This window comes from Xenopus tropicalis, chromosome 1, assembly GCF_000004195.4.
Source record: "Xenopus tropicalis strain Nigerian chromosome 1, UCB_Xtro_10.0, whole genome shotgun sequence".
Lineage (NCBI taxonomy): Eukaryota > Metazoa > Chordata > Amphibia > Anura > Pipidae > Xenopus > Xenopus tropicalis.
Window position 1 is genome coordinate 47,930,112 of NC_030677.2, and position 144,179 is coordinate 48,074,290.

At 37.7% G+C, this 144,179-nt stretch overlaps 1 protein-coding gene across 2 annotated transcripts; it reads left to right on the top strand.

The window, feature by feature from the left end:
• The first annotated feature begins 8,799 nt into the window (after positions 1 to 8,799).
• On the top strand, positions 8,800 to 90,065 carry gpm6a (glycoprotein M6A). Of its 2 annotated transcripts, NM_001079383.1 has the most exon segments (8): positions 8,800 to 9,213; positions 55,392 to 55,584; positions 66,366 to 66,522; positions 69,519 to 69,672; positions 80,587 to 80,663; positions 82,385 to 82,450; positions 86,284 to 88,379; positions 88,496 to 90,065. In NM_001079383.1, coding segments are annotated over 7 exon segments (837 nt in total). In that variant the 5' UTR covers positions 8,800 to 9,176; the 3' UTR covers positions 86,437 to 88,379; positions 88,496 to 90,065.
• Positions 90,066 to 144,179: the final 54,114 nt, after the last annotated feature.

Consider the following 144,179-nt stretch of genomic DNA (forward strand, 5'->3'; position numbering starts at 1 on the left):
CTAATAAACATTCCTTACATATCAGTATTTTAGGACTTTACAAAATATACATTTCATTGATAAATATTTTTACTTACTGACCATTTTGCTTCCAAAATGCACATATGTATGTATGCACAAACTTATTGTGAATTCAACATTGTGTAATAGCTGGATTGTTATTTTTTTAAGCCCATGTAATGAGAACAGTATAGGCAGTCTTCTATTTACCATACTGGGACATGCATTGCCAACATATTTTCTATTGAAATCCATCCCCACGTGTAAGGCTAATATTTAGCATGTGATTACTCTCAGGAAGTTTAGCTTGCAGACCATTATTAGCAGTTGCCCATTAAGTAGCAGTTGCAAGTGTGTCTGCTTTAAAATGGATGCGCCTTGTTGCCACATTGATGCCATTGGTGCCTGTGCCCAAAGAGGCTCCTTGTACTTGCTATGGTAGCGCTAGGCACCATTGCTTCTGTCCTGCCTCCACTCCACTCCAAGGGCACTTGCAGGGGAATCCTGGAGCTACTGTTACTGTGGGCTGCATCAATTGGTAAGCTCGCAGCCAATAAATAATGCCCAGATGTTATAATAATGTTGAGGGCCAGAATTGATGCACTGCCCACTCTGATAACTTTTATTAAACTGTAGTTGTGTCAGATGCATCAAAACAATCACAATTGCAGGTGTCTGATTCTTCAAAAAGACACAATTATGGTGAAAGCAACAAGGCACTCAACTACAATGCTACTGGAATTGTGGGGAGAAAAATTACACACAGTGGGTAAAAAAATTGTGTGTTAAGTTGCAATAGACACACTGCACATGCAAATGAGCCCTATTGTATAACAATTGCTTTATTTTGTTCCTGTCTTTGTCTTCTTTTTTTTTTCAACAGCCATGTTAAGGTCCCCATACACGGGCTGATAGTAGCTGCCGACATCGGTCCCTTGGACCAATTCGGCAGCTTATCGGCCCGTGTAGGGGCAGAAACGAGGGGCCTGCCCGACCAATATCTGGCCTGAAATTGGGCAAATATCGATCGGCCAGGTTAGAAAATTCAGTCAGATTGGGGACTGCATCAGCTCGTTGATGCGGTGCCCGAACTAACTGCCCCATTCCCACCGATATAATTCGATCGTTTGGCCCAGGGCTAAACGATCAAATTTTTTTTTACCTACACGCTCCCCGATATCACGCACCCGTAGGTGGGGATATTGGGTGAAGATCCGCTCGCTTTCTGATCTCACCAAGCGAGTGAATCTCAACGTGTATGGGGACCTTAAGAGGTCATTTTTTCACTATAGTTTAATTATGGAAAAGAAGACAATTCTTGCCTATTCAAAAATGATAATTTTATATGATTGGTTACAATAGTTACATAACCCAGAATGTCTATGGAAGACAGGGAATACATGTAATTATCTCTCCTGTTTAGTTAAAGAGCCATAAGATGTGTCTCACCTACTGGTGTCCTGGGACAGACATTTGTTTCAATGCTGATACGTACACATACAATAATCCCAGTCATACAAATGGAACCCACCTTTCCCTACACATAGCTTGGAAGCAATCCCAAGGAATTTTGGAATTACAGGGAATTATGAAGTATTTCATTCAAAGCACAAATCTTGACATTTTGAGAATGTGAGAATTTCTATTTTCTTTTACTTGCTCTTGAAGTTTATTTATTGTGTGAGTTGGGTTGACCACTTATTTGTTTAAAACCTTATCATTAGTGGGGATTTTAGGGGATAGGGTCTTTTTTGTGTTAATCTTAAAATGTTACACCATTGCTTTGGGCTTCTGTACCAGCCCAAGGCCCCACAACACTTCAGCACTTAGCAGTGAAGATCTGAGGTTCCAAAGATACCCCTAGTTGCTCCCATATGGTTTTCTGTTGATTCACAACACAAGGTATGAATTTCTGTCATTTATCTGAGCTATGATAATATAAACAAGTACAAAGGAATGCTTGCATTACCCCAAAACACTTGATTAAATATAATCCTTTGCAGTAGAGGTAAATAAAGGCGCAATTAAATGTGAATTAAAGGTTTAATTAATCAAAATTCCTTGGTGGACTTTAGAACCCTGCCATAACAGAAATATTACAGTTTCAGCAAGGAGACCTAGACAGAAGTTTTAGTTTAAGTGCTCTAAGGAGACAAGTAATTGCTCTGTTTGTGCTAAGGAAAACCGAGGCAACTAACCATCGACTAATTATAAGGTTCGTACAAGTGGTTGCCATATAAAACCACAGATAAAAACAAAACAAATTCCTAGGATTTGCCACTTAAGCCTAAAGCATTAATGCATCAAACATCCACTGGAACTCCTCTAACAGCTTTAACCTGGAGTCTTACAATTCTCTTGCCAATAAGGTCGTTGGTAGATGCATTAGCTATAACCTAAAACTACAGTAATGTCCCAGCACAGAAAATAACCAGGGCAGTTTCTGATCAGATTAATATCTTAATACCATCTGCAGCACTATAATACTGCATATCCAGTCATCAAACTCAGAAATAAATAACACTCCATTATAAACAAAAGGACAATAATATTAACATTGTCGCCCTGGGGTGTTTCAGGAGAAAACCAAAGGAATAAAATACTTTTAAAATGTTAAATTTAAACATCCAACTCAGAGCAGTCTCCAAAATCTTTGATCCAGCATCCAAGCTGGCCTTTCCAGAGAAATGAATTATCCATATGTAGGTATAAAGAAAGCAGATGGATTGTCCTAAGTTCCTGCCAGTATAACAGAACAAAGAAAAGACCTTTTCTAAGACAATGAAAGAGAATGTTCTATGAAGAACCATCACCTGCAGGTCAGTGCAACAATGTGGCTCCTAGGAAACAAGTTTTATTGGTGGAAAAAGCACCATTAAACCCAGGCTATGGCTGACTGCAATTTTGGGTCCAATGCATGTAGCTTGGTTTTGTGCCAGGGTGCCCATTGCCATGCAGTAATGCAGCACATGCCTCATTCTGTTTAGTTTTATTGATCTGGTGGAATCGGTTACGCTCCTGTCTATCTTGTAGCTATGTGAAACTAAATAAAATTACTACTCATTATATATACTAGATGATTACTTAAAGGGTGGTTTTACTAAAAACTACCCACTAATTTTATATTGTGGACAGAAAGAAAACTAGTGATAGTAACCATAGATCCATAGATTAGGTAAATTTCCCCTCCTTTTCCCTCATTTATTACCCTCATAACAATGATTCATTGCCAAAACATGTGTTCAGAGCAGTAGTCTGCCTGTCACAACAGTACCACCACCATAGCTCTATGGGAAGGGGTGACTGGTGGTTTGGGATGCTTTAAGTGCTGATGTTCTCAAAATGTGCCATAGGCCTAAATGGCATTTTACCTTTATAACTCTCAGGAGTTGCTGTTTGCACAAGCAATAGAAAGCTTGTAGGAAGATCAGTCAGAGAGCATGCCACATCAGCCCGAGTATGGCCACTGTAGCAATTTAGTTTAGTAAGTGATCTGCACAAAAATAAAAATGTTGTAAAGGCTAATAATATATTATTAGCAGTTCAAAGTGAATATACCTGTGCCATGCTCCAGGTCTTAGCACATAGTGGCAATTTCTAGCATTTGGCCCCTCAGCCATGGAGCAAAAAAATGTCCCACTGTGCAATTACCTTAAGAGCTCGGGGAGAAAGTGAGACTGAAAAGGAATTACATAAGAAAGGAAAAACTGAGAGGACAGACTAGAGCAAACGCAGTTCCACTTGCAAAGGACATCATAATAATCCTTCGGTACAGTTTTTCTTCTGGAGCTGTGCTTGCATAGATAGCAATGGTAAGTGTGCAGCCATGCCAACTTTAATCATATTTCTTTACACTTTAACAATGTTAAATACAGAATAGCTCAAAGCAAAAGAAACCAATGACAAGTGAGCTAAAGGCATTTCTGGAAAGAAATAGAGAATAGAAATGAGAGTCCTGGGGCATATAGAGGGGATGAAGGTAACATAGTAGGTGAGATGTTAAATCAAGTTCAACATTATTGTATAAGTGAAACCTACCTGACTGTTAGTTGATTCAGAGGAAGTGGAACAAACTCATCTAAAGCTTCTAATATTTGCCTCAGAGAGGGAAAACAATTCCTTCCGCACTCCAAGATGACAATCGGGTCACTCCCTGGATCAACTTTGTACTAATAGTCAGCTACAGATTCTCACATGCTAAGGCATCCAACCCCGTCTTGAAGCTATCCAATGTATCAACCCGTATAACTGATTCAGGGAGAGAATTCCACATCTTCACAGCTCTCACTGTATAAAACCTTTTCAAAGTGGTTTAAAGGTGATGAGCTTTAATCTGCCACCCATTTACCCTAAAATCACAGGCCCACCAGTCTGACCAATGAGCAGCAGCATATTGTAGCAAGGGGAAAAAACATGTACTTGGGGTTTTCCTAGGTATTAAGCTTTAATATGCCATCTGCAATGAGACTGCTCCATTTAGTATAGGAGCACTACTCAGCAGCACACTATTGCAGTAGGAACCATAAGCCTAGGGGTTTTTTAGGGCACAGGGATTGTTGCTAATGCAGTACATTATTTTACAACATTGGTTTCCCAAATGATGATGTTTACAGACCTACCTATCTGATAAATGTTGCAGCATTCCATAGTGTTGGAGAACTTTTCAGCAGCACAAATATTGTAAAAAGCAAGAGCACTTTAAAAAAAATCTATTAGAAATGTAACATTAAGGGGCAGATTCAGTATGAGTTTGACTCCTGAAATGGGAAAAATTAGGATTGGATACGATAATTTCTGATGATCGCAAATATTATGAAAATGCTTACGAAAAAAATCGTATTAGTCACAATAATATCGTATTGGCGATCTGAAAGTCACAAAATTTTCATATCCGAATGATCGTAAATGGCGGGAAAACTTTTCTGACTTTGATCCTTCTGTGCATGATTTTGGAAGCCTCCCATAGGAATCAATGGCACTCTGCAGCTCCAACCTGGCCCAAGGAAAGTCTCCCATAGGACTCAATGGCACTCTGCAGCTCCAACCTGGTCCAAGGAAAGTCTCCCATAGGGCTCAATGGCACTCTGCAGCTCCAACCTGGTCCAAGGAAAGTCTCCCATAGGGCTCAATGGCACTCTGCAGCTCCAACCTGGCCCAAGGAAAGTCTCCCATAGGGCTCAATGGCACTCTGCAGCTCCAACCTGGCCCAAGGAAAGTCTCCCATAGGAATCAATGGCACTCTGCAGCTCCAACCCGGCCCAAGGAAAGTCTCCCATAGGGCTCAATGGCACTCTGCAGCTCCAACCCGGCCCAAGGAAAGTCTCCCATAGGGCTCAATGGCACTCTGCAGCTCCAACCCGGCCCAAGGAAAGTCTCCCATAGGGCTCAATGGCACTCTGCAGCTCCAACCCGGCCCAAGGAAAGTCTCCCATAGGGCTCAATGGCACTCTGCAGCTCCAACCTGGCCCAAGGAAAGTCTCCCATAGGGCTCAATGGCACTCTGCAGCTCCAACCTGGCCCAAGGAAAGTCTCCCATAGGACTCAATGGCACTCTGCAGCTCCAACCCGGCCCAAGGAAAGCCTCCCATAGGGCTCAATGGCACTCTGCAGCTCCAACCCGGCCCAAGGAAAGTCTCCCATAGGGCTCAATGGCACTCTGCAGCTCCAACCTGGCCCTAGGAAAGTCACGATACCGAAGCTTGAATGAATCCAAAACCTTCATACTCGGTGCGACAATACGATTTTGTCGCACAAATTTTGTCACAAAGTACGAAAAAGTTGCGCAAAATACAAAAAAGTCGCAGAAAGTACACACAGTATGATCAAATACAATTTTTTTGTAATTCGTACCTGTCATACTTTAATAAATAGGCCCCTAAATGTAATTACATTGCTAAACATTGATCAGGACAGGGCTGGCAATCTGTGGACTGTGGCAAATGCCAGAGGGGCTGCTGTAAAATGTTATAGACAGCCACTACTATATGGGCGGGGGGGGGGGGGGGGGGGGGGGGGGGGGGGTGATGGTGGTTTGAGCCTCTGGGTACTTGAAATGTCTATTTTGAATCCCAGTCCGGGGCCTGGAATTGATTATATTTAATGACATCACTAAGCACCATTTATAAGGATATGATTTACGTGGTATACATGGCTCTTACACCTTTTAGTATGGGAGCTCTATTCCCTTCTGATTTCCTGTCTATACCTTGCTTATTGCTTCACTAATAGAACAAAGAACAGAGACTAGAACAAAGGGAAGGAATAGCATGTTATCCGGAGGGGAAGAGTGTGGAAAGAGAATGGATAAATTAGACAGTATGTTGTAAGAGAGGTGTCTGTGTGTTGGTGAGAGACAGAGGCCTGGGAAGAAACTGGGACTATGGATTCCGAAACTCATCGTGGCAGTTTCAAACACCCTTAACGTGGTTGTTCAAACTCCCAAACTTTCCTTTGACTTGTTTTCAGTTCATCATTGATACTAGTGTTTCAGTCTGGCAGCTCAGTAATACAGGTGCTGAACTGTTACAACTTGCTGCATTAGTTGATACATTTCTTAGCAGCACCTGTGGGATGTTATTAACTACTGTATCAATTATAATAGCTGCCTTAAAGGAGAATGCAAGTCAAAATTTCAAAAGCATACTGCCTAATAGCTCTCCTATTGTTTAGTAAAAACACCACACTTTTGGCTCACCTAATCAAATATTTACTCAGTCACACTTACTTCACATTTTCTAGAACAGGCAGCCATCTCTAAAAGGTATTCTCCCTTCCTTTCCCTCCTTGCTTCATACTGCACATGTGTTTCATTCCCTCCCCTCCCTCCCCTCTGCCAGATCCACTTCTGATTGGCTGGTGGGCATGTGTAGCTCAGAACAGCAGACAGGATCAAGTTACACACATGCTCAGAGAATAGGAAGGCTGCCGCTGGCACCTACAGGAAGGGGAGAGAGATTTCAGTGATGTCACTGTGGTCTTAACATTGTATTTATTACTGCTGCACTATTTTTTAGCAACTGAACTGAAAAAATAGTTTGAAAGTGAACCCCTTTAAGCAAAAGGATTCATTTTTCATTACTGAAGGGAGGCCCAGAAAACAACAATCCTCCCATTAATTCCCTTCAGGCTCCTTATGGCTACTAATTTCTCCAACAGCATACAGTATCTATGCCAGGGGAGAAAATGATTTAGGGACAGAAGGTAATGGATTGGTGGTGTCTCCCTTGGTGTAAGTAGGTGGGTGAAGGAAACGTCACATGTGACATGGGAGCTCTAAGTTCCACTGGATTTGTGTAACCTGGAGGGACATTAAGATCAAAAATACCTCCTGTATGTGTGTGGCTACACATGGACTCTGTGGGACTCTGCCAGTTGGTGCCGCTGTTATGAACTTACATCTTAAAATGGCATCTTGAGCTGAATAAAATGATTCCAAAATAATTTCACTGACTTCTAATTTCTCTTGCCTCAAATATATCTTTTTTATGGCCTATTGGTTGAGTTGCCCTGTTATATATCTTCATAATACAGTAAATGTAAAAACTCCAAAGCAGATGTATATATATATCTCCCAGAATGCTCTATGAGACACAGCAGATGAGGAGAATAACAGAAGCTGTGAGTAATCAGGCTGGGGCAGGGTCGGGCCAGGGGCCTTACACACCTTGTCCCAGGGGCCCCCACATGCAGATGGGGCAGGGCCTATGGGGTGGGATGGGGCCCACTGGGTTTTTTCCTGGTGTCCCGCTGACCCAGTCCGACCCTGGGCTGGGTGTGGGGGCAGAGCAGATGCTGTAAGTCACAACCTGGGGGAAAGGGGAGTGCCTGGATAGGAGACCTCTAGCCAGGAGACAGGTTTTGTGCAGTGGAGAGTCAAGTCAGAATTCAAGGGGCAGAGTGGAGTAAATTGCCCTAGTAGTGAATGAAGCTTTCTAAAGAAAGTCTTATATAGGCAGATAAATATGTTGTATAAACCAAATAGAATATTACATAAATAATAATATATTTTTGTATCTGTTGTAATTAGCAGTTACAAAACTGATTACCGCAATCTGAAATATACAACAAGGATATTCTAACACACCCTATAGAAATATATGGTATAGCACTCACACATTAAACCAACAGGCAATAACAATGGATTGCTTGTGTGAATACATTATCCAGCCCCTGAGGATCGTGTGACTCCTGCCATTTTGTTATTCAGATTGAATCCCGGTCTTTTAGCGCATCTTTTTTTTTTACTGTGAAAGATCATGAAGGATATGAACCATATTTTGCCCACTGGCCATACATTTGGGTTGAGAGATGAGAGAGAGATGTTGCCCCTAGCACTACAAACACCAAGCTGCATTGCCCCCCTGGGCACCTGAGAGACGTTCTTGGGGGCACAAATTGGGAATGAAAGGCATGTCAGTGGGGCACCAGGCTGCACAGTGGCATTTGCTTTCCCAATGAGACTTCCATATCACCCCTAGGCAGTGCGACCGGAGAGGCAATGGGCAGACGGCACTGTTTAACACCATTGTATAACTGCAGATCCGTACTGTATTACGTCATCGAGTGAGCTAAAAATACCCCTCTCTCAGATGCTGATACCTCCAAGGGGGAGACAAAAGAATGTAACGGCAACAAAGCATAATCCCCCCAAATAAGCTGAGCATGTAACATGTAATAGGTCTAATTAGGAGGGAAGCTAGTGCTGCAGCAGACAGTGCCTACAGACATTTGGGCTTTTCCACTGTGCCAGAAAGTAGGGGGGATACTTGCAGCTGGTGGTCCGCTTTCTGCGGAGAGACGCCCCTTCATCTGTTCTCACTGCAGCCTGTTCCCAACCTCCGACGGCAGAGCAAACCTGTGTGTGTGTTGTGCCCAGAGCCAGGCTGAGCCAGACACTAGTGAGCTGAGCCCCCTCTTTAGCAGCCCCCCATACCTGCTCGCACTGCTGCACAATGGCAACCCTGGAGAACAGAAACTGATCATCATTTGAATGAAATCGCACTTGACAGGCTGTTTGCTGCTAGCGAGAGAGTCAGAGAGCGGGGAGACTGGGCTCAGCACACAAGTCTTTGCAGAGCTCTGAGCGCTGCTGTTCTTGGATCTCCCCTCATTGGATCGCACGTCTCATTAGGCTGCTCATTAGTTGTGCATAGCGGCTCCAGCACCCAAAGGTGGCCATGGAAGAAAACATGGAAGAAGGACAGACCCAAAAAGGTAATTGTCTAAATGATCATTGCATACCCCCCTGCCTTACAATGTGTCCTGCTGTTGGGATTAAGAAATAGATTACTCCCCCCTCCTCCAGGGGCTTTGTAGTTAAATGTAACCAAATGGCGTTTCTGCTGTTTTTAGCAACCTTTACAGATTAGGCTACTGGATTGTGACAGTCAATACCAACCTTTGCTCCTCTGCAAGATCCCAAGGGGGTTGATTTTCAAGAGCAGTTTTAGGATTTTCATAAGGAACAATATATGTTGCAATGTTACATCCCTCCTTTGTATGTACGACTGGATCATATGGAGACAGAGATGGCTTTACATACAGTAAAACACACATGATCTGAATCAGCCATGCTCAACCTGTAGCACATCCAGGTGATACTGAACTACAAGGCTCATCATTCACATTAACCAAAGGGCATCTGGGATCATAGGAGTCACAATTCAGCAACATCTGAATAGGCTACTACTCTATACTGTACATTTATACTGTGCATATTATTATTGGTTGTCCTATTTCAGATGACAATTAAATGGCTTATTGAATGTAGCAAATAGATGAACTGGTAGCTGGAGATGATAAACATTGATTCGTGGGGGGTGGTCAGGAAATTCTAGGCACCTGTAAGCTGCTAAAATACCCACCAGTGGTTTTGGCTTTCATGTGTGTTTATCTTGGAATATTAGGGCTGCACAATGTGTTTACGTTGCATGTTTAGTACAGTCTTCCATTCCTTGATTCACCGAAACACAGCAAGCACATAAACCAAAATAACTGACACAATACATATTTATATATATCTAAATGGTATCAGTCATTCTTTGCTTTCCACTGGCAATGGTGCTGTTCTACAAGTGTTCCATTGTATTTGAGAGTTTAGTCACAAATGATGCAAAAATATGCCACAAATGATCTTTTTGCAAGTATGTTGAGGTGTGAAGCCATAAATGCCTGGACTGTACCATTATTCCTTGCAGTGTGGAGCTGCAAGGGCTGTTCAGTATTAATTTTCACCCTTGCATTTATTATTGCTATCTGCTGCCAGAGCGTGCTAGCTTGTTTTCTTAACTATACAAGAGCTGGACCAATGGTGGGAGCATTCCATTGCATACAAAGGATCTTCTCTTCTATGTGTTACCCTTAATTGCAGCTCAATTCTGCAAGCAAACCCCCTAAACTCAGCCATTACTGTCTCGGTGGGAGACATTTTCTTATTTTCTTGATAAGACACCATGTTTCTGAATTATGCAAAGCGATGGCTGAGTTCGGTGCTACCTCTTTCATGTCTGCTCTTGCGCTCTCTCATTAGAGCTGACCTACTTACGCTAAATGAATCCTGTTTTTTCGTGACTTGTTTGTCTTTTCTTTGTGTGTGGAAAACAGCAGTGCTGGGGTTTAATCCCATTCCCACCACATCCAGACTTCTCTGTGTTTTGTATGTTCATATATATATATGTGTTCTGTTTTTATGGAAGATCAGACCATGATAGTTGCATTTTAATTAAAACTTGCTGGCGTGAGCGTTTCTTTCTCTCTCTGCGAATGCCTCATCCTATTGCATAACCCAGCTTTGCAAAATTACCAAATTAAAAGCACAGGGACTTTTGGCATTTAGTTTCTTATTATATGAAACAGATTTCAGTATAAAAAATAATGTTGATTCTAAATGAAGCTAAATGTTCTATTCCATATAAAATATGTAATTAGGGTTAATTGGTATGCAGTGTACTGCAAATACAGTGATCGGGAATATTTACTGAAATGTCTGTATTTGTGCTTGCCTGCTGCAGTTGTAGAGCTAACCATACATAGGAAACAGTTGCCAACAGACAATTGCCTGATTGGCAGACCCATCAGCATCCATAGCCTGATGTGGCCCTAATCCCACAGGAATTTTTCAGTCATTGCAATGAATATCTGACCAAGCCCAGATCTGTTATTAATTGAAGAGGCGGTCATTTTGGCTCTTGCACAGTCAAAAGTGGCTGAGTAGTCCAACTTCTGGTTCTTGACGTCACATAATTGTTGTCAAAATGGCAAGGGAGTTCTAGTAATTTAGCAATGTCAGGGAAACTCCTCAGTCTGTTGGGGAATCCTAAAACACAGGCATCAGGGACATCAGAGGGCCACTCATAGGAAACAAATGTATGCTAGATGAATCAGGAAATAAGAAACTAGGCACAGGAAGCAAGAGCATAGGGCAAACCCAGAGTTAAGGATGGATGCCACAATTCTCAGGCAGTGAATAAAGAAAAGGTGCACCTAGATTGCCAATTAGGCTACTGGAATTTATAAAACATTACAGAGAAGGCAGGTAGAGTGTATCAGAATTCCCTGAAGAGACTTCCCAGCTAAGTGGTTAAAGAAAATTTGAACAAGAGACATCCTGGTTAAAATCCCAGTGGATGGCTACAATGTGTTTAACATCACAAGGCACTTTGCAGGGCCAAATACACAATCATTTTGATATCTGACTTTTGGCAAGGCAGCCAGCACAAAAACTGGAAAGGTTCTACTTAAGGTGTGTTGGCACGGGTGTCTGGCACAGACAGATACACATCTGTGAGTAGGCTTGGGTTTCAGACTTGGCTGTGACTAGAACCCCCATTGTAGGTATGTGGACTTTTGACAGGGCTATGGGCAAATCTGGGTTTCTGGTACTATAAAACAGAAGGGGGCCAGAAAGAGACCACAGTGTCTAAATCACCGGTCTGGTAGGCCTGTGGATTGACCTGGAGTCCCTCTGGGAAGAGGAAAAGGTGGAAGGCTTTAGTTACAAAAATTGGAGGTTAGCAGAAATGTTCATTAATATACATTTTAGCCCTAGAATGAGTTTCCCTTCCAGCAAGAAGAACTCAATCTTAGACACTGGGGTACAAAATGAATTCTGTTTTAAACATTAGTTATATTTTCTCCAGGAAGACTGGACATTTGCTGGGATGGCCATCAAAACACCTTTAGTGTGCCAGAGAAAAAAAGTGTTTTTTTTTCGTAGACATAGTGCAGTGCTACAGTCTGATGGGGAATACAAAAACACTGGAATTAGGTCAGGATGAGACCCATGGGCTGGCTCAGCAGAGTCACGAATATAGGGGAGGGAGTATAAGGGAGTTTAAGTTGAAAAAGGCAGGACTAAACTGTGCACAGATACCAAGAACACAGGTCATTAGTGCTAGGGACAAATGCCACACTGCTTAGGCAAGAAAATGAAACGGAGGAAGAACCTACTGATGGATGGATGCACTTGAATAAACAATTAGGTTGAATTTATTAAACTCTAGGCATCCCTGTATTTTGCTTTTTCTACTAGGAAAAAACTGGTGGTTTTCTTTGTAGATGGTTAAACTGAAACTGAATCCATTATTTTGGATTAAGCAAAATACTGAATCCTTCACCAAAGATTAGTCAAACCGAAACCAAACCCTTAGAATGTTCAGGAAAATTCACCTTCCACCAAAATTGCATCAACCAAAACATGTATCTTATTCATTTGCTGAGTGCTTTAAATTGCCATTACTTTGCTTGAGGGAGTGTGAATTCATTTTAACTAGGAATGTAGCCTGGGAATGTTCCTTATACTGTTGGGTAGAGATCACATTAGGGGCATCGGTGCTTCGAAATTTTAAAAGGGGGGTTTTCACCTTACAAGCAATATTATAAATTAATGGGGTTGGTTATTTTTCATATCTTTGTAACCTTAACTTTTTGAATTAAAGAAGAAAAAAAAATGTGGATAAGCTTGCCAATATATTGTAGATAATACAGAATGAATATCCCTGTAAATTATATCCTTATAAACAGTGCTTAATGATGTCATCAGTTAATCACCGCATAGGGATCACATGGCTCACTGAAACTTGTACATTATAAATGTAAAATATGAAAATATTAAAAGTCACCTCAGAGTGCCATTACTTGTTTAACAGCTCTTGGGCTTCAGTCTCACCTTTGGTCAAGGAACACCTTGAGGACTATATCCGTATATTTTACAGTAGGGGGCACATTATTCCCTATATATTTATGGATATTCATAATTTTTCTCTCAAGCCTGTGAACAAAATGGCTTTAAAACATATCTGTTCAAAACAGTGAAGTAGTGACTTGTACAGTGTTAAAACCTTTTCTGGATAAGGGGTCTTTCCATAAGGAAATATGTTTTAAATTTTGAATTACAGGTATGTGATCTGTTATCTGGAAAGCTCTGAATTACAGGAAGGCCATCTCCCATAGACTCCATTGTAATCTAAAATTTTGAAAATGATTTTTCTTTTTCTCTGTAATAATAAAACAGTACCTTGTACTTGATCCCAAGTAAGATATAATTAAACCTTATTGAAAGTAGAACAATCCTATGGGGTTTATTTAATAGACACATGATTTTATAGTAGACTTAGAAAACCCCCTAGGTCCCTAGGTCCCAAGCATTCTGGATAACAGGTCCAATACAGGTATGAGCCCTGTTATCCAAAATGCTTGGGACGTGGAGTTTTCCAGAAAAAGGATTTTCTGTAATTTGGATATCCATACCTTAAGTCTAAAATAAAGAATTTAAACTTTAATTAAACCTAATAGGATTGTTTTGCTTCCAGTAAGGATTGATGATATCTTAATTGGGATCAAATCCAAGGTAGTGTTTTATTATTACAGAGTAAATGACTAATGGAAAAAGAAAAAATATGTCAATATCAGAAGGTGGGGGTGAAACACTGTGAAAAACAACAATTCTTTCTTTTCTTTCTATATTTTTATCAAATAGGAATGATTCTGCATTGTCTTCTATAAAAAAATATCTCTTTCTTGCAGTGGGTTTGTTGTACAACTAACACATTCAGCTGCCTCTGCCATTTTGGGAGCTACTGCATTCAGACATTATTGCAGATATACTGTATTGAAAAATGGGTTCATAGATTATTAGTTATTATTATACGTCTTACCAGCTTCAGCCAACAGCTTCTTGTTTTATAGTTCTGCCAGAGAACCAGCGCTGGAGCCTGATTTGTGCTGGACATAATATTTTGTTTCAGATGAAATTCACTGTTTAAAGGAAGCATCTTCTAGAAATGGCAAAGCCATTGTTTGGGCAAGATCTACAGCTGATTTATTTGTTTCATAACATGGGATAACGGCTAGTTAAGGTGTTGGAAAGTGCAGGCACTGTAGGAGACTTGCTGAGATGTTTTATTTGTTCACAACTTACTTACCGGTATTTTGTTACTTTTAGAAGAGGAGTGGTTATCCTTTATTGGGGATGAGTGCAAAAATTCAATAACAATGAATGCTTAACAACATCCTTAAGGGACCTGTAGCTTTACTGTAGTAGTGTTGGATGTCTTAAAGGGACAGTATACAGCCCTTTTCAACACAAGCTCCATGAATAGAGCTTGTACTGAACATACTTTTTGCCTATTGTTTTCATTAGGAAACATTTATAGTTTCTGTTATTTTTGTTAATAAACAACATGAAGCCAGTTTCACTTCCTGTCACTTCTTGATTCAAACAAACTTCAAAGGAGATGGTACAGCTAACTACAGTCTACTTAGAAGCCCCTAATAATCAACAGCTTAAAGGCTGCTTGGTACATAAGGGAGGGTTTTTTTTTCAAATGAGTGATTATAATGGCAAATGTGTATTTTTTTACATTAAAACAATAGGTAGAATGTAAATTTTAACTTTAAAATTAACTAATTAATTTTAAGTCCTATTTATTTTGTTAATTTTTAGCAAAGGTGTTTTAGGTATATACTGTCCCTTTAAAAATATGTGTCAGCTTATCAGTTTATGTAAAGTGTTCTGCGGTACAGTCTATACTGGTTCCTCCCACCCCTGGGTTTAGACTACATCTCCTTACCAGTGGTCACATCTTAATATTGCTGCTCTCCTGCTCTGCCAAAAGCTATCCTGGCTTCTATCCCATAACTAACATGGGGCATAATTCACTTACAGATTGATAACTACTGCTTCCCTTAGGACTATTCCTCTTAAAAAAGTTAAATCTGTGAAAACAACTTAAAGCATGTAAAAAAAAAAAGCAAAAAGGATGTTTATATGTAATTAATAGAGTTATTGATTCCAGGGTTGACTTAATGGCTCTCATCCTTGAATTAATCAAGACATTAACATAATACTAGTGACATAGGTCCCTGCTGTGGTTGGATGCTGCCTTTACAGAATAACACACATTTGGCATAAATATTCTATTACAGTTGCACTTACTGGGCTCATTATATATATACACAGAATGCCCCAGTTTAACCTACACTACTTAAGGCTACCATAACACTCTTAGATATAAAAAAATATATAAATGGTGAAACATGAATGTTTGAAATGAATTTAACGTGACACTGACATTTAGAAATATTTTTCCCTATCCTACATATGTTCATGTGTGCTTTTCTGATTGGACAGTTTGTATTATATGGTACACTGTATTGTATTATACAACCAGAGTCATTCATACTGTATTATTTTGTTACATTAGACAGCAATGACATTATGGGTCAACTATTCTGTATTATTTATATGCTGGGTGTATTACATTTAGCCTACTGTCACAAACTCGAATTTTGATAAATCTGCCCCCGTGTTACACATTTTCTTGCATGACATTTTTAAAGTTATGTCAGAAATTTGTTACTTGGCTCTGTTTTTCCAAGTTTATCTCAACTATCCATAAGAAAAAATATAATGCACTGGGGCCCTCTAATGCCATTTTTATTGTATAACTCTTGTTTTTGTTAAATAATTGCAAGACCCCTGTTTGTTATAAATGAATGTAAAGTTCTGCATAACTGCTGGTGCTATATAAATAAATGTTATGGTGATGATGAAACCTAAAAGCATGTCACTGGAAGGAATTTAGCTCATTTACTAGTGAAAGTCGTAAATAATGTGGCCAGTGTGTGCTGCTTTGCTTGAAAATTGTACCAAACTTTTGCTGGATCAAAAATAGTCTGAAAATTTACTGTATATACAGGGTTGAACTGACCTATCAGAGGACCATAGGATCTCCTGCTGGTCTGAAGCCAAAGACAATTTTTAACCACTAAATTCTATTTGCACCATAGGTCTACACAATACCTATTATATTAAGCACTGTCTACATCTAAGGGGGACATTTATTAATGCACGAACGCTCCAAGCGTATTTTTCACGACAATTTCGTACCTTACGCAACAATTTGTACCTTGCAACAAAATTTGTGCAACAAAATCGTATTGTCGCGCCGAGTACGAAAGTTTTGGATTCATTCAAGCTTTGTTATCGTGACTTTCCTTGGGACAGGTTGGAGCTGCAGAGTGCCATTGATTCCTATGGGAGTCGGAAAGGTTTTCCCGCTGTTTACAATCGTTGGGTATAAAAATTTTGGAACGCCAATACAATATTATTGTGACTAATACGATTTTTTGTAAGCATTTTCGTGATATTTGCGATCTTCAGAAATTATTGTATCCAATCCGAATTTTTCCCATTCGGATTCGAACTCGGGATTTGATGAATGTAGCCCTAAGTGTTGTAAGAGTGGGCCCATAATGTCAGGTTCCCTGGTGACCTGTGAAAGGCCCTGTCCAACACTCAGTATAGAAATACAGTTGCAGCTTGTGTAATGAAAGTATTTTTTCTCTCTTGTTTTGGATGTGCCATAGCTTAAGAGCAGCAAGATGTTTTACATTACAATAATCCAATTGCAATTACAATATATTTCACAGCTTGAGAAAAAGCCAATATTGTTGCATGAGCTGAAGCCTGGAAATTGATTTTTGGAATGAAGAAAGGTTTATTCTTCCTTCCATCTAAGATTTCATCTATAAATTTTAGAAAAGAGATTTCAGACCATAAGGTTGCATCTATTTCAATTTAGCCTGTTGTTGTTCCAATGGAAGGCAAAGAGTAAAACAAACCAATAACAGTTTTTCACTATTGGAAAACAAAAGAAAACATCTTGCTTGGTGGTAAGCATAGTTCCCTGTAGCAAAAAAAGCACTGGCACTCAGAGCTGCAAACGGGAATAGCCCTTTAAAAGTCTTTATTGCGGAGGTGCCTTGCAGCTCTGAGTGCCAGTGCTTTTTTTGCTATTTGGATTTTTGGGAGGGTGCCGATCCCCCCAGCAGTGTGCAACGAGCACTGAAACTTAGTGGAGCTAAGGGTGTGCGAGGAAGGTCTTTTTTGTTCGTTTAAGCATAGTTACCTGCACACAATAAATGGTACATTGCCCTTTTAAAAATAAAATATAGTAATTGTGGTCGTAAAGTTTGCTTTGAACTTAAGATAAATATAAATTCATGTAAGGCACCTGGGGAGATTGGATCACATCTAGGTGTGCCGGTCCCCAGGTCCATCTGTGCAGGCGCAATGACATCTCCATGTGCTCTCAGATTTACCAGGAGTGGCTTATTGCGGCCCCTGGTAACTTTTGGGGCACTGCTACCTGACGCAAGATTCTCAACTCGCCTCATGGCAGCAGCACCCCTGCGTGTTCAGGTTCCCCTTTCGACATGCAGCACAAAGTTCAGGGGCCCCAAAAGGAAATTGGTGAAGACCAGTCTCGGCAGGGTCCTCCTGCTCACTAAAGAATGCAATCTTTCAAGAAGTCCCCAAGGTCTCTACCAAACAGATTGTGACAATTCAACTATTAACATTTACTTATGGCAAACACATAAGGTTTGGGCCACGAAACGCGTCAAGCTGGGGAGTTTCAGTTCTGCAATTTTGTAATATGTTTTTAATGGAAGAGTCAAATAAAGGATAATTTTATTTTTACAATAACAGTAGTCCTGGCGTGCTCCATCCTACTATATCCATTTTTTGTTGTTCAAACACATAAGGGAAATGTTACTGTGAAAAGAACGTAAGAAATTATTTCTGTAAACCTTTTACATGGAAAAGCAGATTTTCCCATGGTATGAAACTGTTGGGATTGTCAAACCAGTTAAATCACATAGGATCCCCGATGATTAGACTTTTCTCAACTGGCGAAGGAAACACGGACTCCGGCTTATAGTGTAACTCCTCCTGCTGCAGACACAAAGAGGCTTTGGGTGGTATTGGTATTTTCTCCACTGGCAGAGAAAACATCTAAGGCAGATTTATTAACTGAGGTTCCTGCAAGCTATTTATTTATTTATTTAAAGCTGAACAGAATAACCAAAATACGGTTGCATCTAATATTAAAGGGGGTGTATGGTGTACACAATGTTATTCTGAGACAGGTTGCTACTGGTTTTCATTTTCCAGTTTGGAATTTCAACAGCTATTTGTTTGCTAGAGTGTTATTTATCTTAGCAACCAGGCAGTGGTTTGAATGAGAGACTGGAATATGAACAGAAGAGGGCTTCAACTGAAATATAATTAATAAAAAGTAATACTAACAATAAAATTGTAAGCTGACAGAGCAATAGATTTTTAGCTGCTGGAGTCAGTGAGCCCCATTTAGAACTGGAAAGATGTAGAAGAGTAAGGCAAATAATTCAAAAACTATAAAAAAAATGAAGACCATTTGCAAAATTTCTAGGAATAGGACATTCTATAACTTATAGGTGAACCACCCCTTTAAGTCTGCCCTTAATGTTGTTGAAATGGACTACAGTACCTGAATCTGAGGCCGCAATAAATACCAGACCCCAAAACTGCAGCTATCAAAGGGTGCTGTATTCTAGTTTCTATGAATAATTGGCTTAAATGTGCCAAAGTTTCCTTACATAATGAAGTATTTATGCTGATGAACAAGTAGATACTTGCTGATATGCATGAGTTGGTTTCCACGATCATGCTTTGGTCAGTTTGCTTGCTGTGTTGTGCTCATGTACGGTAACCCATAGCAACCAATCAGCAGGTAGCTTTCGCTGGTCATCTTATTTGCCTTGTATTACATATGGGGGTTATTGCTTTAGTTCTTGAGTTCCATGTGTTTACAGCTAGTAATAGTGTTCAATACAACCCATATTTAGTATTCATAACTGGCTGTGACTGTCCTGCATCAGCATGTAATGGAAGGAACATGTATAATGCCAAACTGCTGTATTATAGGTTATATTTATTATTATTATTATTTTTATATTGCTCTATTTATGTTTTAAAAATCTAACACCACAGTATATTAAATTCCACAATTCGATTCCTTAATTGTTAATGCAGGCATCTCAGTGCTCATTTCTGTTCAGTCTCAGTAATGCGTTAGGCTCTGTTGTCCCTCTGAATTTGTTGACGGACAGTAATTGGGTCACTGCATTAAAATGCCTACTATAAGCTGCAAGTTCTCTCCTCTTGTTGGCATGACAACCATGGTGGTCGATTAAACATGCGCAGAAAGGGATTTAATGCCTTTTCACACCAAATGCTTCTGACAAAAGCAGACAAGATGAAAGTGTGCTATCAATGGCAACGGCAAAGGGATTTTATTATTAATATTATTGTTGGTAGAATTATATTCTTATTTTTGAGTTTTAGGTATGGTTAAGGATGGTTAATTTTTTTCATTGACATACATTTTTAATACAATGATCTTTTACAAATATTAATTTTATGAAAGGCTATTGCAATTATAGTGGAAAGAGGTAGCAGGTGGATCCAAACAATATTAAAATTTTGTACATTATTCTCTTAGGAGGACAATACAATAGCATTTATATTTAGTCCCTATCTATACCATTAACACCAAGGAAGCTGTTTTTTTCTTTGCAGTGTCATCACCTCTTTGTTATAGGCACTTAAATTAAATGAAACCCTTTTGCCTAGGCTGTAATCTTTAGGCAATTAGGAAGAATTCTCTCTTGAGGATTAGGAACTGTTGTTATACTCGAAGCCCAACAGATGGGTAGGCAGGAGGATGCACACAAGTGTTTACTGTGTAAAAAAAGCTATATTTTAGGGAATGTTGCTTTGTCTTTATACAGAGGACACATTTTTGGTTTACCAGTGGTTAAGAATATTATATTATTTTACATAGGTCTAGTTGCAATGGTCATATATTTACAACATACTGTACACACCTCATTTGGTATGTATTGGCAGAAAAATTTGTTTTTTTTTAATACAATTGTGTTGCCTTGTATAATAGCAACAATACAGTAGAAAGGTTTTTATGTATTCAAACTGATGCATTACTTTCCTCCTGCCCTGCTGTGGCATCACTGTATAGGGAATTAATACCTATATGTAATAAAAGGCACTAAGTATGCCCAGGTGCAGTAACCCATAGCAACCAATCAGCAAGTAGCATTTACTGGTTATGGGTTTAAAAGCAAACATCTTATTGGTTGCTATGGGTTACTGCTCCTTGGCAAACTTTATTACATAATCCCATATGAGTTTTAGATCTCTCCTATACAGATTATCTAACCCAAAGGTTTATGTCCAATGGGGAGAGATTCCTCCTGCAGGCGACGTTGGGTGACTTTGGAAAAGCAGCAATGCATAGACCTTTCCACTGCTAATTCCCTTGATTGCTGGTGGAAAGGCTTTTTGGGGAGATTATTTCTAAATCTGTCTTTAAAAATGGCATACAACTACAACACAGTTCACCATTTGAATATCAGACATCAGCAAGTAAAATCCAGAGTAATATAAAATTGTGCCATTAATCTGAGAATATACACAGTGGCAGTGGAGTGTCAAATTTTGTTTTACAAAGTAGTGTAAAATAGCAAAAATCCTTCAAAAATTGTATAAAGCATTGTCACATTTTACACCACTTTTTATATTGGAATTTCGTCTCTACTTTTACTAGTATGGGTTACACCAGGTCTGAGATGTTATAAAACCTGGTTGGGTAAAAAAAAGACTCACACATAGATAACTGCTCCATTTGGGAGTTTGTAATGGATTCTGCTAATTTCAGTGGAAATGGAAAGGCTAAACTCTCACAGAAACATTAATACACAGCTTCTGTGGTATAAAATATTGCTCAATGCTTAATAAATAGATCCCTAAATGTGTTGCCCTGACACCATTGTCTGTTTTAGGTGGTTATTTATTAGAATGTTTAGCCAAGTTTAGTCCAAAATCCCTATATGTACACTAACTAGCATTCAGCTCTGGCAACCCCATTCTGTTCAACCCACAGGTTGCACAGTGTTTGCTTAGGCTATCTCAGGGTGCCACTGTTTCCCTAGCAGTAGCTTAACCCACATGTGATGGAATTGATGTTGACATGTGAGTGTTATATCAGCTTTGATACTGAACTAGAGGCTTGATATGTTGATTATTTTCCACAGCAGGCATGAAGCATATAAGGCCAACACCTGAATTGTTATTCCTTTAAATAAATCATTTTTTCACACATTAGAGAGCCTACATGAACCCCATGTTTAACTGCATTAATTGCTGACATGTTGATATATTAACCAAGTGGAAAACAAAACAGTCATTTTAATATATGGCAGTTCTGTGAAAACTGCAACGGAAACCTGGTCAAAAATAGAAACTATGGGATGATAATATAGCTTTAACATCTATTTGACTGCATCAGAAATAACTGATTTATTGGACATCAATGTGGCAACACCTTCAGTTAGCTTTAATTGTTTTTATGTTGTTTATTTATTATTTTAAGTAGTTATTTGGTTGTGTGTACTTGAATTGTTAGCAGTTTTGACTTTAACTTGGTTGTGTTTATCTGTTGTGTGGGTTAATCCTGGCTTCACTCATTTTCTGCATTCAGTTCAAAATGCGTGCATTTGAAATAAACAGCACTTCTGCATGTAAAGCAATTACCTTCCTTCAGTGAGTGCCTGAACTTACTGTCTCTGAAACTGTTAATTAAGTTTTAACTTACAATAGGCTCACTTACCAATCACTAATAATGAAACAGATTCAGCCTAATACTATCAATTTCTTGGAACAGTTAATTATAGCATTATAAAATATACTAATAAGATAAGTAGTACAATAGTAATTCTGCTCCTCGAAGAGGTTAATTATCTAGAACATCACCTAGGTTTCATGCTGACTAGTTTCTTTTTTAGTAGCTACACAGCATATGACATCACCAAAACATCACCAAAATTATTTATGACTTTCTGAAACAATTGTTACCTATTTTTCTTCTTTGCACACCTAGCCTACACCTAAAAAAAAAAAAAAAATGTTACTGCTGCTTTAAAACAACCACTTCACTTTATGATAGAATCATTCTATCTGGGGCTCTTTCCTTATCTTCTCGGTTTATTTTACACAGCTTTTTATGTCCTTTTCTCGGCTAATTCATTTTACACAGCATAATAAATATGCCCCTATATGTAATGTTAGAATGTAAGGTTTACCACAGATAATGTTTGATTTTTTTTTTAAATCTTTCCTTTAGTTGTGAATCCAGTTTCTAGATAAATAAACATATTCAATGTGAATGTAACAAGGTCATACAACACATCACACTGATAAGGTATTGTTTTAAGGAAAGGTGTGAGGTATGGGTGAGCCACTCCCCAACTTAAGAGCCAGTAGTAGAAGACTAGAATAAGAGTTTTGGATCAGGACTAGACAGAGTGTGGCTTGTCAAATGTATGCCCCATCACATGACTGAGGGCACCTGTCAAACAACGAATATGTCTAGCCCCATGTCAGATTTCAAAATTTAATATAAAAGAATCTGTTTGTTCCTTTAACAAACATTTGGACGATACATACAGTTTTCCTGCCACTTTTTTGGCTTTCTCCATAATTGACCTGGCCTGTATACCTGTTGATATACAGCTGAGGGTTGTTGGGGCTACTTATCAGCACCTTAGGGTGGCCTGAAACCACTACCCACTCTTTAACTCTTGTTCTGGTGTTAGAGATGGGGATACCTACTTTGGAGGCATAGCCCCTTGTGGTTTTCTCTATGCACACTGAGAGGAGACAAAGGACTTCCAATAGCTGGTATTTGTAAAACACAAAAATACTTTATTCATAAAACCCCACCTTTTCTCAAGTACTAATGAAATATAATTTTCTATGTATAATTAAGTATTAAACTTCCTAGTGGTCAACCATACAATACAACATTAAATTCACATAAAATAACATAATACAGATTTAGCTGCTTACATCATTTGTAATGAAAAATAGTGACATATAATCCTGTGACAGATTAGATCATATTAACTTACAATAGGCAACCCTACCTAAAAAATTGAATCTATAACAATGCTGAAATGACCTGCAGTTTAGGAAACAATTCCTTAATAATCTCAAACAAAGGCCTTATGTCACATAAAACATATCAAATCCACCTTTTCCATGCTGATAAAACACCCATATGCATGCTGTGTCTCAGATGTCCAGCTAGACAAATACTTACGGGGGTTTGTTACCGATTTAAAAGAAATGTGGGTTTTAGTCAATGTTACAGCATCATATTCACATAAGGATTTGGAAGAAGTTTTGGGTGCCAATTACCTTGTAGGTCTTTACCATGAAGACCTGTCTATGTAAAAGCCTAATATTACAATAACCAAAACTTTCAGTTCCATCAACTCTGGTACCAAGAAAAATTCTGAGGCTTAATGTCATCCTGAATACATGGTACAGGAGGAGAATATATCTCCCAGGTTGCTAGGGATTTGTAACTCAGCTCTGAGGTCCTTTCTTCTGTTTCTGATGCTATAATTAACTTAATACTCCAAAAAGGAAAACCCTTTGGAACATGGCTCTTAATGAATTTCAATAAACCCCTGTTTGGTTGGCTGGACAGAATCACCAGTGACCAGTTTTGCTTTATATTAAATAAGTCTATAGTTATGAATACATGTAGGCTTTTCAGTAACCTCACTGTTACCCATTCTGCTTTCCAGTGAATGAAATAATCTGTAAGCATGTTAGAGGCCTTTAGCTTCTGTAATAAATTCATTCAATGACTTAATCTTCTGTATGGTAATCCCATGTCAAGAGTCCACATCAATCAGGTATGTCTGGGGGCTTGGTAATCACATTCATTCAGTCTCCCTGTATCTTCTGAAGTCTTTTACATTTTATAATACTGTGTTCCCTTTTCTCCCTTTGTTCCCATTTTTCCTCAATTTCATTCCCTCGGTTCCAATATCTATAAGTCAGAGGGGGCAGATAAACCATTCAGAGAGTATCAAGTATAATAGAAATATCATATTTGAGAAATGTTGGTCTGTTAAAAATGGAATGTACAGCAGAACACCCAGTGGACAAATCCTTGGGCTACCAAATGTGTGAAAATGGCCAAGAGGTAATATGGAAGTAAGCAAAAGTAAATAAGAAGTATTACTACTAATAATAGAGGTATTTTTATGCATTCTGTAAATGGTCCTTCTATCCTGACTTTACTCCAGCAATATATTTTACCCTTCTGATGACGAGTGGGACTTATCATGATCAGATTGACAGTTAGCAATGTTATTATCTGTTTTTTCATTATTTGTACTTGTGCATTCTGAGTACCAAAGAGGGCAAATGATATGGCAAACCAGATGGATTCACACAATACAAAATTATATATTTATCTGTTAAGCGGCAGGAAATATTGTGACTTTGTGCATATTGCTTAACTGCCCAAGGTGAAGAAGACTGTCAACTGGGGTATACTTCACGGAGAAAGATTATGTAGAATTTGAAGCAGAATATTTATGTAATAAGTTTTTGTGTCTAGAAATCTTTTTTTTATGTTGCCGAAGTCCAAATTTTGCATGGAGGCAAACACATTTTAAAAACATGTGTCGCAAACATATCACATACAAACCAACATGCCATCTGGGCCCCGTTTCCTGCAGGCTCTTCAGTGTGCTTCTGATTATATGCAGAATGTTTTGTAATTTCTTTGCAGAAATGAACTCAGAATTCTGAATTCTGCAAAAGGCCTGGTAGGAGTAACAGTGAAAACAATTCAGGAGCAATAGCACTTTAAGGATTGTGAGGAAAAAACAATAGGAGGAACTGATTTGTATATTTATTTTGCTTGTTTTGAATTCTGATGCTGTAAGTGAATATGGAAAAGTAGGAGGCTGTGATTCTGTCAAAGGAGGTGGGAGGCATAATGCCTTGGAAAAAAAGCAATGTTATGGTGATGGATTTTAATAATAAATAATTTACGCAAAGTGCCCCATATTCTGCATGAGCTGCAGGCAAAAATTACACGAAATTTCATAACAATGCAAACCAAATGTAAAAGCAGACTGGGAGTCAAGCTAACAGTTTCATCATTTTAAATTCCAAGACTGCCTGCCCATGCTCTGACATGCCTAAACAGACCCCCAATCTACGCAAACCCTGCATGTTGTTTTGGCAAGCCTTGCACCTTCCATAGCAGTACTAGCTTCCCCCTCCACCAAGCCTGGGATGTTGACTGGACTCCAAACTTGTTTCTCACTAATGGTGGCCCAGTTTAAAGTTCAAATAAAACAATTTCAGATCCAAAAGTGACTTTTTCTCTATAAAATAATAAGAACCTTAATAAGAATTAAGGTTCTCCCACTTTGAGTTTTCACAAAGCACAGGCATAATTTATTGGTCTCTGAAAGGTGGCCACACTCAGGCTCTATATAGAGCAGGGGTCCCCAACCTTTTGTACCCATGAGCAACATTTAAATATCAAAAAAAGTTAGGGAGCAACTCAAACATGAAAATGTTCCTGTGGGTGCCAAATAAGGGCTGTAACTGGCTATTCGGTAGCTCAATGTGGACTGGCAGCCTACAGGAGGCTCTTTTTGGTGGTATACATGATCTTTATGCTTCCAAAACTTGCCTCTAAGTCAAGCACCTGTTTTGAGGCCACTGAAAGCAACATCAAAGGGGTTGATGAGCATCATGTTGCTCCCAAACCACTGGTAGGCGAACACTGATATAAAGTATAATGTAGGAGGACAGTAGGTAAAATGCTAAAGTTGACTAAAACAAAAAAACAGGTAAATAGGGGCTGGTATGTGTAGGGTGCCTCTGCACAACCTGTAATTGTATGGGTTCCAGGACTGATGAGCTGAATCAATGCAATGCTTACATTCTCAAATGAGCAGAATGAACAGTTTGGTTTAGAATAAACTAACAGTTAATATTTGGTAACCCTCTGCAAAAATACATATGCCTTTTTGTAAACCTGAGTGAATTTCAGTAAACAACCATTTAGTAAATAGAGCTAGAACTAGGCTGCCATGCCTTCTCCCAGAATGCATGCATGTAATTGATTGCTTGGCAGTGGGTATTAGGGGTCAGAAGTCCCATCTTAATGTTACACTTATATTTATTTAAAGTATTCATGTGCAGTTTTTACATTTATGTGGAACTAAGGAAGAAATACTGCATGATACTGCAAGTGTATAAAAATGTCAGATGACTACTGTATATATTTTCTAATAAATGTATACGTCAACTACAAGAATGAAAAAACGCAACCTTATTGCTGTGTGAAATGTGTATGTCTGTAGAAATGTGGGAAATGTATCCGTACCCTGGTTTGTTACATTACAGGGGGGAAAGATAATATAGGAAAAGAGGGTTGTGTTAAAGAAAATGGAGATCTCAGCTGTTCTAGTATCTACGCCTTCACTCAAATAATCTCTCCTTTTGGTTTCCATGGCGACATCTCCCCCAGTATCTTCTTTGTTCCTATGGTTTCATTTTCCTCTTTCACCAGCCGAGTGGATGTATAATGCCGTGCAAGTCACATGAAAACAACAAATATTTTTCATGACCCTCCCTTCACCAGCATGGTGTTTCGCTAACCTAACAAAAACGCATCATGCACTGCTTCTATAGAAAATGGCATTATTTTTCCAATCCTGTTTACTGGACAAGTAGGCTATGGAAAAAGAAATTAAGATAAATTAAAATTGCCTTTGCAAAGAGCCTAAAAGAGATGAGCGGTTGATTATGATATATTCTGTATGCACAGCCCTTCTTCATGTTCACAGACTGCTGCAAGTTATGGGGTTTAGCTTTTATTTTAGTAAAGGATAATGTTTTGCCCAGTTGCCTTTATCAAATGGCTTACTGAGTGTGCTTTTTGCATAACGCAGATCACAGGGGGTTATGCTTATGACTTACACCAGCCTTTGTGGTTAACCCACTAATAAAGACTGCTAAGGAGACATTTAAAGGTGAATATATGCTATGTCAGTGGGTACTGCATTCAGCTACTAACTAGGGTTGCCACCTTTTGGGTAACCCCTTACTGGCCAATGATTTGAAGTAGATGGGGTCTAAATGGGTGGGGCTATGATGCAGAGGAGGCAAGGCTATGACACGGAAGGGGGCTGAACATTTACATAGTTACATAGTTACATAGGGTTGAAAAAAGACCAGAGTCCATCAAGTTCAACCCATCCAAGTAAACCCAGCACACACAACCCACACCTACCAATCTATACACTCACATACATAAACTATAAATACAACCACTAGTACTAACTGTAGATATTAGTATCACAATAGCCTTGGATATTCTTATTGTTCAAGAACTCATCCAGGACCCTCATAAAGACATTAACAGAATCTGCCATTACCACATCACTAGGAAGGGCATTCCCCAACCTCACTGCCCTGAAAAACCACCTACGCTCCTTCAAATGAAAGCTCCGTTCCTCTAATCTAAAGGGGTGACCTCTGGTGCGTTGAATGAAACTATCGAAAAGTCAGGCGGCAGAACGGAGGGGTAGTGAGGAGTAGTATGGAGGCGGAGTGGGGGTGGAATTGGGGCAGGCCAGAGGCGGAACATCAGGGATTACAAATTCATCAGCCTGTACACTGCATAAATAATAAATCGCTAAAGTTTTCTGAGAAAACATGCTGCATAGTGGGTAAAAAAATAAGGGTGATTTGCACTAATCAGAATAACACAATAGTGTTTATCCACAGTCACAAACATGGGAAAAGCATGGTGATTTGTATGTAAAAATTGCACTTTGCACCAGTTTATTAGTACTGGGAATATGGGATAAGGGTTGGGAAGAAATAACTAGCTGCCATTTGAAGCTACCCAATCCAACTTTACTGGTATTTAGATGTGGGACCTTTGTGACACAATTCACAAATTAATTTTTACCTTCAATATTAAGGTGGTATTGGATCTTTGCCTGTTTTGGTGCCATGTGCCAGTTATAACTTCTATTAGAAATGGCTGGCGATATAGTGAAAATGTGCATTTAGATGCCTTCAAATGCAAATAATAACTATACTACCATCCCCTTGTCAAAATACAAACATGGGTTTGAGCAATCTGAATCAGTTACCATAGCAACATTGAACTGCCTCTATATTTAGAGCTTTGAGATCAAGATTGAAAGTTAATTTTCACAAATATTTCTGAAACCTCGATTTATAAATCACCGTAAGTTTTAGAATAAACACATTTATTAAATACATAGATATTGTATTAGAGTTTTAAAGCAGTGTAATCGCTAGTTGGCTTAAATTCCTTATGTTAAACATGTATAGATAATTTTCAGTATTATTTTCATAAGTGATTAGGAGAGGTAGAAGATGAAGCAGGCTATAGTGCACAATATACCCCACGCTGTGCACCATGTTGCTCAGCGTGGGGTATATTGTGCGCTACTTTAAAGGAAAATTCTGCCGATGATTTATCTCAAGACTGCATGTAGATTTTTATGCTTAAAATGCAGTTTGGCAGATGCTGTAATAACCTGGGTTTTACCATTATGTGACCATTCGCAGCAGGCAAAAAGCCAGAGTTAATGACATATATATTAATTTGACCAGCCATGAACGTTGGGGCAGGTTGGAGGCTTTTGTTATTGTTGCTTGTGCAGATTTTACTACCAACTACATAAATGCCAAGACAGGGTGCAAAACAGGCAACACTTCACTGCAATTGCTGCTTTCTTGTTAATGTTGCAACTACATTGAGGTGCTACTAACTTAATAACTGATCCCCACAGTTACAAAGATTCAGTAACTAGTGATGAACAAATCTGTCCTTTTTTTGATTCGCCAAAAAATTTTTTGCAAAACATCTGGAAAATTCATGAAACGGGCTGAAAAATTGCTGAACACGTGTTCTCTCACAGCAAATTTGTCCAGGTAATATACAGTGGGATCAATAGGTGTTGCAGTGACTTTTTCCAATATACATTGGAGGCAACCATAAAATACAGAATTTTACAGAGAATCCATGGCTGGTGGAAAATATGGCTCATCACTAATGCTAACCCATTTAGAAAGGATACGTCAGAGACTGTAAATGTTAAAGGAACAGTAGCAGTGATAAAGGAAAATAATTAAAATGTAATGTACTGTTCTACACTGGTAAAAACTGTGTGTTTGCTACAGAAACACTACTATAGTTTATATAAATAAGCTGCTGTGTAGCCATGGGGGCAGCCATTTAACTTGATATAGGGCTAAACGACAGATAACAAAACAACTCTGTAGAATTCTACCTGTTATCTGCTATGTGCCTTTTCGCTTTTTTCATCATATAAAGAATAGTAGTCTTCCTGAAGCAAACACACAACTTTTGCCAGTGTAGGGCACTATTACATTGTATTTTTATTTACTTTAAAACAAATCATTTTTTGATGTTACTGTTCGTTTAAACATGCACATTTTCACACAAGCATTCATTAATTTGCGCAACTTTTGTCTACTTTGCGACAAAAAGCGTGACAATTTGTGCGACAACCTTATTTGTCACGCCGAATATGAAAGTTTTGGATTCATTCAAGCTTTGGTATCCTTTGGCCAGGTTGGAGCTGCAGAATGCCATTTACGATCGTTCAGATACGAAAATTTTGTGACTTTCAGATTGCCAATACGATATTATCGTGACTAATATGTTTTTTTCGTAAGCATTTTTGTGATAATTGCAATCATCAGGAATTATCGTATCTAATCCGAATTTTACCCATTTTGGGATTCAAACTCTTACTTTGATGAATCTGCCCCATAGTGTATGGCCACCTTTAGTCCTTGTGATTCCTGTATTTCCTGAACATATTTCACATTTGCAAGTTCCTCAAAGGGTTTTAGATTGACAATTAAAAGACAGGAAGCTACAGGATACTTTAGTGCATGCCATGTATGTCATGGAAAAGTGGTTTTCTACATTGCACTGCTCCCCTTCCTGCGCACATTACTGCCTCCCCAGTGATTCTGAAGAACTCAGAGCCATTCAGAGCTTCAGATCTCTCAGTGCCTCTGCAGTTTATATCACAGCCCTGTTAAGTGCAGCATTATTTCACAAAGCTTCACAATTGTGCCCCTGCAGGGACTCACAAGACCCACCTAAGTGCTCCTTCAAAGCATCATGCAGCCCCATAGTGCCTTCAGCATTGAACATGTTTCATTTATTATGGTTTTTTTCTTTCAAATTTCTGCTGAAACAGTGACATAAAACAGTAGTTCAAAGTTGGATTGGTGTATGCTGCTTTCCTTATGAATAGTTTACTTAGCCTTAACTCATTAACATGTCTGAAAGCAACGCAGATTTTGATGCACCATGAAGCTGCGATAAAACTGTGAAGCAAGCAACTCTACATTGTAACAAGAAAATGAAACTTTTTACCTTATTGCACTAAAAATAGGACATTCACATGGCCATCCAGCAGGAATTCTTACATGTTACATGTATTTGTGCATTTCCTTCTTCCCAGTGTGAGTTATTGGTCAAAAGCAATGACATAAGTTAGAAAAAATGCATGTTTGTTATTATAGTCCACCAGGGATTGCCGTGTTTTGTCTCTTGCAAGCACATGTTGTTGTGCAGACAAAGAACCAAGTAAAATGCTTTCCCAAAACATTTCCAATTAAAGTTTATTTCAAGGGTTTGTAATTAAAAACATATAAGAAATGTATTATTAATGTGCATTTTATTTAAACCACCCGTCTTATAAGCTGAAATATGCATTACTACAACGCTGCATTACAATTCCTATTCTGACAGTCTGCTATACATTTTCAATATTATCAATATTACTTTATTATTTGCACATCATTTAGTTGCCCCTTTGAATACAACTCTGCACTAGCTGATAATGTATATATTTTTTATGATTAGGGCCTGATTGATTCCTTCAGCTACCACTGTGTTTAAGTAACATTTTATCTATAGAGGAAGTGTGTCAATACATAGACTTTTGGACTGGATCTGTGAGCAAATCTCCTTGAATAAAATTCAAAAATGTAGTAGTTCAGTAATTCAGTAGTAAGTTCTCTATCTCTCAGAGGTTGCACGGCCAGCAACAGAACTGACATGAGCTACTATGTCCGATTTATATCGAAGTGCACGTGCAGTTGCATCCTTTTTGAAAAAATAGACACAGTCATGTCGGACACAATGCATACAAGTCAGACACAACGCAATTGAATCCCATTCAACAATTGCATTGTGCGCAAATTAAACCCATCGCATTATGGGAAAAAACATGGCACCTGAAAGTACACTTTGTTCACTGTTTGCGGACATAAGTGAGCCCTATATTGTGGCATCTATACATTGTTGTTATTGATAATCTCTGTAACTCGTTGCAGAATAGTTCAGCAAATATAAATAAAGAATAATATATAAATATATTAGGGCAAAGCTGCACATTCCAACAAGCAATCACAGGCTAAAGGAATGACTTGGATACACTATGCACCTGTATATATTTTGCTCAACATTAGCACAATTCATTAATAATAAGGTATTGAATATTGTCCAGCTAGCCCAACAAAGGGAAGCTGAAATTAAGCTTGTTCTGTATCTATATGTCTTTCTCTGTCATAAATGAGTAGATAAATATAATTGTGTCATGGGTCATCTCTACCTAATAGACCATGTATGAACATTTGTGTGTTGGCTCTAGTTTCTCTTTAGTAATAGCTCCCTTTGGTAAGCAGGTGACTTTAGCGTGATAGATTTTTTTAGCATTAGATTTTTTTTTTTTTAAGACAGAATGTTTAAAAGCTATTTGCTTTCCCTAACCTATTTACATAATGGCACACTTAGATAATAAGAGTTTCTGAACTGTGTATGATGTTCAGGAGACTAGAACATTCATGAGAAGCTTGTTTCAATTAAGTGAATCGTTGTATTGTAGCACTGAAATGTCTTTCCTTTGTTCCATACAATTAAATGCAGCTATATATATATATATATTCGGGACCTAAACACAACTAGATATTGAAATGACATTTAATAATGTAAATGTTACTAAATGTATTGTGACAAAGTTACATATGCTTTATGGAAATTAAATTGTGTGTTCTTTATTTCAGCTAAGAGAGTAAATTAATATGCAGAGCACATGGTTTCCCTGATCATAGTTGTTTTATCAATTTGGCTTCAGTTAGAATTAAGTTAAGACTACCACCCTTATTTGTATGGGTGTGTCTTCAATGCCATATACCCTTCTGTCATTGATTGTTATTGGGCACCTGTGCTGTGAGGTTCATTATACGTGAAACCCATTATCCAGAAAAGCTCAGATTTAGTGATCCCCAACCAGTGGTTTGTTAGCAACATATTTCCCACCAACCCCTTGGATGTTGCTCCCAGCAGCCTCAAAGTAGGTGCCCATTTTTGATTTTTTGGGTTAGGAGGCAAGTTTTGGTTGCATAAAAAGCCAGTGTAAAGCCAAACTGAGTCTTCTGTAGGCTGCCAGTCCACACTGAGGCTACCAAATAGGCAATTATAGCTCTTACTTTGCACCCCCAGGAACTTTTTCCATTCTTGTGTTGCTCCCCAGCTCTTTTTCCATTTGAATGTGACTCAAGGGTATAGAAGGAATCCCTGTCCTATAGAGTCTATTTTAAGCAAGTAATATCAATTTTGCTATGTAATAATAAAACAATCAAACAAAACAGCAAAACAATCCGATTGGGTTTATTTAATGTTTTTTAGTGGCCTTAATGTATAGATACGCCTTATCCGGAAAACCCCAGGTCCCACGCATTCTGGATAATAGAATTATTAGTGTTATTATATGATATTATGTAAACTATAACATACAGAATGGATCCAATCTTTCTTGGAATCTGGGTAGCTTTGTCTAGGGTATTTTCAAAAATACTTTATGGGAAGAGATGAAACATAATCATAAATCATTAGTAACTGATCCATGATTTAATCTGAATCTCAAGTCTAGGACCAGGAACTAGACTTGAGGCCTGATTGCCAGTAGTTTTTGGTAGGAAAAAAGGAAGACAGTAGGTATAATGTCAGTAGTAAAAGAAAGCATCAGTGATGATTTGTATGGAAATATCAAAGCCTATATAAATACAGGTCCTTTTCAAAAAATTAGCATATTGTGATAAAGTTCATTATTTTCTGTAATGTACTGATAAACATTAGACTTTCATATATTTTAGATTCATTACACACAACTGAAGTAGTTCAAGCCTTTTCTTGTTTTAATATTGATGATTGTGGCATACAGCTCATGAAAACCCAAAATTCCTATCTCAAAAAATTAGCATATTTCATCCGCCCAATAAAAGAAAAGTGTTTTTAATACAAAAAAAGTCAACCTTCAAATAATTATGTTCAGTTATGCACTCAATACTTGGTCGGGAATCCTTTTGCAGAAATGACTGCTTCAATGTGGCGTGGCATGGAGGCAATCAGCCTGTGGCACTGCTCAGGTGTTATGGAGGCCCAGGATGCTTCAATAGCGGCCTTAAGCTCATCCAGAGTGTTGGGTCTTGTGTCTCTCAACTTCCTCTTCACAATATCCCACAGATTCTCTATGGGGTTCAGGTCAGGAGAGTTGGCAGGCCAATTGAGCACAGTAATACCATGGTCAGTAAACCATTTACCAGTGGTTTTGGCACTGTGAGCAGGTGCCAGGTCATGCTGAAAAATGAAATCTTCATCTCCATAAAGCTTTTCAGCAGATGGAAGCATGAAGTGCTCCAAAATCTCCTGATAGCTAGCTGCATTGACCCTGCCCTTGATAAAACACAGTGGACCAACACCAGCAGCTGACATGGCACCCCAGACCATCACTGACTGTGGGTACTTGACACTGGACTTCAGGCATTTTGGCATTTCCCTCTCCCCAGTCTTCCTCCAGACTCTGGCACCTTGATTTCCGAATGACATACTTTGGACCACTGAGCAACAGTCCAGTGCTGCTTCTCTGTAGCCCAGGTCAGGCGCTTCTGCCGCTGTTTCTGGTTCAAAAGTGGCTTGACCTGGGGAATGCAGCACCTGTAGCCCATTTCCTGCACGCGCCTGTACACGGTGGCTCTGAATGTTTCTACTCCAGACTCAGTCCACTGCTTCCGCAGGTCCCCCAAGGTCAGGAATCGGTCCTTCTCCACAATCTTCCTCAGGGCCCAGTCACCTCTTCTCGTTGTGCAGCGTTTTCTGCCACACTTTTTCCTTCCCACAGACTTCCCACTGAGGTGCCTTGATACAGCACTCTGGGAACAGCCTATTTGTTCAGAAATTTCTTTCTGTGTCTTACCCTCTTGCTTGAGGGTGTCAATGATGGCCTTCTGGACAGCAGTCAGGTCGGCAGTCTTACCCATGATTGCGGTTTTGAGTAATGAACCAGGCTGGGAGTTTTTAAAAGCCTCAGGAATCTTTTGCAGGTTTTTAGAGTTAATTTGTTGATTCAGATGATTAGGTTAATAGCTCGTTTAGAGAACCTTTTCATGATATGCTAATTTTTTGAGATAGGAATTTTGGGTTTTCATGAGCTGTATGCCACAATCATCAATATTAAAACAAGAAAAGGCTTGAACTACTTCAGTTGTGTGTAATGAATCTAAAATATATGAAAGTCTAATGTTTATCAGTACATTACAGAAAATAATGAACTTTATCACAATATGCTAATTTTTTGAAAAGGACCTGTATAGGGCAAGTAACACCATAAAGGAAAGATTTCAATATCTAGATTCGAAGGATTATAGATTGAAATTCCTTGCTTTATATACAATATAGAGTCTGTTTGGCACTGGGCCCTTCAGCTGCTAAAGATAGCCCTGCCATCCTCTGAATCAATGTCTACTGTGTGTCTGTAGCTCTGAATCTCTCATTTTTGTTCAAATTTAATACCGTTATGCAACCTGGTATCCAGATAAGTCTACTTAAGTCTACTAAAATATCATACAAACATTAAATAAACCTAATAGGCTTGCATTGCCTCCAATACGGATTCATTATATCTTAGTTATGATCAAGTACAAAGTACTGTTCCATTATTAAGGAGACAAAGGAAATAAGAAGAAAATAAATTTTAATGACTAGATTATAATTATTATTTGATTAAAATGGAGTCTATAGGAGATTCTTTTACTATAATTCAGAGTTTTCTGGATAAAGAAAACTATAACTGTGTAACTGTGAAAAGAGAGAGAGTTGGAAATTATTTCCAACTCTTGAAATCTCTTGAAATATATGATTTTCTTAAAACTAATTATTGTATTTCCTGTTGTTTTATGAATTCTAGAACAAGAGCATTAACCTAGGCATACAATATGCATTTCCAGCCAGTTGAGCATTGACATTTTTATTCCATCTGTTTCCTGGGTTATTATATCAGAAGGAGATCAATAACTTTAAAAGCACTATAAACAGAGAGCTAGATCAGATCTATTGGTATCATTCATTATTTGAAAATATAACATAGTACAAAAGTTGCAGGGGACTAGAATTTCTAATTAAAAGAAAAATCACTTTTTGTAACTCGCCACACTTTTTATCGGCTGGGTGCAGTTACAGTACCTTCTATAATAAAGCAAAAGGCAAGCAGTTAAAATCTCTGGTCTAACCTTAAACTATAGGGGAATAAAAGGGTTATTGGAAGGTTGTGGCAAATGTTTGAAACATACACTACATTTTTAATTGGAATCAGATGCAAATGTATATTTTGTACAATATTTTACACAACTATTTTTAAGTTTTTTTTTTTTTTAGCAGAAGCATACCTTTATGTATTTTGGGCAAAAATGTACTAGGGGCAGATTTACTGAAACTCTAACATTCCTAATTTCTTTATTTTTAAAAATGTTATTTTGCTATTTTGCTTTGTAGAAGAGGCCGGTTTATTTTATTAATGGTGCCATGAGTGCAACGACTGCTTATATTTAATCTCTGAAACTGTGGGATTACATATAGGGGCTGATTTACTAAGACATGAATTCAAATCCGAATTGGAAAAAATCCGATTTTTTCGGCGCCTTTACGACTTTTCAGAAATTGTCACGACTTTTTCGTTACCAATACGATTTGTGCGAAAAACGCGAGTTTTTCGTATTCAGCGCTCATAAGCGGCGGGCGAAACTTTCAGACTTAGCATGATTTTGGAAGCCTCCCATAGGACTCAATGGCACTCTGCAGCTCCAACCTGGCCCAAGGAAAGTCTCCCATAGGGCTCAATGGCACTCTGCAGCTCCAACCTGGCCCAAGGAAAGTCTCCCATAGGGCTCAATGGCACTCTGCAGCTCCAACCTGGCCCAAGGAAAGTCTCCCATAGGGCTCAATGGCACTCTGCAGCTCCAACCTGGCCCAAGGAAAGTCTCCCATAGGGCTCAATGGCACTCTGCAGCTCCAACCTGGCCCAAGGAAAGTCTCCCATAGGGCTCAATGGCACTCTGCAGCTCCAACCCGGCCCAAGGAAAGCCTCCCATAGGACTCAATGGCACCCTGCAGCTCCAACCTGGCCCAAGGAAAGCCTCCCATAGGACTCAATGGCACCCTGCAGCTCCAACCTGGCCCAAGAAAAGTCACCATACTGAAGCTTGAATGAATCCAAACGCTACGAAAAAATCGCAACATTTTGCGCAACTTTCGGAATGGCTACGAAAAAGGCACGACTTTTCGCCCAAGTTTTAACGCTACGAAAAAATCACCAGATTTTGCGCAACATTCGGAATGGCAACGAAAAAGTCGCGATAATTTTCCGAAAAATCGCCAAATACCGATCATTACGAAAAAAACGCAATCGGACGCATTCGGCCCGTTTGTGGGTAAGTAAATGTGCCCCATAGTCTCAGTACACTGCACTGTAGCATAGGAACCAATCAGCAGCTAGGTTGATCTGATAGGGAACTGAAGCATGTCTTTGCTTGTGTAAATGCAAGGCTATGATTGGCTCTCCCCCTCCTGCTGTGCTTCTGGAAGGGACTGTTAGGACACACCCACCCTTTATTTGAAACAAGGACCGAGAACTGATAGGATCTATAGGGAGCTCCAGTAAAGGGGACATTTTTACAGATAGGATTAATTTTTAGCCCAAAGCGAAACCAGCACCATGTATTATTCAGAACTGCCTACAAAATTAGGGGTTTTGCATTTATCCAATATGTCTCCTTTAAAGTTATCTATAGTATGTAGTATTGTGAAACCACCAAACTTTATGTGCCTGTGAATAAAAGTTATAGAATTCTTCTTCTAATTCTACTGCAATGCTGACAATGACTTATATCAACATTGTGGCTATCTTTCTTGGTTTATTATTGTTTTTTATGTAACCTTTAAAATATTGTGATAAAATTGTGATTTTTTTTTCCTGCAACAGCTTAAATCATTGCTGTCCAAATGGAGACCCAGAGGCCAAATGCACAAATGCACTTCAGAAAGTTATGGTCCCCAAACTGCCTCAAACCTTCCCCTTCTTCCCTCTGAGGCACCCATTCCCCATACTGAATAAATCTGCTCGCTGCAAATAAGACTTGCCCAACAGTTGTGTAAATAGGACTTTTTTTTAGCAGGTTTGTTAAAAATTCTACTGCATTTACTTAATTTTCTACAGATGGAATGAAGGTTATCCAATCAAGTTTCACCTTAATTAACATTTACCTAATTAAAGATAGACTGTAATTTTGCAAATCATTTGCAACGGGCAGTTCATTTCCCAGTAACTGAAAAGCAACACTGCTAATTTGCAAAGTGTAACTATAGCATGACATGACAGGCATTCATTGGAAAGGTGGCATATTAGGGCTCTGGGACACGAGGCAATTTGGTTGCTGTATAGCAGTGTCCGTGACAGAAAGTACTGCAAGTAGCCCAAAGCCAGTGATTGTCGCTGTAAATGTGATTAGGCTTATTTATAGCACTTGGAAGGAGGAATCACTCAGAGCACATAAACTACTATTGCTTATTAGTAATGTTATAAATGTTATGTCAAATCTGTAAATATTTTCATGGCCATGATGACCCTGGAGCACAGTGTAATAAATTCTAAGATCTCTTTTTCTCTAATTTTTTCTTCTCCATCATCAAGAATGTACATTTCTGCTCCTAGGGCGAGGTCAGCACTCCTTCAGTTGCTCCATCACCCTTTTTATCTTCAAACGTTGAATATACACATTGCTCAAAGGCTTGTGCATCACATTAGGCCCCTGGGTCATTCAAATTCTGCCATGATGCAAATCACTGCTGACATTTTAAATGTTTGAGTGTGATAAATTATCAAGCACAAAGTTGGACTGGGTTGAAACATGTTGACACATGTAGCCTTATGGGATCTTTAAACCTGGGGCCCACTGCAGCAGTATGGAAAGGTGAAAGATTGGTAGGCTGGCAAGTATTGCTTTTTTTTACTTTGAACAATATAGTTAAAGGAGAAGAAAAAGTACTGGGGGGTATGTTAGATACCCTCCAATGACTGTAATCGCTTACCTTATACCCCAGCCCTGGGGTAGCTGCAAGACTGTCTGTCTTTGTTCTTTCGAATCTTGGAGCCGGCGTATGCGCAGTAGGGTGAAAATGCCAACTTTCTTGTTAAAGTTCAGGTTTTCACTCTACTGTAACATTTTGGCACCCCCAAGTGTTAGTACCTTTCCTTCTCCTTTAAGAGATATGGGGTAGGGCAGAGTTTAGGGCAGTGTAATGTACCTTAATTCTCAGTGTTTATGAAAAAATGTGAATTTATGAAAACAAATGCCAAGGACTCCTTGACCTACCAAATTTATTTTCATGAGAAAACCACAAGAACATTTTTTCTTCTCAAATTGAATCTCGCCCAATCTGTGAAACAAAGAAATAGAAAAAAACAAAAATAGTGCCTCTGTAAGGACAGAGAGAAGTACAGAACCATGTTTCTAGAATATGCCACTGTATATTGGGAGTACTCTCACAGTTTAACTGGAATCCTGGAGAGCAGCCTAATTGGCAGAATGATGGCTTCACTTCTCCAGTTTCCAGAACTGACTTTGTTTAATGGATACATATGGAGAACTGTTGAGCAGCAGCAGTATAGACACTACATTTTGATGCATAAAAAAAGAGTTTTTGGTAGTTGTTCCCACTCTATCAGGAATACAAAAACTGTTAATAGTAACACAAGTTGACATTTCCTGCAAGGCTGATTGATTTTCCTTAGACAACTCAACAACTATATAATTTCATGCCAACAAGATGTAGGAGAACAACTTCACTGGTTGCCTCTGTTTTAATCTCATGGTGCATTTTGTAGCCTTTTGTCTTAATTGCTAACAAAATGCTAAGAACTGTCTCTGAGAAAAGTACATGACAAAGGCTAAAGCTAGGGCACATTCATGCACTTTTTTCCAAAACCCCAATGCCCATGTTTTAAAGAGATACAGCTGCAGTATCTCTTAAATACAGCATCAATAGGACAAATGTCCCTGAGTCGCTGCCCTTAATTAAAATGTGACTCCCTCCATGAATAATATGGGGAAATTTTAAAATTGGATTTACTGCAAATGGCACTCATAAAACCCAAATACCATCAATTCTTTAAAAAACTGCTACCATTATGTTCAAAAATGAATTTTCTATAGCAGATGGGTGGTTTAGTGAAGGACTAAAGGAGATTTTTGCAACAGTATTAGAAATAAACTGAGAACTGTGACATTGGATTATGGGTGTAACAATAGCATAAAAGGGAAAAGCAAGAGGAGCTGACACACTAATTGCTTTAAAACTTTAAGCTTTGAACTGAAAACAGATGTTCTCTTATTTAATGTCCAATTATTCTTATGCCTTAGCAATGTCTCGCTACACATATCCATGCCCGCAATGCATTGTGTTGATTTTCTTGATTAGAGCAGTTTCTTTTTCTTTGTTAATTTTGATTTTTAAAACAAATTTTCCATGAGAGAAATTAACGATGATTGATAACACACTAATACGAATGCACAAAGCGTTAGGGTTGAATACATAATCGCATCTATTTACAAACAGAGTACCTACATTGCGCAAGTATTGCCAATAGCAATTAGGTATTTTGTTTTCCAGTATCTAGTAGACTGTTCAAAGCAAACTGTCGATTAGTTAATCTTTGCAATCACTGCACTTAATGAAATTTAGCACTAAAATCTTTCACTGAAAACTTATAGAGATTTACAAAAACCCAGAAAGGGGAACCCAATACCAAACAGATACTAAACACTTTTCTGTGTTTGAAAAATTAGCCATAGCCCAAACTTGGTTTTAGTGCTTCTAAACCTATTTCAAGCATTTTTGTCTTACTCTGAATTTCTTATATTATTACCACACTGGTATTATTTGTAATAATTTGCCTTCTTCTAATTCAGTTTTCAAATGGGGGTCACTGACCCCAGCAGACAGATTGCTCTGTGAGGTTACACTTTTGCTATTGTTATTTTTCTATGCAGGTCTTCTCTTATTTATATACCAGTCTCACATTCAAACCACTTCCTGGTTGCTAAGGTCATTTGGACCATAGCAACTAGATACCTGTTGAAAGTCCAAACTGGAGAGCTGCTGAACAAACTGCAAATTATCTCAGAATATTACTGTCTAAATCACATTCAAACCACTTCCTGGTTGCTAAGGTCATTTGGACCATAGCAACTAGATACCTGTTGAAAGTCCAAACTGGAGAGCTGCTGAACAAACTGCAAATGATCTCAGAATATTACTGTCCAAATCGTACTAAAAGGTAACTCAAGGTTAACAACCCCTTTAAGGTGGTTGAATCAATGTCTAGCAGTGGCTTAGCTATGGGAGTGATTGGAGTCCACAGCAAGCTCTTTTTACAGTCACCCACCCCCAAATCCTAGATAAGATAATCTGCTTTATACACAAATGCTTGAATTGCACTTATTTTTAGTTGGGGGGGGGATACATGCCCTCATAGAGAGACATAGTGATAACCACTATTTAAAAATCAATCATTTTTGAAAAGACGTCACATTTTATTATTATAAGGGAAAATATAGGGACCACCAGCTAATGGTGTTGCCTGTTGTAGCTGTGTCAGGTATTAGGCATAAATAAGACTTGAGTGATGCAGAAACATGTTATGGAAAACAATATTGTGCATAAAGGACATAACCTTTCTCCATATTTGCATTTACCCCAGTGGGAGCTGTCACCTGGTCAGCTATTGTCATATACATCAGTAGCAAATATGTTCTGCTTTGTGGAAAAAATTTGAAAAATGGTGAAATTTGCTAAATTTTGCATTGTAGCTGATAAGCATTTTTTCCTACACATTTTTCTTGCACTAAATGCATTGGCATCAAAAGGACTGGTTTATTTTTCAGGGAAACAAAACACATAACAAGATTCTAGAACAAATTTTTTGAAAACACATCAGGTGAAAATATTCACTCATCCCTATATATCAGTGCTGGTAAAATGTGCCATATATTGAATTCTCTTACAGTAGAAAAAGCATAGATTAATACAATAAACTGATTCAATATTGTACCAAGAATCAACATCCTAAATATGTTTTTCGAGCAGCTACATTATTCCAAAATTAGCATTGCAAAATATAATGTTCTGTACTATTATTGTCTTGGCTTCTGTAGTGCACTCATAGGACTTGACTGGAAACAGAAAACAGCTGCTCTGCAGTGCAGACTTGAGTTCAGCAAATAAAGTAATGTGTAAATACCATAAGAATGCTGCTTTTGGACATGTATAAAAGGATTTAGTTGCAAATATTTTCCATGGTGGTGGCTCTTATTTTCTAAAAATGGCACATTTTCCTCTTGGTTTTTACTCTGTTTGGAATGTAAGTGCTGGATAATAAGTCCCATTTTATTGTGGAATAATTTAGTATCTACCATTCAAAAGCACTGGTAATTGTGCTCAGCTTGTCTACTGTGAAGCAGATGTATGGCTCATTAAAGGTCCAAGTTAAAGCTGAACTTGATTGTAGTGTTGTAGCATAGGTGAATCAATAAGTATTTGGGTATTCTTGGCCCCATTGTTACTGACTGATCCACTGTGCTATTGTATGGTTATCCAAGAACCCCTTCTGGGGTGAGCCACTTGTGAGCCACCGTCAAATGTAAAAAGACTCAAGAGCAACACAAGCATCATAAAAGTTCATGGAGGAGCCAAATAAGGGCTGTGATTGGCTATTAGGCAGCCTCTATGCACACTATCAGCTTACAGAGGCTTTATTTGGTAGTAAATCGTGTTTTTATTCATCCAAAACTTGCCCCCAAGTCAGGAATTCAAAAATAACTGCCTGCTTTGGGGGCACTGAGAGCAACATCCAAGAGGGTGGTAAGCAACTTGTTGCTCACAAGCCATGTGTTTGGGGTCACTGCTATAGACAATTTAACCTTATTATGAAACAATTAATTTACTGAACAGGAGTTAGGGGATCAAAGTGGTTTTAATTGACACTTTAATCTTAAAGGGGAACTAACCCCCAGTCATTTTCTTAAAGGAGAACTAAACCCCAAAGATGAATATGGCTAGAAATGCAATATTTTATATGCTAAACTGACTGCAGTAGCTTAAAGTTCCAACAGTTGTCACCAGACTTCCCCATCTTGGATAGAAGTGTCAGTGACACCAACAAGCTCAGTGCGCTTTGAGCAGCTGCTGAGGATCTAAGCTTAGGCGTTGTCACAAATTATCAAGATGAAGATGAGGTTGGCCTGATTATTAAATTCTGATGCTAAAATCACTGGTTTCTGAGCTGCCATATAATGTGAATTATAGAAAAGAATTAGCAGAAAAGAAATGGGGAGCAACTGGGGGCATCTTTGGGGGCACAGATCTTCCCTGCTAAAGGGCTGTGGTTGCTTTGGGCTGGTACAGCCCAAAACATAAAATAGAACATTTCTAGCTTATTTCTTTAGTAAAGTATTAGTTCTCCTTTAACTACTGTCCTATCCACTTATCCACTCCCCAACTACATCAAGAAAGAACTGTTCCTCCTGTATATGGTGGTAAAATGCAGAATATAAACAAATGATGGTGCTGATGATGATGAGATCTGGGCAGTGGGGTAAATGCAGTTAGGGAGGTCAGCATCAGTGGACTGTGCAGGGGGCTAGTAGTTATAAAATGATAATTTTACTCTTTTTATACTGTTATTTTTTCTGTCACTGCATTGTTCGATTTAGGATTTTGGATTTTGTGAAATCCTTTGTAAGGGATTTGGTAATTATATTTGTGATACTACGTCGAATGACAAGTGTGCAGGACTTTAGAATAGTTGCTAATATCCTATTTATGAACAGTGCAGGGAGCAATATATATTTTTGGACACATAGCACCACATTTTTTTCCTAGAATTTCAGAGTTATTGCAGCAGTTTACTAATTTGCACCCACTGCCATTGTCAGAACGAATGTCTTTGTCAAAAATTTCATATTGGAGATTACATCATTTCTGGCATTATTGTGTGATTCTTTTGGGGAAAGTCTCTTATTGTTGCAAATACTGTGGGATCCCTAGAATTTAAACCACATCCAAAGTGGCAGCAATTTCAGCATCAATAGGGCTATAGTCACTCTTCTTTAGAGAAGGCTGAGCAGGCACATTGAAGATGAATATAACTATACGGCAGTGCTAAAAGTGTGTTTGGACACAAGTACCAGTGCTTTTAATGAATAGAATCAATACTTATAATGCTTGCTTCCATGCTATCACTTGCCCTTGCGGTCAGTTATGCTTTTAAACAACACATTTAAACCTACCTGTTTGGTTACAAGACATGAGATTAAAGTAGAAAGGGGCTTCATATATGTAATTAGTGAGTTTAAATGAAAAAAGGCTTTTGGTCTGCATCAGGGCTGGAACTAGGGGTAGGCATAACATAACGTAAAACATACAAATGGCATGATGTGTGCACACAGGGGCGGCGGGGTTTGCCGGGGACGTTGGCAGGGGATACTGCAGTGGGGGGGAGAGGGCCCGGAACTAGTGGTAGGTAAAAGAAGAGGTACCTGCCTGGTGCCCCCCCCCGCTGCACCCTAGCCAAATGTTGATAAATGCCCCCTTTATGGTCAGCAAGGAGCTTTTTGCAGTAGAACACTGACCAGAATATTCAGTATATTTTGTATAGAAAGTTCTTCTTATGTCCTGTAGCCATAATATCTGATATGGATTTTTCTTTCAAACACATTTCCACATACTTGGATACATTTATAAAATATAGCTGCACCATGGCCTGACCTTGAGGCTTGAGTTGCTAAGCAGTCTAATGGTTGAATGGTGGGGGCAGCTGTGGGATGCTAGTCACTCACATTTGTGTATAGTAATGTAACATTCACTGTTGGAAGCTGCTGCTGACCATTTCCATATTTACAAGGATACGGGAATGTTATTTACTGCATCTTTTCCAAAAAAGCTGATTCTAATGTTGTTCAAAGACCTGTCCTTCAAGTTCAATTTTTCATATAATATTGGATTTGGCACACCCACAAATGTGTGCCTATACCATATAGCTTAGTAGAAAGTATATTTGCACTGTTAAATACTTCCATGTGCTGTATACCAATTTCACAAGGCAGTAAGAATGTGACAACTGCATTCATTTTTAAATTACTAATGCGCTGTATCTTCTCTGGGATGGTTTGTGTCAACGAGGGGCTTTTTTCAAGTGTGCAGTTCAACCAAATTAAGTAGAGATCATGTTCATACTTTAAAAAGAAGTGTAACATGGTAAAAATAAAGGTAGAAAACACTTGAGTATGTTATACAACAGGTACTGGGGCATTTGTAATCTTTACTCTCTATGATTAAGTAGTCTAGCCTATTTTCACTGAATAAGTTAATTTGGAGTCCATATAGAGTAGGAGCTTAAAAAAAACCCAAAAACCATAAAATTTCAAAATGGATTTTTGATAAATATGTTTCTCATTGTACCTTCACTGCATACTTTGCATGATGATGGTGCTTTAATGGGCCACTAGATTCTTGTGTTGAGTACAGAGTGTTTTATTCCACATCTATAAAATATGGTCTATAAAATCGCTAGTATTTGATCATCAAATACAGAATTTGGTAAGTAATGGAAACATCATTGCACTGGCTTAGCATTTTATATTCCCTTAATAAATATGTAAAAACACAACACAGTAACAATAAAAATTCCAACATGGCAGGCATAACCCAGGGACAAATGTGCCCTTTAAAACTGCAAGACATTAATTAAGTCGCATATAAAGTTAACTTTTTGCACATTATGGTATCAGCGAGTTATGCTAAGGGCATCCAAAGTTCTGTTTATAGGAAGCCTGTTGTAGCTAATGCCAAGTTGCACCCCTGGTGTTCCAGTTGGACATGTTTTATGGTTACACAGAAACTATTTTAAAGGTGCCATTTATAAATCACAGGTTACTGATCTTAGGAAGAGATTTGTTAGCAGGTTGTATGTTCCATCAGTGGTGGAGGCAATGTATTCAAAGGAGACTGATAGGTTGTTTTGGTTGAGAATAAAAAATAAATATAATATTTTCAAAAAAAATTACAGTTATATACCTCCTCTATGTGTAGATCCTATATTGCATGACATTTTGAAGGTGTCTGGTGTTAAATGTGTCTTACCACATACAAGAACACATTGCTGCAACAGAGAACAAATAAAAAGGAAAATCTGTGAGTAAATGGTGTACTCCAGTGATCCCCAACCAGTAGCTCATGAGTAACATGAACTTTTATGATGCTTGTGCTGCTCTCCAAGGATTTTTACATTTGACTGTGGTTCACGAGTAAGAAAGGTTGGGGACCCCTAGTGTACTTTAATGGTGATAGGTCTCTTCCTAGGGCCCAGCTGATAGATAAGGTTTATTTTTCTATAAAAAAGAAGATGATCTTACCAAATTTCTGGATTTTTAAACTTTAGACTGCAGTCCCCGAAGGGATAAATAAATGGTGGGATGTTACCTGGTCATTTGCTGATTGGATTCTATTGAGAATTCTATCAAGTCTATCAAGTCATCTTTATTGTCATCACATTTGCAACTAAAAAAAATATACACGTGAGACGCAATTTAAGAAATTAAAAAACAAACCATATTACATGCCTCATAAATTCATACTGCTAATCAAGTGCAAAGTGCAAAAACATATTATACTTATATAAATTGGTCTGGCTGCCAATTATTATAGAACATGTTTGTCCGAAAGGTCTTGTAAAATCCTTTTGATCTGTGTCCTATAATGTTTTTACTAAAGATTGAATAAGAAATATATATATATTTTACACCACAGAGGTGCTGCTGTGTCAGCACTTCGGCTAGAAGCTACACCACAGTATGAGTACATTCAGCTTGGCTGAAGTGGCAATGAGCAAGTCACATGTAAAGCTGACTATGAATGTGGGAATACAGTATGAATAAAGCGAGCATCACTACACTATGTTTTGGAAACACACGCAAACCATAAAAGGGAACTTTTAGAATAAAGGCAGATGTGACCTAATAATGTTGTGTATAAGGCCACAAATAGATCTCCTTGTCTTGTAACAGAAACATGATCTACAAAAAAAACCTTTCATATATTATGCAATAAATTGCGGTCTCTTTTATCTCCTTTTATAGAGTTAGGGCTGAGTCCAAATTCATGAATTTTTCTGACAAGTTGGAATCCTTTACATTGGCTCTGCTTTATATTTTCCCATTTATTGTTCCATTTGATATTCAGCACTTCTTAGGAATCCCACTTCATTAACTCACTTTGGATAAAGAATATTCTTTAATTGGGTCGATGTTGGATTGTTATTTAGTATAAGTATATATGTAAAAATGTGTAAATATAACCTAGAAGTTTTAGGGGCAGACTTATGAAAATATGAGATTAGAGCTCACCACAAAATATGTACTCACTTTCTGATCATTCCTATGGGATTTTAAGATGCCTGTTTATCAATGGGTGAAAGTTAGAGTTTACCAATTGATAAATATGCGTCTAAAAATCCCATAGGAATGAATAGAAAGTGGGTACACTGTTTGTGGTGAGTTCTAATCTCACATTTTTATAAATCTGCCCCATAATCAGATTTAAGTGAGTGTAAGATTGGCCATACCCATACCAGGTATAATTTTGACACAAGAGTTCCTTAAATCAGTGACAAATTTCTTTGTATTCCATGTAACCTCAGGGGTCCTTCAACTTGCAACTAAGGAATGACCAGCAAGGTCTGAATTATGTTGTGTTGCATGAGTGGTGGAGCTGGAATCATTGACTCCATGACCTGCTCAGGGCTTTTTCAGATAACAAAACTAAAAAATCCCAGTAGACATCTGCATGGGTATATTATGCAGTCATTAATCATGAAATCATCCAATTTGGTCCACCACTTGGGTCACCAAATCACATGGACCCTAGAAAGACTAGGGCTTAGATATGGATTGGAGTATGTCTGGCCATAATCAGGGAGAAAGGCAGGTTGCCTACATTGTCCCTCTTTTTCAAGGTAACCATTTTTGTCTATAGTAAAGGGTAATGATTTCAGGGGAAAACCTGTGTTTATCTGTCTTGGTTAAATTTTAAAAATGTAAAGTATAATTTAATAATAATAATCAGTATATATCAGCATTACACACATACTTATAACAGAGAGCAATGCAGACATCATCTTCCCGTAAAAACATTTGTCTAATTCCACTTATTTCTGGACTAGATGAGCAGAATGTTTAATATTTGCTGTAACATATTTTTACATTTAGTCCCTGTCACAAACATAAGCTATAACAGCCACATTAATTTAAATGAAAAGACAAATGAAATAGTTGGGGAAGGGGGTTTGTAACAGTCCCACCATTCATGATTCAATCTGCCATCTAATTGTGAGGGCCTAGTAGGAATGTCTGTGGAATAATATTTCAAAATGATTTAAATGATTTTCCCCCAGATGTCTCTGATTCCACTGTATGTGCATCCATTTCACAATTTACTGTTTCTTTCTCGTGTCTGAATATGCTTTCCATTTGAGAATGGTAATAATTTTAAGCACTCACGGGGATACTTTTTTAAAAAAGGAAACAGAGAAAATTATTTGCAGTGGGGCTGGGGGCTAAATAGTTTTGGAATGGGTTCCAGTAACTTCCAGTTATTGTGTTGAAATAGTCTAGAGACAAATCCATTTTTCAAGCAGCTGTGAGTTTTGAGTGTTGAGTTTTCTCTTTTCAGTTTCTGTGTGCATAGGCGGATTTTCAGTAAGGCTAGGGGATGCTGAGCCTTCCCAAACCTGCTTGGCACCTTAAAAAAAACTAATTCCGTTTCTGCACTGCTCTGGAATCTTTAACACCTTTCTTTTTGCATTCTTGCAAATTCTGTTGTAATCAGCTGTGCTCTAATTGGATCTTTCTTCTTGTGGCGTCTCCAATCAAAGCACAGCTCTCTTGACAGACAGTAAAACTGACTAATCAAGGGACAGGTCTGGGCAGGACTGGGGTGATATTACAAACAAAAGGCACTGCAGTAAGAAGGATCTGCAGGCTGTAAACTTTACCTAAGAACCTGATCAACTCTGAACTTTTGCTGCAAATCTCATCCCACTCCCACAGGTACTATACTGTATCATCATCCCACTCCCACAGGTACTATACTGTATCATCCTCCCACTCCCACAGGTAATTTACTGTATCATCCTCCCACTCCCACAGGTACTATACTGTATCATCCCACTCCCACAGGTACTATACTGTATCATCCCCCCACTCAAACAGGTACTATACTGCATCATCCTCCCACTCCCACAGGTACTATACTGTATCATCCTCCCACTCCCACAGGTACTATACTGTATCATCCTCCCACTCCCACAGGTACTATACTGTATCATCCTCCCACTCCCACAGGTACTATACTGTATCATCCTCCCACTCCCACAGGTACTATACTGTATCATCCTCCCACTCCCACAGGTACTATACTGTATCATCCTCCCACTCCCACAGGTACTATACTGTATCATCCTCCCACTCCCACAGGTACTATACTGTATCATCCCACTCCCACAGGTACTATACTGTATCATCCTCCCACTCCCACAGGTACTATACTGTATCATCCTCCCACTCCCACAGGTACTATACTGTATCATCCTCCCACTCCCACAGGTACTATACTGTATCATCCTCCCACTCCCACAGGTACTATACTGTATCATCCTCCCACTCCCACAGGTACTATACTGTATCATCCTCCCACTCCCACAGGTACTATACTGTATCATCCCACTCCCACAGGTACTATACTGTATCATCCCACTCCCACAGGTACTATACTGTATCATCCTCCCACTCCCACAGGTACTATACTGTATCATCCCACTCCCACAGGTACTATACTGTGTTCTAAATGCTGAATCACAAACTGAAATTAAATAGTTTTTTGTCACCTGACATCTATAATATGCCTTTCACCCTTGCTCCAATCCTAACTCTTTCCACCTGAAAAAGATGATTGTGCTTTTATATATTTGTCGTTGTTGTTTTTTGCATTTACTTTTTTTTCTCACTTTTGCCATTGTTTTGTTTATTTCTAGTGAGTTATAGCCCTCATCAGACTGCATAGCTGGGACAAAAAAGTCACCCTTTGCCTATGTCTATGTGCACATAGCTTTAGGATTATTTTTATTTGTCTGTGATAGTTGGCAGTAACTTCACTGAAATATTCTGTATAATGTATACTGTATGTATTGTATACTACAATCATCCTTATTGTTGTTTTCTATGCTTTTATATAAACTTCCTCTTAAACCCTTCTTTATTTTCTTGTCCTTCGGATATTATGTATGCACATAGGCAACAAAAATAGAAAACAAAACAGACATTTCTAACTATCCATCTGGAGGTCCACGAGCTGTATTTGGCCCTCCAAAGGATTTTTATGGACCCCAGTCTGCTAAAAGGCTCCATAGACTGCACTGTATGACAATCAATTTAATACAATCTGGCCCTTGAATACGCAATATGGGAATTAATCAGCCCTCTATGTGTAATAAATTGGACAGCACTGCCATACAGCATGTACAGTATTCTGGAAGTATCTGAAAAGTTCATGTGGCATGGTAGGGACCTTGTTCTGTATATTTTTAAATGCTTTTCATATTTTCCTCTACAAAGTAGAACACTGTTTTGTAATAAGTAAACATATAGCACTGGACTAAATCCTGTGTACTGGTTTTACTAATTCCCTTAAAAATACCATGATTTAACAGAACATATTTCCTTGATTCCAAAGATTATTTACATAGATTCCTTCTGTTTTCTCTCTTTACAAATGATTTGTCGTAGGCCTGGAAGTCTCTTAGCACACAAATATGCTGAGGCCATCATCATTTACTCAAGAAACTCAGCCTGAAATCTCATTACAACAGGATTTCCCTAATGCTGAAAAATAGGATAGCTGCTAATAAACTGTCATTGAAAATACTAGAAAGTCGCCGTGCACTTTGCAGACGAGAAAAAAACAGAAGTTGCCAAGATTTTACGAGATTTACTATGTGTCAAAACAGCTAAAAATCCGAATACGACAATTCGCCAGCTAAAACCTGCTGAGCTGTCTTTTCCCTTCCCTGGAGGATCCTTCTTTTGCTTCAAAACTTTAGAAACATTGGATTTTTGATGCTGTTTTTTGTGCGACAGTTTGAAAAAATTGCAATTTTCATGAGACAAGTCGAACATTTTTGAGTGTTTGCAACTTTTCCCCGACAGACTGTTTCAGTTCAGACTTCCTAGTAAATGCCAGACATTCGTGGAAACAAGTTTATTCGAATTAAAAAAAAAAACAAAAACGAGAAACGTTCCACATTGGGGTACCAAATAGCCAATTACAGTTCATATTAGTTACCCCCGTAGGAAATTTTTTCATGCTTGCATTGCTCCCCAACTTTTTTTCATTTTAAAAAAAGGTTGGGGATCCCCGTTCTACACTAAGGGGCAGATTGATCAAAGTCAGAATATCAGATGTTTAAAAGTACAATTGGCGAAAATTCGGAGTAAATACAATAATTTCTGATGTGCATAAATTGCGCGAAAATTTGTATCATGGTTGTACAAAAATATCATGGTGCGATCTGAAAGTTACAAAATTTTCGTATCTAAACGATTGTAAATGGAGCGTATACCTTTCTGACTCAATATCAGCTCCAACCCGGCCCAAGGAAAGTCTCCCATAGGGCTCAATGGCACTCTGCAGCTCCAACCTGGCCCAAGGAAAGTCTCCCATAGGGCTCAATGGCACTCTGCAGCTCCAACCTGGCCCAAGGAAAGTCTCCCATAGGGCTCAATGGCACTCTGCAGCTCCAACCCGGCCCAAGGAAAGTCTCCCATAGGGCTCAATGGCACTCTGCAGCTCCAACCCGGCCCAAGGAAAGCCTCCCATAGGGCTCAATGGCACTCTGCAGCTCCAACCCGGCCCAAGGAAAGCCTCCCATAGGGCTCAATGGCACTCTGCAGCTCCAACCTGGCCCAAGGAAAGTCTCCCATAGGGCTCAATGGCACTCTGCAGCTCCAACCTGGCCCAAGGAAAGTCTCCCATAGGGCTCAATGGCACTCTGCAGCTCCAACCTGGCCAAAGGAAAGTCTCCCATAGGGCTCAATGGCACTCTGCAGCTCCAACCTGGCCCAAGGAAAGTCTCCCATAGGGCTCAATGGCACTCTGCAGCTCCAACCTGGCCCAAGGAAAGTCTCCCATAGGGCTCAATGGCACTCTGCAGCTCCAACCCGGCCCAAGGAAAGTCTCCCATAGGGCTCAATGGCACTCTGCAGCTCCAACCCGGCCCAAGGAAAGTCTCCCATAGGACTCAATGGCACTTTGCAGCTCCAACCTGGCCCAAGGAAAGTCATGATACCGAAGCTTGAATGAATTCGCAACTTTCGTAGACGTTGCGACAAATACAATTTACAAATTGACGCAAAGCACAAAAAAGTTGCAAAATCTATCGAAAATATCATAGAAAACACACAAAGTTCTAAAGGTTAGAAAAAATACGAATTTTTTTCATTCGTACTAATTTGTACTTTGATAAATGTGCCCCTAAGCCTAACATCAGGAGCATGCTATAAACACCTAACTGTAAGACCTTCTCCTAGCTTTTGGTTATTGTAGTCCTGGACTATAATATGCAGCATTAAGAATATGCACATGTAGTTTATTTATTTTGTTAATCATGCTAATTCTTCACCTGTAATTCAGCTCAGCAACCTTAATATCTTCTATAAAGCTGCTCTCCATGCATCCTTTGTTTGCTGCGACTATAATCTGTAGCCAACAGAAACCCCCTTTGTGCCTGAAATGAGAGAAAATGTGGGTGCAAACTCTCATACTATGCTCTATATTCTTGGAATAAATTATCCAAATCTGTCAAGTCCTCCACCAACTTCAAGTCATTCACATCATTCGTTTCCTAGCAACTGTAGAGAACTGCTTTCGGCTGTGTGTTTTAATTGGCTTTGTTGTGTATGCATTTTGGTTTGTGTTATTTTTTTTGTTTCTGCGTGTAAATGGTTTCTAATATATCGGAGCAGGAATCTCCTGAAATATGGAATGAAAAAATGGTGAAAAATATTTATAAATAATTCATAGTCAAATAAAGAGTGCCCTTTACTGTGATGACAGACATGCCAAACTCTATGCAATCCTTTCTAGGAATGGGAAGTGTTGCATCTCAGGGTGGAATGTGGAAACTTAATTAGAGTGTTAACTTTGTAGTCGTTGCTCAATTTTGGTAAATGAGGCCCTTAGCTGGTACATTAGCTGCATTGATATACATGCTTAAATACATATTGTAAAAATGCACATTGTAAATTGGTATAAGGCCTTGTTTTCAATGTAGCACATCATTTCAATGTAGAGCATCAAACTTATACTTAAAAGAAAACTGTCATGGGAAAACATGTTTTTTTTCAAAACACATCAGTTAATAGAGCTTCTCCAGCAGAATCCTGCATTTAAATCTGTTTTTTAAAAGCACAAATAGTTAATTTAATTTTGAAATTTCACATGGGGCTGGCAATATTCTTAATTTCCCAGGGTGCCACGACCCTCCCAGCAGCCGATCAGCAGAACAATGGGAAGGTAGCAAGATAGCAGCTCCTATTAGATATCAGAATAGCACTCAATAGTAAGAAATCCAAGTCCGACTTGTGACTCCTCCAGTTACATGGTAGTAGGAGAAACAATAGGTTACCTGAAAGCAGTGCTAATGTGTAGCGCTGGCTCCTTCTGAAAGCTCAGACTCAGGCACAATGCACTGAGATGGCTGCCTACACAACAATATTACAGCTACAAAAATACATTTGTTAGTTCATGAATAAGATTTTAAATGGTAGAGTAAATTATTTGATATGTATAAATATCTACTGTATAGGGTAGTGATGAGTGAATCTGTCCGTTAGCTTCGCTGAAAAATTTGTGAATCTTGTTGCATGCAACCATTTTTTCTGACGTGCATAATTTTTTGGCACGCACAACAATTTCTTTTTACACACATGATTTTTTTTGATTCATGCATGCTTTTTTTTTGACGCACACAAATTTTTCCGCAACACATTTTTGTGCCCGTTTCGTGAAAAAAATACGCCAATGTCGAAACATGGAACTTTGCCACGAATGGTGATAAATTTTGCTCATCACTAGTAAAGAGGGTGGGGGGGGGGTGGTATATCGGTAGATAAAGACAGTTGCATTAAGAAACTGGTCATCGGGGCTATAGAGAGGAAATAATATTTGGCCTGTGGCTGAGGGTTCATAGTTCTCTAGCAATGTCCCCATTTATATTATATCTGCAAGGCCACAAATATTTCCTAAATCACAAGTGAGCAATAGTAGAGACAGAGCTTCTGTTTAGTGCTCAGAATATTAAATCAGTGGTGTATGCCACCTGAATACAAAACTATCTCCTCATTTTCCACAAACAATGAAATGCTGGCTTAGCACCAAGGGATAAAACCCGCACATTCAGCAGACTGGTACACAGAAGGCAATTCGAGATAATCCTATTATCCTACAGAACAATTTACATTTTTGGTGCAGACAATTTCAAACTTGTTTCTACATACGATAAACCATCTAAATCTAGATTGGAATACGAATCTGATGTTCAGTAGTGAACAAGTTGCTTCTTTTGTGTTAATTTTTTTTTATAAATTGGCTATGGAAAAGCCAGTTTCTCCTTGATCTTGCACTTTACCAGAGGGATTTAAAAAAGAAGAATTAGTGGTGCCTGGACTTCATTAATAAATAAAGAGTCATATTCTTGGTATACTCGCTACACTTGCCACTGGGTAGGAATAAATGATAATGACAAGCTGTAGCCTTGAGGGGCACTCACTATGTTATGCTTTGTAGAAGGAAGAAAAATAAAATACCTTATATTTTAAAGTTTCCTAACCCATAGAAAGGGATGTCTCCAGTCCATAGCTTTATTCTGTCAACTCCCTGTGCTCCTACACTACTTTTTCTGAAAGTCCTAAAGATAAAACTTTGCTCTCCCAAACCTGACCCACACCAGACGTCACACATTTAGAGGAAAGTCACTTGGTTTTCATACCCTTGCTGTCAGAATAATGCTTGCTCAAATAATTAACTTGGCATATCTGGTTGCTGTAATAGTCATCAATAAACTGACTGTTCTCATGTTCTGCTCATTAACCATTGCCCTCTTCCACCAGACTCTTTAGAGCAGCAAAGTTTTTACCTTCTGTATGTATGTTAGAATCACATGGCCTAGTTTTGCTTTTGGTGGGATGTTGATGTTTGATGTATTTTTTCTTTTTGTCAAATATGGCTACAAGGTATATTTAATTTGTATGACATGAGTAAATCTATTTGGTACTATTACAGTACTATGTTGGCAGTACATATGTACAAGCTGGATCTATTTACTAGGTAGCTGTTATTCAAATCCAGTAGGGGATCTTCCCTTATTCTGTAGAAAGTGCATGTATTGGATATGTAAATGTTTTCTAGTTGAAAAATAATCCATAAAAGTTTACAAGCCAAACAGGAGCTGCTGCTCATAAAAAGGTCACTGTATTATATAAAACATATTTGCAGCTCCTGCTCTTTGATTTGCTTTTTCTGATTTACATTTTTTCTATAAATGGCATTTTCACCTTGCATCTTCTTTTGTCTCGTTTGAAGGTTGCTTTGAATGCTGCATAAAATGCCTTGGGGGAATTCCCTATGCATCATTGATTGCTACTATTCTGCTGTACGCTGGGGTTGCACTGTTCTGCGGCTGTGGTCATGAGGCCCTCACTGGCACTGTCAACATCCTTCAGACCTATTTTGAAATGGCAAGAACTGCTGGGGACACACTTGACGTCTTTACCATGTGAGTCATAATCTGGAAGAATGCCTAATACCGAACACGTGTCGTATTATTTGTAATCCTCTTGAACTGCAGTAACTAAAGTGCACAGCACCTGGCTCACCACATTTGATGTCAATTCTTGTGCACTTTTTTTCAATGTGTGAGCAAATGATTCACAAAAAAACCCACCTAGGAGTTGTCTCCTAAGGAAGGCTCAGGCTAACCTGCAGATAAAGTCATGCAGATACTAGTATTGTAACTTACTTTTGAAATGAGAAAAGGAGTACAATTATATTTAAGTGCATATAGATCACTGCTGGCTTGCAATGGCTCTTCTAACCAAGTGACTACTCCCACACCATGTAAACATATGTACAGGTTAATGTTATCATTAATTTTGTATCTAATGTTACTTGCTTGTTTCATGTTCTTATATACAGAGTAACTACTGATTTGGTGACAATCAACAACCATTTGACCAGCATATAGGGCAAAATTAGCTCCCTGATTACTTACTGAGTGGAGCATTTCAAAGGCTGCATTTTAAGATGTGTCCGATTCAGTATAATTATGAGCATATATCTGGCAAAATCAAGTACCTGGGTGTCAGTAAAAGTATAAATCTTAATTGCAAAAGCACAGAACTGTCACGATTTTCACTACAAAAATAGACATTTATTGAATTAATCCAACATTTTAGTAAATGGTAACCTTCCTCAGGGACTAATCCAACAGATTTCTTTATGTTTGTTGCAGTGCTTTTGTGATTTATATACAGGTCCTTTTCAAAAAATTAGCATATTGTGATAAAGTTCATTATTTTCTGTAATGTACTGATAAACATTAGACTTTCATATATTTTAGATTCATTACACACAACTGAAGTAGTTCAAGCCTTTTCTTGTTTTAATATTGATGATTGTGGCATACAGCTCATGAAAACCCAAAATTCCTATCTCAAAAAATTAGCATATTTCATCCGCCCAATAAAAGAAAAGTGTTTTTAATACAAAAAAAGTCAACCTTCAAATAATTATGTTCAGTTATGCACTCAATACTTGGTCGGGAATCCTTTTGCAGAAATGACTGCTTCAATGTGGCGTGGCATGGAGGCAATCAGCCTGTGGCACTGCTCAGGTGTTATGGAGGCCCAGGATGCTTCAATAGCGGCCTTAAGCTCATCCAGAGTGTTGGGTCTTGTGTCTCTCAACTTTCTCTTCACAATATCCCACAGATTCTCTATGGGGTTCAGGTCAGGAGAGTCGGCAGGCCAATTGAGCACAGTAATACCATGGTCAGTAAACCATTTACCAGTGGTTTTGGCACTGTGAGCAGGTGCCAGGTCATGCTGAAAAATGAAATCTTCATCTCCATAAAGCTTTTCAGCAGATGGAAGCATGAAGTGCTCCAAAATCTCCTGATAGCTAGCTGCATTGACCCTGCCCTTGATAAAACACAGTGGACCAACACCAGCAGCTGACATGGCACCCCAGACCATCACTGACTGTGGGTACTTGACACTGGACTTCAGGCATTTTGGCATTTCCCTCTCCCCAGTCTTCCTCCAGACTCTGGCACCTTGATTTCCGAATGACATACCTTGGACCACTGAGCAACAGTCCAGTGCTGCTTCTCTGTAGCCCAGGTCAGGCGCTTCTGCCGCTGTTTCTGGTTCAAAAGTGGCTTGACCTGGGGAATGCAGCACCTGTAGCCCATTTCCTGCACGCGCCTGTACACGGTGGCTCTGGATGTTTCTACTCCAGACTCAGTCCACTGCTTCCGCAGGTCCCCCAAGGTCAGGAATCGGTCCTTCTCCACAATCTTCCTCAGGGCCCAGTCACCTCTTCTCGTTGTGCAGCGTTTTCTGCCACACTTTTTCCTTCCCACAGACTTCCCACTGAGGTGCCTTGATACAGCACTCTGGGAACAGCCTATTTGTTCAGAAATTTCTTTTTGTGTCTTACCCTCTTGCTTGAGGGTGTCAATGATGGCCTTCTGGACAGCAGTCAGGTCGGCAGTCTTACCCATGATTGCGGTTTTGAGTAATGAACCAGGCTGGGAGTTTTTAAAAGCCTCAGGAATCTTTTGCAGGTTTTTAGAGTTAATTTGTTGATTCAGATGATTAGGTTAATAGCTCATTTAGAGAACCTTTTCATGATATGCTAATTTTTTGAGATAGGAATTTTGGGTTTTCATGAGCTGTATGCCACAATCATCAATATTAAAACAAGAAAAGGCTTGAACTACTTCAGTTGTGTGTAATGAATCTAAAATATATGAAAGTCTAATGTTTATCAGTACATTACAGAAAATAATGAACTTTATCACAATATGCTAATTTTTTGAAAAGGACCTGTATATATATGATGCAGAGTGTACTATCTTTTATAATAACTCGCAAATCCTTATCCATTAAATAATAACTGTTTACAGTCAAATTAATTAAAGCCTATTTCTGTTTCCCAAATAAATAGCTCAACAGATAAAATATAGAATATTGCAGATTTTATTTACTTAGCTAGCACAAAAATATTGGAGAAGCTTGGTCAAGATTCTGCATGTTTTTTACCAATAGACATTGAATTGAAATGCAGAAGGGTGTCAAAAACATGTACAGTTACAGCAAAGTACATAATTGACAGTAAATGTAGTATTATGTTTGCATGATTAATGTCTCTCCTCCAGAATTAACATCCATATTCTCTACTTACCACTTAAAGAAAAATGTAAGTTCTATAGATTTTTGTCAAGTGTAATATGCCTAGACTAATGCATTGACTGGCAGCTTAATGGGCTAAGGGATAAGCATGTGATTAACACTGTTATATTCACGTTTCCTTAGAGAAACTTAAACCAGAATGTACAGTGCTGAATAACAATAGTTATTTGATCAACTGGCATCTTTTTCATTATTTCCACCTATACACAGAATTATGTCAGTCATGGCTTTATTAAGCTTGTGGCCAAGAAATGCAATAGTTTTACACAGTTCATTTATACTGTATGTTAGTACACTCAGGAAGAAAGGCAGTCATGTGGAAAGCTTTCCCTTCCTTCTGATAATTACAGTAGGCTGATTGTCTTTATTTACTGGAAATGTTCACTAGATATTGACCTGAACTTTGTAGACTATGATTTACAGGCAAATACTAGAGATAATTTAAGAATACTCCCAGAATTTCTCAGTGCTAATATAGATACTTCAATATCTTTTATAACCTTTTGACATTGTAGATTATTCTCATAATTACCAAAAATGCAACAGATTTTCCAAGTGGGGCATTTTGTCATAATGTACATCCTGTTTTCCCCTTCCATGCTTGACACAAATAGTACCGGCTGGTAAGGAGTCAACTTGTCAGGTGACCATGTAAGCACAGTGAGCAGTGCAATGGCGCCCCCTGCCTCACCAGTAGTTATGTCACTCCATACAGCCACCACGCTACAGTTATTAATTGATGTATGTTTAAGGGCATACTATTATTTTATAAATGCAACCTTTTAACTCTCTCTTATCCAGGCCCGGATTTGTGGAGAGGCCACAAAGGCCCGGGCCTAGGGTGGCACAAATTTGGGGGCGGCATGCCACCCCGCCGCACCAAAATCTCAAAATTTTGCTCCCATACGGAGCAATGGGGACTTCTCCCCACTGTTCCGTATGCAAGTGTGGCCTTCCGCGCGTGCACGCAGTGACCCGTTGTTCGCGCATGCGCACTCGCGGAGGGAGGTGGGGTGCAACTTGCGGGGGCGGCCACGGGGTGCCAAGACTGGAAATCTGGCCCTGCTCTTATATCAGTTTGCTGTTTTATGTGCACAACATGAGTTCTCTGCAATAAATAAAGTATTCCTAAAGACACAACACATTTAGTGAAACAGCACACCACTGGAAAAATATTGATTTAATTCTTAAAGAATAAGTAAAGCTTTTTTTTTTTAAATCTCTAAAATTACATACCTTTCTCCCTGCATTCATATTTCTCTATTACAGCAAGTTCAACTACAGCTCTTTAAGTGACTTGTCTAACATAAAGCTCTGACCCCTTTTGCTATCTGAGCACTCCTATTCTCTCTGACTATGATGACCTCAAAGAGGTGCCTACTGCGCATGTTGGGTTGATTCCAATTGGAGCAGAGGCAGTGAGCATGCCCAGTAGTGACCTATTTGAGGTCTTCATAGTTAGAGAAGTGCTCAGAAAGCAATAAGGGGTTAAGCTTCAAGCTAGACAAGGAAGTAACTAAATTAACTGCTGTTCAGCTGCTTGTAATATAGAAGCAAAATAAATCTGCTTGCAGGGAGAAAGATATTTTATTCTGGGGGCTGCAATTGTAGGGAATGTTAAAATAAAATGCGTACTTATCTTTAAAAAGGTTTAGCCTCTATTTAGCTTGCAAATTTTCTGGGAAGCATGGACCTCCAGCTTATTTTTAAATTTTAGTTCAGTGTTACCCATAGCTCAAAAGTAAAAGGTCCAAATCTGTTGCATTTTTTTGGGGGGAAGGTAAGTGAATAATCAAAAACAAATGATTGTGATGCAGACAATTAAAAAACCTATTTGTAAGGTTGCAGAATTACATACTGACCCTTAGAACAATGTGACAAGAAGCAATTTCTCTGCTGGCATGTTTCCACCCCAAAAAACTGCCCATGTTGTCTCAATCTGCGCATAACGGGAATTGCCCATGAATGCTGGTAAGTTCTTATTCAAAAATTCAGTAATGTGCATTTTTGGTCTGAAAAACCCCTGTATGAGTGATTATAGGCAACTGGCTAATGCAATTTTAGATCCTTCTCCCCTGATACAATAGATAAATAGATTATACCGGCATGTCCTACCTTTTATTTCATGGTGTATCTAATCTCCCCGAAATGCCATCCCACTGGTGAGAATGTAAATCGCCATTGGGATGGCATACGTGGCGCCACGATTACCCCAAAATCGCAGAAGTTGCCTAGAGAGGAAACTTCCACAGTTTCAGTGAAATCCCGGCGCTGCGTATGCATTATAAACAGGTGAAATATGGGGAGACTTAAGGGCATTATTGAGAGAACTGAAGGTATGCCTGCAGCTTGAGATTAACTCTTTACTAGCCTTTCCGTCTGCTTTAAGATTATGGGGATGGGTACAATATTGTCGCTTCCATATTTTTGATTCACAGTGTGTTTCTCCCCGTTATCTCACTGCTAGTATACTATTTGTTGCCTTTTCTTGTTTCCTTTTTTTCTCCCTTTTATGACTGTCATAAATGATTATGGAGGTCTCTGAAACTGTTTTCAGTTGATGAAACATGCCCTTAATCATGGTGCCACTGAGATGAAAGTGCAGGCAGTTTGATCTTTTAAAAGAACAGTACTGAAGGAGGCCATGAACTCATTTTAAGACAATTGTGACAGATTTTCTTCTTTTGCAACAAAAAGAAAAACTGTGACAAATATGAACCAAAACCCGCAAAGTTTTATTCATTCTTATTCTTTAGACATTTTTGGATTAAAGTAATGTTTTGATTAGATGTTGGACTACTAACAACAAAAATACACAACAAACTAAGGTTTTTAACAAACCTAAACAGAATAAACAAATAAACACATTAATAGCTAGTGTCAGTGGAGCATAAAAGTCCGCAAAAAAATCAGAGGTCACTAAAAATGTACCTAAAAAGTTCTTTGGCCCAGGTGTACAAACCCTGGGCCCGCCACCGATATATACACTGCCAATGAAAGTAAGCAAAATTGATCTCACCAATTTCGATGTATGGTCCGGGTGCTACCAGCCCCGAACCCGTAGCCTGGGGAGCAAATTAGAAATCCAAAGCAAATTACGGCTTCAGTCAGCACTCCGAACGATATATATATATATAATGTATAGGACCAAGGGTATTCCGGATAAGGGGTCTTTCCGTAATTTGGATTTCCATGCCTTAAGTCTACTAAAAAATCAAAAAACCACTAATCAAACCCAATAGGAGTGTTCTGCCCCCAATAAGGATTAATTATATCTTAGTTGGGATCAAGTACAAGGTACTTGGTAAAAAAAAATCAAGTTTAAAAATCTGAATTATTTGATTAAAATGGAGTACATGGGAGACAGGCTTTCTGTTATTTGGAGCTTTCTGGATAATGGGTTTCCAGATAAGGGATCCCATACCTGTGTGTGTGTATATATATATATATATATATATATATATTTATTTATATCACATCGAGATTTAGCAGTGTAGTACATATTAGAGAGGATTCAGTCACTGAATTCTAGAGGTAAGGAGCAGCAAAAAAGAAGATTATAATGTAAAACTATACAAGGGGAACTATTCACTGAACTATTGTTCGGTTGTTTCAAATAATCACATAAATAGCCCTTTTGTAAAACACTGTATAATATAAATAAAGCCTTCTCATAAAAAAATACACATTTTTGTGCTCACATAGGTATGTGACAATAAATCACTTATCAGCTGTTAGCTAGAGTAAATAGTGCTTACTGTCTCCAACAATAAATACTGGGATCCATGCTGTGGTACTGGCAATATAATTTATGTATATGCAAAGCCAAATAATAGGAAGCCTACTTTATACAAAGCTTGAAATAAGATATCAGGGAGTGGTACAATTATGCAACAATCAGCAAATCAACCTGTTCAGCTGGAAAATGAATGATGACTTTCCCAGAAAATGATTAGTTAGTTTATAATGCCACATATAATACTGTGTTTGTGTTCAACAATTCCTAAATATTAAACATATTTGATATGACCCCTTGACAGTAATCCTCAAGAATCAGACTAATCCTATTTTCTGCATGCTAAAAAAATAAGTGTAAGTATGATCCAATCACTAAGCTTGAATGTTAGAGATTTAGACCATGAAGGAGCTCTTTGTTGTTGCCTGACTTTTTTGGACCCCAGTGTGGGGTGCTTATTATTATTAGCACAACACCTTCTTTAAACATCATACTATAAAGGAAAATGTAGACTTAAAAGAAGTGTGACCTCAGTTAGTCATGAAATCTGGTTCTGTGCGTGTCCCACATGGAACCATCAGTTCTTAGGGGCACATTTACTTACTCACGATCGTTCCGACGGCGTCCGATTGCGTTTTTTTCGTAATGATCGGTATTTTGCGATTTTTCGGAAAATTGTTGCGACTTTTTCGTTGCCATTCCGAATGTTGCGCAAAATCTGGCGATTTTTTCGTAGCGTTAAAACTTAAGCAAAAAGTCTCGCCTTTTTCGTAGCCTTCGCGCCGAGTACAAAAGATTCGGATTCATTCAAGCTTCAGTATCGTGACTTTTCTTGGGCCAGGTTGGAGCTGCAGAGTGCCATTGAGCCCTATGGGAGACTTTCCTTGGGCCAGGTTGGAGCTGCAGAGTGCCATTGAGCCCTATGGGAGACTTTCCTTGGGCCAGGTTGGAGCTGCAGAGTGCCATTGAGCCCTATGGGAGACTTTCCTTGGGCCAGGTTGGAGCTGCAGAGTGCCATTGAGCCCTATGGGAGACTTTCCTTGGGCCAGGTTGGAGCTGCAGAGTGCCATTGAGCCCTATGAGAGACTTTCCTTGGGCCAGGTTGGAGCTGCAGAGTGCCATTGAGCCCTATGGGAGACTTTCCTTGGGCCAGGTTGGAGCTGCAGAGTGCCATTGAGCCCTATGGGAGACTTTCCTTGGGCCGGGTTGGAGCTGCAGAGTGCCATTGAGCCCTATGGGAGACTTTCCTTGGGCCGGGTTGGAGCTGCAGAGTGCCATTGAGCCCTATGGGAGACTTTCCTTGGGCCAGGTTGGAGCTGCAGAGTGCCATTGAGTCCTATGGGAGGCTTCCAAAATCATGCTAAGTCTGAAAGTTTCGCCCGCCGCTTACGAGCGTTCAATACGAAAAAGTCGCGACAAGATACGAGCGCATCGTAATGGCTACGAAAAACTCGCGTTTTTTCGCGCAAATCGTATTGGTAATGAAAAAGTCTCGACAATTTCCGAAAAGTCGTAAAGGCGCCGAAAATTTGCAAAAAATACGAAAAAGTCGCAAAATGTTCGTTTTCCAATCGGAATTTTCCCAATTCGGATTCGAATTCGTGTCTTAGTAAATGTGCCCCAAAGAGTTGTAATTGTCCCAATTCGGTTCGGATTCGTGGGTTAGTAAATGTGCCCCTTAGTGTTTTAACTGTAAGACCTCTTTCAAAAATTATTATTATTATTAACATTTATTTATAAAGCGCCAACATATTCCGCAGCGCTGTACTGACTGATTAATCAAGCCAGTCCTGCCCTGTAGGTTTCAAGCCCGGTTAGGAATGCAAATCCAAAAAGGAATAGATTTGTTCCAGGAAAAAAAGGGAAATTCTACCTACTGCTTTGTTGCTATGGGTTACTAGACCAGTAGCAAACATGATGATATTACCTTGTAAGTCTGTGTTATGCTCCTTTTAAGAGATCACAGAATTAGATTCATTTTCTGAAGATGTTGTAATGGTTAGTAAACTAATATGTTGCATATTATTAACCTTGAAGTATGTTGCAAACTATTTTTATTAGGTGTATCACTACATGTTTTGGGCTGTGTGCCTGAAATATATAGTGATACACTTAATAAAAAGAGTTTGCACATACTTCTGCCTTTAGGCACCCTCCATCTGTTTAAAAGTACAATAAGTACAATTGAGTGTGCACGGACTGGAGCAAAGGGGTATACCTGAAATAGAAGCCTGACATTGCAAGCAATTTTTATCACAAGTTTCACAGTTTCCTCCAACTATAACAAGTATTATAGGCAGGCCCGGATTTGTGGCAAGGCTACCAAGGCCTGGGCCTAGGGCGGGATAAATTTTGGGGCGGTGTGCCGCCCAGCCACATGTGGAAATTGCTGCCATATGGAACACTGGGGACGTGACACACAGAAAACTTCAGCACGTCCCTTCCCCTTGTGCTCCCTATGCAAGCTGCTAGGATACACATGTGATCCTGAGGGGGGCGGCTCCTGGGCGCCCAAAATAGAAATCCGAGGCTGATTATGGGCTTATGTAATATGAAAACACTGGGAGGGAAATTTATGAAAGTTTAGAATTGAATTTTTTCCAGAATTGGGGAAAATTGTAGCAAAAAACCCCCCACAGTCTTTATTCTCTTTTTAATGTGAGTTTTCCGAGAATGAAAAAATTTGGCAACTAAAACCTGGCAAGATTTTATATAAATAATGCACAAGTCAAGAGAGCTTTATTTTAAACAATGAAGCCCTTTTTTAAGTGTTTTTACTATAAAACATTATCAATTTTTTTTTTTTTTACAAAGGAACAGTGTGGTTTAAAAAAAAAAACAAAAAAAAACCTAACTAAAGTATAATTAATTGTTTGGAAGTAACACAGCAACCAATCAGCAGGTAGCATTTACTAATCACCTGTTTAAAAACATAAATAATATTGGTTGCTAAGGGTTCCTACTCCTGGGCAAACTTTGTGTCTTTAATTACATTTGGGGGGTAAAGTATTCCTGCATGCATTCATTTGTTAAAAGATTACAAGTTCTAGTTAGTACAATGATTAGTACAGAATCTGTAATATTTATAGTGGTGTCAAAAAATGGATTTTCTGTAACACTGAAATTTAATGAGCTATTGGTTTCATTTAGGAGTAGTGTATTGCCGTTAATATAAAAAAATCCTATTATGCTTTACTGAAGGGTATAATAGGATTCTTAATCTTCTCAAAAACGTCTGGCCAAATAAACAATGTTTTAGGTTTGTAATCAATATTCCAATCAGAATCTGTTCCTTGAACTGTATTTTCTATTGTCTATTAACTATTGTAACTATTAGCAGAAGCTAACTGATTAACAAACTTTTAAAAAAGTATGCAGTGCTTTGTGGGAAATGAAAGGCCTATTTACAAATCTGGTGTATGGTATAGTTCAGTTTTTTAAATTCAGATATTGAACCTGGCACTTCTTGCAGTAAAGTAGTACAGACATGAATAGTTGCTTTCCTATTGGCCCCACAATGATTATGACCCTTAATGTTGAACCAATCATTATAATTACAAGAAGTACATGTATAACATTATTCTGCATGTATAATCTCAAATCATCAAATTCGCAGGTAAAACTCAAGTTCAAATCTGGATGCCTTAGTCCATTAATAAAGTTGAAACATTTTACTAGTTTCAGTCCGGCTTTATATCATCAATCTCCTGTAATATGTAACAGCTCGGCAATAATCTTCCATTCCACCAAAGCTATAGGACTGTTGTGGTTTTCATGTTTTTTTTATATCTTTTTTTGTTCGTGCTTTTTCAATATAGATCTTTAATAAATGACCAAACATTCAAAAGAAAGTGAGTTTAGTCATGGTTTCAAAATATTCTTAAACCTAGGGTTGGACTGGGCCGCCAGGACACCAGGAAAAATCCCGGTGGGCCCTGGCGGCCCAGTCCGACCTTTGTCGGCGCTACCCCTACTGACTGTTGCTCCCCTGACGCGTTCAATTTATACGCGCTCGGGGAGGACGTCGGGTGGGGGCCCTGCGGGGGGGTTAGGGGGACCCCTGGGGGGGTAGGGGACATGGCTGGCTGGGTGCAGGGCCCCTGGGGCGGGAGCCCCGGTGGGCCCTGAACCCCCCAGTCTGACCCTGCTTAAACCACAAAATCAGAATGTTAATAAATCCACCCCTTTGTGTATTCTACAAACAAAAGGGCCAGGTTACCAATGTGTGCATTGGCGCTTATGGCAACTTGTTAGCAGCATGTATTAGTGCAAGTACCCAGTGAATAGAGTCAGTGTGCATTCAGTTTTAATAATCCAGTAATGAAGATCTTTTTTTTTTTTTTATAGGATTGATATTTTCAAGTATGTAATCTACGGAATAGCAGCTGCCTTCTTTGTTTATGGAATTCTGCTTATGGTGGAAGGTTTCTTTACAACAGGTGCTATCAAAGATCTCTATGGAGACTTCAAAATCACCACATGTGGCAGATGTGTCAGCGCATGGGTATGTTATTGTTACGTCGAATGTATATTTAAATATGACTTTTTTGTATAATTTTCTAAATTGAATTGTTTTTATGTCATTTATGTCTCATTCAGCATGAATTTACAATATGTTGTATAGATCACAAATAAAATATATGTTGTATTGGTCACAAATAAACATGGAATTACGAACAATATGGTGACACAAGCATCAGAAGTTTACAGCTTTGGGTCTGGGATCCCATATTCGGAAACCCATTATCCAGAAAGCTTTGAATTACAGGAAGGCCATATCCGATAGACTCCATTTTAATCAAATAATTCAAAATATTTTTTTTTCATTTTTCTCTGTAATAATAAAACAATACCTTGTACATGACCCCAACTAAAATATAATGTATCTTTAGTGGAGGCAAAGCAATTCTATTGGGTTTAATTAATGTCTAGAGATCCACTTATTAGTGGTATAGAGATCCAAAATACAGAAATATCTCTTATCCAGAAAGCTTCTGGTCCCAAGCATTCTAGATAACAGGTTCCATACCTGTAACAGAGTGTGTGCTTTTAGATCTTATAGCCATCCTGTCACTTTTCAAAATTCCAGGGCATCAACAGGTGCAATATTTTTCTGTTTGTGAGAATCCCCTAGACTAGTTTCAGTTTTCCAGAACTAGTTTCTTCTGAAAAAGATTTCCCAGATTATGTTACAGAAATCATTTGAATCTGATTAAAACAAGTCCATCTCAAACAGCTTTGCTTTGAAGTGTTTAGCTTTCATTTGAGAAGGTTTTGAATTTCATTTAAAAGATATACGTGAATGTCAGAGCCTTTCTTCTCAGGATACCTCACAAGAGATACAAGGAATTCTGTACTCTAATAAATAAATAACAATAAAAGAAAAAGCACATCAAACAGAATTGTCATACTACTGAAGGTTAAAACTGGAAATATCTAGAGAATTAATTTATAAACTCGCCTCACCAACTGGTCAGGTCATCTGAAAAGTCAAGGACACTTTAGAAAATTCAGCTAGAAGGGCTCCACTGACTGCATTTAATTCCAATGCAGTCAATATGCAATTGGTGTTCCCAAGCAACTTACCGTATATACTCGAGTATTAGCCGAGTTTTCCAGCACTCAAAATGTGCTAAAAAAGGAATCCTCGGCTTATAGTCGAGTCAAGTAGGGGGGCACTGCTGGATTACCTGTGTTCCGAGCGAATCCGTTGCCCGAGAATGCATTGCCCGCCCCCCCCCCCGTGCGTTGCCCGAGCACGCGCGCCGCACGCCAGTCGCGCGCATTGGTGGGGCCCGGAGCGCCGGAGTGAAGCTCTAATGATGATGTTCAGCTTGTGTTTCTGATGCATAATTCTATGTTGTGCATGTACGCTGTTATTTTTTGTATATACGTTTGGGTGGGCCGGGAACATGTTTGGCTCTGCAGGGGTGACCTACAGTGATCTTTGCCCAGCAGCCCCTTCAGCAAACACCAAGAGATGCTTCTAACAAAATCCAAACAGGGAAGCAAATTGCCATTAGACCACATTGGTTGCTTGACACTGCCATGAGAATGAGATTAAATAGCACCCAATCACTGCCACCCTGCCCATGCGACCGCCCGAGTACACGCGTGGGTGGGGGGGGTGGCGCGCCGAATGCCAGCGAGGGGGGGGGAGATCCACCCAAACCTTGCCCACTCCTTCACAAGCCCTGTCTCTTTTTGTCACCTTCAAAATGTATAGTTGTGTTTCTTGGGGCACCTTTAGCCATGAAGCCCATAATTGGAGTATCCCCTGATGGTGACTCTGTCTGGAAGTCAGTACATCCGTTTGGCTTATGGCCCTAGCATTGCATTGGGATAGCACTTTGATTTATGTTTCTGTGATTGTTTCCTAGGCTTATACTCAATACGATTTTACAGTTTTCTTTGGTAAAATTAGGTACCTCGGCTTATATTCAGATCGGCTTATACTCGAGTATATACAGTACATGCTTTAGCATTGTCCATGATTTTTTAAATACTGTAATTTAAAACTTGAGTACATAAATAAACACACATTTGAATCTTTTTGAGTTTTCTTAAATTAAAAAGAAATTTGAAAATTCGATTTATGATAAATCTACCTCCCCTGTCTTTGCACTTTTTTGGCACTTCCTGTATTGAAGTAACCCTAGGGTTACTGACTCTAAGTTGAGCCAATAGCCTGATATTAAAATCCTAAAAATTTAAAAAAAAAACAGAAATTTCAATTTTTTTTCGAGTGTTTATTGGCCAATTGAAAATGATGAGTTGAATACAGGTATGGACCTGTTATCCAGAATGTTTGGAACCTGGGGTTTTCCAGATAAGGGATATTTCTGTCATTTGGATCTGTATACCTTAAGTCTACCAAAAAATCATATAAACATCAAATGAACCCAACAGAATTGTTTTGCTACCAATAAGGATCAATGATATCTAAGTTTGGATCAAGTACAAGGTACTGTTTTATTATTACAGAGAAATAGGAAATCATTTTTACAAATTAGAATTAGTTGCTTAAAATGGAATGGATGGTCCTCCCATAATTTGGAGCTTTCTGTATAATGGGTTTCCAGATAAAGGATCCCACACCTGTTTTTGCATTCAAGTTTTTTCACGGTTATATATAATCATGTTTGATAGATTTAAACTTTTTAATAAATAAGCAAACATTTAGGTTTGATCGCAAATTTTAAGAATTAGGCCTCCCCGAGTAAGTTTACATCAATTAATTTGTGGATTTAGATCCTTATTAAGTATAAGACAGCAGCAACCTGGGACTAATTTATTATCACTCGATTCTTGCTTTGTAGTTAGCGATGTCAGAAAACGCAAAAGAGATGTTAACTGAAATGTGAATGGTGAAACTTTGTTTTTTCTTAATATAAAAATGTCTGAGAAAAAAACACGCATTTATTGCTATGTATATATTACTTGGTCCAATCTGTATTTGTTCATTACTTATGTCCTTTTATATCTTTTTGTCTGTTGCAGTTTATCATGCTGACATACCTGTTCATGCTTGCCTGGCTTGGGGTCACAGCATTCACTTCTCTTCCCGTCTACATGTACTTTAATCTCTGGACCATTTGTCGGAATGCGACGTTAGTTGATGAAGCTAGTTTCTGCTTGGACCTTCGTCAGTTTGGTAGGTATCAATTACATTATTTGTGGTTCAGAATCATTAATATAAGGACTTTGAAACGCTGCCTCTGTAACTTTGCATAACACTGGGAATGTTTTTAGTTTGTATTATGTTTACTTCTTTAAAATGCTTTATTTTTAATTAGTCAACGTGAGCTTAATTCTTCCTACATAGATTTTTATAGGTAAATTCATTAGAGAAGTGCCACAGTTATGTGTTCAAATGGTAAATGCAAAATAACACAATAAAGTCATATTAGGCATTATGCAGCTTAACTTTTCATTTTCCTGCCCAGGCAACTGGCATAAGCTATCCATGCTAAGTGTTCTAAGTAAGAGCTTTATTATGTGAATACATATTATTATCCCTTTCACTTTGTCAGTTCCATCTGTGAACATATTAGGAGAATACAAATAAACTCACAAAATTCTGTGCAAATCAAATACAGGTTGAATGCATCTCTTTCACAGCCAGATGATCCCACTTGAGAATGTAGAGTAAGATCACAGTAAGCTGAACTAAACCAGTATAATGAGGCTTCAAATCATATGGTTGGCAGCCATAACTGGTGGCATGCAGAGTGCAGGAAAGCAGCTACCGATCAGCTGGTAAAAGTTACTTTAAAAATGAGTTATCAGTGTTATGATCAGATCATCACATACAATGCATTGTAAGACAATAAAAACCAGTATGCTTTGCTGTGTTTTTATGTGTGGCAGGCACAGTGTTATAGTTAGAGACCCCTAGAAATCTTTTAGCAGCCCTGTTCAGTAGAGAGAAACAATATGTCTATGGAACTTTGGGTGGACTGACACATGTCCAATAATTTCTTTCTTGTCACAATCTTGTCTGGCATTGCTTGAGAACTAAATAAAGGACACTCAAAATAAACTTAAATCAAATTTATTTATTCCATTGTGCTGTGTGCTTTCCACAGTTCCTGACTCTTACCTTTACAAGAATTATAGATTCCCATAGTTTAGGACAGTTCTCCTTTTCACACTTATTAGACAGCCGTCTTATACTGGGTATAAAAGGTATACTGTGCAACTTGCCACTGGCAGTGTAAAACAGTTCTATGAGCATCCATGTGCTACCAACCCAGTATTAAGCCTTGTGGTTACTTTCATGTAGAGTGAACCCTATGCCTTTTGGCACTAAGAACAACTTCCTGAGGCAATTAGGCCCCTTCCATATCATCAGTTTAATTGTCAGGGGTTTTTAAGTTCAAAGCTTTATTGATCATAATGTCCTTTTGAAGTCACTTGCCATGATAATAATGAAATTACTGCTGACCCATTCTTATAATTGCTAAGAAAGATAAGTATTACTGGTAAAGAAGGCCACATTGTTGTTTAAAATCCCACATTAAGGTACCCCCAGTCCAGTTTTATTTATAGTTCAGGACACAGTTCAGAAACAGTTTCAATCAGACATGCTGGGCTGGGCAGGGAGCACCCGGTGGGGATGCTTGAGTACAGATATCCTGAAGGATAATGTTTCCACCAGCCCAGTGTAAATGACAGAAGCAACTATAAATGCACAGCAAAGTTAAGCTTTATTGAGATACACCAACTTGCACTCATCCATACTTATATCTAGTTTGCACTTACTTGTACTTTGGGATAAGGTGCAGCATGCTATGGAGGTACAATGCCAGGTACACCTGCTATCTAAGGGCAGGCAGTAATTACATGGTTTATTTCATTGTTGTGCATACAGACACTTAGGGGCAGATTCATTCAAAGTTGGAATCCCGAAATGGGTAAAAGGTACGGAAAAGTCGAGCATTTCAATCGTACTTTAATGACTGTGCCCCTTAGGGTTAAGGCATTTTCTATCACATTTCTATCACAACTGAAAGGCATATGTGTGCCACCTGAATGCTGCCCCTAGGTGCGACAAATACGATTTTGTCGCACAAATTCTGTCGCAAAGTACAAAAAAGTCGCAGAAAATACGAAAAAGTTGCGCAACTATACGAAAAAGTCGCAGAAAATACACACAGTACGATCAAATACAATTTTTTGTATTTCGTACCTGTCGTACTTTAATAAATAGGCCCTAGGACTCAGGCTTCTTTAGTGGGTTGAAAAGGCTGCAGCAAAGTTTATTAAGTTAACAATCATGTGACTTTTCCTCTTTTCATACCCCTGCCTCTTTCATCAACCACTGCCTGACTGATAAATGAGAATGGTTAAATTGGACCGTAGCAACCAGATAGCTGATGAAATTCCAAACTTAAGAGCTGCTGAACAAAAAAGCTCAATCATTTAAAAACCACAAATAATAAAAAAAAATGAAGACCAATTTCAAATTGTCTCAGAATAGCACTTTCTACATTATTCTAAAGTTAATTTAAAGGTGAACATCCCTTTAACTCAATAATGCAACAGAATATACTGCAAAGGGTGCAAGTCCGTATAGTGGAAAATGTATAAATAAATATGTATTAATGTGGCCGACTTGCTCAACTAAAATTATCTTTTAACCCTTTTACTGCCAGCCATTTTGGTCAAAGCGGAACTTGTATTGCCAGACAGTTTTTGAACATTTTGCACTGTTTCACTTTAGGGGCCTTTCCTCGGGGGGACTTTTAGTTTACCAAGGAAAACAATATATCGTTTTTTTCAGAACAACCTAAGCTTTCAAAATATGGTAGAATTTTTGTGTAATTCCAATTCTGTAACAAGATATAGGCTTCTAAATGTCTAAAAATGCAAAAAAAATCAAATTTTCCATAATATAATCACACATACTAGAAACAAAAAATATTTTATGCACGAATATACAACTGATTTGGAAAGTCCCATGTCTCCTGAACGTGCCAATACCAAATATATATAGTTTTATGGAGATTTCTCACTTGTATAGGTCAAAAACTCCCAGCAGTACACTACCAAATTCCCAAAGCACTGCTCCAAAAAAACTGCATACTTTGGATTTCAAGGCCAAAATTCCACTAACAGAAGGTTTATCCCAGAAAATTGTACATTTTTGGAAAGAACAGATTCTGGGGAATACAGAATAGGCACAACTGTCTGTCTACTCCAAACTATCAAGTCGCAATGCTTTCCTAAAGTTATTGGTTTTTATCAAAATTTGTGATTTTTTTTAAAAATCGCTTCAAAGCTTCCAGTCTATAGTATCTTATCTCCTACAGGTCATAAAGTAACCAAATAAAACACCCTAAATATGAATGCCTGGGGTCCACTGAACAGTTTGATGCCCAATATGTATAGGTTTACCCAAGTATGTGGCATGTAGGGGCCCGAATGTGAACATACCCCCATATATACTGTCATTTCTGTCATTTCAGCTCCTGCAAAATCAACACATTTACATCATTATATGTGAGATAAAGCTACAAAAAAGTACGCTCACCCCAGAAAGCCATATATTTTTGGAAAGTACACATTCCCCCGAATCTAAAATGGGTACCCATGTCTTTCTACTCCAAAGTACCAAGCCACACAGCTTTTCTAAAGTTAGCAATTTTGATGACATTTCCAAAAATCCCCTCAAAGCTTCCATTTTGCAGCATCTTATCTCCCACATAGCATTAGGTACCAAGATAAAACACCCTGAATTTGAACACCAGGGGTACACTGAACAGTTTGATGCCCAATATGTATAGGTTTACCCAAGTATGTGGCATGTAGGGGCCCGAATGTGAACATACCCCCATATATACTGTCATTTCTGTCATTTCAGCTCCTGCAAAATCAACACATTTACATCATTATATGTGAGATAAAGCTACAAAAAAGTACGCTCACCCCAGAAAGCCATATATTTTTGGAAAGTACACATTCCCCCGAATCTAAAATGGGTACCCATGTCTTTCTACTCCAAAGTACCAAGCCACACAGCTTTTCTAAAGTTAGCAATTTTGATGACATTTCCAAAAATCCCCCCAAAGCTTCCATTTTGAAGCATCTTATCTCCCACATAGCATTAGGTACCAAGATAAAACACCCTGAATTTGAACGCCAGGGGTCCACTGAACAGTTTGATGCCCAATATGTATAGGTTTACCTAAGTATGTGGCATGTAGGGGCCCGAATGTGAACATACCCCCATATATACTGTCATTTCTGTCATTTCAGCTCCTGCAAAATCAACACATTTACATCATTATATGTGAGATAAAGCTACAAAAAAGTACGCTCACCCCAGAAAGTCATATATTTTTGGAAAGTACACATTCCCCCGAATCTAAAATGGGTACCCATGTCTTTCTACTCCAAAGTACCAAGCCGCACAGCTTTTCTAAAGTTAGCAATTTTGATGACATTTCCAAAAATCCCCTCAAAGCTTCCATTTTGAAGCATCTTATCTCCCACATAGCATTAGGTACCAAGATAAAACACCCTGAATTTGAACGCCAGGGGTCCACTGAACAGTTTGATGCCCAATATGTATAGGTTTACCTAAGTATGTGGCATGTAGGGGCCCCAATGTGAACATACCCCCATATATACTGTCATTTCTGTCATTTCAGCTCATGCAAAATCAACACATTTACATCATTATATGTGGGATAAAGCTACAAAAAAGTACGCTCACCCCAGAAAGTCATATATTTTTGGAAAGTACACATTCCCCCGAATCTAAAATGGGTACCCATGTCTTTCTACTCCAAAGTACCAAGCCGCACAGCTTTTCTAAAGTTAGCAATTTTGATGACATTTCCAAAAATCCCCTCAAAGCTTCCATTTTGAAGCATCTTATCTCCCACATAGCATTAGATACCAAGATAAAACACCCTGAATTTGAACGCCAGGGGTCCACTGAACAGTTTGATGCCCAATATGTATAGGTTTACCTAAATATGTGGCATGTAGGGGCCCCAATGTGAACATACCCCCATATATACTGTCATTTCTGTCATTTCAGCTCATGCAAAATTAACACATTTACATCATTATATGTGGGATAAAGCTACAAAAAAGTACATTCACCCCAGAAAGCCATATATTTTTGGAAAGTACACATTCCCCCGAATCTAAAATGGGTACCCATGTCTTTCTACTCCAAAGTACCAAGCCGCACAGCTTTTCTAAAGTTAGCAATTTTGATGACATTTCCAAAAATCCCCTCAAAGCTTCCATTTTGAAGCATCTTATCTCCCACATAGCATTAGATACCAAGATAAAACACCCTGAATTTGAACGCCAGGGGTCCACTGAACAGTTTGATGCCCAATATGTATAGGTTTACCTAAGTATGTGGCATGTAGGGGCCCCAATGGGAACATACCCCCATATGATCTATCATTTCAGCTCCTGCAAAATCAACACATTTACATCCTTTATGTGGGATAATGCTACAAAAAAGTACATTCACCCCAGAAAGCCATATATTTTTGGAAAATACACATCCCCCCGAATCTATAATGGGTAAATATTTCTTATTGCTACAAAGTACCAAGCCGCAAAGCTTTCCTAAGTTTGCAGATTTATATGACATTTCGAAAATCGCATAAAAATGTTGCAATTTGCCGCATTTATCTCTCACAATTTCTTGATAAAGATCAGATAAAGACAAATCACCCCAAAAAGGAACACCAGAGGTCTACTGAACAGTTTGATGCCCAATATGCATAGATATACCAAAGTCTGCGGTATGTACTGAACCCAAAATGAAAATAGCGCATAAGGATTTCTCGCCTGCCAGCTCAGCTTTTGCACACAGAGCCCCCTGTCAGTGTATTATGTGCCAAAACTTCCCCTAACCATACAGTGACCCCCACAAAACCATATATTTTTGGAAAGTACACATTCTGACAAATCCAACAAGGGTAAAGAGTCCTTTCTACACCAAAGTACCAATCTGCAGAGCTTTCCTAAAGTTATTGGTTTTTATGACATTTCAGAAAATCACCTAAAAATGTTGCAATTTGTCGCACTTATCTCACACAATTTCTTGCGTACAAAGGCAAGTCACCCCAAATAGGAACACCAGAGGCCTACTGAACAGTTTGATGCCCAATATGCATAGATATACCAAAGTCTGCGGTATGTACTGAACCCTAAATGAAAATAGCGCATAAGGATTTCTCGCCTGCCAGCTCAGCTTTTGCACACAGAGCCCCCTGTCAGTGTATTATGTGCCAAAACTTCCCCTAACTATACAGAGACCCCCACAAAACCATATATTTTTGGAAAGTACACATTCTGACAAATCCAACAAGGGTAAAGAGTCCTTTCTACACCAAAGTACCAAGCCGCAAAGCTTTCCTAAAGTTATCGGTTTTTATGACATTTCAGAAAATCGCCTAAAAATGTTGCAATTTGCCGCATTTATCTCACACAATTTCTTGCGTACAAAGGCAAGTCACCCCAAATAGGAACACCAGAGGCCTACTGAACAGTTTGATGCCCAATATGCATAGATATACCAAAGTCTGCGGTATGTACTGAACCCTAAATGAAAATAGCGCATAAGGATTTCTCGCCTGCCAGCTCACCTTTTGCACACAGAGCCCCCTGTCAGTGTATTATGTGCCAAAACTTCCCCTAACTATACAGATCCCCCACAAAACCATATATTTTTGGAAAGTACACATTCTGACAAATCCAACAAGGGTAAAGAGTCCTTTCTACACCAAAGTACCAATCTGCAGAGCTTTCCTAAAGTTATTGGTTTTTATGACATTTCAGAAAATCGCCTAAAAATGTTGCAATTTGTCGCACTTATCTCACACAATTTCTTGCGTACAAAGGCAAGTCACCCCAAATAGGAACACCAGAGGCCTACTGAACAGTTTGATGCCCAATATGCATAGATATACCAAAGTCTGCGGTATGTACTGAACCCTAAATGAAAATAGCGCATAAGGATTTCTCGCCTGCCAGCTCAGCTTTTGCACAAAGAGCCCCCTGTCAGTGTATTATGTGCCAAAACTTCCCCTAACTATACAGAGACCCCCACAAAACCATATATTTTTGGAATGTACACATTCTGATGAATTCAAAATAGGTAAAGTTATTTTTGTACACCAAAGTTACACCTGGCAAAGCTACGCTAAAAACAGATCAGGAACACTTATATAGGGATAAAATGTGATAAAACCACAAAAATTGTGCAAATCAGTGAAACAACAAAATAAGTTACATGACAGTGTAATTAGTGGCCAGAATATCTGATCCAATAGTTACGCTGTCAAAATAAACAGTTTTTAGGTAAAAGAAAATAAAAACAAAGTGGTAAAATGAAGAAAAAAAAAAAAAAAAAAAAGCAAAACAAAAAAAACCAAAGTGTTTGTGTATACATGTGTGTACATGTGTAAAAGTTGTGTGATAGTGTGTAAGTGTGTATATGAGTGTAAATAAGTGTATAAAAGTGTGAAAAAAAAAAAAAAAATGCTAAAATGTGTGCTGTAAGTGTGTGTAAATGTATGTAAGTGTGTATAAATGTATGTAAATGTGTGTATAAGTGTGTAAAAGTGTGTAAATGCAAGAAAAAAAAAACTCCTTACCTGTTCCTGAAGACCGATCGCCTCCTTCCTCAGTTGGGCCGGCGCTGGGGGAGAGGGAGGAAGCAGGAAGCAGCAGACGTGATGCGATCGCGTCTGCTGCTTCCTGGAGGGTCCTGCGAGCGATCGGCTCGCAGGACCCTGATGACAGCCCCCCTGGCACATTGCCCAGGGGGGCTGTCATTGTTAGAAGCCCTCTGCAGCGCTTAAACGCCAACGACGTATGAGACACGTCGTTGGCGTTTAAGCCCTTTTACTGCCAGCACGTATGCCATACGTGCTTGGCATTAAAAGAGTTAATGTTGATCATAAAGCCTAAAGGTGGCCATACACGCACCGATATTATCGTACGAAACCTCGTTTCGTACGATAATCGGTGCGTGTATGGCATGTCGGCGAGTCGACCGATATCGCAGGAAGCTGCTGATATCGGACGACTCGCCGATCGGACCAGTTTGAAAATTTTGATCGGGCGCCATAGAAGGCGCCTGACCAAAATTCTCCCTTCAGAGCTGAATCGGCAGAAGGAGGTAGAAATCCTATTGTTTCTACCTCCTTAACTGCCGATTCAGCCCTGAATGGTGTGTGGCGGATCTTACGATGTTTCGTGCGACCGATGGTCATACGAAACATCGTCAGATCGCCACGTGTATGGCCACCTTTATATTCTGGTCTTTCCATATGTGTTCTAAGTTACTTGGTATTTATGTTATTACTTAAATCAATTATAGCCTATTTTTAATACGTATATATCTATCTCATCTCTGCTCTGCATAAGTGCCATGTACTCCAGTTGCACACAGCGTACTCACAAGCCTGCGGGTAGTATTAAGACAACTGGCACCACAAAGACATTGCATGATTTTTTTTATAAATACCTTGTATAAATTTATATAGTGCAGTTCCTTTATCTCCTGGATTGCTTGGAACCTGGACACTGGGTTTTAGGATCATGATAAAGGGATAAATGTAAGATTCCCATCTATGATAATTTTAGTGATATTTGTAATCTTGATAACTAGTGGGTTGGCATAGCAGCCATCTGCACGCCCGTTACTGGAAAGGTGCAGGAAAAATGCCTTTTTATTGTAATGCATACTGTATCTCCTGCAATCATTTTTAGTGATTAAACCTCAGGTCAAAAAGTGACTGAACATTATTAAACGTCCCTGAATTCATGCCAGATGTACAAAGGCTTTATTACCAACACATGATTACACACATTTGTGAGAAATATATTTTTATAGGCAAGCATAGTGTAATGCAGTATATCACAGCAGGCTCACAATGAAACGGCTTTATACACGCCACATAGATCATCCCCAATATTGAGTATATGTGATGCATTACATCCTTCCGACCTTCTAACTACATTATTCAGTGAAGATTTGTCAGCGTGAAGTACAGCACTGCAATAATGCTTTATCGGCCATACGTTTAAAATTGTACTTTGTCAGATGAATCTAATAACTGTAAAAGTTTAAACTGTAATAAAAGGATGGGAGCTCAAGTAACTGTGTTCCTTTGCTGTCTGTGAAATGTTACCCTGTTGTGTTTTAGTATATTATATATATAACCCCTCTGCTCTAGCAGCAGTGCTAAGCAGTATATTCACTATATACAAAAAGTAGGGCCCACATTAAGGAAAGAATGGCCTAGGTTGTTTGGAGTCCAGTGAGGGACCCATAAAGTAAATTTGTGTTTTTGCAATTTTATCCTGCAATTGCATTTTGTCCATGACAAATAAAGTGTTGAAAATACACTTGACTTCTGACTTCCATAGTACCTTAACAAGTTTTAGGTGGCAAGATTTCAATTTCAGATTATATCAAAATTGCTATAAGTTTTAAAAAATTGCAGCAAAGAAGGTGATTGCTTTTTTTTTTACTTTGACGTAAAAATTTTAATTTGAATAAATCTGCCTTATAGTGTTGATGGGGAGATATATTATATTACTGTGGGAAGCAGTGACAGACATTGAGGGGTGATTCCACCTATCAGAATATCCAATGCGATAGTAGCTTATAATTAAAGGAAAATAAAGATACAAGTATGGGACCTGTTATCCGGAATGCTCGGGACTTGGGGTTTTCCAGATAAGGGATATTTCTGTAATTTGGATCTCCATAACTTAAGTCTGCTACAAATCATTTAAATATTAAATAAACCCAATAGGACTGTTCTGCCTCCAATAAGGATTAATTATATCTTAGTTGGGATCAAGTACAGGTACTGTTTTATTGTTACTGAGAAAAAGGAAATCATTTTTAAAATTATAATTATTTGCTTATAATGGTGTCTGTGGGTGATGGCTTCTCCATAATTCGGAGCTTTCTGGATAACAGGTTTCCAGATAATGGATCCCATACCTGTACTACATCTGGCTTTCTGGGCTATGAACTCTCACAATTTAGCTACAACCCCTTGTCAGCTGTTATTATAAATAGCTATGAGCGAATCTGTCCCATTTTGCTTTGCTGAAAAATTTACAAACCTGAAAAAATTCACTCATCGCTAATTATAAAGTCCCAGTTTCCCACAACTTTCATGCTAGAGAGCAGTTCCCTTATACATTGCTAAACCATCATAGATAATCACAGAGCAAATAGGGCATTTGCCCAGAGGGGAAAATGTACGTAAAATACAAACAACATATTGTTTAACAATAGTTTTCAGTATAAATACATAAGAGATCCCCAACCTATGACCCTCCAGCTGCTGATCTGGGATTCCCAATATCTCACTGACAGCTGAAGCCTACTTCTGATGCATTTAAATGCTTATTTGGATTAATTATTTTCATATTAGATCATAGGACTTAGATCATAAGACTTAGATCATAAGACATCAACCATGGAAGCTTACACACTCTGTCCTAAACATACTGTATTTTGTGTCATATTTATCAATACTTTACCATCTCTGGTAAAATACTGCTTGAAGTGGGGTTCCCACCTGCCTTATATCTAAAATGGCAGTGGGTCTGGGACAGGTACACTGGTTTTTAGACTTAGCACTGCCCTTTCAAACCATTTTTTAATAAAATAACCTGTCATTTTAAGCTACTTCCATTACACATTCATTATAAATGAATTCTTGTTAATAAATATGTAACTTGTCAGTGAACATTTTTGAATCAATGTATGTTGGTAGGTGGCTTTGAATATCATTGTCTCCTGCTAAGTAGATTTGAAAGGTGAAATTACTTGGGTTGATTCAACTAGTCAGTCTACTGTACTTGAAAGAAGGAGTAGTTGCATCATTTGTTCATTCTTTTGGTGGTGGATCAAACATGTAACAATAAAATATTACTGTACATTTATATGGCTTTTTATAGTAATACTTCAGTATAATGATATTTCACCATTTTTTTCTGAATAGATGATGTGGTTTAGCATATTGAACATGACTTAATTTGAGAATTGCATTTCTTGCAGGTATCGTAACAGTTGGGGAAGAGAAGAAGCTATGCTCATCATCTGATAACTTTATACGGATGTGTGAATCTACAGAAGTAAGCTGAAATGTTAGGGGGATTTTTGTGTGTGTGTGAGAAATAGAATACAGTTGTGGGAGATTGTATATGTAAGAATATATCCAATAAAGGCCCAATAGTAGCACATGTTTCAGATTTGTATATGTTTACTTGCCTGCAATAGAAAGGGTTCTGGTGAGCAGCAGCATAACTATGAATTTCTGGACCCCACAGCAAAATCATTTTAGACTTTAGGAATTCTGAAAATTTGTGAATAGGTGATTTTCATAAACATTTATTGACACTGCTTTTCAGTCAGTTGCAGGTTCTCATTTAAAGCAATGCCCCTGTCAATGAAATTCTGATGTTATTTGAACCTTATTTTCTTAAAAGGGCAAAGTTGTTCAGCAAAATTCTTATTAAGGGCGAAGACACACTTTTTAAAAAGTCAGTTTCGGTGACTAATTGCAGCGACTTTTCCGACATATGGTAAGAACCCACGGAGATCTATCATGGGCAAATTATCACTCCAAACAGGGTTTCCACCAGCAACAAAAGAAGTCACTAGGAAAAAAGCCCTTTGCATCGCTTCAGTCACGCAAAGTTTCCTCCTGCAGGCAACCACGCATGACTTTGGAAACCGAAGCAAAGCAAAGGGCTTTCCACCAGCGACTTTTATTGTTGCCGATGGAGTATCCGGAGTGGTTACTCGCCCACAATAGCAGAAATCTATTGCAGGCGAGTAACTCGCCCGTGTGTTCTTACCCATAAGGTTTAATAAAAGTTGCTGCGACTAAACTGCATTTTCGCTGTGCGAATTAGTCACATCAATTTTTTAAAAAAAGTCTTCCCCCTAAAGCTCCTTTCAGCCTAAAATGTATCAAAGCTAATTGCTGGACAGGGGCCAATAAAGATACACTTAAATGCTGGTGGCAAATTTGCTTGATATGTATTTAGCGGATTCTTGTAAAACTGCAATTTGTTATGTATTGCAAATTTTGTTTAATTTCCATAGAATATCATATTTAAAAATAATTAAAAAAATAAATGCAAATAAAAAATATACAAATATACATAAAATACTCCAGAAAACTATACTTCATAGGCTTACCATACATCCTGATAAAGTTTTGTGTAGCAAATATAATTCAAGGGTTGTGTCTAACCATTGCTAGTGATGAGCGAATCTGTCCCGTTTAGTTTTGCTGAAAAATTTGCAAAACTATAGAAACATTTGTGAAACAGCAAAAAAATTGCGAAACACAGGTGCTGTGCATTTTTTTTTTTATGCACGCGTCATTTTTTTACGTGACTGCAGCATTTTTCATACACTTGTGCCTTTTTTTATGCAACCACAAATTTCCGTGGCAGAATTTCGCAGAAGTTTCACCAAACATTTTGCCAATGTCGAAATGTGAAAATTTGCTGCAAATCCATGCCTGCCGGCAAAAATTCGCCACAAAAAAATTCCATGGGAGCTAAAACTGAAAGGGTAGAGCAAGGGGTGTGTTTAGTTAGTGCTTTATTTTATTTCTGTCATTTAAAAAAAAATGCTAAATAATAAAACGAGGCTTTCCTCCCATCACACTTCAACAGTGTTGCTGTTGGCATTACACTTTATATTGCTTATGAGTATTGTTGGTATAAATTAATTATACAAATTGAATTTCTATTTATTTTAAAATTGACAGCCATTTACAGCAAATAAAGTAAATGTGTATGATTTAGGTTTTATTACTAACAAATGTTCTTTTTTTCAGCTGAACATGACATTCCACTTGTTTATCGTTGCACTTGCTGGTGCTGGAGCCGCTGTGATTGCCATGGTAAGCACTATAGTTGGCACAAGGCTGATTTTAGCAAAATAAGAATACGCAGAGGTCAATTCACAAGATTCTGTGTTTCTAGGTCTTTTTTTAAATTATCCCCAACATAGTGCAGGTTAACTTAATGACCCCATACATATGCCAGAAATTTTTCATTGTTTACAAGCTTTATAAACCTATTTAGTAAGTTAAAATGACTGCGTACAACATAAAAATTTTTAGAAGAATTGATGTAACTTTACACTTAGGGGCTAATTTACTAAGACACAAATTCCGACCGAATTGGAAAAATTCCGATTGGAAAACGAACATTTTGCGACTTTTTCGTATTTTTTGCGATTTTTTCGGCGCCTTTACGACTTTTCGGAAATTATCGCAACTTTTTCGTTACCAATACGATTTGCGCGAAAAAACGCGAGTTTTTCGTAGCCATTCCGAAAGTTGCGATTTTTTCGTAGCGTTAAAACTTGCGCGAAAAGTTGCGCTTTTTTCGTAGCGTTAAAACTTAAAAGGCGCAACGTTTTGCGCATGTTTTAACACTACGAAAAAATCTGAACTTTTTGCGCAAGTTTTAACGCTACAAAAAAATCACAACTTTCGGTATGGCTACGAAAAACTCGCGTTTTTCCGCAAAAATCGTATTGGTAACGAAAAAGTTGCGATAATTTTCCGAAAAAATCGCGAAATACTGATCATTACGAAAAAAACGCAATCGGACGCATTCGGCCCGTTCGTGAGTAAGTAAATGGGCCCCCTACTGTACATTATGCTTAGAGTTATGTATATCTCTCTAAATGTCGGGTGATGTCACTGCATTTTGACTGGTGAATCTGTGAGATCTCAGAGTAGATAAGAAGAGGTGTGAACATTGGCTGAGATAGCAAAAGGCAGAATTCTTAGCTGCAGTATAATTTACAGGACCACTCAGGGCTTTTAAATGAGTCCTAGTCTTTGCTTATTGGCAGTTTGCCACCTATAACAGAACTGAGAAATACGTACTGTAAGAACAAACAGCTAGATATATCAGAGGTACCTGGGATTCTCAAAACATATAATCACATATTACTGTTACAAAACTGCATAAGGATAAATCATACATTATAAATGCTTGAACGTATACATTAAAACATGACCTGTATCATCAAAAGACTTAAATACATTACATAATCCCATATATAAAACAAGGGTTTCATTTATAAATGATTACATTTATTTGCAGGGGTAATAAAGGCTGCAAAATTGTGCCCCTTAGGGCCCCATGTAGAAAGCACATCTAACAGTGTGATCCACAATGCTGTTTCACATGTAGACTAAGTTTTTGCTGCTTGAACGTCCGAAAAGCGTCCGAATGCGTTTTTTTCGTAATGATCGGTATTTTGCGATTTTTTCGGAAAATGTCGCGACTTTTTTGTAGCTGTTACGACTTTTTCGTAGCGTTACGACTTGCGCGAATTGTCGCAACTTTTCCGTAGCCTTCGCACCGAGTACGAAAGTTTCGGATTCATTCAAGCTGCAGTATCGTGACTTTTCTTGGGCCAGGTTGGAGCTGCAGAGTGCCATTGAGTCCTATGGGAGGCTTCCAAAATCATGCTAAGTCTGAAAGTTTTGCCCGCAGGTTACGAGCGCTCAATACGAAAAAGTTGCGTCAAGATACGAGCAAATCGTAACGGCTACGAAAAATTAGCGACAATTCGCGCAAGTCATAATGGTTACGAAAAAGTTGCGACAATTTACGAAAAAGTCGTAACGGCTACGAAAAAATCGCAACAAATACGAAAAAGTCGCAAAATGTTTGTTTTCCAATCGGAATTTTTCCCATTCCGATTCGTGGGTTAGTAAATCAGCCCCTAAATCTGTGGGTAACTGGGAAAGAAAGGTTTGATTGCACTGCACTGCGGGATTCAAACCTCCCTCGGCCGGTGCAGTTTTTTCCTAACAAGAGCACCGGGCTGGAGAAGAAACCTAGAGATTCTATCTACTGGGTGGGGGGGGGGGGGGGGGGTGGTAGTTGGACCCCCTCAGTAAATAAGGGTTTCCCTGTTATTTAAATCAATTATCAGTTTGTATTGCTTCACTGTTTATATAACCAAGGGTATTAGTTGGGTTTAAACCTTTTTAATTAGCAATATGTATTTATTCTTATATAATAACTGAAAATGTAAGCAAGTTGTTCAAAGAGAAGTCTTTTTTTAATGTATTTTTTAAGCTTTTTAAGTACAAAAGTATTTTTTTTGATAATCACCAATAATAGCTTTGCTGCAAACATTCCACATCATGTTACTATAGCAATACAGTTGGAGGACATATTTGATTCCAGTAAATGTAGAATATAAATTTCAATCCATTTCAACATTCTAAAACTTGAGCATATGAGTTTTCTTTAATGTGAACTGTTTCTTGGCAACTGAAGAAAGGGACATGTAAAGTGATTTACAGCATCATAACAATTTTACTTTTCTCAAAATGTGAGTTTGGAGCTTAATACATAGAAACTCACCGAGTTCTATTCTTTTCTATGGGATTTTAAGAGGCATGTTTATCATTTGGTAAACTCTGACTTTCACTAATTGATAAATATGCTTCTAAAAATCCCATAGGAATGAATAGATTGCAGGTGAGTTTTTATGCCCCTAAGTTTTTGTCTGATGGTATCTTTTTATTTCCAATAAGGGGTACAGGATTCCCAAGTCTGCTAGTAAAAATTGTAAATACTATGTAACCTGACTATGGGGCACATTTACTAATCCACGAACGTCCGAAAAGCAACCGAATGCGTTTTTTTCGTAATGATCAGTATTTTGTGTTTTTTTCGTAAATTGTCGCAACTTTTTCATAGCCGTTACAACTTTTTTGGAAATTGTCGCGACTTTTTTGTAGCGTTACGACTTGCGCTTTTTCGTAGCCGTCGCACCAAGTACGAAAGTTTCGGATTCATTCAAGCTTCAGTATCGTGACTTTCCTTGGGCCAGGTTGGAGCTGCAGAGTGCCATTGAGTCCTATGGGAGACTTTCCTTGGGCCAGGTTGGAGCTGCAGAGTGCCATTGAGCCCTATGGGAGACCTTCCTTGGGCCAGGTTGGAGCTGCAGAGTGCCATTGAGCCCTATGGGAGACTTTCCTTGGGCCGGGTTGGAGCTGCAGAGTGCCATTGAGCCCTATGGGAGACTTTCCTTGGCCCAGGTTGGAGCTGCAGAGTGCCATTGAGCCCTATGGGAGACTTTCCTTGGGCCGGGTTGGAGCTGCAGAGTGCCATTGAGCCCTATGGGAGACTTTCCTTGGGCCAGGTTGGAGCTGCAGAGTGCCATTGAGCCCTATGGGAGACTTTCCTTGGGCCAGGTTGGAGCTGCAGAGTGCCATTGAGCCCTATGGGAGACTTTCCTTGGGCCAGGTTGGAGCTGCAGAGTGCCATTGAGCCCTATGGGAGACTTTCCTTGGGCCAGGTTGGAGCTGCAGAGTGCTATTGAGTCCTATGGAAGGCTTCCAAAATCATGCAAAGTCTGAAAGGTTTGCCCGCCGTTTACGAGCGCTCAATACGAAAAAGTCGCAACAATATACGAGCAAATCGTAACGGCTACGAAAAAGTTGCGACAATTCGCGCAAGTCGTAACGGCTACGAAAAAAAACGCAAAAAATACGAAAAAGTTGCAAAATGTTCGTTTCCAATCCGAATTTTTCCCATTCGGATTCGTGGATTAGTAAATGTGCCCCTATGTAACCTTGCTGTTGTCCAATCTCAATATTTGATGTCTGCTTAAATGTTTTTTCTTCAGTGGGTTTGCAAATGAAACACAATGTGATAAAAGACTCAAGAGGACTTTTCTGTTGTGTTTTTATAGGTCCACTACCTAATGGTCTTGTCAGCTAACTGGGCTTATGTCAAAGATGCATGCAGAATGCAGAAGTATGAAGACATCAAGTCTAAGGAAGAACAGGAGCTGCATGATATTCATTCTACTCGTTCTAAAGAGAGGCTCAATGCATATACATAAAATAATAATCCTGCTTATTTGTAACATTTCAATTCTTTGTTGTTTAACTAACAGCCTCCCTTCCATTGTATAATGAAAATGAAGTGCTTTTCCTAAAAGATAGGTAGCGATGTATAGCACCTATCTTCATAACCTTGATAAACCAGCACTTGGCTTCTTCACAGTGGTCTGTGTGACATTATTATGTAATATGGAGCACCCCTTATAGTCCTTCCCAAATTGTCATAAGGTGACTGGTTTCTTAGATAATGAAAAAGTAATTGTGAAATAAAAATGTCCTTTTCCTTTTTTTAACCACTTTATATGTGTTTTACATTTACAAAAAAAAAACATTTTGCATTGTTTCCTATGTTTTTGAAAGAGAAAGCTTTTTATACTTTTTAGTTCTGAGTTTCAAAAAAACAAAAAACAAAATAATAATAATTTAACTACAGGTAATCTACAAAGGGACAGTTGTACAGAAAGCATGTACAATAAACTGCTATTAGTTTGGAATCATGCATGGATAGTTTGGCCATCTATAATGTGTTGGCCCTATGATTAGTCATAGGTGTGCTTTCTGTTCGGCAGGTTAAGAGGTGCTTCTTATGGGTGTTACTGTATTAGTATTTATGTACGCTAACAAAAATTTCAGTTTCTCAATTCTGTCAATGACAGAATCAACTGTTTCAGAGTGTGAGCATGCATACTGTAATGCTAGTGCATGGGCACTTCCCATTCCAGATATGAAAATGTTTCAGTTAATCACATTAATCCTGAAAGCTTATATTGATGTTTTCCCAACCAAATGTGGCTCAAGTAACTATTTAGGCATTTAATTATGATTTGCTTTTAGCATTTTTATCTGTATATATATTGTAAAAATATATGTCATGCTATTAAGAATCAAAGGACATTACATGAACATCCTAAAGTCTTTTACAGCTTGCTTCATTTGTCAGTGAACCTCACCGCATAGAACATTCCAAGACAGTGTTCTGTGTTTGCCGCAAATAGCATTCCAACAAATAGCATTTTTTATTTATGTAAATGCTTTTTACCTAAAAACAGGCACCACATATCTTTTACACTTTCAAAATAACTGTGTTACTGGACCAAACTTTAGTGTTTTCAGCTATTTTGCCTTTCTGAACTGCTATAGGAATGCTGTAAAGTGTATTTTAATCTTGAAATTCCTGGCAAGACATTTTTGTCATGGTTAAACATTCTTGGTCATTTTGTGCACTTTATTAATCATCGTGATATCTCGCAGTGTAAGTTCATTGATAATTAAAAGAAAACACTCTTGGGGTTAATTCATCAACATGTGATAATCTAAATGAGTAAGGTAAGTAAGATCAAACTGGAGAATCTGGGAAGATTTTAATCAGTTTAATATTTTTTATGTAAAATTTCGAGATATTTCAGGAAATATTTCAATGAATTTACACATTTATCAAGGATGACAGATGTGGCAGTTCATCCAAATGTGCTATAGCTGTCAAACACATTTATTTTCTATCAGATATTGGTGCTTATTTCGCTCAACAGCAGCTCTGAACAACCCAATGGCCAATCCTTAATGCAAATGGCATGCAGAGATTAATTGTTGAATAACAAAATGTTGGTATTTTCTTTATGAGTGGTACACCTTTGTAGCTATGGTAAGAAAAAATAATATATAATAGTTAATGAGTCTTTAGGTTTTATAAACGACTTTGGTTTGATAACTGAAATGTGTTACAGTGTCCTACTGCTGGCTTGAAAAACAAATAATATATTAATTGATCGATATTTTATATCTCAGCATTGCCATTTTTCAAAAGGGACTTGTCACCAATTATTGTTATTAAACTAAGTACAATTTTAATCTAATTACCCATGTTTTTCCTGTTCATCAGAACACCAATGACTCTTATACAGAGGTGACTCTGTGTCTTTTACTGGGACATGATTTTCTACATTACAACTGGTAGGGAACAGTTCTAAGACAAAATTAAGAAGTAAAATTGTTCTTCTTGCACACTTTGAAATTGTCATTTTTACACCTAATTAATTTTGACCACAAGGGTTCCCTACATTTTTTATCAATATTTGGTTTATATTCACAGTTTATAGGGTTAATATAAAGCAAATATTGTGTAAGTATTATTAAAGGAGAAGGAAAGCTACTGAGGCAGGTTATTGCCAATAGATTTGCCACAATAGTGCAAGCTAGAATGCTATATTTGTTCTGTAGAATGCCTTCCCATACCTGACTAAACAGCCCTAAAATCTCTCTGTTTGTTTAAGATAGCAGCTGCCATATTAGCTTAGTCTGACATCATTTCCCTGTATGCGACTCCTGTTTCCTTGTCTTTCGCTGCTCTCTCGTAGCTCTGAGTTTAGATTACAGTATAACGGGAAGGGGAGAGGAGGGAGGGGGAAGAGAGGAGCAAGTCTCTTACCTAAGGCCAGATGGTTTGAGTTGAGAGAGGAAATCTGATGCAGAAGCCCATGTGTAAACAATAGAAGCAAAGGAATGCTGTGTTTCTTTTCACAGAGCAGCTACCTGGGTGTATTCACATAGACCTTTCTGATGAAGCTTACTTAGTTCTAACCTTTCCTTCTCCTTTACGTAAGGCAAGTACAACTTCCCCTTCACTATAAACAAGTACACATATCTGTAGTTTCCCTTAACAGCTCCAGCTGCAACAATAATGGGAGGTAAGGAAACAAAACCAAAAAACTCTAGTCAATTTGTGCTACAAAAAAGTAACATACAGTGGGCATCTTACATATTTGACATGTTAATTCCCATTTGGTTTCCAGATGCCTTGTTATCCAGCAAGAGTCTCCAGCTAGTTTAATTGGAGGATCTTGTCCAGTAGGACAATTGTTCATAGAGTAGCCCATGGTACACTCCCTAAAAACTGTATAATACATGGCAAGGCTTTTGGATTGGCTACTTGACATTGGTTTCTACAAAAATCTAAAAAAGGAGTTAGGCAGTCATATAATTTAGTGCTCATTCCTAGCTAATGGCAGAGACAGCATTCATATTTGAGAATCAATATATTGTAATGTTCAAATGCTGACACACAAATTAGGAGAAAAACACACACGGGATTTAGTGCACTTCAGGCTCCAAGCTTATTAAGGCAAAAACACACATGGGAATCTGTGTATTATATGAATTTCCCCAAGAGAATATTTTTGTGATGTTACACACACTTCATGGGAATTTTTAATGAAATGAATCCTATACTTCACGCATTATATTGCTATAGTTATTTGTTGCATGCTTAAACATTTAGTATTGTTAGATTTTATTTTTAAACATCTGCCAGCTACAATGTGCAGTATCAAATTTTTTTTTCCTGAATTATTCTTCTAAACCTCTTTCAAATTCGATATAGTAGTGTTTCAGTTTTGTGTCTCAAACAGTTTGTGATTTTTAAACAAATGTCCTATGGATCAGTGTAATGATGTTGACGCTTTTTTGGCTTCCTCTGGTATTAGAGTTTGTATTTTCACAAAGAATGCTTTGTAGCAGGCGTTATAATTAATCTGTTTTGTACATAAATGTGCCAACAGCTTGATGGTGGCGTTTTTGAAATGTAGAAAATGTGCTTGCAAAATGTAATAAACACACTTGTGTACTTTGTGTATCTATTTGTACTGAGTGTTTTTTTTCTAATCTAGTCATCTTTCAGTATTCATAAATAGTGGTGAGGGAATTTTTTCACCAGGTATGGGTTCACATGCGTCAAATTGGGCGCGGTCGCGTCAAAATGGGTGCTGTTGCAGCAAAAAAGACACGGGCGTGTTTGCCTGATTTTTTGCCATTTCGCAAATTTTACTGTCGTTGCACAAATTTTTCGGCAAAGCCAAATGGGACAGATCAGATATCACTATTCATAAAAAAAAATCAGACTTTTTATGTAATTTATTGTTGGAATGTCTTATTATTTTGTGTTTTCCTCCAAAAGAAAGTGCACAGTCTTAAAGATGGAACTAATACAGTGTCTGTAATTTTTATTGGGTAAAAATATGCAAATTTATTATGAGTTTTGATAAAAGACAAAAATAGTAAAATCATAGACTAATAGTAGTGATGAGTGAATCTGTCCCATTTCTCTTTGTTAAAAAACTCGCAAAACTATAGAAAAATTCACAAAATGGTGTAAAATTCTCTGTTTTGGCCTTTTTTTGATGTGACCATGGATTTTTTTTACATTTATTCTATGACTTAGAACAGGGAACCCCAACCAGTGGCTCCTGGTGTTGCTCAACAACCCCTCGGATGTTGCTCTTAGTGCCCCCAAACCAGGTAGTTATTTTTGAATTCCTGACTTGGGGGCAAGTTTTGGATGAATAAAAACAAGATTTCCTACCAAATAAAGCCCCTGTAAGCTGATAGTGTGCATAGAGGCTGCCTAATAGCCAATCTTAGCCCTTATTTGGCTCCTCCATGAACTTTTATGATGCTTGTGTTGCTCTCCAAGTATTTTTACATTTGAGTAAGAAAGGTTGGGGATCCCTTAGGGGGTGATTTGTAAAAATTAATTTTTGTGTAATTTTTTTATTTTTTTTTTACTTTGCCAAACCTTACATTTTTTAAAAACACAAATATTACACTATTTATTAAAAATCAGAAGAGTAACATTCATTTGAATAAAAACGAAAAAAAAAAAATAAAAATTAAAATACCTTAAATTCATATTTTACTCAGCACTCACTTTACTCACTCACGAGCCAACAAGGTACAGAATAAAATGAAAACCTGGAATTGACTAGATAGCTGAAATTTTGCCTAGGGCAGTCCCCTTGACTTCTACATGAACTCGCAAGCTTTCAGACACCAACGTTTTATATTCAAGGTTTAATAAGTATTGAAAATTCACATTTTTTTAAACCTTAATTCAAATTCATGACTTTTAGAGCAAAAACATTGCAGGAAAATATACAAACGTTAATCAATAACACCCTAAGGCAACTTGAGAAGCCCAGAATGGCTGAACACAAAAGGAGAAATATCTTCCACAAAAACTCAGAATATGTTTTACATATTAAGGAGGAAATTTATTGAAATCTTTTCAAGATTATAAAAAATATTACAATAAAATGTGATCATGACTTTTCATGCTATTGTATTTTATGCTGCTTTTAATATTTATGAAAGAAAATATTGAATGGTTTAATTGTGATTGAATTTTACATGATCACAAATAGAGAAAAGCTCAAGCAACAACTTGCAAAAATACATAAATGCTGAAAAATGCAGCAAGAGATTTCTGGTGGTACAGCTATGAGACCTGTTATCCAGCATGCTCGGGAAGGGTTTCCGGATAAGGGATCTTTCTGTAATTTGGATCTCCATACCTTATGTCTGTTAAAAAATTATGTAAGGATTTATTATATCTTAGTTGGGATCAAGTACAAGATACTGTTTTATTATTACAGAGATAAAGGAAATCATTTTAAAAATTTGAATTATTTTATTGGAGTCTATGGGAGACGCCTTTCCGTAATTCAGAACTTCCTGGAAAATGGGTTTCCAGATAACGGATCCCCTACTTGTAATAAAAAAAAATATATATTTTTTTTTCATTTTTCTGGAACTAAGCTCTTTAAAAAGTTGAGTAAAAATTTCTTCAGGCATTGTGAATTTTGTGTGCTGCTGATTTCCTGTGTTGTGGCAAAAATCTTGACAATAAACAAATGTTGTGAGGGCCACTGCATAGAAAGAAAAGATTAGCAGTAGATGGAGCTTACTATAGTAAAGTACATGAAGAATACAGCATTGCACTATTTTCAATTAAATAATAAATGTTTTTCAGTGTCCATTTTGCACTAGAGTTTTACAAAAATCTTCTCCAACAATAATTTGACGAGAATAGTTTATCTCTTAATTTAATTTCAGATTTTCCCATAGAGCCGGATGCAATTCAGGGAGAAAAACTTATTGAAGTCTATGAGAAAAAAGTGGACCTGAATAAGAAGAGACATTTTCTCTCCTCAAATTAAATTGCGCCCATAAATTGCCACGTGATTAACCATAAAATAATGTTAAATGAAATAATATATGGCCCAATATTTTTTTTGAGCTTACATAGATAAAGCTCATATTTCTATGGAGATTCTCTGAACCTACGGCTTACAATAATTTATATAAGGAAGAAGAAAAAATTAATTACATTACAGGCATGTTTTTACATAGGCAAACTGCTTAGTTCTGTGTTGAATCATTTTGAGTTATTGCTTTGAGGTAAATGATTTACCACAAAACAGAAATAGAATATTGTCTAAGGTGTTGGTGCCACTGTATTGGAAATGATCTGGGAAATAAATAAAGTTCTGCGACACAATTTCCATTGACTTCTATAGAAACTCATCAGCTTTTACATGCCAAGTTTATTTTTGATGACTTTTCACGTTGTTGAAATTGCTGGTCTATTAACTATTCAAATCATCAATGGTGAACTTAGCATGCTGTCAGAAACAAGGTGACAAGGTGAGAGAGGTTAGGGGAGGAGTGGGATAGAAATCGAATACTTTGAAAATGATAGAAAACTTGTCTCATGACAAACTGCTTGGTCTGTGAGTTTTACATTTGTGATAGTTTCCCTTTGAGGTTTATTAGGTACAAAGCCAAGAAGTGATTCTCAAGTGTTTTGTGGCACATAAAACAAAAGACCTGAAACAACACATTTTTGCCTCCCATTGTGTACAAAAGTACAAAGGTACAAAAGCAAATCACAAAAGTAAAAACTTTCACCTAAATCTTAGCACAACATTGTTAATGCTGGAGCTTTAATTACCCACAATGGCAGGCAACATTGCCTCAGGCAGCAGCAGCCCTCAAGTTCCAGGGGCAGCAAAAAGCCACTCCTGGTAACTTTAAGAGCACAATCGGGCTCTCTGCACTAGCAATGCAGCCCCTCTTTGAACCTATGTGATGCTCACAAAGCTAAGTGTCAGGTGTGTGGGGGGGGGCAACCTCAGGGCAACATAGACCCCACAACAAGGTTACAATACAGTGTTGGGGGGTGACCACATCCCTGTCCCAGCCGTGCACCCAGGGGTGCAGCTGCCATGAGGTGAGTTGAGAAACTTGCCTCAGGCGACAGCGCCCCCAAATTTACTAGGGGCAGCAAAAAGCTGAATGGAAATTCGGCTCTGTTAGTGTAGAGAGTGCAATTGCGCTCTCTACCCTAGTGATGCTGCCCCCCCAGACCCAATCTGACACTGTAAACGTAAGTGCAGGGGTGCCAAGGTGGGTGGCATTGCAGGGGCTCTCCCAGGTTGACAAAAATGCCCCTCCGTGCACCTGTAGCCACTCCCTAACTTGTGCATCTAAATGACAGTATTCACAGGTAGTGATGAGCGAATTTTTTCGGCATGCATGGATTCGTAGTGAATTTGCGCATTTCACCATTGGCGAATTGTTTTGCAAAACTTCAGTGAAAATTTGCTGTGAAAAAATTTGTCACGCGGAATTGTTTTGTCGCGTGTCAAATTGCTCACATCAAAAAGGGCACGGTCGCATCAAATTGGGTGCGGTCATGTCAAACCAAGCATGGTCGTGTCAAAAAAGAGTGGGCGACAAAAAGTGTGGGTGACTAAAAAATAAATGGGGTGACAAAAATAGATGCGGGTGACAAAAAAGACACAGGCGACAAAAAAAAAAAAGTGTGGCAAATGCATTTTGTGAATTTTCTGCCGTTTTGTGAATTTTCTTGCCGTTTCGCGAGTTTTATGTCGAAGCGAAATGGGGCAGATTCGCTCATCACTATTCACAAGTATGTTTCAGAGACCTGTGTCAGTTCATTAAAGCAGGAGTGAAAAAGATGGTGGGTTGTGCCTGGTTTTTACTCTTTGCACACTTCCTTTTCTGTAGTGAAGAGAAAAAAATTTTGCCAGGTTTTCGCCGTGGAAAAACTGCCATAGACTCCAGTGGCTGCAAAAAAACATGTGAAATGAAAATAGTTGCTGCAAAAAAAAGCACCCATTGACTTTAATGAGTTTCGCAAATCTTTGCATTTTGCAAATTTTACAGAAAAGCAAACATTACAGATTTGCTCATTCCCAGTCATATATTAGCCCGATATTATGGTGCTGTACTGGCAGTGACATTTCATGTATGTGGTAGGAGTCAATTTACGTGACCAACACCTTTCATGGTTTCTATTTGTCTATTCACAAAAGGAATTTCCAGTTTTATCACTGGAAAAATGAAAAGAAATGTTGTTTGCAATCAGGGATTATAAAGATTGTAGTGTAACAGGATTTTATCAGTGTTATTGATTTCAAATATTATGTCAGATCATTCAACAATTCTTGTTCCCACAACAGAAAGATATTTGGGCAGGATGGTAACATTAGTGATGCACTGAACTATAAACCACTTGAATGCAGAGTTGTTCTAACTCATTAGCTCCTTTTTAATAATAATGCAAATGAAACACAAACCTGTGTCACACTCTTAATGGTTGGCTGCATATGCCACATCCTTCTGATACATCTCAGTTTGCATGAAGACTGGGAAAAGAAAAAGCCAATGACACAAATCTATGCAGGATGAGGGTGACTAAGTGGCAGATGCGTTTCAGTGTTGCTAAATGTGAGAAATGCTCTGATACTCTTAGGTTTAGCAAGCAATGCCAGCCAGCAGCAAGAAGGGCAAGCAAGGGATAGACCTATATTCCAAGGGGCATAGATTCACAGAAAATCAGGGTCATTATTCATTTTGCTAAACACTATATGGCTCCATCTATCTATGCTGTATTAAATAATTAAAGTAGAGAAAATAGATTAGATCTAAATTATGGAGAAAGGCCACATTGGGTTTGTTTACACTTGAGAAGAGACACTTATGTGGCAATATCATGTATAAATATATAATAAACTTGTAAAGTTGGTACCCAGAGCTTTCATGTTGCCCACCAGATGCCAATGCCAGCCTTGAGCCAATTGACGATACAAATGTCACAATATTGTCCCGACAATACTGACTCTCTCTCTGTCTTCTCTCACACACAGCCGCCCTCCCTTGAAGCCTCCAGGACCTCTGTCATGTAGGAATGCACAGGTAGAGTGCCATTAGCTGTTCCAGGGGGTTTAGCTCCCTCCATAAACCTCCTTTCCCTTTCTCTGCGGTGTCCTCACATACAGTGCCCAAGCTTAACATGTAGGCTCTCCACTAACCTACACCTGAATGCACCCAGATTCCTACATGGTGCATAATCGCCACAGGGCTCTATCCCAAACTTTTACTCCTTGCTCTCCTTTACTCTTAAGTGTGCTTGCTATCAACCCAATATGTCTGCATTCATTGAAGAGGGAATTGGACCAAAGAAGTGCTTTGCTGGTACACATCCTTAAATAGTTGCCTGAAGGGGACTTCCCCTACATGGCCAACCCTAGTGGTTTATGCCAGCTAGTGGATGAAACTCAACATAGCTTTTTACTATATAATGTACAAGCTGAAATAAACTATTTCAACTCCTTACAAACATTCTGATACCTTCTTCACCAATAGATCCTTTCAGATGACAAGAGGGCATCCCTTGAGCTGCCGTATGAAAATGTTTTTTACAGTAATCTCTGTGAGTGTGAGGAATTCTTTCCATGAAGTGATTGTACTGACAGATCCACAGCTTTAAGAAAGCTGGATGCCTTTTAGCAATATAGTGTCCCGCTGACCCAGTCCGACCCTGACCTTACCTGACTACAAGATCAGCCCTCTTTAATCATTCATTTCCACCTGCAATGTTTGCTCACAAAATTCAATGGAGGAAAAATTGGGGCCCAAAGGACAAATGGCGTCACTGTCGATCAGAGCCTTGTTTTAGAAACATGTATTTCTGATACGTTTTTTGTGCCCCTGTCTCTCTTTCATTAATAGTTCATTAACAATCAGTTGTTAAGAATGCAGCTTGAAGCAGAAAAGAGAAAATATCATGTGCCAGTATTTGCTTGTTTTTGGCATGCACTGACTTATTATTTCCCAGTGGGAACATTTCTCAGCTGTATCCTGATGGAAAGGAAATCTCCATGCTTATAATTTATTTAGCTAAGCTGTGGCTATTATATTTGTTATAACTAGGTATTTTTATGAAAAAAATGAAACAGCCTCAAAAATAAATCACAAATCACGTCCAAATAATATCTGTCTCATACCCACGCTATTTGTATCGTATTTCTGAATAAAATGGCTGACGAGTCTTCAACAGAGGCACAACATAATGCAATGCTGACTTTGCCTGACACCTGGTGGGTAAGTTGTATAAGACACATGTCTTGTATGAAACCCTAAACAGCTAGAAGTAGGGAATAATCAACTCAATTAACTAAATTCCATAATTCCTGGAACTAGCAATATTAACCTGTACTAGAATAAATAAGATCCCAGTGGGCATAGTGTGTTTCTGATGAAAATCCTACCGGAACTATCATATTCTTTTGCCATTACCCTGATGATAACTCCTTAACACATTTGGGGGGGTGTATTTATTAATATTAGAGACAAACATCACTGGTGATTTTGCCCATAGCACCTAATCAGCAATTAGATTTGAACAGTCACAAGTCACAAGCAAGAAAAATCTGATTGGTTGCTATAAGCAACATCAGTGGTGATGCTTGTCTCCAATGTTAATAAATACACCCATTGGTGTGGGACAGAAACTGGCATTCTGTACAGTCCAAGGAAAGAGTATGTTTTTTTTCCTGCAGGTATCCTGCACAGTGTTATATATAATCAGTGTCGGACTGAGATGGCAAGGTCCCCCAGAAAACCCTGGACAATGGGCCCACTCTTAACAATGTAATTCCTCCTCTCCTCCCTCAAACTCTTTATTATACTAGTCTTTTTTCTCTATTCTTCCATCTATCAAGCTTCCTTGTTCCTATACAGAAATAGGGAATGGCCATGAAATAGGCTAAATAGATAGAAGCAAGAGGGGCCCACTGACACCTGGGCCCACCAGGAGTTTTTCTGTTATCCTGGTGGGCCAGTGCGACACTGTATATAATGGTTCATTTGCTATGAGCCTGGACTCAAGGGCTGTCATAACTGTCATCTGCCCCCCTCCCCTGGTCAGCATATCAAATTCCCTTGGGTTTTACAGGCCGAAATTTGATGAGTGCATGCGCAGTAAGCATTCAGTGACGTCAGAAGAGCATTTGCACATGTGGAGTTACATCACTTCTGCCAGTTGGCTACTCAGTGGCGTCACAGAGCGCATTGAAACATCATTGGTGGTGTACACCCCACACCGCTATTCCCCCTGCCTGCTCCCAGGGCCAGGTTGACGTCTCTGTGCAGCACCAACAGGCACACAAATGGCCGGTTGTAAGCACAGGGATTCTTTGTTGGCTCCTAACTTGCTGGTCTCAATGAAGCAGAAGGGGGGCACTTACGTTTTTTCCCCAGCCCTCATGAATACAGCTCTGCCGAAGATGTGTGCTGAGTGCATACTTGTTACGTGTGCCATTCACAGCAGGCAGCAGCTAAGGCAGTAGGGAACCATGTACTTAATGCCCTCCATGAAATAAGTCCATCCAAGTTCCTGCTGTAAAGTGAGCTACTCTGGGGGATAAAGAAAAATATTACCATCATTCCATATTTTAGTAACAACTGAGTCCTGATAAGGAATACCGACAAAAAAAGAAAAAGCCGTCAAATTATCTGTTAGTATTCATCACTTTACTGCACCACGATTCCTGCTCATCCAGATTTAGATTTAATTATGTCAATAAAATGTTTAGCTGCAAATCTGCAAGGTAAAGGAGTCATTAAGAAGATTGAGCAGCTTGAGGCAAAGTCTCTGCGATTCAATCCTGATCCAGAAATAATGTTTTATTTTCTAAATTGGGAAAGGTCCATTAAAACACACACAGAGGAGACTTAATTAAAAAATAGATACAATAATTTGCTGAGAAATGATCATAGATACTTTTAATTAAAATCACAGGCGTAGCACATTATTCTTGCTCAGTTTTTCATTTATGGCCATATAAGCCTCATTACATGAAATACATTTTGAATGGGGGTCATTTACTTTGTGCAACGCAGGGTGCAAATTGCATAGAATAGGCAAAATCCACCATGATTTCTGCATTTTGTGCCTTACTGTGACACGGAGCACTATAGGATCACATTCTAGCATAAACTGACTGCCTCCTGCTGGCAGTCAGGCAAAATAATCAATCCAAGTGAGTTTGTCTAGGAATCACCAGTAAATTCCCAGGGCTTCCAAAGCAAATTATCAATTACTGTTACGAGAGCCAGCAACTACACGTGAGCAAAAGGTGTTTCATCATTCCTCTAAGGCAGTGGTTCTCAACCTTCCTAATGCCGCGACCCTTTAATACAGTTCCTCATCGGAAATGTGTTTTCCGATGGTCTTAGGTGACCCCTGTGAAAGGGTTGTTCGACCCCCAAAGGGGTCTCAACCCACAGGTTGAGAACCGCTGCTCTAAGGCTACATACCTGTACACACAGATATTGGAAAGCAATTCAAAAGCATCATGTAAATGCAATACGTGAGCAGTAATAAGCACCATGTATAACTGCAGTTCAGAATGTGTTTTTATATATTTAAAAGCAAGCTTGTAAGAAGGTGTAAATTGTGTGTTAATATGTATGTGGGAATGGGGTTAAATGTTGTGACTTTGTTTGTCCACTAGGTGGCAGTAGAATTTTGTTTTTACCTATTGAAAATTTATGAGCGCAGTTCACACCCCGACCACTAGAGGCAGTGTGGGGTAGAATGTATAAAAGGGGATCACACCCAGAATTAAGGGTCTTTATGGGAGAACACGGAAGAGGCCAGCTGGAGGAAAAGAAGAACCGCATATAGGGTAAGAAAAGTATAGAACAGGGCAGCTGAAAGTGAAGCAGGCACTAGGTGTCTGAGTCAGGGTTATGTAGCATGGGCCGCCTGTTGCGCCAACCAGGAGAGTAGAGGGAAACAGTGTTTCCAGTGGATCATCCACAGAATAGGGACCCAAGCGGATAGGGGTAGGCTAGAAGAGGGCTTGTTGAGCTTCGGGCTAGGAGTCTGCCAGTAAAATGCCTGGTGGAATAGCAAAGGGGCACCGCAGGGAGTGCTGGATTGCTGAGCCAGGTGGGGACAGGAGATCCCACTGAGACTGGGGACAGAGGTGAAGAGCCAAAAGTAGCTACCCTTGGTAAAAACAACAGTTTCTGTGCACGGGCGTGGTATATGTTTATTGCATGATTGAAGAAAGCCTGTTTGAACAATGTGATTTGACCTGTATGCTGTGACTCCCAACAAGACGAGGGAATAAAGTGATTTTTGTTGCATGACTTCTTGGAGTGCTTCCCTTGATTTTGGTGTGGCCTATCGAGTACAGGTAAGGGCGATGTCCCTTTAAGAAGTTATTACCCAGGTTCTCCCTACAAGCTTTACCCAAGGCGGGCCAAAACTATTTCAGAAAATGTTGACAGTATGATGTGTGTATAATGATTTGTGTATGTGCAAGGGTATGTTTGAAGGTGTGTATGTTTACATTAGGGCTCATATGTGTATGTGGGGGATCTCTGTATGTAGTATGTATACATGCAATGGGGTATTTAACTCCCAGCGTTTTGTTATGCTTCCTGTGTTTAGCGTGGGTAACGGTATTTGCGAGAATTATATATAAGTGTGTATGTATGTATTTGCGCTTTTGTACAGTATCTAGCAGTGATAAGCACTTCTTTATTTGCAGTACTGTGTTCATTAGTGGCCTATGAGTAGGATTTGCCATGTGGAGGAGCCAGTATACAGATACACAGATTATTGGTAGACTGAGTTGTGGTGCATATTGGCACCAAAGGCAAGTTAGACCAAGGGGGAAAATTTGCAGGAGAAATTTTAGGAACTTAGGCTAACAGCTAAAAAAAAAAAAGCTTAAGGCCAGGTGTAGTTAATTAGAAAAGGGTGGATTATAGGAATATGCTACATGTAACATAGTTATGCAAACAAACACAGGAATAAATTTATTCACAGTCCCCAATATAGCTTCCCCAACAGTAATGACTGTACAAGTCCCACAGTTATTATCATTAAAACAGAACCAGGGTTTCCAGCCCACTGGGTACGCCTGTTGTCCTATACAGACTTTAATCACAGGGGTCAGCTTTGCATTGCAATACTAGGCCCTACTTAACCTAGTTCCCTCTTTCTTTGGGCCCCTGTCTGGGCGAGGTGCTGCGGGGGCAGTGGCCTCTTCCCTACTCCTCACCAAAGGACGTGATTTTATGGATTTAGATTCAGTGCGGCCAGATGCCTGGATTCGACCAAATCCCGAACCAAATCCTGGATTCGGTGCATCCCTACTTCCAGTGGTGCCTCAATGAGGTGACAAGTTTCGTCATTCACTCTTCTTCTCACATCAGCCACTGTTCTCTCCCTTATATAGCCTCTGTCTAGGGACATTACTTACATACTTTGCAACCACCTTGCGACTCAACCAATGACCTGAAAAAGATTGCGTGATCAGATGTTTGTGACTGCACAGTGAATGTAATAAAATGCATTTTATGAGAAAGCAGTTACTTTGCACAAAAAAAATTACACCACCAAGAGTGCGCAACACAGAAATAGCATTTGCAATATAATAAACTGTGCAATTAACATTATTGCATTCTGTAATGCAAATTTATATGCATTTTGCAATTTTTACTCTGTTTATGTGTTTTATTGCATAATGACCAAACTGTTTTTGTAGCATACTGTACGCATTTACCTATCCAGGCACACAGGATATAATATTTTATTTTGTATTTCAAACTCATACTCTTTATACCCTGCAGATGTACTAAGGCAGACATAGCCCATAAAAAATCAAACAATACATTTTTGTACAGATATATATATACAGTATATATATCCAATATAGTTAGAAAGCACTCACAGCTACAATGTCCATCAAATCAGTGATTTATTAGAACATACTATCTATGCGTTTCAATCCTCATAGGATCGTCATCAGGATAGTGAACAGGAAGTGAAGTGTCATGTTAAATACCCACATCATCCAATCAGTGCACCAAATGCATTAACCCATTATGTACCATATATAATGTGTAATCAGATACCAAAAACTAGAAATTCATGATAGGCACTTAAATATCCCAATATGTTAAAATTCAATAAAAACAACCCAGTGACCTAAACCCATATATATATATATGCAATATATCAACATATACCTAATTGACAGGTCACATAACGAAAGCTGTATGCAACGTCTTAAAATTAACTTCATATTTACCTATTTCAAAGGACACATAGGTATAGCCAAATATTTCATACCCATAGGAATAATAAGTTAACCCACCCTCTAAATACAGTGTTATAACAACCCAAGGTGTACACAAAATCACAATATAACCAGAAAGTGAAAAGTAAATGAACAGCATTTATCAAATACTGTTAAAAAATGTGAAATGCATATATCTTAGTTGGAATCAAGTACAAGCGACTGTTTTATTACTACAGTGAAAAAGGAAATTTAATTTAAAATGTGAATTATTTGATTAAAATTGACTCTATGGGAGCTGGCCATCCTGTAATTTAGGGCTTTCTGGATAATGGGTTTCTGGATCATGGATCCCTTACCTATATATATATTTTTGTTTGTTTGTTTTTGTTGTGTTTTAAAGATGCAATGCCACCCCTTTCGTTTATTACACAGCATAAAACACTGCCTAGTACCCACAAGATGGCACTGTGCCTCTGCACTACAAAGGCAAATCTACTATTTCTCAGCAGTCTGTAATACCACTATAGTAAACTTTCTGAGGGAATTTATATATCCAGTCCAGCCATCTGGCTGATCTGTCCAGTGCCGTTTCTGGAGCTGCTTGGAATAGTTTATAAGACTGCCAGATGTTATACACAATGGAACATGATGGTGCAAAACCTTTTCCCTTCTTATTTCCCTGTTTTAACATTAGTAACCAATAGAGAATTGCAGTATTTAAATAAATGATAGATTAAAAAAGGGAAATGGTCATAATTTTTCTTTTATCTTTTTACATATCAAAGGATATTATATTTAAATTAAACAATAATTAAGCAGGCAATTCCCCCAAAGATAGAAACATAACATTCACTAACCATTAACAACTAATTAGTGCCTTCATAGCCAGAAATTAATATGCAGATATGAATCATGTTTGGAACTACATGGCATGTGAGTCACAATGGGACAAATGGGGAATAAGGAATGTGGCAGCAGCTGTAAATCAAAATATCTTCAGGCATAAAGATTTATTAACAGAGTGCTAATTCTTCAGTTGATTTTTCCCAACGCCTTGGTCAGTAGCCATGCACCAGGCACAAGCATAAAGGGTGGCATAGACAACATAGTAGTATAGCCATGACTAAGACTGGAGGGACTTAATGCATTCTTGGCATGGAACTTTCTCATACAATAACATAAAGCATTTTTTTTATTCTGATGCAATTACACTTTATCTGCATCACTTGCTTAGCTCATAGGTGACTCTGTAGTTACAGGGTCTTGAACACTAAATGAGTAGCTAATGTGGCAGCAAATGCCAATGCAAGCAAACCTGACCCCATCACAATGTGATGAAGCCAGACTTTGCACCCCAGTTCTGGGATGGATTATTTCTTCTTTGGGCACCAGGCCGTGTTACACCTCCGCCTCCTCCTTTTCCAGACAACTGCCTGGATAGGCTTTATGGGGATACACCACTGTCTGGTGCTGATGGAGAAAGGTCATGTTCTCTCCTAGTTCCTTAGTGGAACCCTTGCAATATTTATTGAAGTATTTTATTTATACAGTACAGTAAAATTATAATTGTATAATTATAGCATGGCTATCATGGTCCAGGTATGCAAATGGTAGTAGATTTTTCATTAGGTTACTTTGGTTATCTATCACCAGCAACATTTTTGGAAAATATTATAAATGCCAATGTTGATATGTGCAGCATAAATATCAGGTTGAAATTGCTTGTTGAAATCTCCGCACAAGAAAACCGACACAAGAAAACTTTTTTCTGTAGAAGGGAGGGTGAATGCAGTGCAATAAATATAATTGGCCAGATTCAGTCAAGGAAAACATATTCTGTTTCAGAAAATGGTCCCCCAAGGACCAGTTTAAGTGGGTGCCATTTACCTACAGATTTCAAAACAGTTCCACTTATTTTAATATGTTTTTTCTCATTCCAACTGCCAAAAATGTTTCAATGAAACAAAATAAACAGAGAGCTGTGTTTTTCTATCTAGTATAAGCCTATGCCCCAAGTAAAAGATTTAGGCATAAGAATGTGCTACCACCAAAGACTAAGTGAGAACAATTGTTGATCTGGAGGTATAGGTTCATTCTGAAAAACTTCTCTCCAAGGGTTCTTCAACACTATCACCCCTAGAGAGAATATTTACAGTAACTAAAAGCATTGTTGACGCACTGGGGTTTTGTCCTCCTTTCATGCATCGTTAAATAAAAATGTAACATATGCACAGAAATAAACATTTAAATCTAAACCTGTATGGGCTTATTTATCAATTTTCAAGTTTGTGAATTTGAGTTTGTTTTTCTTAATTGAATAAACTCACTTATCAAATGGTAAGGCAAAACCTTGTTAAGGAAAACGCATTGAAATAAAACAAACTTGAATATCCCACATTTTTCTAGTTTACGAGTTGGAAAAACACTTCTTTAGACTAATAGATACATGATTTAGCTTGTTAGGACAGAACTCTGGTACACTTTAGCAGGTATAGTATCTTGCCAATATATCAATACAAGATAACTGACTGATATTTATACTTATGTCATAAGTTTATGCAGTTATACAAAGTGTGTTGCAGTGTAGGTCTGATAGATATTCTGCACATCTCACCTCTTTAACCTTTGCTTGCAATGTTCTTTTTTTTTGCAGGTTAAGTTTCTTGTCATTGGATACATTTTTTTTTATTCCTATTGCATATTAATGTGTTACACTATAGCAACAACACCATATTTTTCATTTGCTTAGATGCTGCACTTTTGTACTTATAAAGTACTGCAAATCCTGCTTACCAGAAATACCTATAAAGTATAAATGTATTCAGAAAATCAAATAGTGCCACAGGGGCTCAAATAAACAAATACCCCACAAAGAATTCAGACACTGGAAATGGTTCTTGAAAGTGATTGACTGCAATAGTTTTAGGTGTATAAGAAAATAATGAAAGTCATTAGGTTAGAACTTAGAATTATTGTCATGTAATGACCACCAATAATTAAAGAGTGTTTGAAGAAGGAGTGGAAGAAAATAAATGCTAAATAAATCAATCGAAAACCCAGCAAGGCAAAATAGATTGTACTCAGTGCATAAATGGACAAGAGGACAATAATTAATTTATTTAAAAATATACCAGGTCAGGGCATCGTTATTATCTTTAAAACCAAATTCCTCACCATATGTTAAGAAATTGTTTTTTAATTCACGTAAAAAATATAGATGCTTAATTGTGGAATCTGGTTCCCACAGTTACATTCTTTTCATCTTGAATTATGGGATATGTGCATTGTATACATCAGATGTATATACCATATGTATATATATATTTTTTTTACCTTTATCACTTGAGTGACAGGGAGCCCTATAATTGTTGTTCTTTTAATGACTATTACCTCTTACTAGCATTGAGTCATTTAAAAAAGGGTCATCAAAGAAGATTTATTTGCCCAAACCAGTGCTCTGTATACAATGGAATACTAACAAATTATTTATGCCATGCACCATCTTAGCACTACCCTTCCTTCTGTTGCTCATTTACAAATTAAAAGGCTCTGCTGGGGTTTGATCCTGGGACTTCCTGGTTGTTCTCCCTAACCATTGGGCCAGGAGAGCAGCCAGCAAGTGCTTTTCAAATTTTCACCAGAATCTCTGCCTTTTCTATATAACTCAGCAGCCTTATTGGTTGGAAGCTATCAGGGCTGACTCTGCACTATATAAGCCCACCTCTCCTGACTGCTGGCACCTGAGCACTGACCTATGCACTAAGTATAGTTGCATGACCCTAGCTTTTTGTCTCTTACTTTGTCCCCTTACTTTGTTCTTATTCTTCTCTGGTTTAACCCCTGGTCCTGTTCCAATCTGTCACGGATTCTTCGCCCACTTGATCCTGCTCTGTCCAGTCACAGATTCTTTATCTGCTTCATACTGCTCTTGTCATTCTTTGATTTTGTTCCTGTCTGCACAATACCAGTCCCTCACCTTTCCCACCTTTACCTCCTTAGCACCCTCATCTATCCCACACACAAATATATATACTGTATATACTGTATACCACCTTTATTCCCTAAACCCAATTATGTTTCCCACTACTTTTCTGTCTCTCCTTCCCCCCTTTCATTCTCTCTTTCTCTAATCTTTCCATTTTTTTTCTTTCTGAACCCCCTTCTCCTTGTTTATCTCTGTTCTTCTGATTTACGCCTATCTTACAATTTCATGTTCACTTACTTTTGTTTTCTACATTTTTCCACTGACCACATTCAAATGTTTTTACTTTCTTGTATTCTTTCAAATTTTCTCCATTGGTCAGGCAGTAAGTATATGGCTCTGTTAACTCCTGCATCCTCCACTATTTCCTGAGCTTCTCATCTGAATTATGCTCAGGTAAGAGATAGGAAATGGGTGATGATTACATGCCATCCCATCCCACAGGTACCACTGTATTCATCAGGTGCAGCCATGTCTATGTGCAAAGACCTGCAGTAATTCTCCAATGGGCAGGGAGCAAAGTACAAAGACATGGCAGACTGCACACAATTTTCAGCCAACTTTTGTTCTTGAATAGGGCTGGAACTAGGGGTAGGCTAAATAGGCATGTGTGAAGTGCGCCAGAGGTGGCACGGATGCTAAGCTTTAGACACATGCTGCTTCTGCCTTCTCTCCAGTTAAAACTATGCACCCAGTGCATTCTATATTAGAGCCCATGAGCAAGCACAGCTGGAGGTGGGAGAGGAGGATGAAAGAAAGAGTAGAGTTTCATGTTTTGGTGGAAAGTAGGTCAAGTAAAGTGGGGGGTGATGTTGGCGAGTGGGTTTTGGGGGAAGTCATGCAGAAGGTTTTGGGCAGGTGAGCAGGCACCCATACTTTGGGTGCCGGTACCTTCTGGCCTGGCCCTGATTGCATTTATCAGATGAATTCTGTACAAAATCATTATTTAAACAGACTATGCTTAGTTCTCTAAGCATAGTATTAATACCAGTGCTATTTATTACTGCTACTTTATTGCTAGCTCTATATACACTCATTCAAAGAGTTATCAGGGGGACTTTCCCTTTAAACCAGATTTCTCAGATGATAGCACTTATGTGACTTTCATATAAAAGGAGTTGGGTTAGCTTTTTTGTCTAAGCTCCAAAATTAATCTTGAAGAAGCCTAAAGGCGCTTTAATGTTTTATTCTGTTCTAGATTGCCATTCTGAGCTTAACCTTCAGTACTGCAATAGATTACACTTTGTCTTTGCTGAAAAATGAAAATTTCAAATCCTCAAAATGTCTATCAATACATAAATTATGAGATGGGACTGAGAATCAATATTCATTTAGCATGCAAGATCAATTATTTTAATTTAACTGGATTCAAGTACAAATTGCATTCTGCATCCTCGGAACATCTTTTGCTATTAAAGAAAGATTGTAAGTGTATGACTATGTTGGGACTCACTGTAGCATGCCAGACTTCCATTTCCTTCACAGTTTTTTATTCTTGGGCTTGTGTGTTAACCATAATAAGAAATGTAACTATAGAGTAGCTGAGTACAAGAACAGCAAGATACCATTTGCATGCAAGCTAAAGCAATGTGGTTACCTACTATTACTGAAATATAGTAGCCCATCCAACAGAGAAACACTATTGGTTCTGTACCTGTGATTTGCAGGGAAGTCATGTTATTGCTAACCTCAGCAGGAAACTGATAGAAATGGTCTGGGGATAGCAGCAGCAGCAATTAAAATGCCCAATCAACTCCTTCCTGTAAGATAATGTAATAGCCTCTTAATATATTACCTTTTTATCACATATTTGCTGTCAAGGAATTTCAATATGTTTCCTGTAATGGTTTCAAATATAATAAGATAAAGACTTATTATAATGACATATCTTGTGTTCATTTATGGAGATTATGATCAGAATGAATCCATTTTCAAGAGCTCTGTACAGTAAATACAAATTCTAAGATATAAATTATGTTGTAGAGGTTTTTTTTATGTTTCTGATTCTATTATGTTTATGTTTCTATTTCTATATTTTTACAGTACTTCTGTAACACCTATCAGGAAGAAAATAACCTAGTATTTTTATGGTATTGTATAACAATGGGAAAAGGCAACTGACTAAAATATGTATAAAAGTATAAAAGTGCATTGGGCAGTTCCAGATGGATAAAAACAGTTTGATCCCCCAGTGCATAGAAGGTAAGGTAATGGGTTAGATCTGTAGAATGTCTTCTCCAAATGCCCAATCCTAATGGCTACCTACACATTTCATTGGATCAGCTTGTCTGTATACCTCTGGAACTGCCTCATGAGCTTTTGCAGACATTCTAACTGTACTTGTTGCATAAAGTATGTTCCAAGTACAATAAAAGTCAAACAACATTGGGCTTGCAATTACACTAAGGAGATCATTTAATGACATGCCTCCTTTGTCTACCTGGTTTGTGTGGAATACAGGAAAATTAAGGTGGGCACCCACAAACCCTCTTTTCCTCTTGATCCTCCTGCTCTATTTGCAATAGGGATATATGATATAAATAAATTATACCATTAGGACCCACAGGGAGTCCTCCCCAGAAGGTACTTACCTTGAGGGCCATTACACATGAAAAGGCAGTCTAATGAAATGGGAGTAGAAAATAAAAAAGCAACTCCAGTCCTCACCCAACCTCCTGTAAGATCCAACTTCATAATAACCCAGGACAGGAGTCTTGGGTTTAAAAAAAACAAAACAAAAAAAAAACAGCTTTATTTTTTTCAGTGCCCTCAAGTAAACAAAAAGCCTGTAACCCTCTGTCTACATTCATAACTTTTATTCTTGAGGGAAAGGGGGGGTGTGGGGGTGCCAATTCATTAGTGATTATGATCACTAAACTCAAACCCTGGTTCAGTCCTTCTTTTCAGTGAAAAACACATTGGCCCAGATGTTATATTTTTGAGACGATTGTTATTAACTCACAGTTTAGGGTACCTTGCAGCTGCCCTTGGTGGGGGTGATGTAGAGTAGAGCAATCTATTGTCAATGCATATTACCCAGGGCAGCTACAAATGAACCCTGGGCAAAAGAAAAGCGACTAGACTGCTATATATTGAATTGTACCCTGGGCCTGTGTGTTTATTCCATTAAAGATGAGCATCTGCCAAGGGTCTACGGTTAGTAATTATAATTGTGGGGGAGTGCCCAACATACTGGCACCCCCCTGTTGATTAACCCTTTTTTCATTTAATCCTTTAAAGAATAAGTAAACCTTTTTTTTCTATCAGTAAAATTACTCTAAACAGCCTCCAGAATTACCTACCTTTGTCCCAGCATTCTGTCTGACCTGGTTCCTCAGTTAGAAGTTGATCATTTCCTTTGCTTCCTTGTGCAGAGTGAAGCCCCGCCCCCACTTCCTGTTCAGTTCCCTCATAAAAAAAAACCTGCTCATGCACAAACTGGCTCCTCCTGCCTTCAGGCATGCTCAGAAGGCTCGCCACTTCGACTACAGTAATTGAAGTGATGGGGGAACTGAACAGGAAGTGGGGGCGGGGCTTCACTCTGCACAAGGAAGCAAAGGAAATGATCAACTTCTAACTGAGGAACCAGGTCAGACAGAATGCTTGGACAAAGATTGGTAATTCTGGAGGCTGTTTAGAGTAATTTTACTGATAGAAAAAAAAATGGTTTACTTATTCTTTAATTCACCCCAGGGGGTTAACAATTAAAATGATAAAAAGCCCAACATTTATTGATGTTAAAAAATGTTTAAAAGTCTATCACAGATATTCTCTTCTTTTGGTTTTTATTTCAACAAAAAGGGACCAGGGATGCTTCTATAATTAGGGTTCTGGTATAAAATAAAAGTTATTGCTTTAATTGGCTACAACTTATTTTCCATCCAATTGAATGTTGACCAAGGTGATAAAAATACATACTGTATATTTATTATGGACATTTCATTTGATAGGAAAACAAATCTTTTAGTTCCAACTCGATTGTACTTTGTGGAATAATAGAGTTAATATGTATATTTTCCTGGTTTGGGTTTGTTTAAATAGAATATGGAAAACAACAATAACTATTGCTACAGGTACCACTAAAGAAGAAATAAAAGGAACAGTAATAAGAAGTAAAGCCTGTACAGGTATGGGACCTGTTATCCAGAGTGCTTGGGCCCTGGGGTTTTCCAGATAAGGGGTCTTTCCGTAATTCAGATGTTCTTCCTTAAGTCTACTAAAAAAATGATTTAAACAGTAATTAAACCCAATAGGACTGTTCTGCCTCCAATAGAGATTAATTATATCTTAGTTGGGATCACGTACAAGGTACTGTTTTATTATTACAGAGAAAAAGGAAATCGGTTTTAAAAATGTGAATGATTTGATTAAAATGGAGTCTATGGGAGATGGCTTTTCCGTAATTCGGCACTTTCTGGATAATGGTTTTTCGGATAAGGGATCCCATACCTGTACCATAATGAAAGGAGAGCAAAAGGCTGAATCACTTGGGCTGGGGGTAAAAATCTGCTCCCTTTGCTGAAACAGTCAGTGTCCCAAGGTAGTATTCTGGTGAGTGCTATGCTGCCATTTTCTTTACTTTCCCACCCTCTGGACTAGGCTGTGAGGATAAAATCAGAAAATAAAATAGAAAGGCTGAATTTTTATTCTTTTGTGCACACATACAGCCCGAAACAGAAAAAAAGATGGCATCTTTCAACTACGAGGCCTGCGGTGGGAAATAATTGATTACTGTGGGGTGTCTCATAAATTACCACCCTTAAATAATTCACCTTTTCTTGTCCTTTAAATATGATGGGATAACTCTAATTAGGAATTGTATACGCTTGATACATTGACAAATCATTGCAGGGCTGCACCAAGAGTATGTAACTTAGTGGGTGCATGTAGCAAGTAAATGAGCTCCCAGTAACTTGCTTTCCCTGTTTGCTGTCCCTTTCATGTTGCCTTATATGATAATATGTTTGCAAAGCAAAAGGGCCCTTATCCTTATTATTATGCCCTCCTCCTTTTTACTACCATTCCTCGCAACAGAGGTGCAACCAACTCCCCACAGAGACACATTAAACAGAAATTTGGAAAAAATACGTACTAAGAACAAATCAATAATAAAAATGTCAATATAATTGAGTTTTAAATCAGCAAAGTCCAACATTAGAAGAGTGAGGGGGATGCTATTTGCCAGTCAATCAAGGTGGCGTAATTACTAGTCTTAGAGAAATGAACAATAGTACAAATTAAACAGTTTGATATCATACAAGTATCAGTAGCGCAGAGGAGCTGTAAATCCCATCATGCATTAGTGGAGTGTCAGTATCTGGACTACCAGCCACATTCCTCGCATGGCTTCTATATTATATGGCCATATAAGCCTTTGCAGAAGGTGAATCCTCTTTGTGACAATCCTACACTTTTTGAAACAGGTCAAGTCCATCTTTTGGTGTAAAAACAATCAAGTGTTCCACTCATTATATCCATTACCATGGGCTTGCTTTATTCTCTGCTAATAATAGTGGAAATTGCATGTCCCTAGTAACTAAACAGACAAATTATCAAGATCAAAATATCGACTTCAGATATTCAGTTCTATCTATTGCCCATTCTGATGTTATAGTGGAATATTCATAATTAAAATCCATATTAAAAACAAACGCCTCAGATATCAAAGGCTCACAGAGAAAGAATATTACTTTAATATCACAGCACATTAAAACAAAAGGCCTGTAGGGGATACTGAGAAAGGTGTCCCTCTAATACCAAATCTAATATTTTATTTCTTTTTGTGCTATTTAATGGAAGCAACTATTTTAATATGGTTTTATTGTTATAGTCTGACCTCCCCAAGCAGATAAATAACTAAATCATTTACATTTTTTTTAACTAAATAATTTAAAGTTATTAAATTGTGTCAGACACTTTTAGAAAAGCCAACTAGAAGGGCTGCATTTAATTTAAAGGAGGATGAAATGCTGATTAAAACCGTGGCTCTTTCTCCAGAGGACTTCCTCCCCCCTCCTGAAAAACACCACCAGGGATCCCCAGACCTGCCTTGTTGCCCTGCCTGGTTTGGTGGCTGCCAGCTCATGCTGCTTTAGGTCCTCTTCTCTGCAATCTCATGACAGGAACATGTGCAGGTAAAGGGTATCCAGAAATGGCTTCAGCTGTGCCTGCTCTGAGTTGGTAATTACAAGAAGGGGACCTGAAGTGGTTTGAGGGCTTGATGGGGGCCTGTCAACCAGACAATACTACTCTGTTTTTTCTTTTAAACAGGTACAGCTATTGGGGCAAAATTTGGGGTGACCCCAGTCATGTGGGAAGGGGTCCTTTGTAGGGGGCAAAGTTTCAACTAGTATTTGTTCAGGGCTTTATTACCAGCCAGCATTGTCTTAGGCAAACTGGTCAGCAGTGCCAGGCCAAGTTGCTAGAGCACCCCAAGGCAAGCCATCCTTAATTGGTGCCTGCTACCCCTCCTGCAAGGTGATGAGCCGAGGAAGGGGTGGGGTTATGGTCCTATATCCTTGAAAGAAAAAGGGGTACATTCCTAGCAGGTCCAAACAGGTAAAAATGCAGATTGAATGATTAAATGGTAAAATGGGTAAATGATAAAAAATAACATCTTAAACTGGCCCAAGATATGTCTTTCCAATTCATGCATAGGGGAACATGGGGTTGTGGTATCTAAAGAGGTGTTGATACATTTCCTTAAAAAGACAGCACCTAAAATAGAGCAAGCCCTTGTAGCCCACTCACTGCTGCCAATACATATAGAGCCCAAAGGGGTACACCCCAAATACAGTACATGGTCACCTAATTTCCCAAGACAAGGTGCTGGAAAAATCATTAAACAGGTGAAAAAAGTTTGGAACTTATTTAGATTTAAAAATGAAATGATGTTTATCATCCCAATGTTTTAGAAAGGTTTAGAAGGACACAAATCATATCCAAAACAGTTAGGTAATTATCACTAGTTTATTTTTAAATCTAAAAACTGCACAAATTTTTAATGCAGATTTATCTATCTATCATCTATCTATCTATCTGTCTATCTATCTATCTACTGTATCTATCATCTATCTATCTATCTATCTACTGTATCTATCATCTATCTATCTATCTATCTAACAATATATTATTTTGCTATGTTAATATGCTGCGGAACACAAGACTACTGACCTTTTTAAACAAGAGATAAACGGTGAAGCAGCATTTCTCAAATAATGCCACAATTAGCATATTATTGCTCGGCTATTCAGCAATCTATCTTGGTTCTGCAAGGCGTAATACATCAGTCTTAGAAATGGCACATTAATAGATAGCATATGCAGACGACTGCATTGTAAACTATTTTTTTTTTTAGAAATGAATGCATTTATTGCTTCATATTCTATTATAAAATACTCTGCTATACAAAATAACTTTACATTCTGATCCTTTATGTATCATATTGAACTTCAAGATCAAAATTTAGGCCCACTGTATTATAATGGCAAATGGATAAATCACCTTGATTTTACGTAATGATTTAAGGGCTTTGCGTTTTTTCAGCAGCAAATGTATCTAATATATGTATAATATTAATATTTTTAACAGATGTTTAACACATGTTGAAGCAATTTATTAAGGAACTTTTGTATAAACACACTCCTGCACTTCCATATGGGTGCAAATTACATTAATCCTAGCTCTCTGACCAATGGTGCACAAGTGTGCCTATTGATACAGGAAACCCTGAAGCTACCATCACACTGGAACTGGCAATAGTTCCTTGGTTTCAACAGCTGGTTGGGTCACAGGGATACCAAACACTGTTTTGAATGATCTAGCATTTTACCCGGGAAACACCAGACACAACATGCACCCAATTTACATCAAAAGGCAAGCAGAATTGCATTGGTTGTTACTCACTGGGCTCAACTCAATGGCAGATGCAAATATGTGTTCAGCGACAATGGTGATAGAATTGTAAAAAAATTCTGCAATTGTGTGCAAAACATGGCCAATTAAATTCAAAATTGCACTTTGTGCAGCTTGTAAACTTCTAGTAATCTCTCTAGAGGGACTTTACATTTTCCATTTGCAATATAATTATCATGCTTTGGTACAGGACAGTAATTACAGTTTTCACATTCAATTACAAATGCAAATTATCAATTCTTTTTACTCATGTTTTGTGGTTGAACTGGGGGCTATATTAAGGTCTTTTGCTTCCCTAGGAAATGGATCTTGCCCTTCAACCTTCTATAATAAAATACAAAATCGAAATTAACGATTTCAGTTGAGCTGATTCTGCTTTCTCCATTACGTGCCAAAGTATTTCTTTAAATCTCTTGCAGTACTTTTTCTTATTGTTAAAAATAGACTTTTTGTATTTCAGTATGATGCACCAATTTTTATAAAACTCGTATATTACTCTGCCCAAGGAACTCAATAATATGATTTTCTTGGCTGCTGCACAGGGTATGAAAAAAAGCATATTCTCTAGGGACCAACTGTCCTCCAGTTATTGCATTATAAACTCAATGCAATAAAAGTGTAGAAAACAATAAATGGTTTGAAATCAATGGTATGTCAGGAAATTACATCCAGAAAAAAAAACTTAAATATTCAGCTTCTTGTTTCAGCCCTTATAAAAAGTATAGTGAAAATGATTATTAATATACCATAGGGGTACTGCAGTTAAAGGAGAATGCAAGTCAAAATTTAAAAAGCATACTGCCCAATAGTCCTCCTATTGTTTAGTAAAAACGCCACACTTTTGGCTCACCTAATCAAATATTTACTCACTCACACTTACTTCACATTTTCTAGAACAGGCAGCCATCTCTAAAAAGGTATTCTCCCTTCCTTTCCCTCCTTGCTTCATACTGCACATGTGTTTCATTCCTCCCCCCCCTCCCCTCTGGCAGATCTGCTTCTGATTGGCTGGTGGGTATGTGTAGCTCAGAACAGGAGACAGGATCAAATTACACACATGCTCAGAGAATAGGAAGGCTGCCGCTGGCACCTACAGGAAGGGGAGAGAGATTTCAGTGATGTCACTGTAGGCTTCACACTGCTGTAGGCTGCCAGCACCATATCTCAGAGAAGCAAGCAGGGATCTGGGAATTTAGATATGAAGTACTTAAAAAGAATGCCTTTAGACTTACTTTTAATTTATATTAACCTTTCATTGTCCTTTAAGCTTGCTGGTTATGCTTTGTTTAACTAGGTAGATATTCACACTTTTGTAAATATACTAGACAGCTTTATTAATTTGGGAGGGCTTGAATGGACAGGGTTGATAAAGTATTTCCTACCCATAGGAACAGTTTTGCAGATAATTGTATGGTCTCCACTGCTATTTACCATCCAGGTAATGATTTGTTTCATCGTCTGTTCCCAATGCTGACAGACACATGAACAGATTATCACTCATGCTTGACTACCAGTAATTTGCCCCTTTGGGTCATTCAATATTATAACTTGTAGGGCTTCTGACACTATAATATAATCTATAATTATATCTAATTCTATCTAGTTGTCTAAACAGTCTTTTAGTGAATGGTTTTTCGGTAAAAATGGCATGGTAAAAACGGGCAGGTTGCCTGTTATAGATTGAGGTGAAATGTAACCAAATACATTATCAAAAACGTATAATTACATTAGACAAAAAAAAAAGCATTAAAGTCAATGGGTATTTTTTCTCAAGTTTGTTCTCATGCCAAATGCATGGAAGTTGGATTTTTTTAAGTGTTTTTTTTTTACACCATAGTCATTAATGTCAGTGGGTGTTTTTTTTCTCAACTATTTTTTCTAACTCCAAATGCATTGAAGTCAATTGGAAATTTGTTTGTAAAGTTTTTTCCCTCTTCAAATGCATTCATTTCTGCTGCACACTTTTTGCCATGGTTTTATGGAAAAATTTGCTGACTGTGAAATTCAGAAATTCCCCACAAACTCATGTGCTCATCGCTAGTGATGAGCGAAATTTTTCACCAGGCATGGATTCGCTGCAAATTTCTGTGTTTCGCCATTGGTGGATTTCCTCGCGAAACGGGAGGCAAAAGCTGGCAAATTTTTCAGATTAGCTCATCACTACTCATCACTCTTTATAAACAGTTTGTATGTTTTTAATTTCAAATATATAAAATGTGTGTGATACTTCTAACAGTATAATTCGAATTTGGATTACTAAACCAAATTATCTGATCTAAATCTATCTAGTTAAAGTGACAGTGACACTAAAAACATATTTTTCAAAATATGAATGTACATAAAAATTCATCTATAGTGCATGTTGATCGATTTTCACTGATAGGGCTGCTTTTGTAAGTAATTGTTACTTGAAGTTCCTAATCCTGACTGTATCGCCAACCTGACTGTCCCTTCTCAGACTGTCAGTTATAGCTTCTAATGCTAACGGACTCCTGCTGCACAAATATGGCAGCCATCTCATAGAGGAACATGGGGATTGGATAGTTAAGGTAAAAATCAGGCAAATACTTTTATGGCAAAATTATAGTTATAATGCAAAGACAATGTTATGATATACAGGTATCGGACCCCTTATCCGGAAACCCGTTATCCAGAAAGCTCCGAATTACGGAAAGCCTGTCTCCCATAGACTCCATTATAAGCAAATAATTCAGAATTTTAAAAGTGATTTCCTTTTTCTATGTAGAAATAAAACCGTTCTTTGTAATTGATCCCAACTAAGATATAAATAATCCTTATTGGATGCAAAACAATCCTATTGGGTTTAATTAATGTTTTATTGATTTTTTAGTATACTTAAGGTATTGAGATCCAAATTACAGAAAGACCCCTTATCCGGAATACCCTTGGTCCCAAGCATTCTGGATAATGGGTCCTATACCTGTATTTGAATAAAGTTTCTTTCGGGTGTCAGTATCTCTTTGATTTGTAGTGGTGAGCAAATTATTGGTTATAATCCTGATTTCAAAGCAGTCTTTCACATTGTTTTTCAGTAAACAATAAAAAACAAAAAAATACTATATATCTACAGTAAAAACATCTGTACAGTGTAAAGTGTTTGGAAGTTAAACAATGCAGTTGTAGAGTTGTAATATATGTATGATGTTTATATCGGGTTAAACACTCATTTAAACAAGATAAAATTTGTTTGTGATTATCCTCTTTTATAATTATAAAAAAAACTCTCCAACTTGCTTAATGTTCCTACCAGAAGCAATATTACAAAATTCATATTTTATAGTGTGCCATTTTCCCCACAGTGTTTTGATCACATTTCTTGTTGCTAGGTTATCTCTCATCTGAGTTTATCTAAGTCTTCTATTAGGCCCAGCAAACTATTGCAATTCTGTTTTCAAATTGAAAAAATAAACATATCTATTAATATACTTTGTACAAAATATGTTTTGTTTTGCATTATTTGCATTATTTATATTTGGGAGCTGTACAGACGTTTTTGGAAAAAAAAGAAATTCTAAACATATTAAAACTCTTTATTTTCTCTCATTAGAGAATGGTTCATTTGTAGACCAGCTGCATTATAATTAAGCTTTATTGCTAGCTTAGTACATTCTGAGCACAACACTGAATAAAATTATTTTGTGATTACTATGAACAAAAAAATCTGATCTGGGTAAATTATTGGGCTCCTTGAAGCTGAAGATAATATATTACAATTCAATAGAAAATTACTCACATAAAAAAATTCAGACAACTGTACAGACAACTGTACACAACAACCATTTCACTTCTGCGAAAAATGTGCAAATCATCGAAAAGATTAGCAAAACAGCGAAAAATTCAGAGCGGCGAAAATGTTGCACGTAAAAAAACTTGTTGCACACAAAATATTTTTGACGCGCACGTCAAAAGTATGATGTGCGCTACCGATTTTTTGTTGTGTGATGAATTTCTACAAAGAGAATTTTGATGCCCATTTTGCAAAAAAATCCGCCAATGGCGAAATGAGGAAATTCACCACAAATCCATGTCAAGCAAATTTTTTTGCCCATCAATACTCATAATCTGAGATGTTATGTGAGGGCTGGCATGAAATGGTGGACTAATTATATAGCATATAATATATACCTTATTTCCACATCTCAAAACAGATCTTTTACTTTTACTTACTTTTTTGACTACAGATGGAGCATAAAAGTTAATATGAGCCAACAAAATAATTTTGACAAAATAAATGTAGCATTATTATATTATATGCGCTCATTCACTGGTATTGACAGAATCACTAAGGAGAAGTCCCAGTCTTTTTCAGTGCAATAAAATGTAATGAACTCACTTATTCCCAACAGTACCTCAGGCAAAATAGAGATGAGTTCATTATATAGACAAATTTAATTGAGGTAAACTCCATCAGCAATTTTCTAGAGTCTGGAAAGTGGGAATTATAGTATTCAAGTTCATCATGCATATGATACTACTACTAATAAATAGTTAAACAGATCAATTAAATAACTGTTTGTATCAAACTTGACTGAACTAAATACAAAGAAACAAATTGTTGATGCATAACCTAGTCTTATTCACATATTATGAAATGATAAATGATGCAGGAATTATTAGTAAATTAATATTGATATAAGCTAACAACACTATGTAGACCATATATTAAAGACGAGCCTAAGAAATTAATAAAGTTCATCTACAAGTTTCAGAACAATTTGAGCTGTGACCTATATATTTACAAAAATTGGCAGCAAAGCACCCAACATAAGCTTACAGGCTTATGTTCTTTGTTTTTTACTCGAAGGGACCTAGAGCCACAGCGATATGTGACCATTATGCAAAGAAGAAGTAGGATGCGATGAATATTAGTAATAGCACCTTAGTCTATTGGCTGTCTGTGGTGAAGTACTGTACAGAATGCTAACCCTGTTTTTCATGAATAGATGGCTTGATTGGAAATAATATGACAAAATGGGCAAATGAATAGTGATGAGTGAATTTTTCTGGCAGGCATGGATTCGCAGTGAATTTCCGCATTTCGTCATTGGCGAATTGTTTTGTGAAACTTCCGTGAAAATTTGGCGTGGGAAAATGCATTGCATGAAAATCTTTTTGTTGCACGTCAAATTGGGTGCGGTCACTGCAAATTGTGCGGGCGACACAAATAAGACGTGGACGCAAAAAAAGACGCGGATTTTCAGTGGTTCACTAATTTTCTTTGCATTAAGCTAATTTTATGGCGAAGCGAAACGGGACAGATTTGCTCATCACTACAAATGAAAGCTATTGCCAAATAAGAGCAATGGCCAAATAAAAGCAATTTTTTCACCTATACATAGTTACATATTAAGTTAGACATGTACATCATTTCTGGTGATGAGCGATTTTTTCCACTAGGCATTGATTCACTGCAACAGATTCTACTGCAACAGAACCATAGTGAAATTTACATTTTTGTGTTCACAAATCAGTGCTAGTATTGTGCCATGTGAAGAAAATACCCGTTGACTCCAATGACTGCGACAAAAAATGCTGAGAAAAAACCCATTGACTCCAATACATTTGGTGAGAGAAAACCATTGACTTTGCACCCCTTGATGCCAATGCATTTGGTACAACAAAACAGGATGAAAGATGCTCATTGACTTCAAAGGTGATGATGGACGATGGTTCAATGTAATGTTGTTTTATTTACGTAGTTTCAAAACATTTAAAGCATGCAATTTTTTTTAATTTAACGAATATTGGCTTCTAATTAACTTGGATTCTTCTACATACTAATTCATGTAAAAACACATTAACAACTATATGCAAGAACATGAAACTTTTCTATGTAATGCTAAATACAAAACACAACTAAAAAGTATAATGTTATACTGATGTTCAATGATAATAATATACATACTGTATGCGCCTAGATTAATGATAGTTGAATGTAGTACTGAGATTTAAACTTTGATGATGAGGCAACTTTCACATGTTTTAAGATCAATGCTGTGTTAAAAAAAAGGAGAGCAGAAAAAGCTTGATATATAGCAGTAAGATGGGAGTTTTGTGAGTATTTATTTCTTCTTTCTGAAAAAAGATTCTGAAAGATAAATAACATCTAACACTTGTGTTGAAACAATATTAAAGATTTCTAACGTAATTACTTTGTCTTCTTCTGCCTTACATTTGTTGGCATAATAAATCTTTTTCTCATCATGAATCTTACTACTGTTTACTGGAACTGCATTATTAAACCTCTTCGTACACTGGGTTTTTCACTAAATTACCAACTAAACTAATTTAATTTACCATCTTCTGATATCATTGACTATATTTCACAGAATTTTACTTTTTCCATTAATTGTCTCTACAACTTTCCATTTTGCTTGTCTCTTTTATGTACTCATATTATTTAATAAACTGGATCTGGTCATACAAGCATATAACATATTTTAATGTGGAAAATTGGTTTCATGTCAAACTTCAGTGATATTTTTATTTTTCATTGAACAATGATGTGCTAAAAGAGCGTCTTAGAAATACGATGAGTTGTACTCCGTTCCAACGAATGGCCCATAGACTTTTTAAACACAGACCTTAAACTCTTTTCAAGATCTTAGTAAATAGATTAGCCAAAATTCTTCCAAAAAATAATTAACAGGGGTAGTAATCATGAGTCTGGACACCACAAAGGCTTTTTGATCTCAGTTGGCCCTTCATGTTTTGCTTCTTACAATATCTCAAGCTTTCTGGCTCTTTTCTAACTGTGATCAGAAGCTTATCCAACACCTCAACAACGTAATTTAAATTGATAGGCAAAGTCTATAATAAACCTTACATATCACTAAGGGAACTAGACAGGGGTGCCCTCTTTCCCCACCTCTGGAATACAGTTGAAATTGACTAGGTTTAAAATTCCAAAATCTGTATTGACCTCACTTAATAATGGTGGCCTGGGGGTCTCTTTATTTGCTAGATATTATGAAGCGACGCATTTAAAGCAACTTTTTGCCTAGTCATGCTGGAACCCCACTATATCCTGAATTAATATGGCGGCCTTCCTAATTCTCTAACATGGTTTTTAGTGGATAGGTTACCCATTACAAGAGACCTCCAGTCATCATACTTTCTGGGTTTGGAACATACATCAACTACATCAACTAAATGCTATTTATTTAGATAATCCCTGTTTTGTACCTGGTTGGTTCTCTGATTTTTGCTATAAATAGGCTGAGATAATTTTTCATATACTTAGAGGGAGATATATCAATATTCGAGTTTGCTTTTTTGTCCAAAAAATCTGAATACTAAATGTAAAACTTTGCCATCTAAAAGTTTGCGAATTTATATAGAAGTCAGTGGTAGTTGTCCTAGGCAAAGTCAAGACATATTTTTAATTCAAGATTTTTGAATTTTTTTGGAGTTTGTAAACTTAAAAATTTGAGTTTTTTTTATTCTAGCGAGTTTCCTTATTGGTAAATAAGCAAGCATTTAAAATGTGAGTTTATTTGAATTAGTAAAAACTTGATCCACAAACTAAAAAATTGATTAACAAACCCATTAGAGTCTTTTTGGACCCTGGTGTCCATAAGATCCATTCATTTTCAGATATTCTCCAGAAAGCCCCCAATGTTAACCTTTAGTTATTTTTAATACCTCCTACTATGGCATTATGTTTAATAATTTAGGGCAAGGATAGCCAACCTTTCTTATTTGTGAGCCACATTCAAATGTGAGAGCAACACAAGCATCATAAAAGTTCATGAAGGTGCCAAATAAGGGCTAAGATTGATCTGATCAAACCTGATCTGTTCAGCGTCTACATATCTGGGCACCCTGGGACTGTTAGATACTCAGTGATGGATTATCCCCATTTCTGGTAATTACACCTTATAGATATTGAAGCTTGATTTAATTGATCTATTCTGCTCCCTTGTGCTATGACTATTACGCATTGTATTCTTAGTGAATAGCTGGTACATAGGGTATTTTTCCTATTTCTTTGTTTCTTTTTTTTATTATTTATGGCTGTTCATGCCGAAAATCTGTTGAATAAAAAAATAAATAATACTCATTAAAACTAACATTTGACAATATACAATATAGATATAATGGTGAGCAAATCTGAGTGCATCTCTTTTCCTTCATGAAATCTTCCAAATGGACAATGTTGTACTGAAATGTCAGGGTCCCACCAGAAAACCTTGGACCATGGGCTCACTCTCTATTATTCCTTTTTTGCTCATTTAATATGTTTATTATCCTAGTCTCTTTGTTCTTCTTTGTTCTCATACAGGAATAGGGAATGGCCATGAAGCAGGCCACATGGAGTTTTTCTAGTATCCTAATGGACCGGTCCAACTCCAGAAAATAGTTAGCAGCAAGAGGGCCCACTGACACCTGCTATTGAATAGATCAACAGATTAAATAGACCTCAAATGTATGCCTAATAAGCCATCAGTTCCAGTGCTCTGAATTGTTCATTGGAATTGTATGTAAAACTTTCACTGCCAAAAACAGACATCTAATTTTTATTGTGAATAGATTCAAAATAAAGATATTGGCTGAAACAGTGAAACCTGGTTTATTTTTTATTTCAGTTTTTGCTATCAACATTTTTCTACCCTTTAGAAATGTAAAAAGTACAAATAATGCAGGTCTAAGAAACTGAAATGTTCCTTGATAACAAGACGTCTCTATCTGACCTTAAACTAGCGATGCTATTCACTGTACCTGTGCCTCAGGCATAATATCTTGTTTGTTATTTCTACAGGCAAAGATTCTCCAGGCTTGATTATTTTGAATATCATAAAATGGAAATGCACAGTTATACATAAGGCTATACAGAATGAGATGAGGAATCTTGACCTTGGATAAGGATACAAAAAGGTTAGGGATTGAAGGATTGGATAAACAAAAATAATAAACATTTAAAGGGGCAATTAGCCTTTACACAATTATACTGCTTTTAAATAGTGAACCACAGGTAACTTTTTAATATTGCTTTTATATTTTTCACAGCAAAATAACCTTGCTTCTTAACAGACTTCATGGTACCTTGTTAAATTGTACCAGAAATAATTACAAAGCAGTGATCTATTCCTCAGCCTGTAATAGGGATGAAGCAAAAACTAAAAATTCAGAGAAAAAAATATTAATAAATAAATATATATATATACAGTATATAGGATTTTATTAAATAAATAAGATATTCCCCACTGTCTCATTTAATCAGGTGACTGCAATATTAGACACTTAAAAATGGTATTGAGGGGTAGCATGAAAATCAACAAAAAGAAACAAAAATATCAGGGAACATTAAAAATGATAAGCTATAGATATTTTCAGGAATTATCCTTGTGAGCTACCCCATTTTTTTGGATTAGGGAAGAACTGGATAGAATTTGGTTCAGGATTCATCATAATCTTAACTACAGCAGGATTTGGATATAGTCAAATCCATGATGTTCAACTGTAAAATACTGGACAGCTGAAGGTGGCAATTATTTCTATATGTTGCAGTTTGGTGGGGGGGAGGGGTTGATTGAGATTTTAACATGCAGATTTGGTAAATTCCTAAAATTATGGATTTGGTGGTCCCTAATCTGGATATATTACAGTTTATTTGTAGCGATGAGCGAATCTGTCCCATTTCGCTTCGCCCAAAAATTTGCGAAACTTCTGAAAAATGCGCGAAATGGGGAACAATTTGCAAAACGCAACTTTTTTGATGCCCGCAACTATTTTTTATATGCGCAACCTTTTTGACGCGTGCCACCATTTTTGACATGTCTGCAAATTTTTTTTTATGCAACCATGAATTTTTACTTTTTGCCCTGTTTAGGCTCCACTGGGGCAGAGACTGAGGAAATACAACAGTTAGGGTCTTTTATTTATAAAAAAAAAAAAAAGGACACAAGACCTGATGTAAGTAGACTTTTTTGTAGCCGTTACGACTTGCACGAATTGTCGCTACTGTTTCGTAGCCCGTTACGACTTGCGCGAATTGTCACGACGTATTGAGCTCTAGTAAACGGCAGGCAAACCTTTCCGATTTTTTTGCGACAGCTACGAAAAAGTTGCGACAATTTACGAAAAAGTTGTGACACCGACGGAAAAATCGCAAAATACCGATCATTACAAAAAAAACGGACGCTTTCGATCCGTTCGTGGATTAGTAAATCGGCCCCTTTGTATTGTGCATATTCTTCAGTGGCAGATCATTTTTAAATTGTTTTTCAGTTCCAGTTTCTCCTTGACAACTATATTTAAGCTTCATCTGAAACATTTTACTGCCCATGCTGGTGAACAGATTCAATAGTATACATTTTTATAACCATTGAAGATAAACTGCAGTGAAGCAATACTGAGAGTTGTTTTATATGCACTCATAAAATCTCATAAAGACTCAAGGAGAAATGATGATTTGAAAATTAATCAATGTATAATGCCTAGAGCCCTTCATTACTGAAAGGGCTGAAAGGGGTGATGGGAGACACAGCATATTGTACTACCTTATGTATTAATGTTTATATTTGTAGTTTTTTGTAAGTGAGTTCTCATTTTCAGTTTTTATCAACCAATCTCACTAGTCAATTTTGCACATCTGCTTGCAAAGTCTTAGCAGTTTGACTAAAAAATTAATCCGGTAACATATTTAATTTGGTATTTAATAAGGTATGGGACCTGTTATCCAGAATGCTCGGGAACTGGGGTTTTCTGGATAAGGGATCTTTCTGTAATTTGGATCTCCATAATTTAATTCTGCTAAAAATCAATTAAATATTGAATAATCCCAATAGGATTGTTTTGCCTCCAATAGGGATTAATTACATCTTAGGTGGGATCAAGTACAAGGTACTGTTTTATTATTACAGAGAAAAAGGGAATCATTTTTAAAAATTAGAATTACTTGCTTATAATGGAGTCTATGGGAGATAGCCTTTCCGTAATTCGGAACTTTCTGGATAATGGGTTTCCAGATAAGGGATCCTGTACCTGTAATTAGTAAACATGCATTTCATTTTGAATTTAAATCGTTAATAATTGTTTTGCAAACATTTGATTTTTGTATATAAAGTTTTAAGGGTAGCCATTTTCTCATCTCTGCAAATGTAAATAAACTAGCAAGAGTTTACATTTTATTCAAAAATGTAATGTAGCAAATACTTATGAAGTTTAAAAAAGGAAATTACCATGTATTGTTTTAGACCATTGCTTGCATGTAACGTACTTGCGGGTTATGCTTATCATTAGGAATGAGCAACACTGTCCCAAATTGCTTCACTGAAAAATTCATGAAATGGTAAAATTTAATGAAAATGCATTGTCAATTGGAAGGGGAAATTACACTGTAGATAGCATTTACATTGCCCTACCTTGATAGAGAAGCCAACCATAACAGTGTGCTACAACTGTTCCTCATGGGAAAAAGCTATTTTCTTCCAAAATTCTGAAAGCTCCTTAGATTTCAGACATTGGGAGGGCTCTGATCCACTTGGTTGAGGCAAAGGGCAAATAGTAATTACGTGTTTTTTTTTCAGCAGAGATACAAAACAAAAGTTGAATTCTAGCGTGGGTTTCAGAAATGTTTTGGCATCTGGCAAAACCACAAATTTACCATGAAACTGTACCAGGCTAAAATCATCCCTGTCTTTGATTCAGCACCTTACAGGCACTTCAAGAAGGATTATAAATAAAATGACCTGCAGTTAAAATATACAGGTATGAAAAAAATAGATTCAGCATAACCAAGAGACATTGGACTACAATAACAACAAACTACTGTATGAGAACAGGTCTTTTACAGTAAAAGGTTATAAAAGCGCTACCCCATGTAGAAAACAGGCATGTGAATTACTGATTCCTCATTCTAGCATGTAATGATAGGTATGGGTGATATTTCCAGTTGCCCTTTTATTTTATCTAGCTATCTTTAAATGTTTTACTTTATGGCATTTTGACCCTTTTTGTGAAGAAAACCTTAAAAAAGAGATTTACCAACAGAGAGATCTTATAAATATTGGCAGCCAGCAACTAAAATGTTTTTTTTTTTCTAGCAGGGCATAATATAGCCTGAAAGCCAAATGTAAGAAAAGCTAAAACAGTTCAGAGCTGCTGATGCAATGTATTTAAAGAGGGTGAAGATCTTTCTTATTTAAATCATGGATGTGAAATCCCTAAACCCAGTCCTAAAATGGTTCTCTATAGTGTATAATTATATATATGGGATCTGCAAAAAGTCATTTTGTAGCCTGCAGCTTTTGCAGTTGACATTCTGAATAGAACACTAGAACATGTCATGGTAACGTAATGTCTAGATCTTAAAATACACTGACAAACAGGCTTAGTGCAAAAGGCAAATATTTGCATTTCAGAATACAAAAATGAAAACTTCATTATGTCTTTTTAGTGGTTCACTTAAAGAATTTACAGATTCAAGGGTACACTAAAGCTTAATGACATTAATTAAAAGGTTCTTATTTATGTAGAACTGATTAATGTCATTTGCATTCAGTTCACTTACTATATTAAATTTAATTTTGACAGCTTAATCTATACAAAAGAATAATTACTATAAGTACAAACTAATTATCAAAATGAATATAACATATTAAATGTTTAAATGAATGTAATATAGTAAATGTTTCTTAGACTAATTGGGTTTGAAATGTTGTTGTAGTGATTTCATTCTGATTGTAGTATGTATGTGTTTATCTGTTTGTAGAATAAAAGTCCCTTTATTGCCAGTTTCAAACCATTAGTTTAGATGCAAGTAAACCTTTCATTTGGTAAACACATTACAATCATTGAAATGGGGTGGAGTCTGACTGCACTGATCGTCTTCCCCTACTCAGCTGGGGGTACAGGACAATAAAAAATGAAGGAGCTGATCCATTTTGTAATCAAGTTGCCATTTATTAGTCAGATCAATAAAATAATTTTGCAAGGCTGAAATCTTTATAAAGGTATTATGTTCTGAAGCTTCTAAATCATTTCACAAATCTGAGACCACTGAAAATAGTAGGTGGAATCTGATAAGCTAACCACATATGATATATTGCTTGTGGGGCTGTTTTGCCAAATTGTTCATTAAATAATATGTTACTCAGGTGGCTTCATTTACTACCCTTGAAGCAGAGTGGTTATGGGCCAAAACTGACCAATGGTCCATTTATTAAGGGACATCTATTGCAGAACTTCTGTCCTACTCGTGTTCTGTAAACAGTGAGCAGATTCCATGACTGACAGCCACTGGACCTGCAGTTGGAGAACTGGCAGCGTTTAGAAGACAGAGTAGAAAATAGTGACTGGGGAAGGTATGCACCCAGAAAAATATCATATGGGTGCCTAGACCCTAGAAGTTTAGGGAGAATTACCTTTAGGGAGAAAAATATGACTAAATGTTTTGACCAGGTGGAACTCTGTGCCATTGTTTGATATTGATGTGTTGTGTAGTTTGCATCTTATAATCCCACTTGGCAGGATTTCTGGTGAACAGGACACACTGGAAGTTAGAGAAGCTAGAGTAAATATGGAACCAACATATATATTTTTTTTTAATATTATATTTTGCGTTGAAAGAATAAAGACTGATATAGGTATGAGATCTGTTATTTGGTAACCTATTATCCAGAAAGTGCTAAATTACAGGATGGCCATCTCCCATAGACTCTATTTTAATCAAATAATCCAATCTTTTTCTGTTCAATAATAAAACAGTACCGTGTACTTGATCCCAACTAAGATATTGAAGGCAAAACAATCCCCTATTGGATTTCATTAATATTCTAATTATTTTTTTAGAGAGTCAAAGCCTGTGGATGTTACTCAAAAGCTGTGGGTTACCAGCAGTCCCATGGCCTAACTAACCAGATTGCAGCTCAACCAAATACTGACCTGAACACGTTAAATAAACTCCTAATAAAACTGTAACATCAAAATTGAATCTGTGATACAAAAACTATTAACAAACATGAAACAAAACAATGTTTAAAAAAATGGATACTTTGAAAACAAAGGGTGGGTGGGATGAAGCCGTAAGAATTGGACTGTTGGCTGTTTTGTGGGAGATCGCAAATTATAATGCTGCAATAACTTATATGGTAACAGCAATATTGCATCATAGTTTCGTTGATAGCATCTGTGATTTGAGCTGTGGCACAGCTTCTATCACATAAAAACAGATCATAAAATGGTTTAACAGCTGATTGAAAATATGCACTGAAATACATGCAGAAGAATTGACTAGTGTGTAACCCCATGTACAGGCATATAGTCAAATATTATATCTAGGCATGGGAAATACCTTGCATAGAGACAAAAAGGACCAACTGGCAAATACAGGGAAATGTTGGTTCTACACCAATATTGATTGTTTTATTGATTTATTACACAATTACAATTATATAATGTTTTTGTGCAAGTCTCCTTTATAATATGAAAACAGTGCAGTTATTGTGAAGCATCCCAAGATACTTGCATTGATTATCTTTTTGAATAACCTCTGTTAAACTAGCACTGCATTCTGCAGGGCAGTTAAAAGACCAGCAATGTATCATGTCAGAATGCGAATGACCCACAGTGCAAAGAAAATGCTTTTTAGTATTATATCTATAATATCTAAATTTAAAAAATGCAACTGGCTTGATTTGAAAGTAACACTATAGTTACAGGTTCATACATTATAGATACGGGCCAGATTCAATTTAACAACAAAAGCTTATGATTTATCACATGAAAACACCATGGAAGTCTATGGGAAAATTGGGAATTTAATTGGGAAAGATTTTTTTAAATTACATCTGACCCATGAGGATGAAATATGAACAAAAAGGTATTGACTTAGGGACACTAAAATGAACAATTGTACATTACCGTCACTAATCTCCATTGCAACAATCTCAGTTATAATCTTTGTTTTTAAGGGGCCAATTTATCAAAAGTTGAGTTTGAGTTTTTCTCACGATTCAAGAAAAAAAAAACGCAGCAAAAAAAATGGGAATGCAAATATATTTGAGACTATTCTTTGGAACCTCGAATAGCTGAGATTTAGCAGAGAAAAAAAAGTGAAAATTTGGCAGAAACTTGGCAGGACTGACAAGTTTCTAGAGAAGTCAATGGGAACTGTCTTTATTTTAGTCATTTATTTCTCAGTTTATTAAATCATTTCAGATTTTAAATTAAGCCTCATTAAAAATAAACAATGTGATATTCAGTTGTTGGGACAGTTTTTCTTGAAAAATACTGTGACTATCCTGTCCTAGTTTTTTCTTAAATAAGCTAGTATTTGAGGGGAAAAAAATCAGTGCTTCATGTAAAACAATAAAAGCAAACATTAGAATGGAAGCCATTGGTTACTACCCAGATATAACTTAGCCCAGTGTTTGAATACAGTCGACAACTGAAACCTTCAATAGGAGAAATAGGATTTTGATTGGGATTTGCAGTTACTGCAATCAAGTTTTTTCACTTCAGGTACTTTCACTGATTCCTGTATATCTTGAAACGATTAATGGTGATGAATGAAACTTCCCTATTTCACTTTTCCAAAAGATTTGCAAAACCATAATTCCCCAAATAGTCAAAGTTTGCAGAAATGCAAATGCACTGGAGTCAATGGACATTCTTTCTCAGTGTTTTTATTTTTGACAAATGCATTGAAGTCGTTTTTTTTCTCCCGCCAAATGCATTGATGTTAACTGCCATTTTTTTCTTGTGCCAAATGCATTGAAGTCGATGGGCGTTTTTTTTCTTGTGTCAAATTCATTGAAATCAGTAGGTTTTCTTCTGCACCAAATGCATTAGAGTCAATGGGTGTTTTTTTCACCCATGAAAAAAAACACATTTTTTTTTCTCTGGTGAAACAAAACACACTGCGAAATTCTAGAACAGATTCATGAAATTATTATATATTAAATCTCATATATTAACAAAGAGGACTAACTGATTACGTACCACTTACCGTAAAAACAAAAAGTGCTTTTTAATTAGACCTGACTTTCATTAAACTTTATTTAACTTGTGACAAACTATCTCTTATCTCTGGTGCAATATAATTGCCTGGTGAGTATGCACAAGTTGTAACTGGAACAGTTTGGAAAGGGCCCCCTTAGGAGAACAGCACTGAGCTTTGGGTAATTTCTACCCATGATTCTACTGAATCATTTTGTGTCTCTTCATACATTTAGCAACTCTATGGCCAGGTTTTAAGACCTGGAAAAAACTTTTTTCTTGCCTTATTTCTATTCCAGCAAAGCATTATTCACATTCATCTCTGTTACTTTTGGTATTTCCCCATTTGATTATTATAACTATTAATGGGATTTCAATGAAATTTTGACAGCTACAGTAGCTATAAATGTTGCCTATGGGTTTTGCCGTTAGTTTAACCAGTTTGCTTTTATCGTTTATACCAATAAGTTTTCATTCTGGTCTTGGGTCTAGGTGTTTGATGTGATTTAGAAAGCCTTGCTTCAAATGCGACATAAACATGGATATAAATAGCCAAATGCCTTTTGTTTGGTGCACACTCACCATGTTTCCAGGGCAGTGAAACTGGGACTGGAAAAACTCAACCTTCACTCGACCCTAACCCAAAAAATCTTAATCTGTACCGTACACTAACCTTAAAAACCTTAATCCTCACCCAACATGAAACTTGCAAAATGTTATAGGATCTTATTATATAGGACCTGCACACAATGCATATTGCATCTTTCCACTGCATACGCTACTTCTGTGCACGCTTCTGGGTCCAAGACAGGGAATTTTTGGGAGCAGAGGAGGGGTGTACTTCCCAATTCTGACCTGCACCCTGCCTAAACCCACCGTGTTCACCCGAATGTCAACGAAAACTCGCCCGACTCATGGGTTCCACGAGTTTTGGGTCAACCCATAGATTTTGATTCAAGAGCTCATTTAAAATTACAGCAAAACACAGGAGCAAAATGCCATTTTTGTTTTGGATGCACTGGCCATAATACCAGTGAGTGTATCCCCAGCGCATTTATGATTATGCTGGAATTCTAGGAAAACGTATATTTTATAGACAAATGTTGAACTATTTATTGGCAGCAAAGTACTGAAATGAGTCTCAGCGAATTATAATCCTTTTGAAAAACAAACAAAAAGGTCTAACCTATCAAACCTAATTCTGTACTACAAAAATTAATTCAGGAGCATTAGAGGTTAATACTATATTTAATTTTGTATTGGAGGGAAGCCGAGAAAAAGCAATAGCTAAAAGCTTTGTTTTTGTTCTTGGTGGGGAAGCTCTTGGAAACTTGTTTTTCCTGATAGGACATTAATCCACTGCAGAGTGCATGCCAATGGAATTTCAAGTAGGTATACCATTTCAACTGCCTGCACACAAATCACTTGTATGACATGATGAAGTCATAGATGTAATTACATTAGCATTTGCCAGCGAGATGCCTGGACTACAGCTGGAATGAAGGTCATACCCAATCAACCATACTGTATTTCCTGGTGGTTAGGGCATCACAAAACATGTGTTGGTATTATCATCTGGAAGGCAAATAGAGACATGTATGGTGCATTGTGGAGCTTTTTTTTTCAGCAAAAGGGAGTCTAAACTATACATATTTCACCAGGTTTTATCTGAACAAATCTGAGCTGTAAATAAGTCACTGGGAACAATTCAGCGTAGAGATGTCCTTGCTAGATAGCAATAAAGCAAAGCTCTAAATATTGCAGATAGATGTGAATGAAGGAAACTGTGATAGTGAAAGATTTTTTAGTTAAGATGATGTCTGTACCATCAGTTAGCTAATCCCAGCCACCAGAACTGTCATGTTGAAAGTCATAATTATTCACTCTTAGGGGCTGATATACTAAGACACGAATTTGAATCCGAATTGGAAAAATTCCGATTGGAAAACAAACATTTTGCGACTTTTTCGTATTTTTTGCGATTTTTTCGGCGCCTTTACGACTTTTCGGAAATTGTCGCGACTTTTTCGTTACCAATACGATTTTCGCAAAAAAACGCGAGTTTTTCGTAGCCATTACGATTCGCTCGTATCTTGTCGCGACTTTTTCGTATTGAGCGCTCGTAAGCGGTGGCCGAAACTTTCAGACTTAGCATGATTTTGGAAGCCTCCCATAGGACTCAATGGCACCCTGCAGCTCCAACCTGGCCCAAGAAAAGTCACCATACTGAAGCTTGAATGAATCCGAACGCTACGAAAAAATCGCAACATTTTGCGCAACTTTTGGAATGGCTACGAAAAAGGCGCGATAATTTTCCGAAAAAATCGCCAAATACCGATCATTAGTTTTAACGCTACGAAAAAATCGCCAGATTTTGCGCAACATTCGGATGGCAACGAAAAAGTCGCGATAATTTTCCGAAAAAATCGCCAAATACCGATCATTACAAAAAAACGCAATCGGACGCATTCGGACGGTTCGTGAGTAAGTAAATGGGCCCCTTAGTGATGGGCGAAATTAGTCACCAGGCACTGATTTGCATTTCGCCATTGGCGGATTGTTTCATGAAACGGGCCACAACATGCGCTGCATAAAAATTAGCTGTGTGTCGCCTACGTCAAAAAAAATTCTCGCACGTGTCAAAAAAAATGACACGTCAAAAAAAATGTTACATGTCAAAGAACATGTCGGGTGAGTAATTTCTTTGATGAACGTGACAATTTTTTTTTGACACGTGAAATTTCCACCATTTCGCAAATTTTTTAGTTGTCAATAGCAACTGATTAGATAACTGAACTTCTACAATTTAGAAGATGAAAGCCAATGTTTGGTTGTCATGGGTAACTGCACTGGTGCAATTTAGTTTGTAAATCATCCAATATACTTTTACTTTTGAAATTTGGGGCAGTTTACATTTCTGCCTACATTTGCTTCATATTGACATATATTTATTCATATTATACGTTGTTATAATTAGAAAGATGTAAATTAAAGTAACACCAATTGATGAATGTCACTTTTTAAAGTACAGATATGGGGATAATTTCATGGATAGCCTGTATCCATGTTGCTGCAAAACCATCCTATTGATTTTTTTCATTAATCTACTAATGTTTTTAGAAACTTTAAAGCAGGGTAGTTTCCATTATGGAAAAGCACTTCTATAAGAAAAATCCAATGTGCTAAGCATTCAAACGTAGCCCAGGCATTTAACCTGCATTGAATCCTTCTGAATGTTGATTTTAAAAGTTCTCTGTTAGTGTATAAAACGTATATTGTATGTTTTGGGTATTTGTATGACCCTCTCATTGGTGGTATTTATTATTGACTGTTTAGTTACTGGGTCATTGTAACAGATTTGTCAGTGCACTTTATAGTACATTGTCTATAGGCATATACTCTACTGCTAAGCTAAGCATTTTGCATGATTAGCATTTGACATTTGCACAAGCACCATGATTGATCTTTGTATAGGTGATACCAGTCCCTTGAGTTAAAGGAAATATTCACCTTCTGGTAGAAACACTTACATTTACAAGGTATATTGACAGCTGTATACTATGCATTTTTGTGACATATAACCCATTTATAAGATAAACGAGGTTAGCATTCATTGGGGATCATTTACAATGTCTCAAACAGACAATGTCTCAAAGTGCAAAAAAAAGGCTCTGTTTTGGAGCCCAGAGACCTGTGGCTCCCTTTGCTAATACATGGCTGACTGCATTATGCAACGCTGTATCAGCAAAGGCGGGCGGGGGGGGGGGGGAGGCACATAGGCTCTTAGGTAGGCGGTAAGGACTCCCTACTTCCTACTTGCTCACTAGAGCTTCCGAGTTAAGGGTAGGTGCAACACAACATGGTCTTACTACTTACACTGTTTGCAGGGGGACTAAAGATTTTAATTGCACTACAGACTTAAAGGAATACTGTCATGGCAAAACACATCAGTTGCTAGAGCTTCTAATGCATTGAAATCCGTTTTTCAAAAACACAAACAGATTTTTTTTTATATTTAATTTCGAAATTTCACGTGCTGAGCTGCAAGTTGGGGCGATAACCCCCCACCCCCAGCAGCCGATCAGTAGAACAATGGGAAGGGAGCAAGATAGCAGCTCCCAGTAGATATCAGAATAGCACTCAATAGTAAGAAATCCAAGTCTGCCTTGAGACTCCTCCAGTTACAGTGAGTAGGAGAAACAATGGGTTACTTGAAAGCAGTTCTAATGTGTAGCACTGGCTCCTTCTGAAAGCTCAGACTCAGGCACAATGCACTGAGATGGCATCTACACACTAATATTATAACTAAAAAAAATTAATTTGCTGGTTGAAGAATAAAATTCTAAATGGTAGACTGAATTATTTGCTATGTAAACAGTGTATGATAGTAGCCCTTTAAGGTGGCTTGATAAAAGGTCTTATGTGACCTGAAACGTTGCTGCTGTTGTTGTTTGCCCCAAAAAACTTTGCAATAAAGGCATTTTAATCTACAAAGTCAAGAGGTGCTGTTCCTGTTCTTCTGTACCTTTAAGGTGGCCATACATGTTAAGATTGTTCTCTCCCTAATGACCAATTTTAGTGCAATCCAACAAATATATCATATTATTCTAAGGTTAGTGGGCACTGAACGATCATACATCTAGCAGTTTTTCATCCGACATTGGTCAAAAAAATCGATCCAGCAGGTTCAAACATTTTCTTTGTTAACAATTAAATTTATCCATTGTCCAACTGTTTGCAGGGTCAAGCAGGCAGCTACCCATAGTTTTCCTAGCTTCAACTTGATGATATAGCTTGAAATGGTCATTTTCATTGATGGACAAATCATACTTTTAAGCAATCGTTTCAGGATAAGCTTGGTCCTACAATAAAGATCTTTTAATAATCTTAATATGTATGGTCAGCTTTAAAATGCTAATAGGCAGTGTAGGACTCTATGGGGCCGATTCACTAAAGGGTGCAAAAACCAATGTTATTTATAGCATGCGTTAAAAATATTATCCCTGCTTATATTTGGAGAATTAACGATCGATTCACAAAAAAGACACATGTCTGAGTTAAGAAGCGATTTTATTGTCGTTGTGTGTGTGATGTGTTATTCCGTAGTACGCGATATTAGCGCATGCTATTCCGCACGTAACCGTTACTTTCTGATAATTACCCTCCTGAAAACTGGAGGATGCATCACTCTAGGGCAATCACATACTTGAAAAAATCCGACTGCAAACTCCATCTTGTCACCACAGACAATCACCAGCTGCAGTTTTGTATAGTAACACCTACTCCTGGGAGGCGTTAAGTTTCATAGTAATTATCGCCACATTTTATGCTTTTAACGCTTAAAATATGTCTGTGAATTATGCGTTAGTATTATTTCTATTAGATAATTACCTCAATGCGATGGAAATAACGATTTGCGATAACTGTGATTTTTGCGTATGTGATATGAGTTGTAATGCATGCAAAATGACTTCGGTACTTAATTAGCAAACACTTTTTAATGCATAAAACTATGCGTTAAGTGTTAACGACCTTTAGTGAATTGGCCCCTATTTATACAATGAGGTGCCTTGATGTTTCACATGAGCTTACATATTTTGGTCAAATTCAAAGGCAAACCATTCACTGGAAATTGTATACATATAATGGCTTCTTATCATTTCTAGCAGCCGGTTAACTCCACAATGTAGGTTAGACAAACGTTGGTGAATTCTTTTGTTTACATTTAAACCCTATGTTTAATTGCAAATAGTACAAAAACAGCATATCAAATGTTGAAACTGAAACAACTGGTGGAACAACCCATCAATGGGCAGTAAGTCAATAATGTGGTTGGTAATAAAAATAGCGAATCCCAGAAAGGCTGGGTCTCTCAGAAGAGGAGTTCACTCTGTGAAACACTGCGCAGTCAAATATTACAGAAATGTAATACTTTGAATATTTAATCATCTACAGTATATCATTTCATTAAAAGATTAAGAGTCCAAAGAAATCTCTTTATGCAAGTTATAGTATAAGACTGAATGCCAATATTGGATGGCCATGATCTTCAGGCCTTTAGATGGTACTGCCTTAAAGCAGATTTTTTTTTTAATATTTGCCAGCTCACTGGAGATATAGGTTATAGCTCATCTCCTTCTGTGTAGATTGTGGTCCCCATCTTTAAGCCACTCGCCGTCATTTCATCCCAAGTACTAACTAATAATGCACAGGATTGTAAAGCAGGAATTGGAAAGGGAAAAAAGGTGTTTAAGAGCCAGCTGTGGAGCGCCATAAACATGTGAAGGACCAGTGCATTGCTTCCAACAAGAAAAGGAAACAGAACAATCAATCAACAGGCAGTTTCTTATCTGAATTTTGCAGCATACTACTGAGCATAGAGCAGTGCTGTAGGGATAGGTTACTATACATAATATGTGTAATATATATAGCTATACTTGTTGTTAGCCTTTCCTTCTCCTTTAGAAACAGACAGGATCTTGTAGTGGGAATCAATGCATTGGTTGAGGAAAAATTCTAAAACCAATATCTGTGAACACAGTTAATTGCTGCATCCACAAATGCTCATTATATAAACTTGATTTAGAAATACCCCTGCCCTCTCTGGGCCTTAGCTTATTTAAAATGGACTGAGGTGAAGTGGAAAATCGTTCTGTGGTCTGACAAATCAAAATTCTTTTTGGAAATCATAGATGTCAGGCCCTCTTGACCATTTGGCTTATTATCAGTGCACAGTTTAAAGCCATCATGCGTGATTGTATGGGGGTAAATTAGTGCACATAGCATGGGCACCATTAATGCTGATCAATACATAAAGGTTTCAGAAAGGCATTCAGAAAATGTTTTTATGGAAGGTTGTGCTTATTTTAGCAAGACAATGTTAAACCACATTCTGCCCATTGCCAACTTTTAAAGGCATGCTTGAAGGTGGCATCATCTTTTAAAGCAAATGTAACAACTTTTTCATGAAGAAGTTTTATTACACACACTGCGCACTGTCGCAAACAATATAATTCACAAATGTTTTTCTACTGTCGGAAGTGGGCGCTAAACAGTTTCCGCGTTCTCAAAGCCCATATTAAATTGTGGAAAGTCAATATATTGAACATAGTAAACTCAAATCAAACTATCCCTGATGTTAATTGAACGATTTTGTATATATTGTTGTCAGAGGCAAAATATCAGGTATTTTTGTTACCTTGATGCACTTGGTTTTTAAAAAATAATAGGATAACATACAGTATCTGGCACAGAAGCTTTATTTCTGCAGAAGAGAAATGTGGACGATTGTTATATTTCTGCCTTGACCTTAATCATGCTAAACCTTTAATAGACCAGTGACACAAAAAATAAAAGGGCTTTGAATTAATTTAAGCATAATCTATTTTATCCTTCACTGTAAATACACAGGGAGATAAATACATGACAGGCCATTCAGGGTTCTATAGAATACAAATCTTTCAAATATAAACTAGTGTATTTGTTACATAGTTAAGTTGGGTTGAAAAAAGACCATCAAGTTCAACCTCTCCAATGCACATATACATATATACACATACTTATACAGGCCTATTTATACACCCACATATATGTTACCCCTTTTTAGTTGTAAAACAGACAATGACAAGGTAGATAGAGGTAGATGGCTATAGAGCATGGGGTACACTTATCTCAAACACACAGGATGGGCCTTTGCTATGTGAAAGTAGTACAACTACAGCTCAATTAATCTGTGTTCAACAATAATAAAGAAAGGACACCAGAAGGTTCCTGCAGCAATTTCAAATAGAACTGGTCTTATTGCCCAAGACAATTGATCCACAGGGATAAATGCAGAAATACTTACAAATGCAGAGAAAGAGCAGGTGGATTGGCAGATTAAATGTAGAGCAAGCAGGATAAAGATGCACCGCTGTGGAGAGTAGCTTGGGTAGTGATTCTTTACCCTTATGGTTTCCACCTTAATGGACTGGATCCCAAACAGCAGACATGGATCAGGGAGAAGACTATGCCTGATACTCTTGACAGTACAAGTTTTTCCCACAATATGGCACTTTTCCCCAGAACTCCGGCATCATAGTGGTCAAAATGGGGTGATGCTCTTCATGAATTTGTGCTACCCCTACTGCAATTGCATCCAAATCACCAAAATTAACACAACTACCTGTGCCCTTTGTTGCAAATCAGGTGCAGTTGTGCTAAATATTTTTAAAGTCTGCCTGGCATTATTTTCAGTGTTCAGTGTGCGAATGATGTGGCTCCCCTCATAGTTTAAATCCTCCATCCCCTTTACCAGTTTAGTTGCACGTCTTTCCACGCTCTCCTGTTTCATTCATATCCTTCTTAAAGGGCACCTATCAATCCCATATTGTTTCTCCCACCAGAGGTACAGGCTAATAGAGGCCACACTCCAGTTGGGGTGCTGGCAGCCATGGTGAGACACAAGCATGCGCATAATGAGTGCTACAACTTATTCATTATGCACACTTGCGAACTGCATACATTACCAGGGACCTATAAAGAAGCAAAATTTTGTTTTCATCCCTTGAATCATTGCCATTTTGCTTGCAAGAGAGCACTTTATTTGCTTTAGTAGCCACTGAGTGACACTGCCTAGTGTTGCACAGTTTGTTATTCACAAAAATCCCCAGCTCCTTCTCAGTTAAGGATATCCCCATTACATTAACATTTAATGTATAATTACCAAAGTGCATAACCTTGCCCTTATCAACATGAAACCTCATTTGCCAGTCTGCTGCCCAGTTTTCCAATTTTCCAATTATTCCAATTAACTCTGCAAATTAGCAGCGATGTAAAGATATTGCTGTATGGCTAATGTAAAAATATCTTATAACAATAATATCCACAAGGAACAGGATCATTATTTATGTTTTTTCAACAAAAATCTAAATGAAAGGCATAGATATCATAGATCCACCGCTTATTTTAGTGTTAGTAGGGGCTATCGGGACTTTTAGTACCGACCTTGCCTTGTTTTCAGTCTGCACACATTTTATGCACCTCTCTTGCTTGCTTGAGTACTATTAAATGTTAATGACCATTTCCTGCTGACACATCATTTACAATGACTGTTTTGATTTCTATATTTTACTGCTACAAAGCCTTTTAAAATTGATTAGTTAATTTCCTTCTTTGTTGCATTTGACACTACTTATTTAACAGTCGTTGTTTTTCTCTCTCAGTGTTTTTCTCTAAAGCAAAGGTAGCCATAATGGAGGAACATGGTAACGTAACTGTGTCATGGATCAAAAGACAATAAACAGCTGTTAGGTAGTAACTGTAATGGATCCCAAAAGTCTAATTATACTTTTTACAAACATTTTAATGAAATATGTAAATATGTGTTGTAGAAATAATAGCTGCTGAAATTAAAAAAGCATATCCATGGTAAAATTGAATATTAACTTTCAATAATTAAAGCTGCATTAATATTATATTTCTGGACTTGCAAAAGGGAAGAGCCAATGAGGTATTTTCACAAGCAATTTAAGCTGCTGAGGTAGTGTGTCAAGATGAAGGAGTCAACTATTAATAAAATGAATGTGATCCATCATAACTGGCAAAGTAGATCAATTTACTTCTTATCTTCTTACTTAGATAACGTTGTTTATTATACAACTTGACATTCTTGAAGTTGTTGGAAATAGCAAGTTCCTACAAGCTTAGAGTCTAGGAAAAATAATCAACTGAGTCAACTGGACAACTGACTTCTGTTTTGATACTAGAACAAATCCTTTGGAATATAAACAATGTATTCCCAGAAGCGGAAATTGAACAGGGAAGAACCTTCATTCAGGCAAAAGGCACATATACTGTACATCAGACACATTTAGGAGCCCAGTTACTGAATGTAATCATGCAATGGGTGACACTGTATCATTTCAGGTTGATGTAATGTTACTTTGGATATATACCCATTATGATGCTCATTTTAAACACAGAGCCTAAGCAATCTTGTTCAAAAACCCTTATACTGTGCTGAATGTTTCTACAAAATCTTGATGTTACCAACATCTTTAACTGTGTAATGATAACTATGTTAAAATTTTAGTTTACGTTAATCAATGTACTGATCATATTCTGATTTTATTTATTGCTGTAGCTTTGTAGAACATACGTTTAGCAATACTGGTAGTAATACTATAGTAGTAAGTTTGTCTAAAGCAGTTAGTAAAAAGCATTTTATAATGAAGACCAAAAGTCAAGACTGATCAGAATGGATAAATAGACAATACATGCTGTCGTCTGTGCTGTCGTTTTAGATTAGAGTCCATTTAACCCTTTGAACACCCAGGTGCTTATGCAACATCCTGTGTTCTTGGATAAAAATATGCTGTGGTGGGGTACCTCCCCTCTCTTTGGGTGCCAAGTGTGGTCTTGTCCTCAACACATAGAGGTTTTGCCAGTCCCAATCCCTGCTAGCCGACTGAAATGCTCCCCAGCTGCTGACATGGCTCCCCTATGTGTCCTGATAACATTTAATCTGTTTGGGGATATATATATATATACTGTATATATATATATTCCTTTTAAAAATATGCATCATCATACTTTGATTACAAGCAGATTATTCTGTTCAAGATTGCTTAGAGAAATAAATAACATTACAGAAATCTATTGTATGGGAAGCAAATGAAAGTGTTACATTAACTGGACATGTATCCTTTGTATATCCTGCATGGCAGTGTGTCTCAGTAGCTCAAACGAATTATATTTGTAATAAAATGATAATGTTTTACAATGATTTTTTCTTGCAACTCTGTTGCAACCCATACCCCCAAAACACTCCTTTGTTGTTATGGTGAATAGGGACCAGACTGTTACTTCATGGATATTTCTAAGGCTGTTATCATAGGTCAGAGGGGCTAGAAAGAGAGGACCCACATGCTGAGAAACAGATTGAAAAGAATGCATGTAGGCTAGGGAGGAGACTGATACTGACATAATTAATTTGATGGCAAATGAATGACCCTGCCTAACTGAAACTATATGTTCAAAACCATTATGCTGCTATTTTCAATGTAACAATAGGCCGGGCATGTTCTATTAGCTACTAAGCAACACCACATGTACAAAACTTAAAGATATTTATAACAATCTATTATCATTTTTGTGCAGTTTTCAACAGGATTCTATTCCATGATCTAAACTATCTTTTCATTATAAAACCATTGGGCCGTCTGATTCATTGATATTCTATGTGAGTGCCATGTTGTTAGGAACAGATTGTTCAATGCTGATGAGCTCAAAGACCAATTTAGCCAACTCTAATGAACCAAATGAATGAAGCAAGATTATCCACTTGAGAGTAGCTCATAAATTCCACTTATCTTCTGCTTTCACTCTTGGTTTATTCAAAAGACTCAAAATCATTTTAAAATATCAGAGAAGCAAAATACAACTGAAAGGTTTATAAATTGTCTTGTTTCAGAAACCAGCCAAAATACGTGGTTCTGCAATACAATATAATACATAAGTAAAATCTATTCACTCTAAACAGAAGTAACTAATTATTTAAAAAATAAGAAAAAATGATTGAAATATACATTTGTATTGCACGGAATTTATAAGAGGTCATTGATAATGGATATTAGCAAGCTCCATATGATGGGTTCGTTTTAGGACAGAGAAGGTCTTGGTCCAGGAATCACAACTAGAGAGAGACCAGAAAATGTTATAGATGATAACCTAAATAAAAGAGGGCTACAAATCTACTAGTCAAGCTTGAAGAATATTTACTGTTCAAAATATAGTTAATTTTTCGTCTTAAACTTTGCCTGGAATCCAGGTATCACAAGAGCACATACTCTGCCTTCTATAGCTCGTAAATAATTATATGACATAATAAGCCATGGATTGAACAGCAGCATCATCTTGCAAATGGACCATTTATGTACTTGAAATTTCAAAGCTCTGAGATCTCATTCAGTCTCAGCTCCCAGAGAAACTGTTTATTTGTGATAATGGTGAAATTATTTCACTCCTCCATGCAACTCTAGTACTCACCTACATAGTAGATAAATGAATTAATCAAGTTCACTCCTTAGCTGAAATAGATGCTTCATTATTTCTAGTTGATCCAAAGGAAGGTGGTAAAGTAAAATCTGTCTCCAAGTTGTAGCAACTAACATTTGCAGGGGCAGATCATGGTCTTCTCACCAGGCCTGGATTTGTGGTGAGGCCTCAGGGTGCCATGATTATGAATCCAGCATTGCTTCTCATGCACATTAGTGTCTTGTGGAGTGCCAGGCCTGCTCTAAATTCCTTTCAGTAACATTTGTTAAGGGACTTTTATATTGGAGTGCTGAATGTCCTGATTATAGAGCAAATAGCATCTTCTCTATCCTTTTGCAATCAATGTGTGTTAACAATGGACTCTTTTCAGTAAATTTATGTAAAGCTCTGCTGGGACTCAAGCCAGGAACCCTTGGATTTTTAGCTGTGCTGTTGAGCTCAACCACTAAATTTTAAACCATTGGGCCCGGGTGCAATGAGGTTGTGACCACAAAGTAGTTGTAGACAACAACAAGAGATCCCCTGCACTCACCCATAATCAATATATATAGAACATTAAGACATTCTGTGAATTAAGCTACCAATAACTGCCCTCCTTTAAGCAAAACAGGGATTGTTTGTCCATATATTGCAATTTACTTCAAGCTGCCCAACTACGCCAAAGTTATCCCCTTTGGCCAGTCCTACACTCACTTTTATCTGATTCTTCTTCTTCACTTTTATCTGAATTTTACTTCTTCAATATACAGTTAACAAAGGGACTGAGTTTTACCTGCAGCTTGCTTGCTTTCAAGGTTAAACCCCCCAAATGGTTGCCCTTTTTTTTAAGGAGCCTAAAAAAGTTGCTAGTGACCAGTAATCCCCTTGCACATGAGTTAACCCCCTGCTTGAATTAATGAAGGTTTAAAGGGGTGTGGTTTTGTTAATTGGACTAAATTAAAAGCTGTGTATAGTGAACATGGTGTACACTTGATAAAGGGCATGCCTGCCCAAAACATGTAGTGGTTTCACTATCAATAAAGAAATCTTGCAGAAAAGTACTGCCTTCCTGCTTCCTCCATCTTCTTTTTATTGATACTAGTTCTGTTCCTGTAGCTAGTGCTGCTTTTGTTTCAGTGCTGTTAGGCTTCTGTTCTTGTTTTAGTCCTAGTCCTGTTCTGTTTCCATTCCAGACCTGTTCTTGTTCCAGTTGTGTCTGGTCCTGCTCCTGTTTCTAACCTATTCCTAATTCAGTTCCTGCTCAGCTCTGTCCTGCTCCTTCGTATAACCTGCCACTCTGCCACTCCTGTTTCTTTTCCCTCTACACCATGAATCTGTGTAGCCTTTTCCTTTTCTTCTGTCACCCCTTCTATGTACCCGTTGGCAGGATATCAGTCCTTGCCTGAAGGACTCATTCTTCTTAGAAATCGCTTACAATTTACTGCTGCTATGAGTACTGGAAAAGTCCAGTATGGATCCATATCCTACCTTATTTGTTTGTGGTCACTACTAATTAATTTAGTGTTCTTTAAAGTGGTTTTGGTGGTATTTTTATTATCACTAGTTGGTGAAGTATTTTGTTTCACTTAAGTCACATTGCTCACTGTAAAGAATATTGTTGGTGGCATTCATATTGAGAATTACTGCACTGAACATTAATCTTGTTTTCCCCTCACTTTAACATGGAGAAATCCAGTGACAGACATTTGCTTGGATTTTGGGTTTGGAAGTTGAGGAGACTTTGATCTGTTGTGGAGTGGGAAAACATTTTATTTAGGACAATATGTATTTATTATTTATTATTCTACCTTTCCCTTGGTCATACACTGACAACTTTATGTATTCCACAATCTGTTTTACTGCATCATGAAAACTGGTGTTGAACACATTCATCTAGTTTAACATGCAGTACATAGATCTGATGTATATTGGAAAGAATGAAATAAAGCATCTAAGTGATTCGCGTGCCCTTAACTGAAAAATATAAAAAGCAAGTTCAAATCATACTTTTTTTAATCTCACTTTTTCTTACTTTTTTCCCTACTTAATTAAGTCAGTTGAACCAAATCCTACTTTTAAATAACTCAAATAAGAACAAGGTAAGTCTATATATTGTTATGAAGGATTAAGCAGACACCTGGGGGTTATTTGTCAAAAATCGATTTTGCTTTTTTTTCTCAATTCGAGAAAACAGTTGTTCCCTGTGTGCATTTTTTTTTGCTAGAATAGCATACATTTGAAAAAACTTGAATACCCTAGGGGGCACATTTACTAATGCACGAACTGGCCGAATGCGTCTGAATGCGTTTTTTTCATAATGATCGGTATTTTGCGATTTTTCGGAAAATTGTTGCGACTTTTTCGTAGCCGTTACGACTGTTTAGCGAAATGTCGCGACTTTTTCCTAGTGTGACGACTTGCGTGAAAAGTCGCAACTTTTTCGCAGCTTTCGCGCCGAGTACGAAAGATTCGGATTCATTCAAGCTTCAGTATGGTGACTTTTCTTGAGCCAGGTTGGAGCTGCAGAGTGCCATTGATTCCTATGGGAGACTTTCCTTGGGCCAGGTTGGAGCTGCAGAGTGCCATTGAGCCCTATGGGAGACTTTCCTTGGGCCAGGTTGGAGCTGCA

What these genes read in the sequence shown, in the direction of transcription:
- gpm6a (XM_031902348.1), top strand. Translation starts at nt 9,177, where the DNA reads ATGGAAGAAAACATGGAAGAAGGACAGACCCAAAAAG. An exon ending in AGAAGGACAGACCCAAAAAG is followed by an intron (nt 9,214 to 55,391) that starts GTAATTGTCTAA and finishes TCTCGTTTGAAG; the next exon opens with GTTGCTTTGAATGCTGCATA. An exon ending in GGATGTGTGAATCTACAGAA is followed by an intron (nt 80,664 to 82,384) that starts GTAAGCTGAAAT and finishes TCTTTTTTTCAG; the next exon opens with CTGAACATGACATTCCACTT.